We start from the raw sequence: 144,179 nt of genomic DNA, 5'->3' as shown, positions 1-144,179 counted from the left end.
TCATGTCTCATAGGCATTTCTTAAATCAAGATTTTCATGGCTGTCTTTTTTTAAAACTTTAATAGCATTTTATTTTTTGTAAATACATACAAAGATAGTTTTCAACATTCGTCTTTGCAAAATCTTGTGTTCCAAATTTTTCTTTCCCCCCCTGCTCCCTCCCCAAGACAATAAGCAATCCAATAATAGGTTAAACATGTGCAATTCTTCTAAATATATTTCCATATTTATCATGCTGCACCAAAAAAAAAAAAAAAAAAAAAAAAAAGAAAAGAAAAAAAAGGCAGATCAAAAGGGAAAAAAGGAAAAAGAAAAAAAAAACAAGCAAACAAACAACAATTAAAAAGTGAACCATGCTTTGATCCTCGGGCAGTATCCATTAGTTCTTTGTTTGGATGGGGATGGCTTTTTCCATCACAAGTCTATTGTAATTGCTTTGAATCACCTCATTGTTAAAAGAGCCGAGTCCATCATAGTTGATCCTCACATAATCTTGTTGTTACTATGTACATTGTTCTCTTAGTTCTGCTCACTTCACTCAACATCAATTAATATAAGTCTTTACAGGCTTTTCTGAAATTAGCCTGCTCATTATTTCTTATAGAACAATAATATTCCATTACATTCATATAGAATAGCTTATTTAGCCATTCCCCAGCTGAGGGGCATCCACTCAATTTCCACCTCAAAAATGGCTGCTACAAACATTTTTGCACATATGGATCTTTTTCCCTTTTTATGATCTCTTTGGGATATAGACCCAGTAGAGATACTGCTGGTTCAAAGGGTATGCATAGTTTGATAGCCTTTTGAGCATAATTCCAAATTGTTCTCCAGAACAGTTGGATTATTTCACAACTCCACCACTAACAATGCATACTAATGTTCTAGTTTTCTCACACCCTCTCCAACATTAATTATTAACTTTTTCTGTCATCTTACATAGCTGTCTTTTACAAATTGTTTTAAATTAGAAATGACCTTTATCTCATATCTAAAATTATGCAATTGAAGTTAAATGACTTGCCCAGGATCACATAGTTAGAAGTGTTAAGTGTCTGAGATCATATTTGAACTCGGGTCCTCCTGACTTCGGGTTAGTGTTCCATCCACTCAGCCACCTAGCTGCCCCAATTCCAATAAACTTGTGACAGAAAGTGCCATCAGCATCCAGAGAGAAAACAATGGAGACCGAATATGTATAAAAGCACAGTCTTTTCACCTTTTTTTGTGTTGTTTGTTTTGGTTTCTTGTGTATTTTTTCTTTTATTTTTTGATCTGATTTTTCTTGTGGACTATAACAAATATGGAAATATGTTTTTAAAAAATTACATGCTTAATCTGTTTTGGATTGCTTGCCATCTATAGGACGAAGTAGAGGAAGGAGAGAAAAAAGTTTTTTCAAAGGTGTATGTTGAAAACTATCTTTGCATATATTTGAAAAAATAAAAAGCTATTTAAAAAGACCAAAAAAGGGGGGGGGGGATATAAAACTACCTTGGCAGTTGCTTTGTACACATTAGGTATGTAATATAGACTTTCTGAATGAATCAAAAAAATTATTTTCAAAAGAGCAATTTAATGTGATTTTTTGAAACTTTTAAATTATTTTATTATCGTTTAGTGGGAAAGAAGAAAGAAACTGGTTTTTAGACTGTCAAACTTAAAACCAATGAAATGTCTTTGAGATACCAACAAAACATAATGCTTCTATATTGCATTTCATGTTCAAACTTGAGACCACAGAGAGTTTTTGATGTTACACCCTATAAAGCGAGAGGTGACAATGGGAAATTTGTCTGTTAGTCTAGACATAAATCAACTGCCTTTGAAATTCTGGGTGACACGCCTGAATCTGAAATACATAATATTGTACCAGCATCATGAATTTTCCTATATTCTAACAAATGGTTCCCAACAGGAGTGTCTATGTCATGAACACAGAGCCCTGCTGTGTATACTTCTCCTAGAAACTTCCTTTCATAAATACTGGTTTAGTTCCCTTTAGGTATGAAAATTCTATTGTTTCCTGGAATGTGATTCTAAGAATAAACAAGTTTGACAGGTATAGGTGTAAAAGGTTTCTGAAGTTCACTCCTTTCATTTGTAATCAACTGAACCACTGAGGTCACTTTGAAATATATCTTTTAAATTAAGTACTGTATACAGGTAATATGCCTCTCATAACAAGCATATTTCTCATTTCTGTACATTTTGAAACAAATATACTTATAGTTTTCCAAGTATTTAATAATTAATTATATTTGGTCCTTGGGGAAAATATTTTATGAAAACCACTCCAGCTTTTGTAAAGACTGCCTTTCTGGCATTTTTTGGTGACATAGGGGAGGGAGATGATTACATGGAAGGTTTGGTATGCACCCAGAGTTCTGATACTTTGATGTGCAACCACATAAACATCCTTTAAGTCTCCCTTTTTAGGTTTCTAATCAGAAGTCAGGCTATGCTTCTAGCTTCCACCCCCTTCCTGTGAATTTTGATCTGACTTCATGTCATTAGCAAAAGCATGAGGAGGCATAAGTAATAGAAAGTAAAGGCAAGACATTTGTAGCAAACTTCTGGAGCTGCCATTGAGTTACTTCTTATCTTCTTTAGTAATAATGTAACATACTTAAAGACCTCTGTGCTCTATATTTTTGCCTTATCATGGCATCAACGAAGACTGACAGAGGGAATTTAGGAATGAAATAATTCATGAAAACAATGTTCTTTTCTGGCACCTTCTCTCAATGGAATATATGTACATTCCTTATCACCATAGTCAAGCAGGTTGGTCTGTGGAGCCCAAAGGTAGCTGTAGAGAGATGACCCTGGATTCCTGAAGGCTATGTTGGAGAAGTATAATATCTAGCAGGTCTCATCAAAATGGAAATGCTTTCAAGTCCAGAGGAAGATTACAGATTGTGAGTCTTCTGTCCAAGTCCAAGCCTAGCTAAATGTAGAGAGGCTCACCAGCAGGTATGCTCCAGGATGATGCATTTGGGGGCCATAGAAACTCTCAAAGACTCTCTGCTAAATTATAGAATACTTGAACTTGTCGCCAACAGAATCACAGCCTCTTTAGGTCTTAAAGAATAATAATATGGCATGCTAGGTCTAGTTGAATCCCCCGCCCCCCCCCCCCCCCCCCCCCCCCCCCCAGTGATGCTGGGCAAGTCACTTAACCCCAATTGCCTCAGCAATAAATAAATAAATAAATGAAGCAAACACACAAAATCTATTATGATTATAATAATATCTTGGCACACAAAAATAATAAATGATATTTATATAGTGCTTAAAGGTTTGCCAAATGCTTTATATACATTATTTCATTTGATTCTCTCAAAGCCAAATCTGTTGAAGTGAACAGAGTAGTTGACTTAGAATAAGGAACATCTAAATTCAAATCCTGCCTCAGGCACTTACTAGCTTTGGAGTCTTAGGTAAATCTTTTAAATTCTCCCAGACTCAGTTTCCTCATCTGCAAATGAGGATAAAAATAACATCTTTCTCACAGGGCTTTTAGAATCAAATGAGATGACATTATATAAAGTATTTTGCAAATCTTCAAGTGCTACATAAATGCTAGCCATTATTATAGATATGAATTATTTATTTTTGCTTTGCTTGATGTCATGTTTACAACTCTTAATTTTTTTTTGAATTCATTTGATGCATAGTCATATTTGTTCTAGTTTATAATTTTTATATATTTGTCTCTGCTTTTTAGATGTATTTCTTGTGTACAATGGATTGTGGGGTTTTGTTTTCTTATTAATTTTATACATCTCATTAGTCCATTAACATTTAATGCTATGAGAGTTTAGTTTATGTCTTCCATTTATTTCTTTTTATTTAAAAAGATTTCATTCACTTGGTTTTAATATGCACACAGACATAGACAAATACAGGCAGACAGACACAGACACAGACACAGACACACAGACACACAGACACACACACCCCTCTTCCTCTGTTAAGGCAAAAGTTTGTCCCTATCATTAGTTTTGTTTAAACAACTTTGATGAAGCCCAGGGGAAAAGATTTTATGTTCTCCCTATCTTCTCCTCCAATAGTTAGGCAGAACTCCTGTCACAAAGGAGACAGATGGATGGGCACAGAGTATTCTAGCAAAGTTTCTCTGGCAGGAAAGTGTCCCAATATGGGCTCCAGGCAAAAATTCTTGGGTTAATTTATTCATCCCTAAAAGGAGCATAAATGCTAGTGGGGTAGAGGCTGAATAATCATTTTAAGGATTAGCATTCTCCAGTCTTAATTCCTAAGAATTTTATTTATCCTAATTTTTTTTTATTCCATGAATTCTTCTATTAATTACAAGTAGTATACAATTCCTCTTATGAAGAATTTTTGAGATAAAGTTTTAAAGATAAATATTTTAAAGATAAAGCTGAGAAAAGTCCCATTACTTCTGAATATACAGTATTTCATCTCATTCGCATGCCATATTATATACTATATACTTGGAGTAAGAAACATCTGAATTCAAATTCTGTCTCTACAATTAATTCTGTAATTAATTAAGTTTCTACAATTAACAGGCACCTACTTTGTTTTGTTTTTGCCTCCCCAAAAGATATTGCTATAGATAGTATGGCATACATTTCATGCTGTTGTTGAATTTTTAGGGTATATGCTCAGTAATAAGATCACTGGAGAAAAGTTTACTTTTCTCACCTAATTCCAATTTTTTCCCCAGTCTATTTTAGCCAATTCATAGTTCCACTAATAGTGTATTAATGTGTCTGTCCTCCCATAACCTCTTTGATAGTGACTGTTTTGATTGTAATTTTTATCAATTTGCTGAGTATTATATAAAAACTTACAGCTATTTTAATTTGCATTTTTTATTAGTAGAAATTTGGAGAATGTTTTAATTTGGTCACAGATAGTTGGCAACCCTTCTTTTGAAAACTATTTCTATCTTTTTATTGCTTAGTTATTGGAAATGCCTCTTGGTGTAACAAATTTGTGTCACTTCACTGTATCTTTTGGATATCTTTCCTGCTTGATGGTTTCTTTTCTTATTCCAGCTGCATTTGTTTTAATCATGTAAAACCCCTCACATTTTAAGTAAATCAGCTTTGGATATTGTAACTTTTATGATTTTTCCACCTCATCCATTACTATTTCTCAATTGGCTCTTACACTGATGAGCTGCCTAAGTTGTTTAGAGATAAAACAAAAAAAAAAAAATCATGTGAGATCTGAATTGCAGAGCAACAACTCTGAAAAGGAAAGTTACCTGGGTAGTTTCCCTTGGGTCTCTATGTTCATGTTCCCTGGGGTTGGGTGTGTCCTTAGAGTTCTTTATAATGTCTTTTGCTTCAAGCTGCTGAAGGATTTATAGCACAGGATATAGCAAAGGGCTTGGGCAGTAATGAGGCTGAATCACAAGGTGAATTATGGCTATATATTTGATTTGGCCTCTTATCTTTACTTAAAGTTATCAAAAGTAACATTTCTTATTATAATCACAAATTTGGGAATTCTGATGGTAAAACAAAACAAAACAAAAGAAAACAAAAACCAATCTCCAAGAGGATGATGAAAAACATTGAAATAGAGAAATTGAGTCCTTCCCTTTTCTCTAGAGATTATACCAGAAGTCATGGAGGCCTGGCCACAATATGTTTCCAAACTTATTCAGTCTAGCTGCTCTAAAAATTATTATCTCTAAATAGTAATCTCAAAAGAAATGATGAGAGTTTTCATATTGTTTAAAATAAGGTAAAGGCTTGTTGCTGTAGTAGATAAAGAGAGCTGACCTTAGAATCCGGAATACCTAAATTCTAGTGCGACTTATAGTGCCACTATGAGACCACGAACAATTCATTTAACCAATCAGTATTCAGGCAATTGCTAAGACTAGAAATTGCAGAAAAGATGTTGATCTGCTTTATTAGTTTCCTTATGCTAGCACTACTTTGTTGGATGAGATCACAACCCTACTCTATAACTCTTCAAATAAGGCTACTTGATTAGTTTTTATTGTTTTTCCCCCCCACTCAATATTCTAATTATTAGTCTAAATATGCTAAAATTCATTATCTGTTACAAGTAATTATACTTTACTTCGTATGTTTTGTTGAATCTGAGATCTCCCTCCATAGATACAACATGGAAACCCTCCATATCTCCTCTGCTAGACTAGATCCTTAGGAGCATGTAATCCCTTGAATTTAGCACAGGAACTGAATATATGTGCTTAAGAACTTCATATCTCATTCTGTGTAATTCTTATCCAGGTCTTTCTGAAAAATTTCCAAAGAGGATCACCCACCATGATGAAGGTCTTCCTCTGATCCCTATAAGATTTCATATAGATGTAGCATGTAGCATGCGGCTGTCCTTTTGTAATCTTTCTCTGTAGATGTATGACTGGACCAGTCATTTAGCCAACAAAAATTAAGAGCCAACCATGTACAGACATTGAAGTAAGTATTGAGATACAAAAGAAAGGCAAAAACATAGTTCCTATTTTCAGGGAATTCACAGTCTAATGGGAAAATAGTTATGTACAAAATAAGATATATACAGGATAATCTCAGAAGGAAGGCACTATAATTAAGGAGAACTGAAGGAGAAATAAGATTCAAAAATCTATGTAAGACATAGCAAAGCAGATGGTCCCATCCATTTTTGTAAAAACAAAACAAAACAAAACAAAACAAAATAAAACACAAACTATTTTTTTTGCTCTGAATAAGACACACCTAGAGCTGCTGTTTTAGATCGAATGGACTTCAACTATAATTTTAAAAGTATTTGGACCTTCCCTTCTTGCCTGAATGTGTTTCCTTTTTCTTGGCATGTTTCCTTTTTCCAACAATCTCCCCCAAATTTTGCCTGATTCCCCCTTTCTGTATCCCTCCATCTTTTGTGAAAAGTAGTATTTATGTTAATTAAATTGCTTTGGAAAGATGAGAATTGGCTATATACTCTTTTAGGATGCTAAACTCCTTTATGGATTTAGCCTGCCAGTCAATGGCATACTCCTGCCTCATAGAATATTTATTTTCTCCTAGCTAATTGTGAGGAACTTGTCTTTTCCATTATTAATGCTTAAAACACTTTCCTTGCTAACTATTTGCTTTCCCAAATCTACTGCATATCTACCACTCCTGATATCTACTGTACCTCTTCATTTTGTCTGTAAATAAATGTACCTTTTGACAAGGAAAAAGACCCTTGTGAATGTCATGTGACTGAACCCCAATATTTGGTGTTGCTCTCCCCAATCTTATCATTTGGTGTCTACAATAATTTTATCAACAAGTAGCACGGTGTTTGGCACAGAGCAAAAACAAAAAATGCCTTTATTTCATTTCTACTCTCTGTGTTTGAGTCATTTAGAATATTAGTGTTTTTTAAAAAAAAAGTATTTTTCTAGCAGGAAGCAGCTTACAATCAGTAGAAATTCTGCACAATTTTTCACATTCTAACCAAGTCTACTCTCTTCCTCCTAAACAATTCTGGACCAAGTTCATTTTTCCCCTTCAGTACCTGTCTGAGATATATGTACTGATGAATTAAGTAACTGGGTTCTTCATTCAACTCACTGCTTGTCATATCCTGAGCAATAGTCACTTTATCCATTCTATTTTTACAATAAAGCAGTCATTGAAAACAAAACACATAAGAGGTCATGACTCACATTAACTCCCCCCCCCCCCCCAAAAAAAAAAAAACTACTTTACAAACAGATTTATTAAGTTTGAAATGTAATCCAATTTCTAAAGTTCTATATATACTAGAAGTTTTTGAGGACTATATCTATTGCTTAAATCTAGTAAACCTCTATAATATATGTACATATTTGTATAATTTATACAATTCTTTTTTAGTTCTGGGCTGAATTGCATGTGAATGTAAATACCAAAATTTTTTTTAAGGCATACACAGAAATTTGTGAGTACTAAACTTTGGAAACATAAAACTCAAACAAATTTCCAAAGCCAAAGGGGGCTGGCAGCCTGTTTGTTGTAGTTTTTAGTACTCTTGTCTGTGAAAATGGAGGCAAGTTGTTGGTGTTTTTATCCTGCCTCTCTACTTCCTGTTTATGGATTCAGAAGGGAGTTGTCCTGGTCTGGAAGCAGCTTTCATGTTCTTTTCCTTCCACTCCTTAATGAGCCGGATATAACACAACAGAATGTCTATTTAAGTCCTTAGGCATTTGAATGCATATGTATGAACAACCATCACCAAAACGCAATGATCATAAATATTTGCTTGTGTTTTTTTAATGAGCTTCCAGTTTTTAAAAATAAATACTAAGTAGAAACACTGACTGGATTTATGCATTCATGATTAAAATGATTAAATGACTATTGTTTAATTTGACTTGGGACTGGTGAAAAGACATAACAGCAATCAACAAAAATCTAAAGGGGGTAAAAATGCTGAATGATTAAAAGACTATTGTTTAATTTGACTTGGGACTGGTGAAAAGACATAACAGCAATCAACAAAAATCTAAAGGGGGTAAAAATGCTGAATAGGAAGAAGGTGTATTCATTCTGGAGTAAAACAGTCAAATAAGAATCAAAAGGATAACATGGTTGGAAGAAATAATAGTTAAATATCAGGGAAAAACTTCTAGAAATGTCTTTTTTTTTTTTTTTTTGGTATTACAGACCCCACCCCTTCTCAGAATCATGACTCTAAATGCATAAAATAAAAGACAGACTACAAGGGAAAACAATTATATTGAAATTCAGCTATAACTTTTTTTTTTAAGTTTGGGAACTTCAGGTTAAGAATCCCTGTCTTAGGGAAAATAGTCCCAGAGAGATTTTAGCATTGTAAGTCACAATAACCTGAGTTCAAATTTGACCTCAGACACTTAACACTTCCTAGCTGTGTGACCCTGGGCAAGTCACTTAATCCCAATTGCCTCAGCAAAATAAAATAAATAAATAAATGAAATAAAATGAAATAACTTTTTTTTAAAAAGTAAAGAGTTTTATTAGACCTTTGAACAGCAATACAAAGGATGAAACTCTGTTAGCAATGATTTTTACTGAAATTAGTACATTCCAATAGCCAAAAATGACAATTTTTTCAGGGCCTCCCTCCAACTTATCATCAGAATTCTATCTATTTAATATTCTAGTGGGATTTTCATATCAGGTGTTTCAAAACTTTTATGCTAAGACTTTGGGGACACTTTGTGTTTTGCAACATTTAAAGTTAAATGAATGGTGTGGAGATGGAGAGAACATTGATCTCATGGAAGTCAGAAGTAGCAGATCAATTATATTCTGGTCTTTTCTATGGTATCTACTGTTATCTTCAGTAATAGAAGGGAAAATTATTAGGTGGTATCCCTAGGAAAAGAAAATCCATGAAATATTTTGTTCATTCAACAGATTAATACCAAGTCTTTTCCTAAAGTCTTAAGGGAAATATGAAGATATTTATTAAAATGCTTATTCTGTGCTTAGCCCTGGGAATATATATTAAAGGAAATAAAGCAAAGCTTCTGTTTTCAGGGAGCTTAAAATCTACTAAGGAAGAAAAGATATGTACAAAAAAACCCATTAAGATATGAAATGGAACTAAATGAATATTGAAAAAGGTACAAATCAGATATCAGGGGCATCATGAAGAGAAAGAGCCCTTTAGGATTTACAAAGCATTTTTTCAAAATATATTACCTCATTTGATTCTCTCTCTTTTTTTTTTTTTTTAGGAAGGTAGGTGCTACTATTATGCCCATTTCAAAGATGAGGTAAATGTGGCAGACAGGGATTAAATGACTTGCCCAGAGTCACATGGCTAGTAAGTGTCTGAGCAGGGATTTCTTAGAGAACATGGCATTTGAACCAGATTTTCAGTGGTGGATATTATTTCAAGATCCCTGATTAAGTTGGGTGACAGTGGAAGATTTCCTTGGCATAGGAGAAAATTGTAAGCAAAGGCAGGCAAATATCAAATATGTTTGTAGAACAGAAGGTGGTACAATGTGGCTGGAGTATAGAAATTATAAATGAGAGGCATGATAAAGAAGCATAATTTATAGTTGTCTTTATAATACCTTATTATGGATTCAAGTCCTCATTCAGCACTTGCTATCCATATAAAAGTAGGCAAGTTGCAGAACATCTCTAGGTTTCAATTTTTGTAAAAGGAGGAGTTAGATTTAAATGATGTATAAGGTCTCTTTCAGTTCTAAAACTCTAATCATATAATCTTATGATTATTTTTAGAGTAGATTCATTTGAAGATGAATATCAGGGAGAAATTCTAAAATAAACTTTAGATAGTCTTATGGGCAAGGAAATACAAAGAGATTTCTGGAACTCTGTAGAAACCAAGTGGGTAATTAAACATAATTAGATAATTTTATTTCTGCTTGTGGTAAGCTTGTTTTCATTGAGAGACTAAGATATAAATTTATTAATTAAAAATAGCTGAACATTTAGCAGAATCCTATGTCAAGAGGGAAGAAACTCACTATAAATATATTAAAACTAGCTCATAATCTCCTTTAACTACTGATTCTCAAGGGCAATGAACAAAATTTGAATAGTTATCAAAAATGCTACTAAACTGGAGAAAATGCCTTGAAGCAAGGATAGGATTACAGAGAACTAAGGATGTAGGGACTGTGTTCCTATCTGTAACAAGAAAGACCTCCAAGAGCAACTCTCCACTCTTCAGTTTATCAGGAAGAATAAAATGTTCTTTTTAAAAATGGGAAAAATGTGTCAAGGAATAAAAATGAGAAGAAAATATATATGAAGAAACAGGGGAAAGGAAGTTAGAGGATAAAACAATATAGCACAGAATTAAGAGAAAAAAAGGAAACTGAATTTTAAAATCTCACATATTTCCCAATTTCCCATCCACTACACTCATTTTGGACTTCTTTGATCTCTCCAACATGCTTTGGGAACTTTCTCCTCCCTACTTTTCAGCTTTCTTTTGATTATCCCCCATTAAATTGTAAACTCTTTGAGGGCAGGAATTGTCTTTTTTTTTTTTTTTTTCATATTTGCATTTCCAGAATTTACTTCTATGCCTAGCACATAGTAGGTATTTAATAAATGCTTATTGAATATTGATTACTAAATATTAGGGATAGAGTTCCTTTCACAAAGAGGGCAGAGATTGATTATCTCAAGAGGAAGTAGCTTCTTCTGTTTCAAGTAATGTTGAGGTAGCTCTATAGGTATCACTAAGTGAGAGGTCAACCAGTAAAGCCAGGAAGAAAAGATGAGTAATGGTGGTTGATGATTCCTCTGCTAAAGGATACTGAGGTGGCTATTTGTTGATCTGATATAAACCCCAGAACTGGTGTGTTCTTGTAGTATGAGGGATATGAATAAGAGCCTTCCATCAGAATTTGTCATAGCTGATGATTGCTACCCACTTGTAATGATTCACATTGGAATAATATCCTTAGAAGGAATATGAAAAGTAACCTTAAGGATTATGAAGATTTAGGCAGAAAATTGTAGATTTTAATGACAAAGATGTGTTTGTTTTTGTTTTCTTATTAACTGTAGATTAAAAATAGAGATTTCAGAAGAGGTAGATGGGTTTGGAGAAATGAACAAGGGATGAAATAGATGGTGTCTAAAAATGAAATTTGGATTTCTGGATCACAGCTTGAAGTACAATATATCTTCTGTCTTGGGGATACCCCAAGAACTTTGAGCTGGGGCAAATGGGATAAAGAAAATAGTTGAGTAAGAAGAGTAAACAATTTAAGTCTTATTTTTTAAATCAAATAACTATTTAATTTTTGTCTGTATATCCCCAACATGTTTGGCAAAAGTAAACACTTAATGAATGTTTGTTCAAATTTTGCTTCTGTTTCTCTTTCATGGATACTGATCTTAGGCTTAATAAGATAAAGGAAAAAATGATTAAATTGAAAAAGGAGTAGAAACTGAAGAAAATGAAATGATGATGAAAGCCCTGAACTGACTTCAACAAGTTCAACTCACAAATTACACTCTAAAATATTGAAAGAATCGGCATATATCAGCTGGTGTCAATAATTTTTGAAAGATGGAGAAAATGGAAGGAGTGCCACAAAACCAAATGAGGACAAATTTTGTCCAAATTAGAATGGTAGCCATTCTAATTATAGGCCAATGGATTCCATGACACATTTTAATTTTTTTTAAATTTTCAAAACATATGCAAGGATAATTTTTCAATATTGACCCTTGAAAAATCTTGTGTTCCCATTTTCCCCTTCCTCCAACTCTTTCCTGTAGATGGCATGTAATTCAATATATGTTAAATATAATTCAAATATATGTTGAATCCCATGTAGGCATTCATATTTATGCAATTATCTTGTTGCACAAGAAAAATCAGGTCAAAAAAGTAAAAAAAAAAAGAGAGAGAAAAAATAAAATTTAAACACCCTACAACAAAAAAGAGTGAAAACTCTATGTTGTGATCCACCCTCAGTTCCCTCAGTCCTTTCTCTGGGTGTAAATGGCTTTCTTCATCACAAGATCATTGGAACTGGCCTGGATCATCTCATTGTTAAAAAGAGCCATGTCCATCAGAATTGATTATTGTATAATCTTCTTGTTGCCATGTAAAATGATCTCTTAGTTTTACTCATTTCACTTAGCATTAGTTCATGTAAGTCTCTCCAGGTCTCTCTGAAATCATCCTGCTGATGGTTTCTTATAGAACAATAACATTTCATAACATTCATATACTATAACTTATAAAGCCATTCTCCAACTGATGGGCATCCACTCAGTTTCCAGTTTCTTGCCACTACAATATTTTTGCACATGTGGGTCCCTTTCCCTCTTTTAAGATCTCTTTGGGATACAAGCTTAGTAGAAACACTGCTGGTCAAAGCGTATGCACAGTTTGATAGCCCTTTGGTCGTAGTTCCAAATTGCTCTCCAGAATGGTTGGATCCATTCACAATTCCAATAACAATGTATTAGTGTCCCAGTTTTCCCACATCCCCTCCAACATTCATCATTATCTTTGTCCATCATCTTAGCCAATCTGAGAAATTTGTAGTGGTATCTCAGAGTTGTTTTAATTTGCATTTCTCTGATCAATAATGATTTAGAGCACCTTTTCATATGATTAGAAATGATTTCAATTTCTTCATCTGAAAATTGTTCATATCCTTTGACCATTTATCAGTTGGAGAATGGCTTGAATTCTTATAAATTTGAGTCAATTCTCTATATATTTTAGAACTAAAGTCTTTATTAGAACCTTTGAATGTAAAAATGTTTTCCCATTTTATTGCTTCCCTTCTAATCTTGTCTGCATAGTTTTGTTTGTACAAAACCTTTTAAACTTAATGCAATCAAAATTATCTACTTTGTGTTCAATAATGTACTCAGTTCTTCTTTGGTCACAAATTTCTTCTTTCTCCATTGATCTGAGAGGTAAACTATCCTATGTTCTTCTAATTTGCTTATAATATCATTCTTATCTTAATAACAATATCTAGATCATGAACCCATTTTGACTTTATTTTGGTATATGGTATTAGTTGTGGGTCAATGCCTAATTTCTGCCATACAGGTTTCCAATTTTCCCAGCAGTTTTTGTCAAATAGTGAATTCTTATCCACAAAGCCAGGGTCTTTGGGTTTGTCAAACACTAGATTACTATAATCATTGATTATTTTGTCCTGTGCACCTAACCTATTCCACTGATTGACTACTCTATTTCTTAGCCTGTACCAAATGATTTTGATGATCACTGCTGTATAATAAATATAGTTTTAGGTCTGGCACAGCTAGGCTACTCTCATTTGCATTTTTTTTATTAATTCCCTTGAAATTCTTGACCTTTTGTTCTTCCAGATGAACTTTGTTATTTTTTTTTTAGATTCTGTAAAATAATTTATTGAGAATTTGATTGGTATGTCACTAAATAAATAGATTAATTTAAATAGAACTGCATGACACATTTTTAAAAGGATAGTTTGTAGGCATTTTGAAATGAAGTAGGGACCACTAAAAGCCAGTATGACTTGATCAATAATAGTAAAATTATTAATTATTATTAATTACATATTAATCTCATTTCTATTTATGAAAATTAAGTAGATTTATAGATCAAGGGAATTCCATAAACATTGTATAACTAGATTTCAATAAAGCCTTTGACAAAGTATCTCTTCCTATCATCATGAACAAGACAAACATCTTTTTTTTTATTTTTTTAATAATAATAATTTAGTTAATAAATAAGCTATAAAAATAATATTTTTAATAACCTTCTATCAAAAGTTCTTAATCTTTTTTGGGTCATGGGCCCTTTTGTCAATCTAGTAGGATTTATGATTTCCTCTTTAGGATAATGTTTTAAAATAAATAGGATTATAAAGGAAACCAATTATAATGAAATATAATTATCACAAAATATATTTTCTAAAGTTCATAGACCCCAGGTAAAGAGCCTGGTTTTGATGATAGGACAGTTAGGTGAAATTATCATAGTTTGAATAACTCAACTGAAAGATATGATATGTAAAGAGCTTGACAGACAGATGTCTGTCTCATGTTTCTCGAGCAGAGTCAGAGAAGCCATCCCAAACATTCATAGGGACTATTTGTGTCCCACCTGTGGCAGAACATTTCCAGCTTGTAATGGTCTGATCAGCCACATTGGACACATTGTAACTTCACTCTAACATAGTGACAACATTTTTGTCCTCTTGAGAATGAAGAACAACCATCAACTAACCATTCAAGAGACAAAGTTTCTGGGAAATTAATCATTTTATTAATAATGCTAACATTTTATTAATAAAAAGGTCAGTGACACTCAAATAACAAAGACCAGTCATGTCAGTGGGCTCACAGTTTGTATGCCCTGAAAGGTGTTCAATTAATAAGAGAGAATGAATATTACAATGAGAAATGCACATATTCCAATTAGAGATGTATCTATGTAATGTTATGTATATCATAATGTAATTTAAGTTTATCATTTACTTCCAAAGCACCCCCAGCCTCAGGGAAATCTAGACAAAGAATCTATATCCCCTACCCAATCCTGAGCAGAAGCCTGAGAAAGAAGGACCAGAAGTTTCATTAGCTATCCCACCTAATCTAAAATGAAACTTCTGGCCCTTCTTCAGATTGAGGAGAATGTTAATCTTGTCTGCTGTCATCATTCCGGTCCTTCAGAGGTTGAGCTTTGAATCAGGATCTTAGAAAGAGGGAAAATTCTGGATCTCTCAGAATCATTGGTTTTTAATAATCACTTTTCTCAAAGAGTAATCGCTAATAATTCAATGTTAACTTGGAGATATGCCTTATGTAGAATGCCTCAGAAATCAGTATACTTGGCTCTATATTGCTCATATTTTTATAGATGATTTTGGGAAAGACATATATGGCATAGTTATAAATTTTTCAGTCACAAAACTGAAAAGAACAGCTAACATATTGGACAATATCCAAAAACATCTTGACAGCTAGAATGATTGTTGGAATATAGTAATATATATTTGCATTAAATATATATTGAATTGGGGTAAATATAAAATTCTATACATGGGCTCAAAAGTTCAATAAACAGAGTTGAGGAGAAAATGCTTTCAAAATATGGAGTTTGACATACATTTTAATATGTTTAACATATACTGGATTGTTTGCCATCTAGGGGAGAGGATGGAAGAGAAGAAGGAGAAAATCTAAAACACAAGGCTATACAAGGGTCAATGTTGTCAAATTATCCATGCCTATGTTTTGAAAATAAAAAGCTTTAAAAACAAAAACAAAATATGGAGGCTGAATACCAGCTAAGTAGACTAGTTTGGGCTAGAATATAGAGTACAGGAAGACTAGTGATACAACCTAAACTAGAAAAATTAACAAAACCAGATTTTGAAAGGATTTTAATACTGGCCTGAGTAATTTGTATCTTATGCTAGAGGTAATAAAAAGCCATCAAAGTCAGTGAATCAGGATCATGCCAGTGCTTTAAGATGGTAAACCTTGTACAATAATCCAGGTGAGTGGTAATGAGGACCTGAAATAAAATATTGATTACTTACGCAGAAAAAAGGGAGTGAATATGAGAAATGTGGAGGTAGAATCAGTAAGAATTGGGAACTAGATAGACATGGGGAGGGAAAGAAAAGGAAGAAATGACTCTGGTCTTACCAACGCAGGTGACTGGAAGGGTGGTGGTGCTCTTATCAGAAGTAACCAAGTCTGGAGGTGGAGAAAGAAAGGGTTTAGGGACAAAAATAATAGACTCCATTTTGAGCATGTTATGGTTGAGGTGCTGCTGGAGTATATAGTTAGAAAGATCCAGAGTGTGGGTAACAATACAGGACAGGACATCAAGAGAAGTAGTAGACCTGGATAGCTAGATCTAGGAGTCTGTTTGTAACTCAGACATAGGAGCAAACAAGAGGGAGAAGGCAGAGTAAGGAATAGAAAGCCCAGGACAGAACCTGGAGGTGATACCTACACTCAAAAAACAAAAAGAGAAATGATGATTCAGTGAAGATTGAGAAGGAACAGAGAGGTATGAGGAAGTTACATCATGGAAGCCAAGTCTAGACAGATTATCCACAAATAAGAAGTGTGTGACTGTATCAAAAGCAGCAGAAAAGTCAGGGCACAAGACGACAAAGAAAAAAATAACATTTAGCAGTTAAAAGGTTATTAATAACTGTGTTCCCTTCCCACTCTGATATTCTAGGAAAACAAATTTCACCACAGAAATAATATTCTAATAGGTAAATTATGTGCTTAACTGAGGGCTATACTATTTCCTAGAATTAACATGATATTGTTAACTTAATCAATAATAATAATGTGCCAGCCCCAGTGCTAAGTACTTTGCAATTATTTTCTTCTTTGATTTTCATAACAATCCTGAAAGGTAGGTACTATTAGTAACATATTTAATGATGAAGAAACTAAAGTAATTTATATGCCTGGATATTATATAGAATGAAATTTTCTTTTCATTAGTATATCTATGTATTTCGTCCAAAAAAACAGGCAGCCGCCTCTCCATGCTTTTGCGGTCTACTTTATCGAATTGCTATGGCCCAAAATGTTTAACACCAAGCAATCAAGCAATCAACTGACGGATGAGGAATAATTCCAAAACGAACTAAGATGTTCCTTTATATGCAGTCTATCACTGCAGCTTTATCAGCTTACTAATACTTGCTGAAGCAATATCTTTTTTAATGATATCTAAGGCTCTTATTAGACTTTCTTTGTCTGCTATATAATGCTATTGATTCCTACTGAGTTTTTTCAGTTCACTAAAATTCTCAGATTTTTTTTTTTCAAATGAACTATTTATGTCTTCCCCTTATTGTGCTTGTGAAGCTGATTCTTTGAATCCAAATGTAAAACTCCACATTTATTCCTCTTAAATTTCATCTTGTTAAGTTCAACCTAATGCTCTAGGTGGTTAGGGTCTTTATAAAGTATATTCCTTTGTGTTAGCAGTCAGAGTCAGAGATCATCTCACATTTGTCAATAATGCCATCTATAAGTTAGATCTTTTGACTGTATATTTTTTACTTTTTATAGATTTTAAAACTGGGAGAGGTGGGAGTATGGTAAGTTTTATGCCTGTAAATGGAGAACAGTTGAAATTGATGCTAACCTTTATGCCCTGTTTTTTGTATAAAGATCCTATTAATCCCTGATTCTTCCAATTCACTTAACTCTGGCACACAGCAAAAAGAGAAACTTCAGTTTTCCTGTTTTATCATTATATGAAATAATAAAAGTATTTTACTAGTATGAAAAAAAATGCCATTTATACCTTTTGTCAAGTCCCGGGACCCTGAACCATGCTATCATAACATTAGATACTTAAAAATAATTTTCATAACATGATGAAGGCTTTATTACTGGAATAGGAATGTAGTGGAAGAAAACAAGCTAGTACATTTACAAATTTTCTTTATGTTTCAAAAGCAACTGATCAAATATATTTTTGTTTCATATTACATAATGGGGTAAATGTACAAAATTCATTTTTTTTTGCAAACTCCCATCTTTTAAAAAATTCTAATGCATTTAAATGCTTACAATGTGTAAAGTATCATACTAATTGGAAAAGAAAAGTAAGAGAGTTCCTTCTTTCAAGTAGTCTCACTCAAATAGAGGCAACAAAATAAAAAAAGATTTTATCAGCAAATCAGTAGGAAAGGCCCAGTAAGTGGTCCTTAACATATGACACCAAAGCAGATGGTAATATGTCTTTAGTGTCAGATTCATTGATAAAACCATAACTTTTTATGAGGTTAAGCCTTTTAACAGTAACTTGAATATAGGGAATTTTCCTTTTTGGATCATCAGTAACTGTGGCTCCTGAGGAATCAGGATCTGCCTTATCAAGGGGCAACTGCCAGATTCCACCTTTACCAGAATTACTATCCTGGGAAGCTATCCTAAGAAACTACCCTGGAAGCTAGTTGTGGAGTTAACAATGGAAGCTACATTTTCATTAGGGTCATGAAGCTTGAAGTTCTTTGGGAAAACTTGATGACTTTTTGAGAAACAGATCCAAGGACATTTATCTCTCTACAGATTTCTCTACCTTATTTTTCTCATTGCAAACTCTGCTATCATAAGTATAGATATTCGAGGTCAAGTTGTTTTTGTTTTTCTGTCTAAGGTCCGTTTCTTATATTATGATGCTTTCCCTCCCAATTAGTGAGGCAACATGTCTATACTACTCACATAAATGTTATTGGTGCCAAAAGTATAAATGGCAGAGAACCACATGAAGTTTGCTTAAATTCAAAATTGCCTATTACACAATAAAATAATAAATAAAAATCTTTATTCTGAAGAAGTGTTATACTAGAACTTTTGTTGAGTGTGAAACTGATTTAGATTTTGTTTAAAATGTAGTTGACCTGGCCAGTTTTGTAAAATCAACTATTTAAGTCAGTGAAAATGTCAAACTAATTGTTTGAATTAAATATTTCCCCCAATTAATTCAGTCAAAACAATTGATTCAAGAACTTCATGTTGTTACTTTTTTTTCTTCCTTAATGAGGGAAAAATTAGCTGAGGTACTAAAAAGTAAATTTATAGTAGATCAACAATTCACAATTTTGCTTTATGAATTTTATCAACATGATCCTCTAGAACAAATAAGAAGATGAAGTTAAGGAAGAAATCAGTTTAATAAACTGTATAATAAAACATAAATTGGTGTTAGTGAGGAACACACTTTTAAATTTTAAATTAAATTAATATTTTATTTTTCTTCAGTTACATGTAAAAACAATTTTAAACAATCATTTTTAAAACTTTGAGTTCCAAATTTTTTCCCTTTCTCCCTCCCCATTCCACTTTATTGGAAAGACAAGCAATTTGAGATGTTATATATGTGTAGCCTTGCAAAATAAGTCAATAATAGCCATGTTGTAAAAGAAAACAGATTTTTAAAAAACTCAAGAAAAATAAAGTTTGAAAAGTATGCTTCAATCTGTATTCAGACAACATCAGTTTTTTGCCTAGGAATGAATAACATTTTTTTATCATAAATCCTTCAGAATTATCTTGTATTATTATATTACTGAAAATAGCTAAGTTGGACACAGCTAATCATTTTTCAATATTGCTGTTACTTAGCACAAAGTACATTTCACTTTGTATCAGATCATGTATGTCTTTCTGGGTTTTTCTGAAGCATTCTGCCATTCATTTTTCATAGTACAATAGTATTCTATCATAATCACATACCACAATCTGTTCAGTCATTCCTCAATTGTTCAGTCAATCCTCAGGCATCACCCCAATTTCTACTTCTTTGTCCTGAAAAAGAGCTGTTATAGTTTTGTACATATAGGTCTTTTTCCTTTTTGTTTGTTTGTTTGTTTTTTATTTCTTTTGAGATATAGATCTAGTAGTGGTATTGTTAAGTCAAAGGGTATATATGATTTTATAGTCCTTTGGGAATATTTCCAAATTTCTCTACAGAATGGTAGCATCAGTTCACAACACCAAAAACAATAGCATTAATGTCTCATTTTTCTCACATTCCCTCCATCATTTGATTTTCCTTTTCTGTCCTATTAGACAATATAATAGGTTTGAGATAGTACCTCAGAATTATTTTAATTTTCATTTTTCTACTCTATAGTGAGAGCATTTTTCCCTATGATTATAGATAGTTTTGATTACTTCATCTGAAAACTGTTCATATCTTTTGATCATTTATCATGTGGAGAATGGCTCTTATTTTTAAAAATTTGATTTAGGTCAAATTGTTTGAGAAATGAGGTCTTTTTTGGAGAAACTTGCTTTAAAATTTTTTTTCACATTTATTATTACTGACTTATTTCTCTCCATCCTATTTCTCCTATTCATTCTATTCTTTCTCTCCTTTTACTGTGTTGTTCTTGAAAAGTGTTTTGTTTCTGACTTCCTCTTACCCTAATCTGTCCTCCCTTTTATCACATCTTCTCTTTCCCCGTTCTCTTCTCTCCTTCACTTATTTTTCTATAGGATGTTAGATTTCTATACCCAATTGAGTGTATATGTAATTTCTTCTTTGAATCAATTCTGGTGAGAATAAGGTTCACTCACTTTCCCTTACTTTCTCCTTTTCCCCCCTCCATTGTAAAAGCTTTTTCTTGTCTTTTTTATGTAAGATAATTTACCCCATTCTATCTCTCATTCCCTTTCTCCCAATTCATTACTTTCTCACTTAATTTTTTTAAAGATGTCATCCTTTCATATTCAATTAATACCTATGCCCTCTGTCTATATATACTTCTAACTGTCCTAGTAATGAAAAAGGTTTTAGGAGTTACAAGCATCATCTTCTTATGTAGGAATATAAACAGTTTAACTTTATTAAGTCCTTTATGATTTTATTTTCCTTTTTGCTTTTCTATGCTTTGCTTGAGTGTTGTAATTGAAAGTCAAATTTTCTATTCAGCTCTGAGCCTTTCACCAGGAATATCTGAAAGTCCTCTATTTCACTGAATATCCATTTTTTTCCACTGAAGAATCATACTCAGTTTTGCTGGGCAGGTAATTTTTGGCTGTAGCAAAATTGGCATGAAGTTATCCCTAAACATTAACATCTAGATGATCTCATCCCTTAGAAATAATCGCTCTTCCAATTTGGAACTATGTAGCCCAAAAGACTATCAAACTGTGCATACACTTTGAAGCAGCAATGTTTCTACTGGGCTTATATCCCAAAGAAATCATAAAGGAGGGAAAGTGATCCACATGTGCCAAAATGTTTGTGGCAGCCCTGTTTACAGTGGCTAGAAACTGGAAAATGAGTGGATGCCCATCAGTTGGGAAATGGCTAAATAGGCTATAACATAGTATAGATGTTATATAAAATTATTATTCTATAAGAAACAATCAACAGGATGATTTCAGAGAGGCCTGGAGAGACTTACATGAACTGATGCTATGTCAAGTGGGCAGGAGCAGATCATTGTACACAGCAACAGCAAAATTATATGATGATTAATTCTGACGGATGTGGCTCTTTTCAACAATGAGATGATTCAGACCAGTTCCAATGGTCTTATGATAAAGAGAGCCATCTGCACCTAGAGAGAGAACTGAGTGGGGAGCACAACATATTTTCACTTTTTTTGTTGTTATTTGCTTGTATTTCTTTCTGTTTTTTTTCTTTTTCGATTTGATTTTTCTTATGCAGTAAGATAATTGCAAAAAGCAAGGCCAAACAAATTTGTTTCTATTGCTTATATTTCTATTGCTTTATCTTTCAAGGAACTTTTTATAATTTTGATGTATATGTAGTAGAAACCTTATTAGAGGAGAATCTTTAAGGTAGTGTTTTGATCTATTAAATGCTTTTTACAAACATACAAACAAACACACATACATATCTGACAATCACCACAATGACATCTTACAATCTTTATAGCAATTTGAAGATTATAGTCTGTTCTTTCAATAATATGCCCACTCATGGGTCATTGGACAAAGATCTTGTACTTAGATGACCAACCAATAACTAAATTAATGTTTTTAGATCATCTAAAAATTGCAAATCTTAGCACTGTCCTTTTCCCCACTATTCTCTCATTGTACAAGTAGAAGAGGATAACACAGGTCTCAAGGGCATTTTACATTTTCCTTTGTTTTGTGAGTTGCCAAGGGCGAAAAATTAATCATTGGATGGTCAGTTTCCTGGTGATAAGACTTTCTGCTTGGTTAGGACTGGTTCTTGGAAAGCAGAATGTATGTTGCTGGGTCTGAATTCAAAGATTCAATTTTAAATATCAAACATGGTGCAATCTTCTAGAGCATGTACTTTTATGAACTAGTCTTTGAGTCCCAAGGTCTTTCTCAATACTAAAATGAGGTATAAATATAGGATTTGATGGAAGATACTCATAGAAAGGATAAGACCAAACTAGAAATATTTTTGTTATAGGAAATTTCCCAATAAAGAAACTGTCTATACTAAAAAAATCTATCTATATTAAGGCAGATTTTGGTATATTTTCTGTATCTGAGAATACTGAGAGATTAAGTGATTAATTTCCCCATGTCACACAACTAGGATGTATCAGAGGAGCTATCGGAAAACAACCTCTACTATACTACATTGTTTAATTGTTTTTCAGTCATGTCTAACTCTTTGTAATTCCATTTGAGATTTTATTGGCAAAGATACTGGAGTTTGCCATTTGCTTCTCCAGTTTATTATACAGATGAAAAAACTGAAGAAAACAGGGTCAAGAGACTTATCCAGGTTCACACAGTTAGTAAGTGTGGGAGGCCAAATTTGAATTCAGAAAGATGAGTTTTCCTAAACTCTAGGTTTGATACTCTATCTACCACACCACTTAGCTGTCTCACACTTTTATAAAGAATAGCTTCAAAAGTACTGTGAAATCTTCACTCTACATTTCAGATGTTATTAGTATGCCAATAAAATAGATATTCCCCATGATTTTTTTATTTGAAAAAATCCATCCCATTGATCATCTTCTGAATATTTTTTTTTCATATTTCATGACATACATGTTTTCTTTAGGTTGTCCTATTCCTCTGAGTATCCCTTTTCTTGTCTCTTTTTCTTCTTATTTGTCCCCCAAAATATATGGAATATTCAGGGAGGAGTAGCACGTCTGGTGTGAAAGCTTTCTGAGCCCTTTTCAGGACTGCTTAACTACCTTTGGTGTCTACCTCTCACCCACCTCTCACTTGTGGCTTCAAGAAGATATTGCATGCACAGCAACCACACCTGTGTGGTTTTACCACAACTGACAATAACAATTTATGACAATAATGACAATAAATGACAATTTACCACAACCACAAATGACAGTAAACATTCTGTATTGTGCAGTCATTTTTTTTAAAATGCTATTTGTTCATTTCCAAATATACATAAGTAGTCATCACTTGCTCTGGTTAGCAAAGTATTGATGATTAGTTCTAGCAGAACTGTTTTAATGAATAGGTAAAGAATTATAATTAGCACATTTATTTACATAATTAGACTATTATCTTAAATCTAGCTGAGTGTTCCTTAATAATACTGTTAGCTGTATTATGCTGCTTAGGAAACACATTTTTCTAAGCTAATATAAAGATAAGTTTTAGCCCCTTCTGGGGCTAAATTATCTCAAATTCCAAGTTGATCAGGTTTTATTATATTAGTTCTTAATTTATATTTTTCAGAGGATTGTCTTATATTGTTCCTAATACTAGTGAAAGAAAATTGAATAAAAAATGTACCAAAAACTTCTGTAAAGTTGATTCCACTCACCAATGGCACACTTATAGAAAACAGAAAATCCAGTAGACCTGAAAGATGAACAGCTCTTGTGGAGAGAGAATAGATGTGGTTGCTGTGCATGCAACATCTTCTTGGAGCCACAAGTGAGAGGTGGGTGAGAGGTAGACACCAAAGGTAGATGAGCAGTGCCAACATTATCAGTGTCTATGCTTCTACCATGAAGATCCCTGGAGAGGTCAAAGAAAAGACCTGTATTCCATTTACCCAAATGCAATAAAACTTCATGGTGCAACATTGCAGCAAACCTTGTAGTTTAATAGACTATGTGACTGGAAGGAGAAGAGATAGAGAAGAATAATGAAGGCAATGTGTGGTACAGGGTACTGGACTCATCACAAGCTTATCTTCTCAAAACTGAATATTCACATTCAACAAAACCAGCAGCCCCAAGGCAAAAAGACTACAAGAAGAATTAATGTCAACAGAGGGAATGGTTCCCTAAAAGGAAACAGTTTGTTGATAACCTGGAGAGTCAGTTGAGTTAATATACAGCTGGCAACAATGAGCTTTCAAAGATTTGGTATACAGCACTTTTGGTGTACAACACTCAAAATATAATGATATGGATATAGCTTAAATAGATAATAGAATAATAGATACACAGAAAAATAGATAGACAATGCATGTGAAGCTATGGATCAGTTATACAACAAAAGGTTTTAAAAGAACTGTGACACTGTGATTATAAAACCTGTATAAAAAAGGTACCTAATGCTATGAGAGTACATAACAAGGCCAAGGGAAGGAGTGTAGGCAGAGAAGAGGGAATAGAACAGACCCTTGGGAGATAACTACATGCAAGGAAAGGGAAGAGGAAGATGAATCAGCAAAAAAAGAAACTATAAAGGAGCAGTCAGACAGATAAGAGAAGCAGAAGATGCACTAAATTATGTAAGTGGAAAACAAAATAACTGGGTCCAAAAAATTTTAGTTGAAGTAGATTCCCAAGATAGCATTTCTGTAAAATCAAGTCCTGGGTACATACCATATTTCCTCCTAGACACCTCAATGTGTCTCTATAAGAGGTCAGTCAAAACCCTATAACTCAAACACCAATACATTAATTCTGTCTTGAACTGTATCTTATGTTTTAATATATTGTTTACTTCTCATGAGATGTAAGCCCCTGAAGGACAATTAGTGTTTCATTTTTAAATCTCTGTCTGCAGCAGACACTTGTGGCACATAATATGTTCTTAAATACTTATTTGGGAAGAGATATAGAAAAGTTGAAAGAGTACTGCTTTTGAAGTCAGAGAATCTGGATCCAAATCCAGCTTGTGACACTTGCTATCTTTTAATTTTGGGGAGTCTTCCTGAGCCTCAGTTTCTTTATCTGTAAAATAAGAGATTTAGACCAGATCCCCTGCTTTTTAAATTTGATCTCATGTGGGGTCTCATTATGTGTGTGGGGACACAAAAATATGATTTATTATCAATAAATGATTTATATATCCAGGGTCACCTAAAATTTCTTAGATGAAAAAGATTTGCAAATGGATATATTTTGAGAAGGCCTGGACTAGATGACTTCTGAGCTCTTTTCTAGGTATAAATCTATGGTCCTACAAATGAAATAATGAGTGAATAAATGAATTCCTAGAATTGAGGACAAAATACATTACGTCTCTGGACATCTATTTCCTCATATATAAAATGAAAAAGTTTTTCTAGATGGCATCTAAGGTTGAATACTTCCCAGAATTGAACCTATTGTCAGTGGAAATGAGATGAATTAACTGTGGGATCCCAGAATTCTATGTAATGCAGGGAATCTGCTCTTAGTCTGAAAATATAGACACAATCTCTGTTTTATTAATAATTATAATAGTAAATGATATTTGCATAACACTCATAAGATTTACAAAGAGTTTTGCCTTTATAACCTCATTTGTATCCTGTAAGAACCCATAGGTATCACTATCCTTATTTTACAGCTTGGAGAAACCACAGTTCAGAGGGGTCAAGTGATTTGTCTGTGGCTATCCAGTGTCAGAAATAAGGATTCAGAAGATATTATCTCCTAACTAAGTCTACTTCTTGTTCTTTGCTCTGGGAGTCTCTGGTTGGAGAGGGCTATTGTGGAATCCCCACTGTCTGTGAGCAAACAAACAGGGTTATATGCTATATAAGAAAGTATATAAATACTTTCTATGCATCAAACATTATGCTCATCATTGGGAAATACAAAAAGTCATACAGTTCTTTCCTCAAGGAACTTACATATGAATAGAGGAAACAACTTATATAGAGCAATGGTGATGAGGAAATGGAGTTGTAGTCTAGAGAGAAATATGATTATAAATTGATTCAAAAGGCAGTCAACTTATACAACCAATAGTACAGATTTTAAGAAATCAGTAAGACTTAATTAAACTTACTATGCACCAGATATTTTGCTAAGCAACAGGGATAAAAAGAAAGGCTAAAACAGTTCCTATTCTCAACTAGCTCCCATTCTTATGGAGACAATAGGCAAATAGCTAGGTACATACAAGATATATACAGAATTGAAGGAAGGTCTTCTCAGAGGGAAAAATACTAGCATCCAGGAGGATTGGAAAAGGCCATTTGCAGAAAGTGAGATTTGAAACAGGAAGAGAAAGTTCATTCAAATGTTACAAACTAAAAGAATAAAATAGTAAACAAAAATTTCTAATTAATGTTATTTCACTTTGTAACAAATACAATGTAGTAGTTTACAGGTGAATACATGGAATTTTTACATATTAGGGACTCTTTCAATAAATAAATTATACCTATTCTATCAGCATCCCACCAGATTAAGCTCATTTTCCATCTTTGATGTCTTTAGTGTTTAATTACTTGCAACATCATCATAGAATTATGAAATGGATCATTCCAAAAGTAGCTATTTACATCTATGCAAAATAGCAGATTCAGAAAAAAAATATAACCTAGGACTTACCCAAGCCCCCAGAAAAAAGAGAAATCACATGAAGTTCAGTTTTGGGTTCATTGATACAGTAGGTTTGTGATCTCTATCTTTTTTTTAAAACTTTTCCCGCCTACTCTGAAACTTCCTAAATTTGTCATGTTATTTATATTGCTGTAAAATTGAAATAGCATTTGGTTTATGTATGAACTAAAACCTTGAATTATATACACTAGACTGAAAGCAACATATTTGGGACTGACTGACAGAGGAATAGCAGGACTCGTATCCTGATTACAATTTATATTTATACAGTATGACAGATGGGAAATAAATTAACCATATTTCATTTCTCTGTAATCTGACAGACCTTGAGCTTCTGATTACCAGGTCAATAATTACCAGAGGCTACTATTCACTTCCAACTCAAAGAATAATAACTATATCAAACCAATTTTAACACTGCCAATACAGAAAGCATGACAACAAACTCTTCTATGTGTTGCTTATAAAAATTTCAAAAGACATAGTTTCTGGGTAATTAATCATTTTATTAATTAGGTTAGCATATGATTAATAAAAAGGGTCAGTAGTACTCTTAAATGCCAAAATCCCCTCATAAAATCTACTCTATATATTCTTGCAAGAATGGATGTTCCTAAGGGTGGCAATCAACGTGGATTAGTTACCAATTAATAAGAAGAATGAATATTATAAGAGGTAGACTTATTCTAATGAGAGGCTAGGGATGTGATTTTGATCACTCTTGCTCTAATACAACTTTTCTCCCTCTAAAATATTTATTCTACTTTTGTTTTACTTTACACTGTCTTCTTCCTTTGAATCCCTTTGCTATCATTATTCCATGAATTTATTCCTTTTCAAACTCCAGTTCTAGATTACTCCCATAATCCACCTGATTTTCTCTGCTTCTGTTCAGTGCTATCAATACTGACAAAGGAAGTCAGAAAATAGTGCTGATTGGGTCTGCTACAAGTGTATGCTGTGTGATCTCAACTAAGCTCTAACAAGGCAATACTTTTATTTGATTGATCCTTTTATCAGATTCTACAGAGCATTGGTTCCACATCTCCTCTCATCAATTCATATATTCTACCTCTCTTGCTCTTTCTCAACAGAGGATTTGATTTTAGACTTTTCTAAAACAAACAAAATCAAAAAATCAAAATCATCTATTGGAGCTCCCATTTTCCCCCACTTCCATATTGCAGTTCATCTCACTTTTATCTCCCATTCTCTCTTTCTTTCCTCCTTTGCTTCAACTTAAAAGGAAGAGGTGACTTGGTAAGATAAGTCATCAAGTCAACCCCTCTACTTATACCTTTAATATTCCAAAATTGTAACATAGATCTCATTGTCACTCCCATAGTCAAGAAGCTTTAATGACTCTTTATAGCCTCTAAGATAAAATATAACCCTTCTCCCTGTTTGGCATTTAAAAATCTTCATAATCTGGATACAGAATACCTTCCTAGGATGATTATATTTACTCTTCCTTACAAATGTCCTTGCCAAATGGAATGGAATTACATTAAATATATCTGTCAGGGTTGTGATTTATTTATACAACTTCTTATGCTACCTGGAAATCAAGTATCATTAGTCAAAGCAGTGTTAGATCATCTCTAGGAAAATCTAAACTAAACTGAAAAAATACCAGTTTTGAAGATATGAGAAAGAAGGCACACTGTAGGGGGGAAAAAGACTATAATGGTCTTTCAATCAATGGACATAATTCTAATCTGAAGGTCATTAATCAACCTGAAATCTCTCCAATAGTAACTAAGCCTTTTGGAATGCTACAGAAGTTAATTGTGGATGTCATGTTTCTGACCATTCTCCCTTACAAACCTTCTAAAATCTTCTGTTTAGGGAGGTCTTTCAGGAAATGTGCCCTACTAGACATACTTAGGCCTTCACTGATCTTTCATGATAGAAGATCAAAAAGTATATGGTACTGAGGTACCTATCTCAGAGGGAACTATAGTATGGCATATTTTGCCTTTTTGTCTTGTAATCCCAAAAGTTATAAATGTCAAGAGTATAACTCTTGGGTAAATTTGTATTTTTCAATAGATAATCTTTAAGTTCTGGTACTTGACATCTCATTATTGTTAGGTCTGATCACTAAAACCTATAACACCCAGATAGAGGCCAAAACCTAAAAAGATGGACCTGATTCATCTCTGCTTGATTTTTCAGATTTACTAAATATTAGGACATATAGCAGACTTGAAAAAGCCTAGGTTTAGAATGTTCAAGAAGGGACAATCCTCCAATCAATTCTGGAACCTGAAAACTATGTCACACTGATGTGGCAACAGTCCCGATCATTCATCAGTGATAGTAAAAATGACACTCTTGCCAAAAATGGAACTGTAGCCATCAGTCCATTATGCAATTTGTCATTCAGTCAACAAACATTTATTAAATACTTACCTTATTCTAGGCTTGGTGCTAAGTGATCTCAGGGAGCTAAGAAGAATACAAATGCAAATAAACATGCATGCAAGATATATACAGTTTTAATGGAAGGTTATCTCAGAAGGAAGGCTGAAGGGAAGAAGACAAGACTACTGTAGAGATGGGATTTGAATCTTGAAAATCACAATCTGGGAAAGTAAGAAGACAGAAGTGAGGAAGGACAGCATTATAAGATGGGATATATAACCAACATATAAGTGATGTGTCAAGAAATAGAGTGTTTTGTATAGGGAACGGAAAGTACATTGGTCTGACTGAATTATAAAGTGCATAGAAGTAAAAACATTGGAATTATAGGAAGGAGCCAAGATGTTAAGGTTTCTAAATGCCAAATAGAATTTTGTGCTTCATTTTAGAGGTAATGGGGAGTCACAGGAATTTACTGAGTAGGAGGTCAGATTGGTACTTTAGAAAAATCATAATAGTAGCTGAGTAGAGCCTGGAATGGAATTGGGAGAGATTTGAGGCAAGGAGACCAACCAGAGACCGTTAACAAAGGATCTAAACATGAGGTGATAAGGTCTTATACCAGGATGGCATCTATGTGAATGAAGAGAAGACAATGTGAAAAGTGGTGTGGAGAGAGAATTGACAAGATTTGGTGATTAAATGGATACATGCAGTGAGAAAGAAGTGAAGAGGATGACTCTAAGATTGTAACTGGAACCTGCATGATTGCAAGAATGATGATTGATGCCTAGAGAAATAGTGAAGAAAGGTCACAATAATATGTCCTCTTTGGGACAAGTGAGTTTGAGATGTCTACATGGGTTCTAGTTTGAAGTATTCAACCGGCAGAGGATGATTCTGAAGAGACTAGAGCTGGATAGAGATCTGTGAATTGTCTGCAAAGAAATGATAAATGAATCCACAGGAGCTGTTGAGATGACACAAAGAGAGACAGGGCAGGGAATAGACGACACACAGAGACTGAAACATAGAGAGAGAGAGTCCAGGAGAGACTCAAAATTATGAGGTAGAATATGAAAGATGATCTAACAAAAGAAACAAAGAAAGAACAAACTAGTAGGAGGAGAACCAAGAGTGAGCAATGTCATGAAAACCCACAGAAGAGAGAGTATCTAGGACAAAAGCATAGTCAATAGAGGTAAATGCTGTTGAGAAGTCAAGAAGCATGAGGAGGATTGAGAAAATGTCATTGGATTTGGCAATTAAGAGATCACTGGCAACTTTGGAAAAACAAGTTTCAGTTGAGTAATGTTGTCAGAAGCCAAATTGCAAGAGGTTGAGAAATGAGTGAGAGGAGAGGAAGTGGAGGCAATGTTGTAAATGACCTTTTCTAGGAGTTTGACTGTGAAAGAGGAGAGAGAAATAGGGCAAGAGCTTGAGGGTTTCATAGAGTAAAATGAGAAAGTTGTTTTTTTTTCTTTTTTAAGGATGAGAGAGGTAGAAGTTAAAAACAAACAAACAAAAATCCCAAACAAACACAAAAACAACATAGTCTTTCTGCTATCCTTCCCTTCCCTTCCCAGTCTCATTTCAAGCTTCAGATCCTTATGGGATCATTGATATAATTTTTTTATTCACCCTGTTTCCTCCCCCTGCATTCCTCTTCTGTACATCTCTTTAAACAAATCTGATTTAGTTCAAATCCCTATATATCTACATCATTCTTTTTGGACCATATCCCATATCCCTACTTTTCAGTTATATTTTATTCTTCATAATGTTATTTTTTGTCCATTTCTACCTTCAAACCTTTCTTACATTTTATCCTTTTTCTCATCCTTCATAGTCTAATTTAAAAACAAAATCTTAAGTTCATAAGATCCTATCTTTCCTTTCTTTTTTTGAAATCTGTTCTCACAAAATCTAGGATTTCTAATTCTAGTCAGCCTGAAACAAGACAGCTCTGTACATGCTCCCTGGTTGAAATCCATGTTACATTTTTTTAAAAAAACTTTGACTAGGATAAACCCTTCTAGATCTCTGTTTCAGGAATGAGTCCTAGCCCTACCAAGTATCAGTGATAACTCTGAGGTCAAATTTGCCTGCTTTGGTTAGTATCTCCAGTCCATCTTGCTTGTTATCCATACTTTCTAAATTTATGTAAAGATATCTAGGCTCTTTCTTGAATATTATCTCCAGTAAACTTTGTGATTCCAATGACATACTCATTGCCATTTTCTTCTTGCCCCTTCTTTTCAGTTTAAAACTCCTTAATTACATTTACAAGACTCCAGGAAAATATATTCTCACCATTCCCTTGTTAAGTACATTCCATTTTTGTCCAAGAGCCCAGTATTTCTATATTTTTAAGTCTGTGGTTTGGAAATACATACATTTCTCAGACATAATCCTTTGAAATAGTTAGCTGTTCACATTCCTAACCATACTTTCTCTTCTGAAGCCCTTGCAGCAGTGATGAAAATATTACTGTGACCATAAGATCTTCAGTTTCAGTCTTAAAACTTTGTAATCTTTAACAACATTTCCTAGAGTCCTTCCAGCAGTATCGTCTGTGTTCATTTGAATCACCAGAAAGGAATAGTAGTCATCCGGTTTGACAAGTTTATGTACATTTTGTCACATCCTGGATAAACACCTACCAAAAGAGAGTAGACCTCTATTGTTACCAGTCTGACAAATAGCTGCCTCGGGATCCTGACAGAATTGTATTAGATTCAGTGTACATCTTTTCTTCCCCTAACTTTGTTGGATGATGTCTTATCAATTGTCTATCAAATATTTCAAACTGAATGTCCTAAAGACATCTTGAACTCAACATATATAAAACTGAACTCATTATATTTTCCCCTAAACTCTCCCTTCTCCCAAATTTCACTGTTTCTGTAGAAGAAAACACCATCCTTCTGATATCACTGTTTATAATATTAGAACCTGGATTTTTCTTTGTCCCTCATTTCATATACTCAATTAGTTGCCAAATCTTGCTGTTTCTACCTTCACAATATTTCTTATATCTGACTCCTTCTCTGTCTTTGCACAGTGACCACCTTCATTCATGTCTCATTACCTCTCACCTATTTTACTGGAATAGCCTCCTAAATGATTTTTCTGCTATAAATTTCTCACCATTCCAGTCCATCCTATATACTGTAGCCAAAGTAATAATCCTCAAATATAGATATGACCATATAACTCTCCCACACAGAAAACACCATTGACTCCCTATTATTACTGAAATAAAATATAAACACTTCCATTTAGTTTTTAAAACTCTACACAACCTACTCCAACTTATTTTCCAGTCTTCCTGAACATTATTTCTCTTTCTTTCTGCAACCCAGCCAAACTGGCCTATTCTCTGTTCCTCATCGATAACACTCCATCTTCAATCTCTGTACTTTTTCCAAGCTGACTTTCTCACATTCCCAGAATGTACTTTTCCCCTCCTATTTATACAGCTCCTCTCTTCCTTTATGATGAAGTTCAGACACCAACTTCTTCATTGATTCCTTTAATTGTTAGTACCTTTCTTCTAAAACTATCTTCAATTTAACTACTGCATTGTATATTTATTATTATTATGCTATATATATATATATATTTTTTTTTTTACATGTGCTAGTCATCTCTCCTTTTAGCATGCAAACTCATTGTAAAAAGATATTATTTTATTCTCTGGACTTGTGTTTCTAATACCTACCACTATGCCTGGCACAAAGTAAGCACTTAATAAATACTTGTTGATTATTGATTGACTGATAAGCCCTTGGAACCCTATCATCATTGGAAGACAAGCAGCTGCTTCCTCTTAGATTATCCAACTAACTCCCCTTTGGCAAAAGTCTTATATCTGGTTGGTTTTGTGTGTGTGTGTGTGTGTGTGTGTGTGTGTGTGTGTGTGTGTGTGTGTTTTGGGGAGGTGCTGTTTGTTTTATTTTACTCTCAGGTGTTTAGAAGGTCTTTTTCTTTCTTCTCTTCATAAAAGTCATCCATCATTCAGCCTCCTGATACAGATCAGGGACTCACTTTTCTCCACTTCAGATACTTTTTATTTTTTTCGCACTGAAGCCATTCTTTTACTTTATTTTAGGACTTCATTCTCACTGATAACTGGGAAAGTAGGTGTTTTTATTTGTTTGTTTTTGTTGGGATGAGGGTAGGAGGCCCTGGAGCAGCAAAGGATCAGGAGGAGAGAGAGCACACTGCATTACTGTAAAGTTAACATAGGTTTTTTGGGGAGTAATGCTGATTTCTTTCAGAATTCTTTGCATAAAGTCAAATTTATCCATTATGAATTTATGTGAAGCAAGAACTATTGGTACCTCCTCTATTCCTAAGTCCTTATTCCTTCTCTCTTTTTCTCTCCCTTCTGATAATTTTTTAAAACCCTTCAGTCTGAGTCCTTTTTCTTCATCCTTCTTTCTTCTCTTGCTCGATTTCTTCATTTTGTCTTCTTCATCTTAATCTCTTCCAGTGTTCCTGCCTTCTCAGGTCCTTTTCTTTCTTCAGTTCCAACCTTTCTTCAACTCGTCTTTCTTCTTTTTCTCAACTCCTTACAAAATTTCTGTCATCAAAATCAAACTTTAGAATTACTGATAATTCCAATCCTCTTCAAGTTATGTTCACATCTCCTTTATCTTTAGTGAAGTCCTTCTCCAGTTTTTTTTGTCGTATACTAACTGCTTCTAAAGAAATCTGCATTTTTTCTCCACCAAAAAAAAAGGGGGGGGGGAGGATTATTTGCAAGCTAATGCCATAAAATACTGGGGGTATTTAAAAATGGTAACTAGGGGGAATAGGACACAGAATGCTGTACCCAGTCAGGAAAATCTGAGTCCAAATTTGGCCTCCCTATCTTTGTGACCCCTGATAAGTCACTTAATTTTTGTCTCTCTCAATTTCCTCATCTATAAAATAGATAATAATAGCACCTATCTCCCAGAGTTGTTGTGAGGATCAAATGAGATAATATTTATAAAACACTTAGCAGATGCTATATATATGCTTGCTATTAACAAATATAAGAGGACTTGTAAGTTCAAATTAACCTTGTTTTTTAGTCATCACCTTAGGGGAACATACATTTATTCAGATGATACTGACATAACTCAAAAATATTTTGGAATACTCTTTCGTAACTGCCATCAAAACCAAGAGGCAACTCATTTTCATCTGCTTACAGTTATAGTTGCTAAGCTGAATGTGTGGGACCAGTGCTAGACCACCTTTCCCAAATTAACTAATCAGAGACATCTTCAGGTACAAAGCGATATCATTTATTTAATCCCTGCAGGGAGAGGCCCAGACACAGATGGGAGCCATCCCAACTCCTACCATGTGCTCCTGAAACCTGACCAGCAGGAAATAGAAGCCAGTTAAATAGGAAAAGACCCAAGTCTTTTCATTGGATAGACTAAAAGGACGTAACCATTCTTGACCAATGGTCACCAATGTTGTCTGCTTCCTGTAACTTTCCTAATGTCCTGCATCCCAGGATTCAAGATCTGACCCTCCAGAGATCATGTGATCCCTGGACCCAGAGTACAAAGTACAAAGCCCAATCTCCCAACTCTGGGAACAGGGATCATGTGACTCAATATTGAGAAATACTTAATCCAATCTGCTCCATTCAGGAATAACTTTACTTCTGGATTAGAAACTCAACAGTCATAGTAGCTATAGATCACTGGCAACTTGGATCTGAAATACCATGTATACTTTCTCTAATCTCTTAGTTCAGTCTGAAACAAAAAGGAGTAATCTTCAGGGTAGAAGAAATCTAGATAGTGAGCTACACCCAACCTCACTGATTTAACTATTCCCTATTCTTCTCTTTGAGAGATACAAAAAGTAATAAACCCTGCTTTCAAAGAACTAATAGTGTAATAGAAGAAATCAAAATAATAAAAACAAAGTGCTTCAATGATAAGAAAAGGCATTTATACCAGGTTAAGATGTTTTTGTTTTTGTTTTTTTAAGCTGAAACTTAAAAGTAGGGTTTTTACTGGTAGAAATTTGGCTGAGTAAATAGCATAAGCAAAGGAATGGAGGCTGGAAAATAGAATCTGAATTCAGAGAACAGTTTGTAGGATAGACAAAGTGGAAGATAAGCATAGAAAAATAGTTTGGATGATATTGGTGAGTTTTGAATTCAATATCTGTTTTATTTTATTGTAGCTCCATGAGAAGCTCCATGAGGAGCTACTAAAGTTTTTTGAATTACAAGGGAATTACTTAATTGAATGTTTTTATTAAGAAATTCAATCTGGCATTGATAATCTGGCATATTGGATAGAGAATGAACCTCAGAGTTAGGAAGACATATGCTGGCTGTGAGTCTCTGATCAAGTAACTTATGCTTTCAATGCCTCCAGGAACTCTCTAAAAGTATATTTCATAGAGCAGAAGCCAATTTGCATTTTTGTTCCTCTCTGTGCTTGACTCCAAACATTTTCTCCATTATTATTCAGCAATCTTCTCATTTTATAAGATACCTATCCCCCTGCAATCCCTTCCCCTGAATGATCAGTTCCATTGCGAACCTTCATTGTAAGAAAAGTACCTAGGGCAATCAGGTTCACTTCATTTCTCTTGGGGCTATGATCCTGATTTTCTGGACTTTTTTTTCCCCACTATACCCTAGAAGCCTTTTCACCTTCATTCTAGCAGACTCTCACTGTGCAAACTTCCTCTTCTACTAGGCCTCCTCCCTTTGATTGGTCAGTTCCTCCCTGAACCACTCCTTTTCAGGAAAGTATTTAGGCTAGTCAGATTCACTTCTTCACTCCTCTCTAGGTCTCCTAATAAATCTCTAGTCTTCTATCTTCCACTATTCTCCCACCTTTTCATCTACTTTTTATATATTGCCTTCCCCATTAGAATACAACTTCCATGGAGGCCTATTGTTATCACTGATTGCTACCCCAACAAAATCTGACCAGTTTGAGTAAATCTCTTGGCTATTTTCCTACATTATAAGTCCCCTTTGTGCCAATGGCTTTGTGATTCAGAGTTAAATACATGAACACAAAGCCAATTGGAAAAAATCTCAGGTATTCTTGGGTATAGATCCTAAAGGATCAGGTTCTTAAGAAGAGCATCCTAGCTATGAAATCACACAGACTTTCTCCTAACCCCCATTCATTCTCACAATAACCTTTCCCACTATGCTGGAAAAAAAAGGATCTAAAAAAAATTAAGACTCAGATTCTTACCTGACAGTGTAAGACCTAGCCTAACTATTATTTCCAGGCAAGGGCAATGAGTAATGAGCAGCAAAGATCCAAACACAGGGTGTGCAAGGTTGCTTCTAGTCTATCACATGCCTGAACCCCTTGTTTCCTCAGGGTATGTCAGCTGCTGCAGCTGAGGACACTGACAGTTGCTGATTGCTGGGTATGGTTTCAGCCAACACAGCGGGGGCGGTTTAACTCCTGCCCTGTGCCTGTGCTATCAGTCTCCAGGGAATTGCCACTGTGGAGCTGCCTTTGTTGTCAGCTGCACAAACCCTTAGCTGCCAATGCTAAATTAGTGTATTGGCAGTGGAAAAAGGAAGGATGGGATGGATGCAAGAAATATTGTGGATGTAGAATCTACAAAGATTTAATGATTGATTGGAAGTGGGGGATGAAGGAGAGGGCATAACCAAAGAGACTTCAAAGTTCTGAACCTGAATAATCTGAATGATGATTCCACTAATAGAAATAAGGACGTCCTCAAGAAAAGCAGGTTTAGTGAGGAAGGTGGTGGGTTCAGTTTGGAACATGTCGAACTTGAGGTGCAAGCTGGGTAGCCATACAAATGATGAATAATAAATGTTTGTTGATCTAGGTAGTGATTTTTGCCAGACAATTAGAAATTTATAAAAGAAACGTGGGAGAAAGGGTGAAACTGGATACATCCAGAGTGAGAACCATCTTTGTAGAAGTGCTAGGGGAATTCATGGGTATGGATCAACTTTCAAAAGGGGATAAGTCTTAAACCTGGGATAGAGGCTTGAAAATTACTTCACTGAGAAAGGAAGAGAAAGTAAAGAAATTAGAGAGACAGAAAGAAGTCAGAGAGGAAACACAGAAGTCAAATAAGAGAATGTTCTGTTACAGACATCAGCTGAGGAGTTTTGAAAAAGAAGAAGTGGTCAACTATGACAAATTCTACAGAGATGTGAAGGAAGAAGGAGATTGAAAAAAAAGATCCCAAAATTTGTTGATTAGGGAATCATTGGTGATTTCAGTGAAGCAATATCAGTAAAGTGATTGAGATGGAAATCAGATTGGAAGGAGTGGAAGAGTATGAGTGACAAAACAAAAAGCAGTGAAGGTACACTGCTCTTTTTAGTTAGTTTGGCAATAAGGGAACAGAAAGATAGTGACTTGAGGGATACCTGAGTGAAGGAAAATTTTATTTAGGGGAGATGTGAGTACATTTGTAGACAAAAGGGGAATTGAGGGATACCTGAGTGAAGGAAAATTTTATTTAGGGGAGATGTGAGTACATTTGTAGACAAAAGGGGAAAAGTCAATAAAGAAGGAGAAACTGAAAAGATAAGTGGTTAAATGGCTTGACTTTCCTGCCAGCACAGTGTCTAAAATGGGATTCCAATGTTGATCTTTTTGACTCCAAGTCAAACTCTCTATCCACTGTGCCATAATACCTCTCAAACGCTTCTCTACTTAAAATTCAGACCACTGAATTTAAGGACTATAAAGCTCTATGAGATGAGGATATTAGAGGGAACATCAACATAGTTATTGAGCCCAATTACAGAGTAGAGGATAGTAAAGATGGTAGTATGTGACAGGTGCTTTAAAAAAAAATTTGGGAGAAGATCCTAGAGATAAGTAATGACTATGAAAAGAATGGGGGGATGAAATAAAACAGATGGCATGAACTTCAAAAGAGGTTACTGAATAAAGGAAAAAGAGCAAAGATCTAGGATAACTATGAAGAGGAAGGATTATGTCAATCCTACCCTATCTTCTAGGCCCCAGGTTGGAAAGAGTGGTAGAAACCTAAAAGGGATAGGAATGACCAGGTGAAAAACACTTACTAACTTCTTATTGTGTGCTAAGCAGTGTGCTAATTTCTGGGGATATAAATATAAGTAAACAAGTTAGACCCTGTCCTCCAGAAATTTATGTTCCAATATGGAAAGGCAACACATAGTTGGAATGTAGAAGAGAGGTACAAGATCAGTGACAGTGACAGTGTGGTAGGTCTCAGCTAGGGCAAGATAAATTGAAAAGTCACCAATCAGAGATGAGGATCCCACAGGTAGGGCCTTCAGTTTTAGTAAAACACAAGTTTGAGAAGAATACAGGCAAGAAGGCATGGAGATGGAAGTAGATAGCAGGCCATCAAAGGAAATGTTTTTGTTAATGTCTGGAAGCACAATGAGCACTCAGAACAGAAATTCAAAAACCTACAGAAGTTGCCACAGTAGAATGAGAGTTCCAATTGATATGAGAGAGGTGAAGAAGAATACAGTAGGCATGGAAAGTGCTTGGTTAAACTAGATATGGATTAGAGCAGCATTTCTTAAAATTTTTTCTACTCACAACTCCTTTTTGCCCAAGAAGGTTTTATGTGACTCCAGATATATAAAATATGTATACAAACCAAACATTTACTGATAATTGATCATAATTTTGCAAACCCTCACATCCAGTTTCTCAGAATCACAGTTCAAGAAGCTGGGGATTAGAGTTCAAACAAAGGTGTGAGGCTTCCATTGGATAGGTGGCAGACAGCCCCAGTGGAATGTTGCATACTCTTAGACTAGCACTACTGTAGTAGTTGATTTTGCTGAATTGTTTTTTCTAATAAGGAAAATGGAAAAGCTGTTGGGGCAAATCTGTAAATAAATATGAAAAGCCAAAGGCAATAAAACTTTTTAAAAAGGGTACAAGGTGGGGAGATCAAAGAATGGTATTTGTCCAGATCTAGGTCAATGACAGAAATTAAGGAAATAGAAAGTTGGGAAATGCTAATGATGAGAGGACAAATGCTGAATAGATAGAACCTGGTTAAAGAGGAGCTAATCAAACCCAGAACCTCAAGGTTCCAATCAGAATGTTGGTGTGATAGTGAATACCTGTATATCTTAATGCAGTTATGTATATTGGCATTCAGAATGAAGAGACAGACTTGATGCCCAATTCACAACTACCCTACTACTGTTGTCTTTGAGATGGGAGTGGAATGGCAGTGGGAAGAGACAGTGGGGATCAGGCTGACTTCCTCCCTTTGCAAAGGTATACTCCCCAAATCATTACCTTGCAATGAATGCATTATAAAATGGCTTGGGTCAGACGGCTAAGAAAGGAGTATGTCAAATGTTGTTGGCTCTATGTGGAGACAAGGACCCCTTTTTGTTTACTCCCTAAGACAACTGAAATTGCTAGAGAAGTAAAATTCTTAAATGTTCTTGAAGACTTGATGCATATCTCTTTTAAATTATTCATTGTGGGATACTGAGGTTATTCTTAAAATCCTAATAAAAGATTTAAATTTTTAAAAGGTTTAAATATCTTTATGCAATATGTTTAACAAATAAAATTTTGATGTTTTTAAAGCTAATTTTTAAATGTTCTAGGAGATTTAATTTTGTTAGAATTCATTCAGTTCAATTCACAGAATCATAAGATCACAGATATAGAGGTGGAATTAACCTCAGAAAATAAATCTCATTTTGTACAATACTCTCATTTTGCAAATGAGGAAACTGAGGCCCAGGGAGCTTAAGTGACTTGCTCAAAGTCATCCAGGTTGCAAATAGAAGAATAAGAATATGAACTCAATTTGTCTAATTTCAAATCCAGTGTTTCAAAACAAATGCTTTGGTTGTATCAATTCAATTCAACAATCATTTATTAAGCATCTACTGTGTGTGGCACAATGGATAGAGGGATAGGTCTGTAGTCAGGAGGAGCTGAGTTCAAAATGTAATCTCAGACACTTATTGTGTGACCTTGGACAAGTCATTTAACTCTGCCTCAATTTCCTCATCTGTAAAATGAACTGGAGAAGAAATGACAAACCACTCCAGTACCTCTTCCAAGAAAACCCTCAGTGGGGTCATGAAGAGTTGAACACAACTGAACAACAAAAAATTTGTAGAGAGCATACCATTCTAGTTATTCCTTAACTTCTGTCTTGCAGTCTATTGCATATAAAACTACTCCATGACCCAATTATTAGACACATGATCCTCCGTCACATATCATGAATATATTTAAAATAGTATTGATGTAATTGTGTAATCCAAAGATCATTTAAGGAGACCTGAGGTAAAAGTGGAGAACAAACTGGATTTTGTTGAAAGAACATTAAATCTCACAAGCTTCCATGTGGAAAAAGAAATTAAAGAGGGTTTACCGACAACTTGTAATTGGTGGTGAGTCAGGGAATATTTAAGCAGAATTATGAGGACTTAGAAATATAGAGATTTGGCTAAATATAAGGAAACACTCCCAAACAATTAGAGCTGCCAAAAATGTATTATAGGAAATAAACCGTATAAATGGGGAAATGATTGCTAAAATAAACCAAAAAAAAAAAAAAGGAGAAAATATTCATTTGGGAGAAAATGTTTAAGAACACAGATCAAAATAAAGCTGAAACTTTTAAATAGCTTATTGTTTTAAAAATTAACTGGTATCTTAAAATTTGAAAATAGCAAATATTTAGTAGTTGAAATGGTATAATAGAAAGTAAACAGTCCAATGAGTAGTAAACAGAGAAATGTAACAAATTTCTCAGGTACAAAATGAACTTTAATATGACTATAAAATGGGCATCTTGTCATGTGATATTCCCTAAGGATAGGAAGTAATCACCTAATGATTTCACAGAATGAAACATAATATGAGAGCTAGTGTACCTCACGGAATTCCATGGGCATTAAAAGATTTCCATGTAATGTGATACAGAACTTTGGAAATGAAATTTTTCCCTGTAGATTTTTATTTAGCCTTTCACAATTCAGTAAAAACAGTAATTACTTATTTCTAAAATGGGATAGGTAATTGGGGGGGGAGGGGGGAGGGTAGCAGCAGCCCTGCAATCTATAATGACATGTTAAAAAAAATTAGAGAAGCTTTTCACACCTAAAAATGACTAATGTTTAAGAAGCAAGAAAAAGATTATGAACTTTGAATAAGGATTATTTTTTTCCTTAAGGAGCACAGTGGATCACTGACTGAAAATGACTTTTCTTGATAATTGTCTCACAAACAGGTAAATAAGTAAAGTCAGCATCACTGTCTTAATTTGCCTGAACTAAATCAATATTGCATATGGATTATATAGGGCGCAGTGGTTTCAGGATCTTGGGATGTTAATTCGTTTCTAAGTAGAAACCAGAGCTTATCAAAATGAAACCAAATATCACCATTTTAAAGGAATTTAAACAAAATGATCTTGAATTTTATTCTGAAAAATTTTTTGAACAGAAATGCTTTTTACTTTGTATTTGGGATTGGAGGAAGGGTATCTATAGCGGTGCAGACTTGTGATTCCCCTCATGTAAGGGGAATGATTCCTGGGTAAAGATCTGCTGCTCACTACAATTAATCCCTTTAAGAGTATTGCCTGGGGGTACTGACAGGTCATGACCTACACATGGTCACATGGTAGTATGTGTCAAGAGCAGGATTTGCTCATCTAAGCACTTAGCCAGGCTGTATCTCAGTCACTGATAAATGAAATAGCATAGGAAATATAAAAAGACAATAAGAAAAGTCAGAGGTGGGGACTTACAATATCGCGTTGTCCTGTAATTAGTATTAATTATAACTGCCTTTAGCATTTGTTACACAACACACTTTGGAATACCCTCAGTGCAAGATTTTTTGTTTCATTCATTTTTGTCACTAACAAGCTGTGTGGCTTTGAACAAAACCATTTTCTGTGCTTCATACTCATACAAATATAAAAATAACCCCAGATTTTAAAATTACAGATGCAGAGCTTTGTGGGTACTTTGAAATCACTAACCAAATAATAGGAATGTGACAGGAAATTCATTCTCTGGCGTTCTCCCTATCATTCACCATTTGAAAGTGTCTTATGGCTATGATTATGATATCCTAGAAGATCAGAGTCAGAAGTGAAGCTCCTCTCTTTTTCTGCTGGCATTTGGATGAGTGCGTTGAGGAAAGGTTGTTTCTCCTAATCAAACAAACATTTCTCAAGTACAATGACCCAGAAGGTGAAGTGCTGGACCTGGAGTTTTCCTGGGTTTCAAATCTGACCTCAGACAATTAGCTAATGGATCCTGTTTGCCTCAGTTCCCTCATCTGTAAAATGAGCTAGAGATTTATAAATCACTCCAGTATCTTGACCAAAAAAACCCTACATGGGATCACAAAAAATTGTTCAGGACTAAAATGACCCAACTACAACAAAAATGCCTAAGTCATAATCTTAAGAGCTGGGAATACAAAGACAAAATAAAAACAGTCTTCAAGGAGCTTATTATTACAGGAGATCACTGGAAGGGGAAGACATTAGCAGAGGCTTCCCGAGCGAAAGAGCACCTAAACTGAACCCTGAATAAAACTATACATGGTAAAAGGCTTAGAACAGAGAGTTCATTTCAGGGATGTAAAAGCATGGAGGCAGAAACTGTAATACCAAGCTCTAGGAAAGGAAAATAGATAGCTTTAGCTGAAATGTAGAGTGGGTAATGTGCAGTTAGCCTAGAATTACAGTCTGTAGCTAGGTCTTGAAGGATTTTAAATGCTGTACAAGAGGCAGTGTGACATAATGGAGAGCCAGCTGGATGGGGAATTTTCTCATCAGAGAATTCTGTATTTCAATAAAATCATAAATCTCTTCCCTATGTCTTTAAAAGGGAAGCTGAGGAGTTTGTATTTTTGTCCCAGAGAGACATTGAATGAATGGACTTGAGTAAGAGAATGGCATGACTAGACTTTGCTGCTATTGATAGCCTTTTTATAAATCCAACAACAGAAAATACAATGTTTTTTCTACGTTCATTAATGTAAAATTCCTAAGAGAATTTAACATTACTTTTTAAAAATTAGGCTTTGTGAGCAGTTCATGAAGGAGGTGGGAGAGATAGATTCGGGAAAGCCAAAACAAATAGAGCCCTTTCTATTTCTCCTTTATGATCACCAATTGGAGTTTACAGAGCATCAAGTTTCCTATTTCTGGGGTTCAGAATGAACTTCATACTATAACTATAAAATTTATCAATCTAATTTATCTTTTATTGTCATCTAATCTATGATTTATCAATCTAATCTAGTCTGTTATTTATCTATTATTATGTGTCTGTCTCTCTAAGATGGATTCTTCTTTAAAGGTATTGCTAGGGAGATACTCAGGAATAGATTTAATCTCCTTTTCTAGTTTCACATAAATTATTACAGTATAAAAGCATAATGACTCAGTGGTTTATGCAACAAGCTGGAAACTCAGGCCCTGTGGGTTTCTGGTCTTGCTTCTGTCATGTACTTTCTAACATTGTATAAGTCATTTCAAATCTCTGTTCTTTAGTTTCTTCATCTATGAGGGAAATTCTATCAAACTGCTTCCTAGATGCATAAAAACACAATAAAAGTAATTCATAGATTTAGAGTTATGCTATGAGAGTCACATAATGCTAAATTTTATGAGATCATAATGATGTTTTGAAAATTAAAATTATCTAAGTTTAAAACATTACCAGTTAATGTGAAGAAAAGGGTACTATAAACTCAACATAGGTAGATGAATCTGATATCTCTTGGACAAATAGGTTCAACCTCTTTCTCACCTAAAATTTAGCGAGAGCTTTAGAAAAGTAGTCGAATGGCTGATTTGTCTTTGTTTTTTTCTTCTTATTCCAAATAGTGGGGCTAATGAGCAATGAAATAATCAAAAATATAACCAGAGGATAGAAGGAGGATATAAATCCTTGAAAGACCAGTAACTAATATCTTCAAATTCTCTGTCCACTGAGTCCTTCAAATATGTTTTTCATATTTACATAGGCCTCTCCTATCTTGTGAAAAAGAAAAAATAAAATTTTGACTTGATTCCCCTCCCTCCAATCTCCTTGCTATTTTCTTTTTACTTTAGTTGATAATTTTCTCAGTGTATGCCTGTTTTTCTGATTGAACTCTTCATAGTCACCAGTATCTTCTTAATTTCCAGACCTAATTGCCTTGTATTGTTCTCATATTTTTTTTTATTATATCTTTTTATTTACAAAACATATGCATGGGTAATTTTTTCAAGATTGACCCTTGAAAAACTTTCTGTTCCAAATTTTTCCTTCCTTCCCCCCATCCCCTAGATGGCAGGTAGTTCAATACTTGTTAGATATGCCAAATTACATGTTAAATCCAATATATGTATACATATTTATACAGTTATCTTGCTGCACAAGAAAAATTGGATCTAGAAAGAAAAAAAAAACCTGAAGAAAAACAAGAATGCAAGCAAACAATAAGAGTTTTTTCTATGTTGTGGTGCTCACTCAGTTCCCATAGTCCTCCCTCTGGGTGTAGATGGCTCTCTTCATTACTGGACAAGTGGAACTGGTTTGAATCATCTCATTGTTGAAGAGAGCAACATCCATCAGAATTGATCATTGTATTGTCTTGTTGTTGCCATGTACAATGATCTCCTGGTTCTGCTCATTTCACTTAGCATCAGTTCATATAGGTCTCTCCAGGCCTCTCTGAAATCATCCTGCTGGTCATTTCTTATAGAACAATACTATTCCATAATCTTCATATACCATAATTTATTCAGCCATTCTCCAATTGATGGGCATTCATTCAGTTTTCAATTTCTAGCCACTACAAAAAGGGCTGCCACAAACATTTTTGCATATGTGGGTCCCTTTCCCTCCTTTAAGATCTTTTTGTGATATAAGTCCAGTAGTAACACTGCTGTCAAAGGGTTTGCACAGTTTGATGACTTTTTGAGCATAGTTCCAAATTGCTCTCCAGAATGGTTGGATTTGTTGACAGTTCCACCAACAATGTATCAGTGTCCCAGTTTTCCCACATACCCTCCAACATTTGTCATCTTTTTTTGTCATTTTAGCCAATCTGTCAGGTGTGTAATGGTACCTAAGAGTTGTGTTAATTTGCATTTCTCTGATCAGTAGTGATTTGGAGCACCTTTTCATATCTCATGAGGTTTTTAAAAATAAGATTAAATATAACTGAAAACAGAACAATCATATATACAGAAAAAACATTTAAAGGACTCTGGAATCTTGACAGGCAAAGGCAGAGGTGTCAAATTGGCTGCCTGAAGGACTACAAGTGTAGTTGAACTAGGTTAAGATATAAATGGGAAATGTTTAACAAAATATATAAAATACACCATAGATAATATTAATTTCAGATCTCTTAAGTCATGGTTAAACGGTCGTTTTTCAAAAGATCTGGAAATTTTAGTGAACTGAAAGCTTAATACGAATCAATAGTATGCTGTAGTAACCAAAAAACCCAAATACAATCTTGAGCTGTATTAAGAGATCCATAGGTTTCAGAAATAGGGTGGCGATCATCCCACTATACTTTGCCCTTCTCAGACATTATGGAAAGAATTGTGTTTAATTATGGATGTGGAGAGTATATGGAAGACAATCAAGATAGTAAAGGGCCTGGTGAATCTGTGACCTATGAGGACTAGTTAAAGGAGAGAGGCTTCTTTAACTTGGAGAAAACTTGGAGGTGGGGAGTGAGGAATAGAATACCTGTTTTCAAATATTTTAAGGCCTGTTACATCGAGGAGATAGCAGATTTATTCTTTTTGGCTTTACAGGATGAACCAGGAACCAAGTGGAACTTGTAAAGAGATTAATTCAGGCTTGGTATCAGGAAAAAAAATTCCTATAATTACAGTTATGTATGAGGATTGTCTTAGCACGGGTCTCTCTTCAAGCAGATACATGTTTAAATGTCTTTCATGCATACGTTGCCTAGATGAGCATTGAGGTCCCTTCTAAACCACACATACACACACTGAAAATTATATCTACTGCATAATATAAACATGTCATGTGAGTAACAACTTTTTGAACTGGACCCATAATTTCATGTGTTTAGGGAGCTCCTGATAATGCAGACTGGAACCTCTGTGTATCTCAAGAGAAGTTTGGCAGCCAAGTGTTTGGAGATTTACAGCACCGAGGGCGGTAGGGTTTAGCCCAGCACTTTCTGAGTCCAAGACCAGCTTTCTATCCATTACAACCCAGTGCTTGTTTTCTTCGGGAGTTTATATCTTCGGGAGATTTTAGTGAGATGGTTGAGTTAAAAAATTATGATATCTAAGGAATTAGTAGTTTCAACCTCCCAAGCTCTCATTTTCTTATCTCTAAAATGGGAATAAGACGGTCTCACAGAGTTCTGGTGAAGAAAACCTTTTTGCGCATTTTAAAATTTTATAAATGGATTAACAGTTGATTTCAAAGATCCTTTCAAGTACCTAAAATTTTTTATATCCTATGATTCAATGCACTTCTGTGGTTATTGTCCATACCGAAGGTCGACACATTCCCCAACTAAACCTAGGGAATAGGGTCATCTTTGTGATGAATGATTGAAGGGAGCTACCTTCATCTCCTGAACCGGTCAAGATCCGTGCACCGGGAAACACAAGATCCAATGGCTGCTTAATATCTTACTACTGTTTGGGGAATGCAAATTTTGACAGAGCCACAAGAACCACAATTCCCAGCAAGCCCTACTTCTTCCAAGCTTCCTCACAGATACTACCGTCCCTAGACTTCGGCTCCCCTCCCGCCGCGAATGTTGCATGCAGGGAATTGTAGTTCCAGCTTAGAGATGAGGGAGTGGGGGAAGAGGAAGCTTAAACAGTTCGGAATTGTACTCTTCCTCAGTATCGGAAACAAGATTCTCTCGTCCCAGTTAAGGTCCTCCTGAGCCTCATAAAGGCAGAGCCCTAATAGATCAGAAAAACTCTTATGCCATCAGAGGGAGGCCTATTTTACTTGGGTGAATATATCCTACGGATTGCCAATTCACCACCAAGATAATGAGGAGGTGGGAACCTCGGCTCCGGAAGGAAAGCGATGATCGCTCCACCAGTCAACCGACGCCTCTTCCAGCCACTTGGAGTCTGAAAGATTGGGAGCGGGGCGTGACTTACATCGACGATTGGAAGAGAAAAGAAGGGCTGGCAAGATTGACAGGGAGTTCCGTTTGGGGCGGGGCTGCGGTCGCGGGGCCGCGCGTCGCGTCGGGGCGGCGGCGGGGACGCGCGCCTGGGGAAAGAGGTCGGCTGTGCGGGGCGGAGGGGGCTGGGCAATCTAGGGGAGCCGCGTCCCGGGGGCGGCGGCGGCGGCGGCGGCGGCGTCTCCGGCGGAGGCGGAGGAGGGCGGAGAAGGAGGATGAAACCAGCTAGGGGCTGGGGCTGGTTCTAAGACGCTGCGCTGCTTCCCTTGTACAGCTCCTGGAAGTTGTGCGGGTGTGAGCTGGGAACCGGTGCCGCCCCTGCCGCTGCCGCTGCCGGCCGGACTTGGCGGGAGAGCGGGTGGGCGGGAGGGGCTGCTGGGGCAGGCGGTGGTCGGGCAGAGAGGGGGGGAAGGGAAGGGAGAGCGACCTGGGGAAGACGGAGCGCGCTCTGCGCCGGGCGGGCGGGCGGCGGCGGGGGGGCCAGCGGCCGCAGCCGCCGGGGGGACGCGAGGCGATGGAACAAGTGGAAATCCTGAGGAAATTCATCCAGAGGGTCCAGGCCATGAAGAGTCCGGACCACAATGGGGAAGACAACTTCGCCCGGGACTTCATGGTGAGTTCTGCTCCGCACTGTCCCCACCCTGCCCGGGGTCGCTTTGTGTGGCTACCCGGCCTGGGAAGGGGGTGTCAAAGCCAGGGGCAGAGGGGCAGACGCCGACCTACCGGCGTGGGGGGGGGGGGGCTGGGTCTCGGGGGTGGGGCAGCCGCCGCCCCGAGTCTTGTCCCTCTCCCAGCCCCCTCTCATGGAACGGGAGTGGCTGTGGGGCGGTGTTTCTTACCCCCTTTTCTTCACCCCCTCATTTTTGTAGACCACCTATTGTTTCCCCCACCACCCCCGCCTCAGACACTCTGAGGCTCAAGACGGGGGACTGGGTAAGTGGAGGGTGAATGGCTTTGGCACCTTCTCTCCTGCCTTGAATCCCCCTTCCTCTGCCAGCATAGCTTTTTCCTTTAGTGTCTGGAAAGGGTCAAAGGAGTGGGTGCTTTTGGTTGCCGCTTTCCCCCCAATCCTGGCGTTACTGAGGTGGAGGAAGATTAGGGGTGAAAAGAAACAAATGGGTGAAATTGGTTTGTAGGACGCATCAAACTCGTAGGTGTCTTTCAAGCTCTTGGTGATTATTGAGGGGAAGGACTTGACCATGCCTGGATTCTCGGGTTTCCCCCCCACGTTTGGAGAAGATATATCCTTGAGAGTTAATACGTTCAGTATACAATAATTTCCATAGTTTATCCACCGAGTCCACATTTGAGAATGTGTAACTAGGGTGTTTGTGTGTGTGTATATGTGTGTGTGTGTGTAGTGTGTAGTGTGTGCTGTGCAAGGGAAGTAAAGTGAAGGAAGCCTTTTCCTAGGGGATTTTGTGGTAGGCAATTTAGGGGATGTGAATATGTGGGGAGGGGAAGTAATGCTGAAGGAAGCCTTTTCCTAGGGGATTTTTTGTTGAAGGCAATGGAGGGGATGTGAATATCACTTCCCATCCGGGGTGGGGGTGGGGAACTTGGGAACAATAGTTCTGATGGGGCGGAGGCGATGGTACTCTGGGCTGGAGGCCTGAACTGGGAGATAACCTTCCTCACTCTTCCTCCCCTTTATTTCCCCTCCCTTTCCCTCGAACCTCTCCCTCCCCCCTCCCTTTTCTGTACCGATTAAAGAAGATAGGAGGGGGGGCATGAAGTTATTTGCAGGTAGATTAGTTCAGTGAGGTTATAGCTAGAGAAGAAGAGTTAATAAAGACAACATGCTTCTATTTACTATTCCCCCCCCCCCCCTTTTTTTTCCCCTGGACAATGACCCCTCTAGAATTATTTCCCGTCCTGGGAGGAGGCGGTGGGAGGTGGCCGGTGGCTGCTGTTGCTCCTACGGATATTGCGCAAGACTCTGGGGCGTTGGAAACCCTGGAGGTCTGGGGAATGGAAGAGGAAGCGGGACTTTGGGAAGTGCTTATTCCTTCCAGTGGTGGTTTGAGGAGAGGGGGTTAAGAGTGAGATCTGCTTGGGAAGGATTTTGCTCCTGAGCAAAATAGTCCCATAACTATATTTAGAAAATGATAAAGATGTAATCCTGGCATCCACAGAAAAGGCCGGGGAGGAAATAATCCAAAAGAAGAATTTCTTTTGAGGTTCAGGTTATCCTTCGACTGAAGCGAAGTAGCAACATTCTTGTGGTTGAATGGTTGTAGCTTTAGAGTAGAACTTCCTACTCACATGTAGGTACAATGGATCCTAGATCTTAGAATGAATTGTGACAACTTTATAGAGCTTTGTGATTTTTCAGGTTTTCTTTTGTGTGTGTGTGTGTGAAACCAGTAATATAAGATAAGGAACAAAGATATTGATGATCAAAGTTTGAAGTCTTTGTCGAAAATGTATATTTGGGCTTTAAAGTGATAGTTTTGCCCAAGAGGGAAAGAAATGTATGACAAAAGGTTTAATCCTTTCAAATAGAAATGGCTATTTCTCTTTGATCTGTTTATTTAATTCCTTATTTTCCCGTGTTTTTATTGGAGAAATAAGAGCCATATTTAGGAAGAAATGAAATAAGTTATTCTCAATATTCTCAAAATATCTATTTTGTTTCTTTTGATAAGAATTTTCAATGTGTTGAATATTTGAATTTGGGTCATTCTTCACAGTAACTGGAATTTAAAGAAATTTCTTTTTTTTCCTTCACCAGGATGGATGAAAGATTTACTTTAAAATATATACTTCCAGAAATAATTTTTTTCTCCCAGTGCTAACTAATGAAGTAGAGGAATTGTAATCTTTACTCATCATTTGTTTTCTTGTCATTCCAGCTCTCCTTGGATACTTTTATCTATTTCACTTAGATTCTTCACACTTCTTTTAATGAAAAAGGATTATATAAGTGATTTGGTACCTGTGGTTTTATGATCGTTACCTTAACGTTAGCGTCTCAGTACTAGTATCAGTTTTTTTTTTTGGGGGGGGGAATGTGATATACCTTTTGGGGCTTTTCTTTCAGTTGTTTTAGAGGACTGAATTGTGTTGGGGGCCATTTTTCTCTTATTGCCTTGGGGAAGAAAAAATTCTACACATTTTAGACACAAGCTTTCCAGGGATAATTTATTAATTAAACTATTTCGTTACTAAGTACATTTGCTTAGGGAGAGAAATCCAAAAAAAAAAAAAAAAAAGTCAATCTCAGTTTGCTTCCATAATTGTATTGCTTGGTGACTCTAGTTTCAAAGTTTGATGATTAAGACCTATTTCATCACACCAACTCTGAAGCCAAAAGGGAAGAATTTAGATCATACTTTGTTATTTTTTGACAAGGTATTTACTCTTGATCAGACATTGTGATGTAGTTTCTTCCTGAGATTGCCATATGTATGGATATATGTAAATAAAACCTCTAAAACTTATCTGTAGCCTTGGAAAGTCATTTATAAGCTTGTAGGACTTGAGTTTATCTTAAAAATTAGCTAGTGTAACCCATTCATTATACAGATTCGTTTAAATTATCGTAACTAAAGTTTAAAGATTATGTGCAAGCCAAGATTATTCTTGTAATAGAATCATAAATTTAGGACTCAAAGGTTATCAGGTGTTCATTTTTGTAGTTGAAAAAACTGACTTAAGAGAACCAAAGTATCTTGCCTATGATCACAGAAATAGTGGCAGTACAGGAATTTAAACTCAATTCTTCTGACTACAAATCTAGCATTCTTTCCAGGGCATCATTGTGATCTTGAACTTATTTTAGATTACATTGTATATAGATCCAAACCCTTGTTTTCTGACTTGATCAAATGTTCTTTGCAAAATTGTAGAGATAAGGATCTATATATTCTCTACTTATTAGATAATAAGATACTCATTTTGTACCACTGAGCCTTCTAGGTGGAAAAGATTTTGTAATATGTGAGGCTGGAGTTTGTGAAAGAAGAGGGGTGTGTGTGTGTGTGTGTGTGTGTGTGTGTGTGTGTTGGAACAATTTCTGGAAAAGTGTTGTGTCAGTGAGTCTTTTTTTGGAGGAGGTAGACGTGAAGAGAGTTACATTCAGCCTTATATACTTGGGGGGGGAAAGTAAAGAAGTGAGATTTTAGAACTAATTTTTATTATAGAAAGCATTATTAATTTAGATTTAAAAACTCTATTTTGAAAGGGGTGCCATGGCAATGACTTTGGTTTTACCATCATTTTTTAAAAAGAAACTGAAGGTGAGTAGGTAATGTGCACAGCTTTTTAGTGGCAGAACTAGAGCTAGAAGTTTTTAATAGATGAATCTTGAAAAATGTCTAACATTTATTGATGCCTACACTAAGGTGACAGTAGACAAGCTTCAATTTACTTACCTGTAAAATAAAATATTTGTACTGTCACCTCACAAAGTTGTTGTAAGAAAAAAGCCTTTTGTAAATCTTAAAATAGAGAGAAACGTCAGAAAAGTACCTCTCAGGAATTAACTATAGGAACTGTTAGTTATATTGAGATTGCAGATGATTATCAAGTCTAAGGGAAAAAAAATTTCCAAACAAATTTTTATTTATGGTTTAGACAAATTTAATAAAGCCAATGTCACTATATTGTAATATTGTTTGTAGCAAGTCCTTGTTATATTAATAGAAATAATTTCTTGTTTTAATTTCTTTGGGTAGTATATAGCAATTAAAGTAATACATTTGAACAAATGAGAGTAGTCTTGTAGATAGGTTCAGATAATCTTTAAGATTTAGTGTGCTTTGATGTTATCATTACCAGTGATGGTATTTCATGGCAGTGATAAGGAAAAAGTATAGAAATAGTGTACAGGGTAATTTTGTTGAATTATAACAGGGAACAACATTTTAAAATTTAGATTTTTTCCCATTATTTTGGCCTGTAAACTTTTACATAAATGAATAAGGGTAGGAGGAGTGTTTGAATGAAATGTTTTAGCCTGACCTAATATGCATCCAAGAAAGGAGGTAAAAGGTTTTTCTTTTTGCTTGGAGTCTTCCATAAATCTTTTAGAGTGCTTATTAGGCAAGTCCTTTGACACTTAATCTTTGGTGACTTTGGACTAGTCACTTAATCTTTGGTGCACCAGGCAATTCCTTAAGACTATTTGATACTGCTATGTTGTTGGCTGAAGATTTAAAAGAGATAAAAGAATTAGCCCTTTGCTTATATTTATGGGGAGAAGGAGATGCCAAGATACAGCATGTATACCCAAATACTCTAATTTGGATAGGGAACCATAGGAAAGAACAAAGAGATCAAGGAATATTTAAATTAAATGAGAAAACACTTTTTAATTGAGTAGGTAATGGCATCATAACTGAGCCTTGAAGGGAATATAAGGATTCTCTGAATGGCAGAATTTTTTTCTTCCTAACATTTTGTGTTAAGGGCATAAAAGAAAGAAACTTAGGTTTACTACTTTCCTCATTTGTTAAAAGTTAAAATAAAAATTTAAATGAATTGACTCATCCCATTAAGCAAGGTATGAAGAATGTATGAATTGCTAGCAATCAACATTAACTTTCTGTGAAGTGTTTGATAAGAAATTTGTGAAGGAAGTGTTGGATATCTTCCTAAAGAAAAATTGACATGAAAGTTGTAGAAGAGCTAATCTATTGAATCTGAATTTAGTCAATTCAAAACCAAATGGCCTTCCCATTACATATAATTACATATTTATAATGAGTTTTAATATATGATCTCTTGATTCTGTCTTTTAAAAGTGTTATATTGAGAGGTGATTCAGGCCAATTCCAATAGATTTGTGATGGAGAGCCATCTTCCTCCATAGAAAGGATTTTAGGGACTTAAAGTGGATCACAACATAGCATTTTCACCTTTGTGGTTAGTTTACTTGTTTGTTTTTTTTTTTTTTTCCCCCTCATTTTCCCCTCCTTTTGATCTAATTTTTTTGTGTAGCATGTTACATGTGGAAATATATTTAGAAGAATTGCACATCTTATATTGGCTTGCTGTCTAGGGGAGGGGAAAGGAAGGAGGGAGGGAAAGAAATCTGGAACCCAAGATTTTGCAAGAATGAATGTTGAAAATTGTCTTTGTATTTAAAAAAAAAAAGCTATTATAAAAATAAAAGTTAGAATGTTGATAGTTGGAGATTAATGTGCTTGAGCCTGGCTTCTCCAACATTTTTAAAAGAAGCTAGAGATTACTTTTTAATGAGAAGAAGCAGAATTAAAAATTAAGAATTAAAAAAAAATATTCAAGGGAGTATTTGGTTCAATACTTAGAAATGCATGACCAGACATTTGGGTTTGATAGGAAATTTGCTACTATAGTATTGTATTTCAGAGGATGTTTAGAGGCAGCTAGGTGCATAGTAAATAGGGGTAGGAAAATCAAATTGCAAGAGTTCAATTTTGGCCTTAGACACTTAGTAACTGGGCAAGACCTTTGATCTCTGCCTTAGTTTCCTTATCTGTAATATGGTAATAACAGCACCTAATAATATAGCACAACCAGGATTGTGAGGATGTACTTACATAGTAATGATAATTATTATTATTGACAAAGTATTATTATTTTGTGGTCTTATTTAGTTTAATTAAATTTATAGCTTATGATAGGAAACTTATAATAATTTTCTTCTGAGAAAGCTATAATGGTTTTTAGAATCATTGACACTTACTAGAATTCCTCTTCCTTCAACCCCAGTCCCCACATTTCTTTAACAAAGATGTACAGGTAGTGAGCAAAGCAAATTGACATAGACTTAGGTCTGAAAGCATCTGCCTCATTATGCATCTGTGGTCTTAGCATCCTTCAACTGAAAGGAAGTATGTTTCATCATTACTCAGACTTCTTTGATCACTACAGTTGATCTGAGTTTGGATGTTTTTTAATTTAGTATATAGTGTGTATACTCTTTAGTTATACCTAGTTGCATTATGCATCTTTTCATGTAAGTTTTACTGAGTTTCTGAGTTAAAATTTTAATAACACATTTTTTTTACTCAGTTTTACTGAGTTAAATTGATGTTTAAAGCTTTTAAAATTTCACATTAAAGAATTGTCCTTTATCCTATATCATGGTTTTGTATTTTCTAACTATAGAAGAGAAAGATTTCTTTCTATTCTAGTTTTGCTTTTATGATTTTTTTTAAAGTTCACATATTCCCTTGGAAATTATTTTGGAATATGGTATGAAATGTTAATAAAAACTTAATTGCTGCTTACCTGCTTGCCAGTTTGTTTTAGTTCTTGTTAATTTGGGAGCACTTCTTGGATTTATTAGATTAGACTTTTGAATTTATTGAACAGTGACCTACTTTGTTCATTTGCCATGATTCTTGTTTATCTACTTTGTTTCAGGGAGGTATTTTTGTTTTTAACCAGAATAAAATATTTTACTACTTTGTTAAGAACCTTTCATTTCTACTTTTTATTATTATTTATTTTTTACTTTTCTAAAGGAATTTTTAGGTTTTTTTGTCTGTTAAATTGATTTTATTTGTGCAAAGCTTTTTAATTAAAAATCAAAAATTGTCTTTCTACAAAGTAAATCCCCTTGGAAGTTTGGCAATATCACTAATTGTGTAGATTTGGTAATATATTTGTGTGGGTTTTTTGGAGAGGTTGATAGTGACCCACAGAAGATCTCCTTATTCTCCTTTACTTTTTGATCAGAAAGCAAATGGTTTGTATGTTTGATGGATCTTTAAAAAAAATTATAACTCAGATATATCATTTCCATATTCTTTCTATGTTCAGTTGTATTCCTTTGATTTTCAAGAGGAGTATTTCTTCTTGTTTGGGATTATTAATTTGTTTTGTAGTTTTTGGAATTTTGTCAATTCATTAATCTTTATTTTCAAGTTTCCTTTATTGATTTCAATTTTTATTGTATCATCTGCAAAGCATATATACAATACTTTTGACTGTATTATTCCTGTTAGTTTTCTAAAGAAATTTTTAGGTGTTTTTTGTCTGTTAAATTGATTTTATTTGTGCTTTAAATTAAAAACATGATCACTTTTTGTAAAGGGTAAAGACTTCAGTTGACCTTCCATTTGAATTCTTTTAAGTCTTTTATTTGTATTTCTTGTAAACACCAAAGGGTTGGTGTTGCTTTTTGATCTGTTGTGCTGCCCTTCACTATTTTAAGAACATATTTGTTCCTATTAACATGCATAGATGATTATTAGATTTATTTTTTTAACCTGCTATGTCTTTTTACAAAGTTTCTTTTGGTTTTCCCATCCCTTTCTTTTTAGAAGAAAGAATAAAGTAGGAAGAAAAAGCAATGATAACTATTGTAAATATTAGTAGTTTATTTTGCTTAGCTGAGCTGTTTGGTCTCAGATGTCTCTTTCATTTTACATTTAGCTGGATTTTGATTTTTTTTTTTTTTTTTTTTGGTAATTAAAATTGGAGCATGGATGATTGTAGTTTATCTTGTAATTACCTCTACCCCAACTTTACCCTTGATTTTAATATTTTATTAAGCATTTTAGCAACTACTTCGTTCTGGGGAACGTGCTAGGTATTCGGGATACAGAGAAATAATTAAAGGAGTCCCTGACTTCAGGGAGCTTACATTTTACCAAGGAAACAACATACACCTACATAAGAACTACATACATGTTATAAAAAAAAATACAAGATAATTTTGCTTGGGAAAGCTCTCATCCAAGAGTTGGCATCTAAGCTTTGAATGAAATAAGAGATTCTAAAAGAAGGAGAGGAGGGCATGTATTACAGGAATGGGAGATAGGCCTTGGAAAGAGAGGCATGGAAGCAGGAGATGAAATGTTGTGTTTTTTGAGAATAGTAATCCCACCATTTTTGGCTTGTATGGAGGGGTTTGATGTATGTTTAAAAAAAAAACAAAACTGACCATAATGTATATGTCATCTTTGGCCTTGAGGGGACTTTTTTTCCTGCAAAAGGATCCGGGTTTAAGGACACTTCTCCCACAAGAAAGCCTTGCTTCTGGACTAATTTTTTTGACCTTGGATTTATTCCTGGCACATCATGATCTCTAAAGAAAGGGTCAAGCTTTTCCTTGAATTCTCTCTCTTGCCCCACATAGTAAAGTACAATTACAGGGTAAAATAATTAAAATATTAACTTTGGTTAATGTCTGAGATCATCTTAAAAAGGATTAATAATTTAATTTAGAAGAATTAATTATTGTCTATTTTAGCTCTGTGTTAAAACTGTTTCTACTATGTTTGGCTTTCTGAGAGTCTACAAGTAGCATAAACCAATTTTGTAAAGTCTGCTTTCCCTTACTGTAAGTTTAATGCTCAGATTTCTAAGATAAGTTATTCCTGGTTTTGTGTCTTTATTTTTTAGTATTATATTTGAATCTTTATTTCCTCTTTTTATTTGATCTTGTGTAATTCTGACATATTCCTTAATATTTATGGATTCCTACCAATTGTTAATTTCTCTTTAGCAAAGGAACTAGAGTCTTTGGGATTATCTTTCTTGTTTTTTAAATTTGGAATTTTGTTTTTCTTTTTTTGGCTAGGACCTACACATTTTCATTTTGCTATCTAATACCAATTTTAGGTGAAAGAAAGTTGAGGAGAGTAGATGTTGATTGATAGAATAATCAGTATCTAAAAGGATATGTATAGACTAGTAATGGGCTACCAACATCAAATAGGAATGGATTTAAAGCTGTACATTTACATTTTGAAATTCAACTGAATGCATTTATAATTTTTAGTATCTTCATGTCAATATTCATCTTATCAGATTCAGACTTAAGTGTCATGGTTTTTCTAAAAGCAAAATATTCTTAGAAAGTTTAATATCAAAAAATTAAGTTCCTTAATAACTATGTAATAATTTCATGCGTGAAATGAGAAATCTTTGTTAAAAATTTTTTTGTCCATTGATTCGCGATTCTTTTTCATTATTATGTTAATGTTGGTATTTTTCTATTATTTCTTAACATAACGTCTAAGATCTTTTTGTTTTTCTCATATTTTTCAGTTTCTGCATTATACTTTTTCATTACCTTACTGAACCACAGTATTTTAACTATAATTTTACTGTTGAATATTTAGGTTATTTCCAATTTTTTTAATATCGTATAATGCAGCCTTGAAAATCTTGGAGATAATTCTTTTTGTTTTTGATAATAATTCATGATGTATTCCTAGTAATGGGATTATCAGGTCAGAGGTCATGATTGTTTTTGCAATTTACTAAAATTCAGTAATTTGCAATTACTAAAATTTAGAGGCCAGAGCACTCTAAAAAGATCCCATAAGTTGTCAATTCTGCTAGCAGTGAATATGAGTATATTTGCATTGCTTCTGGTTGTTTTTGCAGTTAGATAGATGTGAAGTATTGGTACTTTAGAATGATTTTTTGATTTTCATCTCTTGTTAATTTTGAGCACTTTTTCAAATAAAGTTCATAGTGTGTTTTCCTTACATGAAAATTGTTAATTGACTTCATCTGTAACGGATTAGGAATTCCCATTTTTGTTAAATGTATTTAAGATGTCAGATTTTTTAAAATCTCATTTGCCACACCTTTTCCATAATCTTTTATTCTTTATTTTAAATACATTGCCTTTGTTGAGAATATTTCTATTTTGATTTATTCAAACATAACAATTTTGTCATAAATAATTCCTCCCATTGACTGAAAAATATGCACCTGTACATAATCAGTAAAAATACTTTGAATTTTTAAATTTTTTTACTTTATATTTATCTGTGTACATTCATACACACACACACACACACACACACACATCTTATCCTGCTGAGTATAGTATAGTTCAAAATTTTTTTCTTTGGAAGTTTAACAGATTTGTCCCTTTGGACTGGGCTGGGAAGCTGTTAAATAACTTAACAGTTTCACATGATAAACCCTTGCTTATTTGGAATTTTACTCCTAACATTATTATTTACATGAGTTAAATAGAAATATAGTAATTGATATAGAGTTTTTTTTTTAACTTGAGCACTTAAATATTCAGATTTTTTTTTTTAATTTCAAAATGATGCTGTTGGAGTTTCAGAATGGTATACACACAAATAAGTTTATTTCCTTAGTGTTTCTGCAGTGTAGTTGATGAAATATACATCTTACTAAAGGAAGAGAAAGATGGTAGCCTAGAAAAGTAGTGCAATTTGAAACTTAGAGGCATAATGCCTTAGACTAGGAAGGGGGGGGGGGGATAGCTTTATTGTATTTGTTCAGGTCAATTTGTGTTCAGTATTCAAATTGTGTTCAGTAATAGATATTTTCATTTGAGAGAAGACATTGATTAAATCAGAGTATCTAGGAGTGGGAAACCAAAATAGTAAAATTATATTATCTAAAGATCATTAAAGTAATTGGGAATGTTTAGCCTGGAAAAGATAAGACTTATTAAGGACATAATATTAATAAATATTTCAAGGTTTATCATGTGGAAGAAAGATCAGATTTATATTTCATGATCACAGAAGGCAGAACTTGGAACAATGAATGGGAGTTACAAATAGACATTTACACTTGTAAGGAAAAAACTTCTCACCAAAAGTCTTTAAAAGCTTGTATGATCACATGTCAGGTATGTATTAAAGTTCATGTATGAGCTGGATTAAAATGGCTTCTAAGTTTTTTTCCATTTGTGGAAATTGCTTGACTTCCTTCAGTATTCCCATCCTTTTCCCCCTCATAGTCCAAAATGCTAAAGTAAAAACACAGTTTCTTTGTGCAATCAAAACTCAGAAAAATTGAGTCACCATTGATAGTAAAATGAGGCCTCTGAAGAAAGCTTAGCAGCTTTAAGGAAGTTATTTATAGAAAGACTGAAATTATAAAGAATAGTATTAGTGGGATGTAAAGTAAAATTGAGTTTGCCAAGTGGAACTAAAAAGGAAAACCTAAATTACACCGCTTTCAACTCAGTAGGGGAGGGTCTTGGTAACAGACCTTTCTTATGGAAACCGTGCCAGTTGCTTAATTTTTATGAAATAATTTCCACGATTAAAAAAGATACCTGTTGTAAAAACAAAATTTGTTATATGCTTTGAGTTCCTTGTGTTAATTTCTATGAAATACTTGAATAAAAAAATTAGTATATTGTACAACATAAAATAAGGATCTAATGAATGAATTTCCAAATTGTGGGGCTTTAAAAGAAGTATGTTTTAAAAACATTATCTCTTGAATGTTACAGTAGAGCTTTTCTGGGAGTGATTGTACATATCTGTAATCCCTGCTACTGGGGACACAGAGATGGTGATAAAGGCCCTAGAATCCTAAGATACTAGAGGCTTAAAATTCATCATTGGGTGACTACAGTAAGTCTGTCTTCAGTATGAATATGAGGCTATAGAAGCAGTGTTCTAGGCTAATTTAGGAGTAGCAAACTGGTTCAAGTTCTAAAAGTATCAAGTTAAGAGTTTCTTTGCTTATCAGCTGTCTCAATCCTGTGCCCTCTTCTTCTGTGCCATTTAACTTGTTGATCTTATCATTATCCCTCTTTTCTGATTGATTCCCTTTCCAGACCTAACTTCTCTGTTGACCTTAAATCTCTGGTTCCTATTAGATTTCTCCAAGTAGATGTCTATTAAGCATCTTAAACTCCAAAACTGAACTTAGCATCTTTATGCCCCAAACTGTGCCCCCATTTCAAGCTCATCACTGTGGAAGGTCCCACCATCTTTATACTCTTCCACGCTTGTAACCTAGGTGTCATTCTCAGCTCTTCTCCCACCTCATCTAATATGTTGTCAAGGACTGTCAATTTTATCTTTCCTCATCTTGCTACCCCCCTCTCCACACACCCCCTCCAAGCTCCTCCCCTCTGATACTGCTGTTACATTTTAACATTAAATGCCTGGACAATTGCAAGAGCCTGTTTTTGTGTTGGCCTGCTACAAATCTTTCCTGTTGTCAGTCCATCCTCTTTCCAACTGTTCTAAAGCACAGGCCCAACCATGTCATATCTTCCCCTTAACTCCTACCACTTGATAGTCTCTACTGGCTGTCTGCCTTCTCCAGGATCAAGTATACAATACTGTTTGGGGCTCAAAGCATCCCCTTCTGCTTTTCAGTTCTGTTACATTCTACCACTATTCTTTGATTCATTGATAGTGACCTTGTTTGTCTTTACACAAAACATTCTATCTCCTGACTTTAGGCATTTTCAGTGCTATTTTCACTAATCCCCATAAAATTGGAAACTCTTAGATGAATGATTTTATTAAGCTGAATGATTCAAAAGGAGTGGAACACTGCTATAGTTAATAGTTAGCAAGACCACTGTGAGTTTTTGACACACTAACTAACAATCATTGGTAAGACATCTAATTATTTAGTATCTAGATATATAGGACTGAGCTAAATTTTCATTTGAGATGGGGAGGAGGGGAAATACATCAAGTCTATTAGAACAAGCATTCTGAAGCAGAGATACATAATTTGCTTATAGTGGAGAATAGTTCCACACAGTCTGACTTAAAGTTTTTTTTTTTTTTTTTTTTAATTACACAGACCTATTTGTATGTCTCAATCTTCTCAATGTGTAGTTTAGAGAATACCAGACAAGGAATTTTGGGGTCTGTTCCAAGTCATAGATCCCATCATTTATATATTTACTTGGATAAGTCACTTTACTTTTTGATTTTAATTTCCTTATTTTCAAAAAAGTAAAAGTTCATCTTTGCTCTACAACTTCTTCCTACATGAACTTGTGGGCAAGTCAGTTACTTGTAAAATAAAGGAGTCGAAATGAATGGCTTTTAAGGACTCTTCCAGTTCTAAATCTATGATTCTATAACTGTCTTAAGATGTCAAATCCTTTTCATCTACAAGTCTTTAATTCTATGAATTAAGGAATATTTTATCTTTTCTTTATAAAATCTATAACATTAAATGTTTAGTCATAATCACAAATTGGACAATTGTGGTAGTAAAGTGTGATATGTTTGGCAATTATTAAAAATCACATTCCTTATTAATGTCGAAGTTGAGGAAACTGGTAAGGGGTAAAGCATTTCTTTTGTCAGTTTGTTTTTTACCTATTTTGAACTTAGATAAAGATCAAAAATTTTTTTTTTCATGTACACAGCACAACTTAAAAAGAGAATTGACTATAAAATCAGTCATTTATTTTTTAAATAGATCTTAATTACTGAGCACTTTCAGATAAACATAGGAAATACAATCAGAGCAGTGTATTTTTTACATGTATCAGAACAAAGATCACAGCTTTTAATGACCAGAAGGAAACTAATGTATTCTTTTTTCCACCATAAATGACTCAGTAAATAGAGGGTTTAGAAAGACTTAAGAAAAATCATTGAGGTTTTAAAAAAATTATCATTTTGAAGTAGATAATTTTGTTACTGTTCAAGGATTTGAAGGGGTGATAATACACTGATAAGCAACTCACTGATTTTTTTTTTACTCGTTCAAGATTGATATTTTAAAAATATATATATGTATGTACATATTTTCAGTCAGCAAACATCTACTACCCTTTCTCTATCCTACGCTGCCAATCAGTGACTTCATTGTAGCAAGGAGTGTGTCCTATAAGTCAGACAACAGATTGCAGAATTTTGATTGGAATGGTAGATTTGAATGGATCTGAAAGAAGGAAAGATTACTGAATGATGACTGTAGAAATAGAATCTGGAAGTGACACTGGGGAACCAGAGATGTTGCAAACTGTTCCACTTCAACCAGTGATCTTGAGGGACAAGAGTGAAAATTTTTGTTACAAGACATGGAGGATGATATTTAGATAGACACATTGATGTATTATAGCAGTATATCCCAACAATTAAAGTACAATAATTCATAGTTATGTTTTATTTTGTTATACTTCGACCATTTCTCCATTGGGAGTGTGTGTATTAACTATTATAGATAAGAGCTAGTTTTCTTTACATATTGTGTCAGAACTTTTTATGTGATAGATTATTTTAGCTGCACATGTTTTTCTCCCTTTTGCTTTTATTTTTAGAGATTAATGCTTTATTACGCAAAGTCCTTTTATCTTTGTTTAGTTAAACTCATCAGCTTTGGTCTGCAATAATTTCCTCTGATACAAAAGGTTCCTCCTTGTTGGAGACAAATAGTTTTCTTTCTCCCCAATTTTTAAATGATGTATATTTTTAGAGTGTGTTTACTATAGTTGTATGAGATACGGATTCAATTATTTTTTCTTTTATTTCTCAGCAGTTTTCACTAAATTTATATTTCCCGATGTTCCTTAGACTTGGACTTTTTGCCTCATTTGTATCAGGACTCTGTTTTCTTCTATTATTCATTCTTTATCCCTCTTTCCTCTTTCTCCTCCATACCTCTCCCTCCCCTTTTTTCTCTCTCTCCCTTTCTTTCTCTCTCCCCCTTTTATCTCTTTTCTCTCTCTCTTTCTTTCCAGTTCCAGAAAGGTTTTATGATTACTTTGTTAAAATACAAATGAAGTTAGTGCAAATCCTGTTTTACCCTTTTTTTCTTTGTAATTTTTGATATTCTTTCCCTCTATTTTTCTCTGAGAACTTTGTGCCTATGTTTTTTGTTTTATTTTGGTTATTTATTACATTAAATCTGTAAATCAGTTTGGTTGATATTATTTTTTCCTTACCTGACATTTAGGAGGGTTAGTTCTCTATTTGTCTAAAGTTGTTCCTTGTTTTTTTGTCCAGAAACAATTTTGAAATAGTGTTCATGTAGATTCATAGAGGTTTTTAATTGCTTAATTTGTAAGCATTTAATGTCTTTCATGTGCTTATGTATTTGTGGGCTTAAGAATTTGTATTCCATAACTCTGGATTTCCATACTTAGTCTTGCTTTTTTTTTTTTTTTTTTTAAATTTAATAGCCTTTTATTTACAGGTTATATGCATAGGTAACTTTACAGCATTAACAATTGCCAAACTTCTTGTTCCAATTTTTCACCTCTTCACCCCCACCCCTCCCCAGATGGCAGGATGACCAGTAGATGTTAAATATATTAAAATATAAATTAGATACACAATAAGTATACATGACCAAACCATTATTTTGCTGTGCAAAAGGAATCAGACTCTGAAATATTGTACAATTAGCTTGTGAAGGAAATCAAAAATGCATGTGGGCATAAATATAGAGATTGGAAATTCAATATAATGGTTTTTAGTCATCACCCAGAGTTCTTTCTCTGGGCGTAGCTGGTTCAGTAAATTCCTGCTCCATTGGAAATGATTTGGTTGATCTCGTTGCTGAGGATGGCCAGGTCCATCAGAACTGGTCATCATATAGTATTGTTGTTGAAGTATATAATGATCTCCTGGTCCTGCTCATTTCACTCAAGTCTCTCCAGGCCTTTCTGAAATTATCCTGTTGGTCATTTCTTACAGAACAGTAATATTCCATAATATTCATATACCACAATTTATTCAGCCATTCTCTAACTAACTGATGGGCATCCATTCAGTTTCCAGTTTCTAGCCACTACAAAAAGGGCTGCCACAAACATTCGTGCACATACAGGTCCCTTTCCCTTCTTTATAATCTCTTTGGGATATAAGCCCAGTAGTAACACTGCTAGATCAAAGGGTATGCACAGTTTGATAACTTTTTGAGCATAGTTCCAAACTACTTTCCAGAATGGTTGGATTCGTTCACAACTCCACCAACAATGCATCAATGTCCCAGTTTTCCCGCATCCCCTCCAACAATCATCATTATTTTTTCCTGTCATATTAGCCAATCTGACAGGTGTGTAGTGGTATCTTAGAGTTGCATTTCTCTGACTAATAATGACTTGGAGCATCTTTTCATGTGACTAGAAATAGTTTCAATTTCTTCATCTGAGAATTGTCTGTTCATATCCTTTGACCATTTTTCAATTGGAGAATGGCTTGATTTTTTATGAATTAGAGTTAATTCTCTATATATTTTGGAAATGAGGCCTTTATCAGAACCTTTGACTGTAAAAATATTTTCCCAGTTTATTGCTTCCCTTCTAATCTTGTCTGCATTAGTTTTGTTTGTACAAAAACTTTTCAGTTTGGTAAATTTTCTATTTTTTGATCAGTAATGATCTCTAGTTCTTCTTTGGTCATAAAGTCCTTCCCCTTCCACAGGTCTGAGAGGTAAACTATCCTGTGTTCTTCTAATTTATTAATAATTTCATTCTTTATGCCTAGGTCATGAACCTATTTTGACCTTATGTTGGTGTACGGTGTTAAGTGTGGATCAATGCCTAGTTTCTGCCATATTAATTTCCAATTTTCCCAGCAATTTTTATCAAACAGTAAGTTCTTATCCCAAAAGCTGGGGTCTTTGGGTTTGTCAAAGACTAGGTTGCTATATTTGTTGTTAAGTCTTGCTTTTAAAAAATTGTTTATTTGTGGCCTCTGTCCACTAAAGGTGCATTTGGAATCACTGACTTGCCTCTGATAGAAATCAGAGGCTTGAAAAGGCTAAATCTAACTCTGTGGTGGTTGGATTTTCAAACTGTTCATTTGGCTGCAGTGAAACCAACTTCTGTGGATAGATATGATACATTTGTCCCATTTTAACGAAAAGGTGTAGAGAAAAGAGTTTCCTTCTAAGTCTCTCTCCTTGTGCCCTTTAGTTTCTCTTATTTTAATATATTCTCAGTTATGGATATTTGATTGGAAATATAGACATTTGAGTAACCATTGTGCAGCAATAACTTAAGAGGCTGTTGTAAATGCCCGCACTTAGATTTAAAAATAAATATTTCAATCAGCAAGTTCCTGCTACATGCTACATACTATATGCTAGGTACTGAGGATATATAAAGACAAGAAAATGAAGACTTCTTTATTTTCATTGAAGTCTTATTCTTTTAGGAGACACATATACATATGTAAATATATGAAAATTAAACTTTTTACAGTCATATTAGCAGCTATAGGGAATTAGTTAAGGCTTCACATAACTTGAACTGAACTTTGAAGGAAACTAAGGATTCTCAGAGGTGCATATGAGGAGTGGTACAGAGAATACAGCCAGTGTGTAGATGTTGGAAGTGGTAGATGGATTGTGTGTAAGGAATAATAAAAAGGTCAGTTTAGCTGGATCACATTGTTCATAAAAGGGAGTAATGATCTTATAAAGTATAAATCTTATAAAGATGGGAAATTTAGGTTGGAAGCAGGTTGTAAAGGGTTTAAAATGTCAAATAGTAGATTATTTGCATGTGGGGTGTGGGTGAGAGTGTGTGTGTGTGTGTGTGTGTGTGTGTGTGTGTGTGTGTGTGAATCCTCAAGGTAAGAAGGGCCCAGTGGAATTGGTGTAGAAAGAATAGTATGGTCATTTCTATGTTTTAGGAAAATCACTTTAGCTGTTGTATGGAGGATAGAATGAATGGAAGGGACACAAGCAAAAAAAAAAACGCAATTAGGAAGCTGTTTGCAGTGTCTGAAATAGTAAATTGGAAATGGAGAAGTTGTGATGGATTTGATAGACTTCCATTTAAGAAAGAGAGAGAAGTTTTCTTTTTTTAAAATGTTATTTTTACATATATTCTGTATTTACAAAGAACTTGACTTTAAAATATTGTTAAATTATTTTTCTCAATTGGGCTTTTTCATTTTTTCATTTGTCCTGTTGGGAACTGATCTTATATTTGAGACAGACTTCCTGTAATTTGAGATGATTAAACCATATATAAATAGTAAAATAATCCCAGATAAAACTATATAGTTCTGAAATATTAATTAAAGCAGAGATAAGTGACTTTATCTAATCTACCTTTTCATTTTGTAAATGAGGAAATTGAGACTTAAAAGTTAAATGACCTGCCCAGCATAGCATATCAAATTGACAAGTGAAATAGTGGTAGAATTGGAACTAGAATTCAGGTTTCAGGATCAGGTTTTTTCTTCCTGAAGATAGCACCTTATCTCCTGCCTACAAATGATTACTCGAAATTAGTATATTGTATAGACAGCTTTAAAAATTTTTCTTATGTTTGTTACTCTTTTTTTTCTATGAGGCAACAGGTTTAAAAATATATCCAAAGAATTCAAGTGTTTAGCTTGAAGAGCATTAGATATTTGTGTGGTTAAATCACATGAAAATGTAACTAAGTAGATCCTTGAGCTTTTTCTGTAGTCCTTGCCTCTTTAACTCATTAAATTTTGATGGCGGCTTCTGGTTCCTTGTCATTGGGACATCATTTCATGTGGCATGACCTTTTAATCATAAACTATGACCATACAACTGTACTTTTCTTGTTTAATACTTAGCTATATATTCCTAATGTAAGTTGATGGAACTGATGGATAATATTCATTAGTAGATAAGAAGGAAGTCCTGGTGGAAAAGAGCTATTAGGTTTGGTGGCAGCAATATGTGTGTGTATGTGCCTGTATATGCACACATACACATAATATATATTTATGAGACAGAACTTGAATCCAGATCTTCCTGACTTCAAGGCTAACACCTTTTTCAGTAGACCAAGCTTTCCTTTGTTTTGGCTAATAAGCACTTAACAAAATGAATTATCAATAAAGTCATCTTTGGGATAATGGATAGTCTGATTCTAATACCTGATAATGTGGCCTCAGGCCAAAGCATTTAACCTCTCAGTGTGATTTAAGATTATAAATTGCTAAAAAAGAGGAGGTCCTGCATTAGTAGAGGTAGTTCTTTACCAGATGTTGCCCTGTCTCAATCAGATTACAGATTCAACTCCTGTCCCCAAGTCAAATTGAATTGAAGTACATTCTCAGTGAACCAGATTTTTAGAGTTGATAGTTAAGTTATAAATTATAATTACCTGGTTATTTTAACACTTCTCTTCCCCACCCCCACCCCACCTCCCTTTTTTTTTTTTTCTGTTATGCATTTGGGCTTAAGTGACTTCCCCAGGATTACACAGCTTGTCTTGAGTGTGTGGATTTGGTCCTCCTGACTTAGGGCTGGTATTCTGTGACCTGAGACATCTAGTTGCCTGCTCTACTCCTCTCCTGTTCCACAGATTTTAACCAGCACAAGGTTAAAAGTTAGTGATAGTTGGTATATTAATGAATAGCAAAATCATAGATCTGTTGCTAAAGGTATTTCCTCCTGAATAGTTTAAATTCTTTAATTTAAAAAAAATTGTTGGGTTTTCAATGATTAGTGGTCAAGAAGAAAGTAGTAATTTCTCTTGTTATTGTATATTTACTGATTCTTTTGTATTTAATAACTAATATTTATATATTTTATATTTATATGTTTGCAAAGCACGTTATATATTATCTCATCTGATGTTCATAACAGCCTCATAAAGGCAGATGCCATTATTTATATTCTACAGATAAGGAAATTGGCACTCAGAGGTTAAGTGATTTGTCCAGGTTCACACAGCCAAGGGAGTATCTGAGTAGAATACAACTCTTGTCTTTCTCATTCTGAGTCCAGTGCTATGTCTGTTTAAGTATTCATTATCTTTCCTCAAAACCCTGCCTCTGGTCAATGTTAGTTTCTTTTGCTCAGTAGGTTTTTATTTTTCCAAATACATGTAAAGATAGTTTTCAGCATTCATTTTTGTAAAACTTTGTGTTCCAAATCAGTGTTAATTTTGAAGTCAGCATTAGATATTAAGCTACTTATGTTTTGAATTTACTCAGATTTCCAGTCCACACACATATGTATACCTTCACTTTAAATTGCTGGGGCCCAGGAATCCCTAGCTCTTCTATATAATGCTCCTGTAATCGATTCCCTATCTTATTTCCTGCAGAAGTTTTTCTCCTTTTGATTTCCCCACACATTTCTCCTTCCCTCCTCAGCTGAGAGGCTCATTTATTTTATGGAGGAAATTGAGGCAATTCAACATGTTCTCCCTTAGCTCCCTGCTCTTAATCTCTAAACCCCTTGATATTATGCTCCACTTTTTTTTTTAATTTTTATTTTTATTTAATAGCCTTTTATTTACAGGTTATATGCATGGGTAACTTTACAGCATTAACAATTGCCAAACCTCTTGTTCCAATTTTTCACCTCTTACCCCCACCCTCTCCCCCAGATGGCAGGATGACCAGTAGATGTTAAATATATTAAAATATAAATTAGATACATAATAAGTATACATGACCAAACCGTTATTTTGCTGTACAAAAAGAATCAGACTCTGAAATATTGTACAATTAGCTTGTGAAGGAAATCAAAAATGCATGTGGGCATAAATATAGGGATTGGGAATTCAATGTAATGGTTTTTAGTCATCTCCCAGAGTTCTTTCTCTGAGGCTAGCTAGTTCAGTTCATTACTGCTCCATTGGAAATGATTTGGTTGATCTCGTTGCTGAGGATGGCCAGGTCCATCAGAACTGGTCATCATATAATATTGTTGTTGAAGTATATAATGATCTCCTGGTCCTGGTCATTTCACTCAGCATCAGTTAGTTAAGATCTCTCAGGCCTTTCTGAAATCATCCTGTTGGTCATTTCTTTTTTTTTTTTTTTTTTTTTAATTTAATAGCCTTTTATTTACAGGATATATGCATGGGTAACTTTACAGCATTAACAATTGCCAAACCTCTTGTTCCAATTTTTCACCTCTTACCCCCACCCCTCCCTAGGTGGCAGGATGACCAGTAGATGTTAAATATATTAAAATATAAATTAGATACACAATAAGTATACATGACCAAAGCGTTATTTTGCTGTACAAAAAGAATCAGACACTGAAATATTGTACAATTAGCTTGTGAAGGAAATCAAAAATGCAGGTGTGCATAAATATAGGGATTGGGAATTCAATGTAATGGTTTTAGTCATCTCCCAGAGTTCTTTTTCTGGGCATAGCTAGTTCAGTTCATTACTGCTCCATTAGAAATGATTTGGTTGATCTGTTTGCTGAGGATGGCCAGGTCCATCAGAACTGGTCATCATATAGTATTGTTGTTGAAGTATATAATGATCTCCTGGTCCTGCTCATTTCACTCAGCATCAGTTAGTGTAAGTCTCTCAGGCCTTTCTGAAATTATCCTGTTGGTCATTTCTTACAGAACAGTAATATTTCATAATATTCATATACCACAATTTATTCAGCCATTTCTCAACTGATGGACATCCATTCAGTTTCAGTTTCTAGCCACTACAAAGGGCTGCCACAAACATTCATGCACATACAGGTCCCTTTCCTTCTTTATAATCTCTTTGGGATATAAGACCAGTAGTAACACTGCTGGATCAAAGGGTATGCACAGTTTGATAACTTTTTGATATGTTCCTCCCCTTCCTTTACCCTAATTTATGACAGTGGAATGAACACCTTCTTAATCTAGCTTTACTGCATTTGACACTGCTGACCACTTTTTCAGCTATCATCATAACAACTCTGATCACTTCTTTACTATCTCCTTTCTTGGTTGGTTATCCAAATCCCACACTCTATAGAAGTATCTCCTAAATGTTTCTGTCTTTACCTGCCTTTTCTAAGTGACTTTATTAGCTCCTATGCATTTAATTGCATTTCTCTAGCAGTGACTCTCGAATATCTATGTCCATTCCTCTCCCCATCTCTCAGTCTCTCAAGGTTCATGCTTATATCATCATTTCTTATTTGGCATTTCAGATTGTGTCCTGGAGATAGCTCAAATCCAGCAGGCCTAAAACATAACTCAATATTCTTCCACAAAAAACCACCCACCCACCCCACTTCCAAATTTTTGTATGTCTATAAATTATGGTCTTGAATAATTATGGTCTTCCATAATTGTAACCTTCCATTTGTAACCTTAATGTTATCTTCAACTTCTCACTTTACCTTATCCCCACATAGCCATCAGATTGAAATCTTGCTAGGGTATTACCCTACTCAGAGTGTACACTGACTCCCTATTTCCTCTAGGATGAAATATGAACTCTTCTGTTTGCCTTTTAAAGCCCTTTACAATTTAGCTCCAGCTGGACCGTCTAGGTTTATGCATATTACATGCCTTCATAATACTCTATAGTCTAGCCAAACTGGCCTACTCATCTTCCCTCACACATGGCATTCCACGTCCTTGCCTTTTTGTAGAGTCTCTTGGTCCCTAAAAGGCACTCCTCTTTTTCTAGTCACCAATTTCTTTCAGAGCTCAGATCAAGCACCACCTCCTATGGGACAGACCTTTGCTGATCTCTCCTCCACTTGGTAGTAATCCAGCCTCTTTCCCCATTATCTCTTACTTAACCTGTATGTTTACTTTGTATTTTGTATTTTCCTGTGTGTCTATATTACCCAAAATTGATACTCCAAATAGAATGTAAGGGACAAGAACTAATTCAGTTTTGTATCTCTGTCCACAGATGTAGTACATGGTAGGCATTTCACAAATTCTTATTCATTGAGTGTGTGTGTGTGTATTTCACATAATTATGGGATCATAGATTTAGAGAAGTAAAGAACCACAGAGATTGACTACCCCAGTCTTAACCTTTACAAATGAGAAAATTGAGGCCCATAGAGATTAATAAATGAGACCAGCTCAAGGCCACATAGATGTTGAAACTGGCCAAATCTTCAACACATTGCTCTGGAGAATTAACTCATATTTAGTGAGTACTAGTCTTCTGCCTTTTTACATTCACGCAAATAGTTCTTGTGCCCAGAATGCATTCTTTCCTCTTCTCTTTCTTTTAGATTGTACTTCTTTCTCCAGGGTTCAAGTTGGGATTCTTCTATTCAACCTTATTATCCTTTCATTAAATATTGGTGTGTGTGTGTGTGTGTGTGTGTGCGCGCGTGTGCGCGCTGAAGCAATTGGGGTTAAGTGACTTGTCCAGGGTCACACAGCTAGGAAGTGTTAAGTGTCTGAGATCAGATTTGAACTCAGATCCTCCTAACTTCAGGACTGGTGCTCTATCCACTGTACCACCTAGCTGCTCCCTTATTAAATATTCTTAAAGCAGAGGTTCTTAATTTTATGTAACAGAACCTCTTGAAGGTCTGGTAAAACCTATGGATTCCTTCTGAGACTAATGTTTTTTATATGTATAAAGCAAAATACAAAGGATTTCAAAGGAAATTATTTATATTGAAATTAACTTATCAAAAAATTTTAAAAATAACTTCACAGATCCTAATATAAGTGCCAGTCTTCTAGAGAATTTTGTCTAATCTCCCCTTTGCTTTAAGTACATTTTAATTTTGTATTATACTTAATTGTGTACACATATCTTTGTTTCCTCAAAACATCCATCCCAGTAAAATATAAATTTCTGGAGGTCAGTTGGCATTTCATTATTGTCATTGTGTTCTTTATTGTTTATGTGATATCTTGTACATAACTGGTGGAAAAGTCATTTTTATTTTATTTTATTTTATAATAACTTTTTATTGCCAGAACCCATGCCAGGGTAATTTTATACAACATTATCCCTTGCATTCACTTCTGTTCCAATTTCTCCCCTCCCCCAGATGGCAAGCAGTCTTGTATATGTTAAAGAGGTTACAGTGTATCTTAGATACAATATATGTGTGTAGAACCTAACAGTTCTCTTGTTGCTCTGGGAGAATTGGATTCAGAAGGTATAAATAACCTGGGAGGAAAAACAAAATGCAAGCAGTTTGCATTCATTTCCTAGTGTTCTTTCTTTGGGTGTAGCTGCTTCTGTCCATCCTTGATCAATAGAAACTGAGTTAGATCTTCTCTTTGTTGAAGAAATCCACTTCCATCAGAATACATCCTCATACAGTATCATTGTCGAGGTATATAATGATCTCCTGGTTCTGCTCATTTCACTCGGCATCAGTTCATGTAAGTCTCGCCAATCCTCTCTGTATTCATCCTGCTGGTCATTTCTTACAGAACAATAATATTCCATAGCATTCATATACCACAATTTACTCAACCTTCTCTAATTGATGGCCATCCATTCATTTTCCAGCTTCTAGCCACTACAAACAGGGCTGCCACAAACATTTTGGCACATACAGGTCCCTTTCCCTTCTTTAGTATCTCTTTGGGGTATAAGCCCAGTAGAAACACTGCTGGATCAAAGGGTATGCACAGTTTGATAACTTTTTGAGCATAGTTCCAAATTGCTCTCCAGAATGGCTGGATGTGTTCACAATTCCACCAACAATATATCAGTGTCCCTGTTTTCCCACATCCCCTCCAACATTCCGCATTATTTTTCCCTGTCATTCTAGCCAATCTGACAGGTGTGTAGTGATATCTCAGAGTTGTCTTAATTTGCATTTCTCTGGTTAATAATGATTTGGAGCATATTTTCATATGGCTAGAAATAGTTTTAATTTCTTCGTCTGAGAATTGTCTATTCATATCCTTTGACCATTTTTCAATTGGAGGATGGCTTGATTTCTTATAAATTAGAGTCAATTCTCTATATATTTTGGAAATGAGGCCTTTATCAGAACCTTTGACTGTAAAAATGTTTTCCCAGTTTATTGTTTCCCTTCTAATCTTGCCTGTATTAGTTTTGTTTGTACAAAAACTTTTGTTTTGATTCTATCAAATTGAAAAGTTTTTGTACAATCAAAAGTTTCTATTTTGTAGTCAATAGTGATCTCTAGTTCTTCTTTGGTCATAAATTCCTTCCTTTTCTACAGGTCTGAGGTAAACTATCCTATGCTCTTTCAATTTATTTATAATCTCATTCTTTATGCCTAGATCATTAACCCATTTTGACCTTATCTTGGTGGGAAAAGTCCTTTTTAGCATATGCTTTTTAAATGAACTAGCCAGGTCAGCAATTGTTTATTATTTTAGCAAAATTTATTATTTTATAAGGTTGGTATACAGACTAGCCCTGGCATACAACAGGTCTGCAAAAGTGATCTTTGGGCAACAATATCAAGATAATAATGTATCTTCAGAAGCAGAGATAGAAGTTTTGATTATCTTCTATACAGTTGAAGAGACTGAGGCCAAATCTCTAATGTACATCGTCTTTAATATCCATGAATGTTACATCTTTTAATATAAAGGATAATTGTTTTTAAGCTTTCAAATTAGCCGATTAAATGTGTTATACATTGTTAGTAGAAAATATCACACATTTTTATTTTGGCATGACAGTCTCATATTGTGTATCTCATGACAATCTATTTTGATCTGTTTTCTTCCATTTTTTATTGTCTTGCTCATGGAAATTATGTAGAATAGTTGCAAGTATTAATTTCTCCAGCAGTGCTAAATTGGATTTTTCTTAAGTTATGAATCTGCGGTAGCTTTTCTTTTTAGGATAAGGGAATTTCAGGAGGGCTAAGACTTTAGTGCTTTGTGATTGTAAATGTTTTTCCACAGATATGTCTTCTTTAGTTCTAGTACTTAAATAACTTCATAGACTGACTTTATAAAGCACAGCCTTAAGCTTGATGCATAATACGTTTATATATTCTAAATGTTGTGTCTTTTGAGTGATATGAGGAAGATAAAATTCCACTTTTGTATCAGGTTTTATATATATATATATAGTTGTGTAGTAATCCAACTGAACTTGAAGTAACAGGTCATGAATTTAAAATGCCAGCTCTGTTGCTAACCTATGTAAAGAGGCTTAACTTTTTTTTTGGGGGGGGGGGGGCTTAGTTTATTCATTTCTGAAATGTGAAGGAAGATTGGACCAATTGATCTCTCAGATCACCTAGAGTTTTCTACTTATCCTAATATTATTGCAGTTGTTTGATTTTAAAAAAAGAACACATATTCTTTCAGCAAGAAACTAATTGTTATTAAAAGAATTTAGAAGTTTCCTAAAGGCAAGCTAGTCTATTCTCATTCAGTTTTGGGCCCAACTGATAATCCATTTGCAATCTTATGTTTGTCCCATTTCATGAAGTACATGTTGAAGGCAATCTTTGACTGATCCTCCAAACTAAATCTCATCTAAACCATTCTTTATTTGCTTGATTCTCCCCCTTCCCCCTCCCCCCCATATGGTTAAGCCAAATGCTATCAGTTGATAACAAATTGCATTTAGGAGAGTAATAAAGTTGATAGTATCAGCACTCTATCAACTACAAATAGGAACAGTTAGGATCTGAAAGGCTTCAATACTTAAAGAAACTTCTCTTAAACCCATATTTACATGTTTTTTTCTAAAAGTTAAGATTCTATAACATTTTCATGCACTAAGTTTTAGTAATTCTGAATATTAAATACGACATTAACTTAGATTGTGTTTTAAAACATCTCTATCCTCACCCCAAATATTTGGGTAAATTAAGCATATTTTATATTTTTAGTAGATCATACTTAAATTCTCTTTGTCTAGAATCAATCTCAGATTTTGAGATTCTATCAAAGAGATTATTTACATGTATGTTAGACAATATTGCTGTTTTTCAGTTACTAAAATCTGCCTCTTCAAAAATCAGAACAGTAAAGTATATTGACAAGGGAACATGCTATTAGTAAGATTTATTCATTTTGTATTTAAGGTTAGTTCCTTTTTAAAAGAAATTAAAATTCCCTTTTTTTTTAAGGAATTTAAAAATTTTACATCGTTTAAATATACAAATAGAAGAAGAGAATAAAAAAGTGAGACAAAGCTTGAGTTAAAATCTATATAGTCTTGGAGGAAGATGTACCTATTTAGAGTTATAATCACAATTGTTTTTATTTTGCTTTTTAAACATATTGCATAACAGTTCTGCCATAAATCTATGAAGTTTAATAAGTCTAAGGATTATTAACTTGATTTTAAGGATTTGATTTTAGGAAAACAAAGTTCTGAAAGTGATTTGCCCGTAGTTTCACAATTAAGTACATTTTAGAGGCAGGATGTGAATCTAGGTCTCTAGAGCTTTTTTTATGCGCTCTCTCTCAGTATGATTTTATATTTGCTTCATACTAAAACTTTCAGGACTTAAGCAATAAAGGATAATTGTAAATGACCCTTGTTGTAGGGTAACAGTACTAAAGGTGATTCTGTAGTTACCATATTATTTTAGCCAATCTTCTTTGAACATTAAGAATGCATTAAGTCCAGAGATGGTACTGATTTAATAGTTCATATCAATTCATCAGTAATTTATTAATTGGATATGATCTGCAGGGTACTATGGTTTTTGGCTGTCCAAGATCAAAGAGAAGAAATTAATCATTCTCTTCAAGGAACTTACATTATATTGGAATAAGAAAAATAGGAAAGTAAGATGGTAGTAAAAGTATATTGAAGTGAGCTTTTAGAGGCCTATGAATATACGGAGAAGGAACTCATATTCAATCAAATAAACAGGCGATAAGAATCTTTTAACTGACTTGAGTTGTATTAAAAAAGATTGTACACAATACTGTGAAGTGTAAATTGTATGGGAGAAATTGGCTTTGGGAATATCAATTAGGAGCCATCTAATAATGGATATAAGAGTAGTAAAGATGTGACCTTGTGAAAATAAAATAAGGGAACAAGTTTTCCATCTGAGTTGAGAAATTCTCAGTGTAAAATTAGTTTTACAATAGAATACCAGGACTTAATCACTGATTAAGTGTAGTTTGAAGTGGTAAAGAATAAGCATGAATTAGATTTTTAGCCTGTGAGATTTAAAAAGTGATGATGTTATTGATAGAATTTAGGATTAGAAAAGGAAGGAGTTATAGGGAAAAGGGAATTTAGGAAGTGATATGGAGTTTAGCATTCTGTTTAATAAATATATAATAAATCAGTTTGAGATTTAGTAATACAGTTGTGAGGAGATGAGAAGTACTTGGTGATTATCTGCCTATTGGTGGTAGATAAAGCCATGGGAGTGTATAAGATTGTTAAGAGTAAAGAATGTATAATATAAAGAAAAGATAAGCAGAACAAAGTGAGGCCCCAAGTTTTAAGTGGTAAGTAGAAGATTAGACTTGTAAGGGAGATGAAGTGGCCACATGATTATAAGGAGAATCTGGTGAAGAAAATGATGTTATAAAGGAAAATGATGTTACAGATGTCAATCACAGAAGGGCCAAGGAAAATGAGAACTGAAAAAAACATTTGATAAAAAAGAGTCATGTTTCCTTTTAAGGATGAATAGGGTGAAAGGAGAGAGTAGGATAACCAGAGGGAAAATAAGATGGAAAGAAATGCACAGTAATCATAACTGAAAAAAGTTTTCACCAGTTTCTCTGATAACTCATTTCTCAAACATAAGGAGAATTGAATCAAATTTATAAAAATAGGAGCTATTTTTCAATGGTCAGAATTTTTCAATTTTTCAATGGTCAGAAGATATGAACAGATTTGAACAAAGTAATCAAATCTATAGCAATATTTTTAAAAAGTTCTAAATTACTATTGATTTTAAAAATGCAAATTAAAACAATTGAGGTACCACCCCAAACCTATCAGATTGACTAATATACTGAAAAAGAAAAAGGCAGATATTGAAGGGGATATAGAAAATTGAGACATTAAGGCAGTTACAGTTGTATCCCAGAGATAAAAATTTAAAAAGGAAAAGAACCTATATATACAAAAATATTTATAGCAACTCTTTTAGGAGTGACAAAGAATTGGAAACTGAAGGGATGTTTATTATTTGGAAATGGCTGAACAAGTTGTACTATATGTTTATAGTAGAGTACTATTTACTGTAAAAAATGATGAGCAGAAGGTTTTTTGGGTTTTTTTTGGTTAAGGCATTTGGGGTTAAGTGACTTGCCCAAGGTCACACAGCAAGTGTTAAGTGTCTGAGGTCAGATTTGAACTTAGGTCCTCCTGATTTAAAGGTCGAAACTCTAATCACTGTGCCACCTAGCTGCCCCCACCATGAGCAGTTGTTTTTTTTTTTTGTTTGTTTGTTTGTTTGTTTTTTTTTTTCAGAAAAATCTAGAAAGAGTTACATGAACTGATACAAAATGAAATGATCAGAACCAAGTAAACATTGTAGATAATAAAGGCAGTGTTGTACACAATAATCTGTTTTGAAAATGTCTTAGCTGTTTTAATCAATACATTGAACCAAGACAGTTCTCAAGGACTTATGATGAAAAATGTTGTCAATCTCTAGAGAAAGAACTGGTAGAATCTGAATACAGGTGGAAGCATACTTTTAACCTTCTCTCCCTCCTCTCTACCCCCCCAGCACAACCATTTCTTTTTGTACTTTTTTTTTGGTCTGTTTTCTTTCACAGTGGGATTAATTTGGAAATATGGTTTTCATGACTGTATAATGTATCAAATTGCTTGCCCTCTCAGTGGGGGAGAGGAGAATTTGAAACTCATAAAAAGAAGAATGTTAAATGTATTTAAATGTAATTGGGGAAAATAAAATATCAAATTTTATATATATATATATATATATATATAAACAAAAGAGCCATGAAATGGATTCAATTGGGAAAGTCACTTAACTTCTGTGCCTGATTATTGTCATCTGTGCAATGTGGGGTTTGTACTACATGACTTGTGTAAGTATTTTCCAGCTATGGTTCTATAATCTTGTCAAAAATAGATTGCAAGGAATTGGAGAGTTTGAGTGGCAAGGCAAGTAAAAACCTTTTCAGTCAGGAGAAACTTGACTTGACTTCTACTTCTACTTCTGCTTTTTGGTCATTGGCTAGTTATTTAACATCTTTTCGAAGAAGATAATGCTACCTGGATTTGTTACTCTTAGGTTGTTAGTATTAAAAGCAATTGGAATACCAGAAGATAGCAGTATTAATGAAGATGCAGTATTGACTCAAGAAAATACAGAAAATGGAAAAATATCAATGTAATATCAATGTGTTCATTCAGGTACCAAAGAAGACAGAATGATAATGATAATGTTTATTGAATACCTTATCCTCCAGGAAATATATCTCAGTGTAGTTGAGTTATTTTGCCAAGTAGACTTTCCTGAGGCTGTCATTATTCACAACATATAACCCACATAGACAACTGGGAACACAGCTCTCAGACTTACACTCTTGCTGATTTAGAAGAAATATCACAGCTTTGAATGCACCTTTTAATTAAAAAACAATTGAAAAATTAAAAAGCTTTGTATTTTCAAAACATATGGATGGATAATTTTTCTTTTCTTTTTTTTTTTTTTTTTATTTAATAGCCTTTTATTTACAGGTTATATGCATGGGTAACTTTACAGCATTAACTATTGCCAAACCTCTTGTTCCAATTTTTCACCTCTTACCCCCCACCCCCTCCCCTAGATGGGGATGACCGGTAGATGTTAAATACATTAAAATATAAATTAGATACACAATAAGTATACATGACCAAAACGTTATTTTGCTGTATAAAAAGAATCAGACTCTGAAATATTGTACAATTAGCTTGTGAAGGAAATCAAAAATGCAGGTGGGCATAAATATAGGGATTGGGAATTCAATGTAATGGTTTTTAGTCATCTCCCAAGAGTTCTTTCTCTGGGCGTAGCTGGTTCAGTTCATTACTGCTCCATTGGAAATGATTTGGTTGATCTCGTTGCTGAGGATGGCCAGGTCCATCAGAACTGGTCATCATATAATATTGTTGTTGAAGTATATAATGATCTCCTGGTCCTGCTCATTTCACTCAGCATCAGTTCGTGTAAGTCTCTCCCAGGCCTTTCTGAAATCATCCTGTTGGTCATTTCTTACAGAACAGTAATATTCCATAATATTCATATACCACAATTTATTCAGCCATTCTCCAACTGATGGACATCGGATGGATAATTTTTCAACATTGACCCTTGCAAAATCCTGTGTTCTAAATTTTCCCTTCCCCAACCTCTCTCCCAGGTGCAAGTAATTCAATATATGTTATATATGTTAAAATATGTTAAATCCAATATATGTAAACATTTATACAATTATCTTGCTGCACAAAAATCTCCCCCCCCAAAAAAAGTAGGGGCAGCTAGGTGGTGCAGTGGATAGAGTACCAGCCCAGAAGTCAGAAGAACCTGAGTTCAAATTTGGCCTCAGACACTTAACCTTTATTAGCTATGTGACCCCGGGCAAGTCACTTAATCCCAATTGCCCCAGCAAAAACAAAACAAACAAAAACCAAAAAGTAACTCTCTGCATCATAAGATCATTGGGAACTGGCCTCAATATGTTCGAAAGAATCATGTCCATTAGAATTGTTCCTCCCATAATCTTCTTGCTGCCATGTATAATGATCTCCTGTACATAAGAATCCATCCATGTAAATCTCTCCAGGCCTCATTGAAATCATTCTTCTGATCGTTTCTTGTAGAACAATAATATTCCATCATTCATATACCATAATTTATTCAGCCATTTTCTAATTGATAGGCATCCACTCAGTTTCCAGTTTCTTGCCACTACAAAAAGGGCTGCCACAAACATTTTTGCACATGTGGGTCCCTTTCCCTCCTTTAAGATCTCTTTGGTATATAAGCCCAGTAGAAACATTGCTGGCTCAAAGGGTATGCACAGTTTGATAACTTATTGAGTATAGTTCCAAATTGTTCTCCTGAATGGCTGGATTCATTTACAATTCCACCAACAATGTATCAGTGTCCCAATTTTACCACATCCCCTCCAACATTCCTCATTATCTTTTCCTGTTATCTTAGCCAATCTGACAGGTGTGTAGTTTTCAAAGCTTAAAAAAAAAATCTTCATGACATCTTTTGTATCTACCTCTTTTTTCCACAATTTTATTTAATTAATTGTTAATTTTTCTTATACTACAGTTAAATTATATGTAAATTAATTATATAACTAGTTATACTATCGCTAAATTAATTTAATTAATTTAATTTTGCTATACTCTTCTATGCAATAACTCTCCTTGCCTTTAATCTTTCAATAATCCAACCCTTTTTACACACTGTTGCCAAACTGATTTGCTTTATTTAAAGATCTATTTTCTTACTCACTAGGGTCGGATACAAATTTTTATTTAGCTTTTGCTGCTCTTTACAGTTTTGTCCTCATCTTTCCTTATTGTCTCATTGCACATTATCCTTCCAGTGAGCACTCAAATAAACCAAAATAGTGCTCTGTGCCCATACACAAAGCATCAATTTTCATATGCATAACTTTGTATTGACTGTTTTTCCTACTCTTCCTAGTATGTGCTCCTTCATAGGATCCCTTCCTTTCTTCTAAAACTTAGCTCAAGCACCAGCTTTAACATGAAACCTTTCCTATCCTCTCCCCCCAAGATATTAGTTCCCTCCCTTTCAAAATTGCCTTATATATATTTAGCACATATTTATACATGTACATTCCTTCCCCCTCCCATAAAATATGATCACCTAAAGGAAAAAGAGACTTGTTTTATTTTTGCCTTTGTTATTCTCAGTGCCCATTATAATGTCATTGTGTATATGTTTTTAAAAGAAAAATTCAATACATTTTTAGGCACTGTGCGAGGTGCTAGTAATATAAAGATTAGCTAGATTATATTCTAGCAGAGCATATGAATTTAGTATTTTGAGGTTCATAATGCACCATTGTGTACATTAACCTCATTTGCAAGGGACTTCAGAATTAAAAAAATTCAGTGTTGGAAGGGGCTAAGAGAAAATAAAATCTTGTTGACTGATGAATTAAAGGTGTTTTTTTAAAACAGTTGAAGATAGGTAGAACAAGTATTAGCTTTCCCATTATACACATGAAACAGTTGAGTTTCTGAGAACTTTTGTTTTTCCCATGAAGTATATCTGTATTAGGCAAGATTGTGGGAGGGGAAGAAGCATGATAGAATATTTTGGGCATTTTCCCTAGTTTCAGTAACACATGGGATTGCTAGGTTTCTCTTTTCTTTTTTGGAGAATAAAAAATATTCTTATTTAAAATTCCAGATGATGTTGACTCTAAGAAATTTCAGAAATAATACATATTTTGGTAAGAAGACTAAGAAGGTATAGAAAGTATAATTTAATGTATGGAAACCCTGCTAATATTTTTGAATTAAATCATGAATTAGTGTCTTAGTGGTTTTCATTTTTCTTTTTGGACATAATTTTCTATTAATGTATTCATTAGGGTGTTTAGAGAACTGTGGTACTATAGGAAATCACAAATGTAGGAAATTTCATATTGGTCTTATTCAGTTCATGATTCTAGTTAGATTTTTCAATTACTATTATTAATTTCAAAAATAAGATGCTGTTCTTTGTAGGGGGAATTAGGGAGAAGGGCAAGTGCAGAAAAATCTCAACAGCTTAGCAGATGGCATTCATCTCACATCTTATATTATGCATCTGTTGACTTTTTTCTCCATTCATATGGTGTATTAAAGGAAAGCAAATCAGTAAAGAAATGTTTCTTTCCTTGTAACAGTTTTTGAGTAGCTAAACTCTAATTTTAACTGTTTAGTTAACCATCCTACAATTTTGGGAAATGAAGAGCAAAAGAACTAATCTGCTTCCTACAGAAGCAGCAACACTTTTCCAAACCCTTTGTCCAATGTAGACCCTTTCTCAGGCAAATGGCAGGTTGCAAAGCAGTGAAGGTCATATATGTTCAGTACAATGAAAGATATGTAAAGTAAATTATATTAAGTTGCTGTGGTAGACAAATAACCAATTAACTTGCCCTTTTTTTTTTTTTTTTTCTTTTTGCTGCGGTACTTGGGTTAAGTGACTTGCTCAAGGTCACATAGCCAGGATATGTTAAGTAACTGAGGTCAGATTTGAACTCAGGTTCTCCTAACTTCAGGGCTGGTGCTCTATCCACTGCACCATCTAACTGCCCCAATTAACTCGCTTTTTTGGTGAAATTATTGGATAGTCTCTTTTATATACTAAAGAGAAAAGAATATTTAAATTATATCTTGACTTGGCATCAACTAAATAATTGTGATGTACTTTCAATATGTCTTTAAATATTTTTTTAAAAACAGGAATTGAATGGAATTTAATTTCAGTGCTATAGTTATAGAATTTTAACCACTTAGAATACTAACTTTTCAGAGCTTTTGAAAGCAGGAAGTTTTATTAGTGACAGAAGTATTCTAGCTCAAAGAATATCCCTATTGCCATATGTGGTAAGAGTTTGTCACTAACCCACAAGCTGCTTCTGTAGTAACAGTGAATAAGCAGAATTGGTCTTTGTTAGGCCTTCATAAGAGATATGAAAATGGCACTAATCCTAAGTAATTGTTATTACTAAAGAATTTAAGAAATAAATTCTGTTCTTCAAATATGGGTGAGGTTTTGTTCTGTTTTCAATTGGAAGCAATTTGGAGTAACTTTTAATAAAAGACAAATAGTAGCTCGTGAACATTTGAGTTGGTTGTAGGGTTTTCACATTAATGTTGGAAATAGGACATTGGACTAGATACAGAGGATGTAGATTTTTGGCTATAATTTTAAGCTCTCTCTTTGACCAAGTCCTAATTTCCCTGTAATTCCCCAAGTTTTGTTGTCTATATATAAAATAAATAATGTGTGCACAATAGTCTTACAAAAATGTTGAGGAAAATACATTTTAAATCTGAAATATACTGATCTTGAAAAGTGCTTCAATTCTTGCTGATTATAAAAAATGACACATCCTATTTCATTTGTATGCCATTCCCCAACTTCCTGTACACTGTCATACTTTGGAAAAATGGAATCAAAAGTCATTCAACATTTCTTAAATGTGTGGCGTATACTAATACTGTGTGGAGTAGGAAATATTTTGTACTTTGGATCCATAATCTCATGGATGGGAGAATTTTTTTTTTCCCCAATGGTACCTTATGTTATCTCATCTTGTTTTAGTGCCTTTCCATAAAAATCTTTCATGTATTCCAATACAGGAGAGAGCTTCTATAGGATAGTGTTCTGAGTTCATTTTAAAGCTCTTTGATGTGCAGAGCACTGTACTAGGTACTGGCTACAGAAATAAGGTACAAAGACAAGGATGGTAATAATTCTTGCACCTTTCAGTGGGTTACATTATTACAGAGATGGTAACCTGTTCTTACACAAGGAGACAGAAAGTAATTTCAAGAGGGGAAGAGAGATTGCTTCCACCTTAAGGGGTCACAAAAGGCTTTTTAAGGGAAGTAATAAAGCTGTCCTTTAAATGTAGTAGGATTCTAAGAGGTGGAGATCTAGTTAAGTGTATTCCAAATAGAGGGCAAAAGGCATGGAAGTGTAAAATGAGCCATACTTTAGAGTCTACTTTGACAAATATTGATTGTGTAAGTATAGGTATATAATATCAAAAAATGGGAGGTGAATCATGGAAAACTTGAAATGGTAGGTTGAAAAGGTATAACCACTAGAAAAAAAAATTTTTTTAGAAGGGTAGTAACAGATAGTCATCTATTTGAAGAACATATATCAGCATAGTAGTTGTGATTAAATACGGAAGAGATAGGAAATATGAAGACCCAGTTAGATGAGGTGATAGATAATGAGAGAAGGGGACAGATTCAAGATATTGTGAAAGTATCAAACAGCAAGACTGATGGCAAATGGAAGGTGAAGCCCTGTGGAAAAGTCAAGGAATACTTTTCATGTTTTTATGAATATCAATGTGTACCTTTCTGTCCATTTGTAATCCTTCACTCTAATTATACAACCAGCCAATTGCCTTTTCTGCTTATACATCTCTGTTATGTCTTGTTCAGGAAGACTTCAGATCTGATGATATATTTTTTTTGCCTCATTTTAGAGTAAAATCCTATTCCCTTATTCAGTTATAAAATTAGATTTGCTTTGAGGGTGGGAAAGGGTGAAAAGAATACTTTGAATCTATAAACATTTTGGGGAAATGTTGGAGATCCAGATTTTTTTTTTAGCACCCAACTCTGTAGGGCTAAAGTTAATAATTTTTAAAATGCATTAAATACTTTATATATGAAGATATTTGACAAAATGCTTTTTTTTTCTTCCTAGCGATTAAGACGATTATCTACCAAATATAGAACAGAAAAAATTTACCCAACAGCTACTGGAGAAAAAGAAGAGAATGTTAAAAAGAACAGATACAAAGACATATTACCGTGTAAGTTTGAATTGTCTTTCACCAAAATAAATAAGAAGTGCTAATTATTTTTGTGGCCTCACCAGTTCCTTTTTCTGTTGCTTTAGATGACTAGATTAGATATTTATGGTTTTGTCTTAAAAGTTCACTCTTATGACAATTACATCCAAATTGAAGTATTGCTTGAATTTGTAAATTTGCTTTTAAAGCTTATTTTTTAGAATTTTTTTTAGAAGTTTATATACGTTTATTAATTTCTTAATTTTAATTTCTAAATTCTCTTCCTTTTCATATCATCCCCTCCCACATTGATAAGGTAAATAATATATCAATTATATGTGTGATGAAGTTATGCAAAACATTTTTCAAAATTAGCCATGTTGCCAAAAAAAATAAAAAAACAAAACAAAAATAAATCATCAGGAGACCTGAAGAAAATGAAAAAAACATTATGCTCTAATTTGCAATCAGAGTTCATCAGTTCTCTCTTTGGAGGTAGATAGCATTTTTCATCATAGATCCTTTAAAATTGTCTTGGATCATCTTGAATAGAGTAGCTAAATCTTTCACAGCTGATTATCATTACAATACTGCTGTTACTATATATACAATGTTCCTCAGTTCTGCTTACTTTACTTTGTATCAGTTCATATAAGTCTTCCAGGTTTTTTTTTTTTTTGAAACTATTCTGCTCAACGTTTTTTATAGCACAATAGTATCCTTTATAGTCATATACCATAACATGATCAGTCATTGATGAGTGATGCCCATTGATGGGCATTTTTAAAATTTCCTATTCTTTGCCATCACAAAAGAGCTGATATGAATATTTTTGACCATATAGATAGGTCCTTTCCCCATTTCTTTGGGCTGGTAATAATTTTAAAAAACCCTAAAGTTCTAATGGGAAAACCTTTTTTGTGAAACTTTAGAGGCTCTTCAGTTAGGGAAGCAAGATGTATGTTAAATTTTTCAAAAGTAAACTTTGGATATACAGAGCATATAGGTATATCATATCTCTATTACTGCTACTCTTCATATTACCAATTGTATCTTTGTCCTTATTTTACATTGGAGTAGTTAAGAGGTTGAGAGTAGAAACATTTCTAAATAAAATTCACAGTGGATCTTTGAACCTGTCTTCCAAAACCAAAAGGAAAAGATTTCCAAATTATTTTCTATTATCTCTTTGTAGGCTTGAATAATGGAGTGAAGACTATGTACTGTAGCCATAATCTGGTATAATCTATATGGTATTTCAGTTCTTGATTTATTAGCTGGACTCCAGCATAGACTAATTCTCAAAAATTAGGAAATAAATTATCTAACTTACAGTTTGTTGTGGATAATAAAGGATTGATTTCTTGGCCAGGAAAGTGGTTACAAGCCCTACATCAAATATATGCTAGCTGTGTGACCATTGGCATCTTACTTAATTAATTGATCAGTATCCCAGGCAAGTCACTAAGAAGATAAATTGCAGGGCAGTTGCTGATCTGCTTAGAGGCAGATTGCTTATATGGGAGTTTCTTATGCCAAGGCCAGTAGTTCTTGTAAAAGAAACTTCTCTTTTTCAGTTCTTTACTCTTCCAGTACCATATTTTGGGATCAGGGAGTTTGAAGTATTTGAATAATTTATCTTTTTCTTTTTTTCTTTTAAACTACTAGTATACATATATCTTAGACCAAAAGCAAAGTTTACAAGGTGGGGGGAAATAGATGAAATACATATAGTGCTACCTTGGGATTAACCCCATCTGTATGTATATCTAGTTTTTCTAGACAATTTTGTTTAATTTTCCTTATAAGGTAATACCTTCCATTGGGATAGAATGCTTATCTTGTGTTTTTAAGCATTCTGGAAAGATCTCAAATTGTTTTTAAAAGCATAATTGTTCATAATACAATTTTGTCCTTCATGCCAAGGATCTGTTATCCAATATTGAGTTGTCTAGTTTTTATGTAATTTAATAACTTTTTTTTTTTTTTAAACTAACAATGTTTTAGACAGGATTAGGAATTGATGATTGGAACACCAATGAACTTTTGTAGGTTAGGGATTCTTAAACCTTTTTGAGTTTCAGATCCCTTTAGCAGTCTGATGAAATCTATATGGGCATTTTCCCAGAATAATGTTGTGTGTTAAGTAAAATGCATAGAATTATAAAGGGAAGCAGTTATATTGAAATAGTTAAAAGAATACCAGAATTTTTTTAAATTAAAGTTTGAGGAGCCCACATTAAGAATTGTTACTCAGGTAGTTGTTAGAAGATGGGTTTTTAGTACAGATGGTCTACAGAGAAATTGATTTTACTTTTTCTTAAAATTATGCCTCTATCTGAATTTTCCTATTTCTGTTCATGGCAGCACTTTAATTGGATTATTTGTAGTAGCCTCATTTCTTTTTCTTTTTCCTTTCTAGTTCATACATCCAATCATTGTTAAGATGTCATCTATATCTGTCACTCAAAATCTTTTATTGGCTTCTTCTTGCCTAATGATTTCCAAATTCCTTTGCCTGGAACCCAAAAGTTTCCAAAATCTGGTGCCATTCTACTTTTATAACTAACTTTTACACTACTCTCCTTAAATAAAGTAAAATAATGAGTTTCTTTCATTTATATCCCCTAGTTTTATTGTATCCATTTATTCACCTAATTCAAAAAATATCCTTCTTCATCACCACAGTTGAAATTCTTGGGAAATTAAGGGGAAATAAAGTGCTGACCTTCTTTGAGAGATTCAAGTTTGAATCCTGTTATACTTGTTGACTAGTTCTCTGGTCTTTGGCCACTCATGTAACTATCTCTGAAATGGGGATTGCTTTTAAGATTTTAGAATCAAATGAAATAAAATTTGGAAAGTACTGTATAAAGTTAGTATTGTTTATATTATAATTAATTGTCTTCTGTACTTTTCAATCTGAAGTCTTAAAAGTTTGTGTATCATTTGTATCTCTTGTGTTTGTTATATATATTTTATATTCACAGTTGTTTTGTATATTCATCTTTGGTATGGAGTTCCTTTAGAGCTGGAACTGTCTTATGTATCTGCATCTCCTCAGCACCCAGCAACATTTTGCTCTTAAAATATTTGATTTGATATCATCAGCGTGGATACTCTTGTAATGATGAGAATAGACGTCTTACTCATACCTGTTTCATTCTATTCCACTCTTGTTCATGGCCTCTTGTAAAACCTCCATAAAGGTATTGTCCATTTTGCTGGGTACATGTCTCTAGATCCCTTAACACTAAAGAAATAGTGGTGTAGCACACAAACTGTTGGTAATAAGCTTCTCTTTTCCCACATACCCTATGCCTTTATATTGGGTGACCCTCAACTGGAATTATTCAGATATTGTCAGTCATAATATCACCAAAAAAAAATTGATATTTTTTTAAAAGAAGATTTGTAAAAAAGGAAGCATGCTTATAGTTTTCCAAAGTTTTCAGTAAACTGTTATTGAACAAAGTTAACTTGATTGATTTTTGGACTCAGTTCTTCATCAGATAATGAATGTTGATGGATTGATTGAATTGATTTTAAACTTTCACCTCTCCTTAGAACTTTATATCAATTTGTACGCTAAACATTCTTCATCTATTTTGTCTTTACTAATTTGTATGTCTCATTTAGGAATCTTTTGGATAAAATTTGTTGCAGTTAGCAAGAAAATAGTATATCATTATAGTACAGTGAAAAGAATTATTGGATTTGCAGTCAAGGATCTTCATTCAAATTCTATTTGCCACTTATCTGTATAAATTTGGACAAGTCTTTTTGATTTTTATGATTTAGAAGTCCTTTCTATTTTTAAGGAATTTTTCATTGATTTGAATTTTGTTTCTAAATTTGTCTGACACGGTTCACACTGTTTACTATGAATTTTGTTTTTTGTTTTTTGTTATTTTGCAAGGCATTTGCGGTTAAGTGATTTGTTAAGTGATTTATCACACAGCTAAGAAATGCCAAGTGTCTGAGCTAAAATTTGAACTTGGGTCCTCCTTACTCCATGTCTGATGCTCTATCCATTACAACACTTTGCTGTCCCTCAAGTTTGATGTTTAGAAAAAAAAAAAGTTTGTGATTTGGAAGAGCATAATTTTTACAGGTTCGCCTTTTAAAAAGATGCCTCCTATGCATGTATCATAAATATGTAAGCTTCCTTAAAAGATTAAACAATAGAGAGAATTTTGAATGAAATCACCAAAAAAAAAAAAATCAGTTAACATTGATTAAACTCCTACTGTATTTCTACTGTACTGAGTTTCAATAGTGCTATAATCTCAACCCACATCTTCTTGATTTCAGTTTCAGTGCTTTGTCCACTATGCTGTATCGGCCTCAGTTTGTTTTCTTGATTATGATATCTTCCATATGTTTAATACAACTACAGAGGCAAATATTTATTCTTATGTTCAGAGTAAAAAAGAAGTAGGTGTTGAACTAGATCTAAAATAAATTATGGTGTAAGGAATTAAAGAAATGTGTAATGTTTTTTGTATTTTCTGTTGTCTTTTTTGTTAGGATTTTCTGTTTGCCAGATAGTGATGTTATCCATAGTGTTGTTTTTCATGGTTTGATAATGTTTAGGCATTATACTCTACCTTTTTAGTAATCTGAATGGAATTAGATATTTATGGAGATAGTTTATTATTTTATAAAATATACTGCAGTTAATTCCTCTGACAGTATATGACTCGTAAGCCAAAACTTTATGAATCTAGCTTATATACTATAGCTCCAAACTTCCTTTCCCACAGAGATAACTTATGCAAAGCAGTTAATAGTTAAAAAACCATATTTAATTTCCATCATTTTTTTGTTGCTAAATTTGGGAATGCCAATACTTAATCTTGCAGTATTCTGAATGTTAGTGATCCCACCCTATCAGGACTTCCTTTTCCTTAGATAGGATACAGCCCTTTGTTCAGACTTTTGTTCCCTTTTTCCTTTAACAAGTGGAAATTTGAGAGGAAATTCGTTTAGATTTACATATTCTGTGAATAGGAGAACATTTTTTTTTCAGTTGTCTGCATCTTTTTACAGGGTTTGGGGGAGATATCAGAATGGGGATGGAGTAGAGGTGGGGTGAAACCTAATAACAGATTACTGGTCACAAATCTGAATATCTGACATCAGAGAGAGGCTTTTTATATTGGTTGATGAAGGGCTATTTTAGGTCTATAAAGTTTAATTTGTAAAAGAGAGATAATTTCTTCCCATATTATTTGATATATTTAATGACAGGTACCTTTGTGATTAATAGATATCTGTGATAGAACAGATAAAAACAATAATGCTTCAGTAATATTTATGTCATCACATTCTTCCCCTCTCTGCTAATCTTTCAACTCAAATTCTTATTTGTAGATTGGTTCTCCCAGAAAGTAATTGTTCCTAAATTCAAAAAGTACTTTATAAGGTCTTTTCAAAGAATATTTTAAAAGTGTCCATACTTCTTTGATCCTTATGGGTTTGCTTATTTTAACAGTTAGCTAGTAGACACAAGTTTGAAGTAAAGATGTATATAGTTGGTTACCTTTTTTGTCACTTCACATTTTTAAAATCTTGACCAGGACTGTCTGATATTATATTTGATGTAAAGCATTTTCCGACAGGTCCCAGAAAATAATAAATAGAATTAACTTTTTGCCTTACCAACAATATATTACTGCCATCTAGTGGTGAAGATAATTATGGCAAGTTTTCTAGGAAGTTTGAAAAACAGTATTTTAGGAGAACTAGCTTTTCCATTTAGGCAAGTAAGTGTTGCGGTGGAGAAAGTTATGTATATTTATTATGTGCCTAAGATGTAGTCAGCACTCTGGAATATAAAAAAAGTACAAGGAGTAACTAAATGAGTGGATAGAGCATTGTGCCTGAAGTCAGAAGACTCTTCTTCATGAATTCAAATCTGACCAATCTGGACATTTACTAGATGTGTGATTCTAGGCAAGTCTCTTAACCTTATTTGTTCCTCATCTGTCAAATGAGCTGAAAAAGAGAACTGCAATCTGTTTTAGTATCTCTGTCAAGAAAAACTCAAATATGGTCATTAAGAATTGAACATGACCTAACAACTTCTTTTTTTCATATGTAGTTTTTTGGAATACATTATTACTTGTGGACATACTTGTTTTTCCTGAGGTCCAATCTGATGTTATGAACTGTCCTCTATAATTAAAACAACAACAACAGCAACAAACTGTGATCAGTGTTATTTGGGGAAGTTTTTTTGTTAATTAAAAAAAATGCACTCCCTCGTTTCATCCTCTTCTCTTACAATTGAGAATATGATTCTCATTCATTTTTGGTTTTTGCCTAGTTTCTGCCAGAATACTTTCCAGTTTTTCCAGCAGTTTTTGTTGAATAGTGAGTTGTTTCCCCAATAATTTACTTAGATCTTTGGTTTTTTTCATACATTAGTTAACTGTGTTTTTTTTTTTATAATGCATAATGTATATATAATCTGTTCCATTAATCACAGTCACTTTGTTTCTTATCCTTAGATTGTTTTGATGATTGCTTTTTTTGTAATATGAAATCTCTAGTGAAAAAATTTGATTCCCTCGAGATTTAATCTTTTGTTTTTCTAGATGGGATTTTTTTCTTTTTAGGCCCATAAAATAATTTTTGGTAGTTTGATGGGTGTGTCACTGAATAAAAGCAAATTTATTTAGGTGGTATTGCCATTTTTATTATATGTTGGCTCTATACGAGCAATTAATATTTCTCCAATTGTGTAGATTTGTCTTTGTTTTTATAAAGAGTTTTATAATTGTTTACATAGTTCCTTTGTATTTTGGCAGGTAAATTCCCAAGTATTTTATATTTTGCAGTTATTTTCATTGGAATTTTTCTTTTTATTTCTTCCTCTGGATTTAGATATTACTTCCTGTAATAGATACAAATACTTTGTTAATCACAGATAAGTAGGTTTGTGTTTACATCCTGTAGCTTTGCTAAAAGTTAATTATTTTGATTAGTTTTTTAAGCTGCTTCTCTACAGTTCTCATTGTATATTGTCATATGTAATCTACAAAGAATGGTAGTTTTGTTTCCTCATGGTCTTTTTTTTTTTACATTTCTTTCTTTCTTTCTTTCTTTCTTTCTTTCTTTCTTTCTTTCTTTCTTTCTTTCTTTCTTTCTTTCTGTCTGTCTGTCTGTCTGTCTTTTTTTTTTTTTTTTTGGCTGTAGCCAGTATTTTGAAAGATATTGTTCAACATTTTAAGAAGGCCTCTTTCTAGTATTCTTAATAAGAATGGGTGCTTTTATGTTTGTTTTTTTTAAACTTCTGTTGATATCAGTTTAATTTGGTTGGGTTTTGATAATGATGTTAATTTTTTCCTAATATTAAACCAGCTCTATATTCCTGATATAGACTTGTCTAGATCATAATGTGTAATCTTTGTGATCTATTGCTGGTTCTGGGGTTTTATTCTTCGGGAGGTAATTGATGGTTTGTTCAATTTCTTTTTCTAAAATAGGATTAAGCAAGTTTTTGAGTTCCACATTCTATTATTTCCTTCTTCCCTGATAAGCAATGGATCTTAGAGGTTATATATTTTCACTCAAAAATGTTTCATTTAGGTTGGCAATTTTACAGTATGTAATTGAGCAAAATACCTCCTAATAATTGCTTTAATTTCATCTTCACTGCTAGTACATTTTAATTTTTATTACTGGCCATTTGGTTTTCTTTCTTTTTGAATAAAACAGATCAATAGTTTTTTTTTTTTTAACCTCTTCTCCTCTTCTCCAAAAAAAAGAGCAGTTAATTATACTAGGTGATTTTTTTTTTTTTTTAACTTTTGAGCTTTATTAATCTCTCCTTTGATTTTCAGTATTTCTGTTTGGATTTTTATTGGGATTTTTCATTTGTTCTTTTTTTATTTTTTCATTTGTATGCCCAATTCAGTAGTTTCTTTCTCTTTCCTGGTGTAAAGTGCTTATCTTAATTTGAGAATTAGGTTTTGAGGTTTGATTTTTCCTCAAAGACTTTTTTGAGTTCTTGGTTTTCTTTATTTGCAGAGTTTAAATTTTCAAATAGCTTTGCACATAGGTTGGACTTGGAGTCAAGAAAATGCAGGTTTGAAACTTCCCTCAAAGACTTAACATTAACTTAACAGTTACTAAGCCCTAAACAAATATTTTAACCTTTCTAAGCTTCAGTTTCCTTCTGTAAAATGAGAAGGTTGAATTTTAACCTCTAAGGATCACTTTCAGCTTTGAGTCTGATCAAATGTCTTTATGTAAAAAATTGAGTTCTGCTGGGATGATAGTACCTTCTTTTAAATTTTGATCATATTATATTCCAATCTCCTGTTTTTCTTTTAGAAGTCCACTTGTTTCCACAAGGTGTCTTGGTAAATAATTTGGCCTGACATTTCAGGATATCTTGTCCATATTTTATGATTTTTTTTCCCATAAAGTTTCTGATATTTGGTCATCTTTCTTCTATATGTTAATTCTATATTTTCTCAATTTAGGGTGATTCAGGGTTTTTTTCTTCTTCTAGTTGACTTAGGTTGACTTTTTTGCTATCAATATCTCCATTTTCATTTTTCTTTTAGTTCTGATTTTTGTCATCTATTTAGCTTGACTTCATCTGTGATGAAAAAATCCCCTCCCCCCATATTCTTTTGATTTATAATTTTCTTGCAAAATTGTTAAAATCGATTTATCAGCTAGCATTTCTTAGGTGCTTCTTTGTGCCATGAACTGTATTTTTGCAAATGTATTATTTGGAGATGTCTCAGGTTATCTGATGATACTTAAGCTGTTTCAGTTGCCTCATATAGAGTTTTTAAAAATTTGATTTTTTTTTTTAGTACTTTTCTCCCTCCTTCACTCCCCTTATTAGTGTCTCAGTTAGTAGTTTATTGTGGTAGATGTGAAGACCTTCATCACCAGATATTCTTTAAGTGCCTACTCTGTGCTAGTTGCTTTATTAAGTGCTGAGGACACAATGGCAACAAGTAAAACAATCCATGCTGTCAAAGAGGAAGACGGCATTTTTACATTTTTAATGCATATACACAGATACACATACACATATACAATATATGTATATTATATAAATAAACATATACACACTCAGAATAAATTTAGTATAGCTGTAGTTAAGGAGGGAGAGCACTCAGAGTTGGAGATAGGGATACATGTAGAACATGTTATTTAAACTTTGAAAAAGTGAAGAATCTTTTGAGGTGAAAAGGAAGTGTGTTTTACTTCTGGGAGAGGGTCAGGGAAAAGGCTCAAGGAGTCAGGTGAAGAATTTTTGTGTGAGGAAGAGCAGTTTGGATTGTAAAGAGTAGATCTGATATTTCATGAAGTTGAAAAGATATATTGATTACAGGCTTATAGAGAGCTTTAATAGCTAAACCTGAAGTGTTTATTATTGTCTTAGAATCAGCGCCACAGGATTTTCAGGAAGGAAATGATATATAAGGACAATTATTTTGACATCTATGTGAAGAGGTGGACCAAAGTAGTAAGAAACTTGATAAAGGAAGACCAGTTTGGAGGTTGTCGCATTAATTTATCTTGGGGTTTGCAAACTGGGGAGGTAGGGGAAGGTAGGATTGGGAGAGTTGGTATTTATTCTATGGCCCATGAGCTAAGAATTTTTAAGTAAAATTTTAATGTATATTAAAATGTAAAAACCATTCTTAGCTATAAAAAATCACTGGACCATACTTTATCACATAATTATGGTATTAGGTGTAGGAATGAATGTCATCAAGAGATTGTAAAGGAGTCAACAGCTTCTGTATCTCCTTCAAAAAAAAAAAAAAAAGAATACAAATGCCAAGAGGATATAGGTTAGAAATCCTCAAAAGGATGAAAAAGTAAATCAGTCATACAAATAATCAACAGAAGAAAATCATTCATACAATGAAACATTATGGAATTCAGGATAAAAATATTTTGTGAAACTGAAAAATAGCAGCAGAAACAAAACAAAAATTGATTTCATATCATAAAAGTGGATAGGAGGCAGCCCAATGGCATAGTAGATGGAATGCCAGCCCCGAAGTCAAGAGGACCTGAGCTCTAGTTTGGCCACAGACACTTAATACTTACTAGCAGTGTGCCTGGGTCACTTAACCCAATTGCCTTGCAAATAAAAAATGTTTTAAAAAATAGGATACACTGATAATAAGTGTACTGAAGGGATTAGACAAATGAGAATAGTGAAAATATCATAAAAAGAAAACAAGAAACTGAAATCAGAATTTCTATATCTCATTTATGGAATTTACGCAGCATCCTCCCAGTCACCTAACTTTGGGATCATCTTTGACTCCTCCCTTCCATGTCCAATCAATTGTCACATTTTATCAATTTTACTTTGTATGGTATCTTTATACCACTTCTCTAGTTCAGGCCACCATCATCTCTAACATGGATTATTATAATACTGTTATAATTAGTTTCTTTATAGACTCTTCAGTTCAGTTCTTAATACAGTCTCTTAATAGCTGACAAAATAATCTTTACAAGGAGTTATCATGTTATTTCAGTATTAAAAACTGTTAGTAGTTTTCTGATTGTCTAGAGAATGATTGATACTCTTTCTTTGGAGTACAGCCAGCACAGTGTTTTCCCTTCTGTATGTGCCTTGCTTTGAGATTGGAACACAGCTAGAATAGTGCATCCTTTTTTTATATAATTGATTTAGTTTCTCCACTTTTCTTAGATAATGATGTGTACTTGTAAAACTTCTGTGTACTTTTATCAGTGTTTTGACTCTTTGATTCCTTATTTCTAAACCATGTTTCCAGCTTCTTTCTTTGCCTTCCTCTTCTATACTTTGAAGTCAATTTATTTGAGGTTTGTGTTTTAGTTTGGAGGGCTCTATTGGATTTATAAATTTTCTCTTTTACAAATGATTCAGGCATATTTAAAACATATATAACACCCAGGTGGAATTTTATAAGTACTAATCATGAAGACTGAAATATGCTGGGACCAAATTACAAGTGATATTTCAGTAGCCTTTTAAGGTTTCCTTGGTTTCAGTCACTATTCAGTCATCTTTTCTCCTGAATTGTTTGCAGGCTTTTTTTTTTTTTTTTTTTTTTTTTCTATCCAAATCATTTCACTTAAGGCAAACAAATATATCCATATATTTAATTATTATATGAATATAGCAAAAAAGATATATATCTATTATATTATTGCTGTTTCCTCCATTAGATTGAAAATTAAAAGGCAGGGACTGGCAGAGACTCATTTCTTTTTGTATCCACAATGCTTAACAATAGTGCCTGACACATAGTAGGTGCCTAATAATTATTTATTGATTAATTATCTCCCCAAGTCTAACACACTTTCCCACCAATACATATAGATTATATGGGAAATTGGGCTCAGGCTTGCAGAACCTCTATGGCTGGGCTGGAAGTCCTTTTCAAATCTTTGTGGAGAATTGCAGATCTAATGTAGTGTATAATGAAGAAAAGAACTAATTAGGGCCCCTTACAGCAGGTACACTGAAGTTGTAAGGAGTGAATTGTAAAGTAACTGAATAATTTCATTGCTAAACTCAAAACATTTTGTAGTTTCCATATTTAGTGGATTAAGTGTGGTTATCGTTCTTGAAGGGGGAAATAATGGAAAGATATTAAAATATTCATTTGATAAAGTGATTTAAATAGAAATGGTAAAGCAAATATAGGAAAACAATATCATCTTCCTAAGAGTGGAGGAGATGAAGTGATTGAATAAAAGATATCTCTTTGCAGATCTTTTCATTCTATTTGTCCATACCTTTTTATGTATTTTTCATTTTCCTTTTCCAGAAATGATAAGATAAGAATTTTTAGTGAATATTTCACAATGAAATTATACTTTCTTAATTGTAGGTTTAGCTCACAGAAAATTTTTGCCATATGTGATTTTTCCATTTCCTCTCCCCCCCCCCCCACTTAATTATATTTTAGAATTCTAATTTTCCCCCCTCCCTCACTTCTTCTATCCCTAAGATAGCAAGCAATCTGATATAGGTTATCCATACACATTTAACTGAAAAAATTTTTTTTAAAATTTTATTTATTTTATTGAAGCTTTTTATTTACAAAACCATATGCATGGGGAATTTTCAACATTGACCCTTGCAAAACTTTCTGTTCCAAATTTTTCCCTCCTTACCCCACTCCCTCCTGTAGATGGCATAGTCCAATAAATGTTAAATATGTTAAAATATATGTCAAATCTAATATATGTATAAATATTTATACAGTTATTTATGCATATACATTTTAAACATTTCCATATTAGGATGACATATTATTCATTGCTAACTTCTAACCAGATTATTAAGTTACTATTGTGGAGCTGCAATTTGTGTAGCCAAGGAGGGTCATCTTTATTTTTTGTTTACCATATCCTATTCACCACTATGGAGAAATTGAAGTAATAGTTAGAAATTATATTTTTTTCATCGCGAACTATCTATTAGGCTTAGAGCACCAAAGTAGATGTTACTGTGTAGTTAGGTTAAGCTGAAATAAAGCAAGCATATCCTGACAGTCAAATTTAATTTCCATAATAGTAGTGTTTCTACTAGTGTGGTTTATCTATTGTTCATTGACCCCATTTGGAGTGATGCTGGAATGGTTTGCCACTTCCTTCTCCACTTCATTTTATAGCTTTACAGTCACCTAGTTGCTTCTTAGTTTATAGAAATTTTTTATATTTCATTAGACTTTTGATTACATTAATTAAAATAGGGGGAAAAATTAATTGGCTTGTTATGAAAACAGGTTACTTAGTTTTTCTTTACCAATAAGCATTTTGGTTGAGATGAATTCAGGATTCAGGATTCCCATTTTTATGCCTCCATTATTCTGGGAACAGCTACATTATTGTTTGACTGTTTTTATGTAATTATTTCATTTATTTTGTTGAAATTGTGTTTGCATTTTAAAATACTGTCACATAAAATGGGGTGTCATTTACTGGAATCTTTTCTTTTATAGTTGATCACAGCCGAGTTAAACTGACTCTAAAGACTCCTTCCCAAGATTCAGACTACATCAATGCGAATTTTATTAAGGTATATTTTAACACATAATAATGTCTAGTATTTACATTGTACTTTGAGGTTTGCAAAGCAGTTTTACATATATTTTTGTTCGATTTTTTGTAACCCAGTGAGATAATGAAACCAATTAAATTATCTTCGAAATATTGACTACTTAGTATATAATCAGGTATACCTACTTGAAAATCAATTTATTTTGGTTTATGGTGACAATCTGAACTTCAGGCATAGCAAAAGATTTATCTTGGTCCTATTTTGAATAGCAAGTGTTGGCACAGTAGATGAAAGAGCTAGGCTTAGTCATAAAAACACCAAAGGTGAGTTTAAATCTCACTTCTGATACATACTCTCTAAGATGTGACCCAGAACCAAATCTCTTAACCTCTGGAGGAAGTGATACAGTTGATACAGTGATATAATTGCTAATCCTAATGAATTTCAGTCTGGGCAAAAAGCTTTTCATTTATTTTTAAATGGGATTTCTATTTCTTAATAACTTTAAGGACCCTTATTTTGTTTAACTAATTTTGCTATAGTCTGCTATTTTGAATTATGTTAACAATAATAACATTTTTCATGGGTTTTTTTAAAAGGTGAATCTTAGGAGTTAACTTGGAAATCTTAATTTAAAATTATAATTAAAAAAATTTTAATGATGGGTTGGATTCTGTTTTGACTTAGAAACTTTGTTTTCATTACATGTTCTTGTTACCAATACATATAAAAAGTCCATTTAGGATTGAACCCAGCATAAAAGTATTTGTTTGTCGGTTGTTCCATTTTTGCTTGTGTTCATTCATCGTATTTTTGTTGTTGTTGTTGTTATTGCCTTTAGCCTTATAAGAGATAAAATAAGTGAGTCGTATGTAGACATGGAGAAGCTTTTTAGAGGCCATCTAGTGGACCATTCATATTATACAAGTTGCTTTACCATTGAACCTCAGGTCTCTCATAAAATAAAGGTGATACCTACATGGACTTTAAGGTTTTGTTAGCCTCATTATATATCCCTGTTTAAGAACATGTTTTAGAAGTTGATATGCTATCATTATGAGAAAACATTTTGGAAATATAATAGAAGTGGGAATCATGTTTGAGATGCTTAGAAATGATGTCATTAATATTCCTTTGCATGTGAAATTTGCTTTTTACTTTTTTTAGGGAGTCTATGGGCCAAAAGCATATGTTGCAACACAAGGACCATTAGCAAATACAGTTATAGATTTTTGGAGGATGATATGGGAATACAATGTTGTAGTAAGTAATTTGTTTCCAAATCTCTTTTATAAGGAGCAATAGTGAGATTTATGTGAAACTAAAAGATAAAAGATAACCTTTTGTGATTATCATGTTACCCCAAATATATTTTTATTTAATATGATTGAATTTTTTCATTGTTTCAATGAAGTTTATATTGCATCAAAATTTGATTTTAAATTATAGGTTTATTAAGACATTTCAAACTTGTTATTTTCCTAATACCTGTTGAGATTTCCAGTCATTACGTTTTTTTTATTTTTTCATGTTCTTCACAGGAAAGGATTTAATAATGTAAGAAATAAAATTATATCATTTTAGAAAATTCTGTGCAAGTTGCTTAAAATGCTTAATATTTCTAATCTAAAAGCACTAAAGTATAGTTTAAACAATAAGAAATGTTTCTAAAATAAGCATATAAATTCCATTAAAATTAGATAACTGCAGTTTATTGCTTTTTTGATCTATAAACTAAATTTATGTTTATATTATATTTATTATTATATTCTTCATACATATCTGTGTATTTATTTGTTTCTAGTATACGTTTAGATTATAAATAGCAGTTTCAAACTTCATAAAACAATTTGTTCAAAATAATTCAGAGAAATGGAGTTATTAAGATGTGATTTTGATGATTTATTAACTTTTATAAGTAAACTAAGTGAATACAGAGAAAAATTGTCCCAAATTTACGTCTTTTTAAAAGTATCTGTTAATTTGTGCTTTAAATTGATATGTGTGTATATATATATATATTCTTTTTTTTTTAAAGATCATTGTAATGGCATGTCGAGAATTTGAAATGGGAAGGGTATGTAAACAAATTATTACTTCCTACATTTTTATTTACTTCCTACATATTTATCACAGTATTAAAGGTGGATATATTTAAATCTCAGTGTATCATGATTCAGCTATTATGCAGAATTGGCCCTTTGAATATACTAGTCATATTATATAATTCCTAAGATCATTTTATTCCTAAAAGTGGCAGGATGACTCTAGCATATTATTTTACCAACACTGTAATCTGACACCTTGGACCTCAGGCCCACATTATAGTGGGCTATTTTCAAAAGAAAGTAGGAATGTGTCATTTTTAACATAATAGAGGAAAAAGTGTTGATAGGCAAATTATAGAGTAAAGCTTCACTTTTTGGAAAGATTAAGTGGAAAGGCATTACACATACAACAGGAAGACTACTTTGCACCAAAGGCAACCATGGCCAGACAAAAGTTTCTTAAATTGTGAGTTATGACCCCATATGGGGTTGCCTAACTGAAAGCAGGGGCTTCAAAATTAAGATTTTATTATCAGTTACTGTTTTTGTATACCTTTTTTTATATACCTGTATCCCAAGGTCTTGTAAAAATTTCTCAGGTGAAAAGGGCAGACCTGCTAATCTAATAAACCATCTGTCCTCCTCAAAAAAAAAAAAAGGTTAACAAGTCCTGGCCTAGGTTGTTAAATTAATACTAAAAGGTCCCAAGGATGGATTTGCTTGGGCCTGATTTCTAGACTATGGCTAAGGAATGAAGAAAAATGAAAGATTTTTATTTGGTTTTAAAAAATTTTTTTCCCAGTAACCCTTTGGTAGAGATGTTAATTTGTACTGTGTATACTGAAAATCGGGCTACAAGAGGGTTATAAAAAGAATTGTGTGAATAAAAAGAAATTTGACAATAGAAGTGAAGGTACTAAATTACAAATCACTCTGTTAAGAGGCTTACTGGGAGGGACTGGTATGTTTGGCTTTATCAAGGAATCTCATGTCAGGAAAATTAGAGGGAAAGGTTTTGGCAGTGGATAAATCACCTAGCAGTTGCACCTGTGCAGCGTAGTCATGTCCTGTATATATATAATTCTTTCTGTCCTCTGACACAGCCATCGCTTCAAGCTTAGACCTTTGACTGGTCTCTCTGCTTCAAGCATCTATTCCAGGCCTTCTTCCCCCTTGCTATCAAATTGATCTTTCTATAACATATGCTCCTGCTCCTAATCAGGCCACTTGACCTGACTCATACTTTGTAGTTGACTCCAGTGACTCCATATTATCTTTAGAATCAATTATAAAACCCTGTATTTGACTTTTAAAGCTCTATCCAACCTGGCTCTTTCCAGGTTTTCCAGTTTTCTCACAACTCACTTTCTCCAGCTCTTTTGTGGTCCACTAATATTGGTCTTCTTGATGTTCCTTGGACACAGAACATTCTATTTCCTGGCTATACATTTTTACTGATTCATTTCCTCTGAATTCTCTGACTTCCTGTAGAGCATAGCTAAAATGCCACCTTTTTTAAGAAGCCATGTCTGATCTCCCTAAATGCTAGTGTCTTGCATCTGAATCTCCTGTTTGTTATCTCACCAATTAAACTGTAATTTTTTTGATAGCAGGGATCGATTTTTTTTTGTTTGTTTTTTTGTTTTGTTTTTTGCCATTCTTTCTATCTCTGTGCTTAGCACCACGCCTGGCATATAGTTGACACTTAATTCTTGTTTATGTGACTTTTCCTTCAGATTTTCTACTGCCATTTGCCCATTTGAGCAATTTTATTAGCATTGAATCCAAAGGAAAGGGCATAAGAAAACAGACTGTTCTGTTTTTGCTCAGGTTCATAGTGGTTCTTTTTAAAATGTATGGTCACTGAAGAGTTTAAAAATGTGACCAGAAATGTACCATTTCTCCTTTTATTGCTTTTTAAAATGAAACTCCCACTTTCAGTGATATGACACTAGGAATTCTGTGCCCTCTGAGATGATTCTAGTCTGGCTCATATTTCTAAGAGCACATATATCAATTTTTATTTAATTTTTTATAACTTACATATATGTTATATATATATAAATAAAACTTAGTTTTTTTTATAACTTTATATATATAACTTGCTTTAATTTTTATAACTGAATTAATTTACAAATCCTTCTATTTAAAATGAATTTTTTAAAAATATTAAGTGCTCATTGGGTTTTAAGCCATGATGGTAAGACCTGGGAATAAAAATACATAAAATGGGTTCTCCATGCTCTTAATTAAGCATACATTCTATTGGCTAAGCAAGGCCCTAATACTATTGATTTTCTTCATATTGCATTGTTGAATCATTGATCTTGTGACTCACCAGAGCTACAAAACTTTTTCAAAAGAACTCTTGCGTAGCTGTACCTTCCCCATTTTGTATTTTGTGAAATTTTTGACTCCCAAGTATAAATCTTTACATTTGTCTCTAGTTAAGTTCGTCTTAATTTGCAACAACATTCTAAATGTGTCAATCTTTTTAGATCCTGACTGTGTTTTCAGCATGTTATCTATTTCTATCAACTTTGTATCCATAGATTTGATAAACATTATGGTCTGCTTCTTCTAAGGTATAAACATGTGTTTAACTTACAGTTGTTCAAGAGAATGCAATCAAGGATAGGTCCACAAGACTGAATTAGAGACTTTCATGTTACTATTAACCCATTAGTTTTGATTAATGCTGTACTCTAGCTCATTTCTTTATGTCTTATCCATTAAGATAGCATGATTTTAGTTGATCTAAATTTCAGTACAGCATTTGACAGTGTCTGTAGCATACCTTCCTCTGCTAGTCTACTAAACCTCTTGTCTTCAAAAAAACAAAGCAAAAAACAAATGTGGCTTGCCTGATAGGAAGTAATTCTTGGATGCCATGCTAAGTTTTTGCGATTGCCATTTCATTATTTAGATACTTATTAATCATCTCTTTTTTAATGTCCTAGAATTTTTCAGGATTCAATTAAACTGGGCTTGAACCAAATTCTCCTGTTATTCATTACTCCTTGATATGTTTTTTTTAAAATCAGAATAGTGGAGAGAACTATAAATAACTAGACAAAGGGAATAAGCATATTTTTAGCTCCTGTTAAGTGGCAGGCACTATGCTAACTCAGTAGTAGATGTTGATTTAGCCTAAGGAAGTAACATTATAATGAACAATCTTTAATTCTGCGTTGGTGAGGATTTCCCTTCCTTTCTTCCTCCCTCTCTCCTTTCCTTCCTTCCTGCCTACTTTCTTGATCTTCCTTCTTTCTTCTCTTCCTCCCCTCCCATCCCATTCTCTTCCTTTCTTCCTTTTTTTGTTGGGTTGTTTGGCTTATTTTTTGGAGGAAATAAAGGTTGAAGGACTTGGCTAGGATCACACAGCTAGTGAGTGTCTCAGGCCACGTTTGAACTTGAATCTTCCTGACACTAGGCCTTGTACTCTCTTTCAAATGTATTACCTATCTGTCCCTAGGGACTAAAAAGTTTATGAAATGTGTTTTGAATATCAGATGGATTCTGTAAAATTAGAAGTAGAAAATATTTAGGATTGAGGGCAGGAGGGGAAAGAGTTTTCTTCTACACACCTCTATCCCTTCGTAGTCCCTTTATTCCTTTTTGGTTTTCCAGATTTCTTTAGAAAAGAAAATCATTGTCTCACAAGACTGAGGAATATATTTTGGGAGATTAGAGAATATGGCATTTTTTTTTTTTTTGAGGAGTATTATGAATAGAGTATTAGAATTAGGATAATTTGTTGTATAGCTTACTTTTTTCTGCCTATGTCAAGGGGAACACAATTTGCATCAGTTTGTCCTTTGTTCTCCAAGAGGACCATGACATCAGGGAAGGGACACCATGACATGCAAGTAAATTGGATTTGAGTGAGGGAGGCTAAGTGAGGTCACCTGCCTCACTTTCCCCTGCAGAGCCATCTGGATCCAGGGGCCAGATGCAGATCAGGATTAGGAGATGGGCCTGGACAAGTCTAAGTCTGTTCTTATCTATATAAATAAGGACAATACTTAAGCTATCTATTTTAGAGAACTATTGGAAGGAAACGTCTTCACAAGCCTTACATAAAAATGATTTTATCTTGGAAGTCTTGATTAAAGATAAAATAGGAAAAGCATGAGTGCTGTCACCTGATCTGCTTTGAGTTAATGAATTGAAACTCTTAACTAATAACTCTGTCCTAGCAGATATATAATAGAATAGGACCAGCTGTGTCCAGCTCTTGGGATCATGTAGATAATAGCATTAGTCATATTGAAATATTTGAATGAGGACTAAAAGCTGAGTAAAAAGTTGGAAATTGGTGGTGTTTTTATTTTTATGAGTAGTAAGCGGGCTGTTAAGAGAACTTAGATGTTTAAGAAAAGCTATACTTATAAGTAACTTAATTTGAATAATTTTCTTTGGCCAACAGAAAAAATGTGAACGTTACTGGCCTTTGTATGGAGAAGATTCTCTTACATTTGCACCATTTCAAATTTCTTGTGTAAGTATCTACATTACAATAACTCTTCTTACTCTTTAAGGCTGGGTTTTGTGATTTCACTAGTGTATAGGGAATTTTTGGTGAGAAGATGTCTTCCACTAATGAACTTTAGCATATATTCTACAATTTATAATCTTGAAGAATTGTCCAGGAACATCGAGGAGTTTAAGTGATTTTGCCCAGAATCTTACAACCAGTATGTTAAAGCAGTCGAACTTGAATCTCTATATTCCTGACCCTCAAGCCTGCTCTGAAGAATGGAACAGCAGTCTTTAGTTATAAAACCAGTGTTGTAAATTATTCAGCACATGTACTCCTCATGGTATTACGAGTCTTTTTAACTTGCCTCAGCTTCTGTCATATTGCTTTAATAGGTGCTTGGTGTGAAATACAGTTTTAAATACTAATATAAACAGCTTTTTTTTTTTTTTTTTTACATATAGGATCCTAGAGTTTAAAACTTTATGGGGATTTTTAGGGGTCATTTAGTCCAACCTCCTAATTTTACAGATGAGGATATAAGTGATTCTCTCTCTCTTTCTCTTCCCCTTCATCCCCCCCAGGTTTCACAGGTAATAAGTTGCATTTTAGTGGTAAATAAACTCCTCCTGTAATGATAAAAACATATTTTTATGTAGTGTTTTTAAAATCAAAAAACATTTGGAATTCCTTTTCTGATGAACACTTTCATGATACTGAATTGATGTATGAACCTTATTAACTGAAAACAAGGCATCATAGCATTATTTAGTCTACCACATGGAAAGAATTAAGTGTATCAGTATATAGAAATGAAAGGGAAATGGATGCTGATTATACAAAGTCCTAGAAAATTGTGCATTGTGGATATTTAATTGAAGGAAGGTTTATCTTATTAACTGAAATTTAGAGATTTCTTTTCTCATCCGTTTGTACTGCCCTAGAGATGTTATGGGATCCTTATAAATTTTGGGGTGATTGTAGAACAAATGGCATACTTGGCAAAAAATGTTGGGGCTAGATTTTTCTTACTTTGCTTGATGTTGATGGTAATTGCTCTTTTAGACCCTGAAAACCTTGTCCATAGATAGATTTCTAATAAAATTACACAATTATTCTAAGTAGTCTCTATTAGTTTGATCTAAATTTCAAATTGTCAAGTAGTGTCCTCTCCTTTCCTTTCCCCATCTTCCTTTTCTTTTACGTCTGCTATAGTTCAGTGGTTATGGTACCTCACAGTTGTTTCTTTTCATTTAGGAAGCTGAACAAGCTAGGACAGACTACTATATTAGAACATTGTTACTTGAATTTCAAAACGTAAGTACTTTAAGCTTAGAGTTCTACCTTCAGGATGTGATTCAGAGGGGTAGTGTGTGTGTGTGTGTGTATCTGTATGTATCTTACAAATATTTTTAGATGATTTACGAACTTTATATAGTTATGTAAAAAGTGAAAAAATCAGGGACTAAAAATTTGACTTTCTTTAATTCAGTACTCGGACTTTAACTATTTCTGGTTGAATCTGTATATATTGTTTTCAGAAATGCAGCATCATTTACTTTAAAGGTCAACAGTTATTTCTTAGTATATGCCAAGTATACTTAATATAGCAACACTCAGTATATGCCACGCAGTGTACTCTTTGTTGGGAATTATAAGCAAGTAAAGTTCTTGAGCTTAGCTTTTCTTGATGGAAGACAGTATATAAAAGGAAATTTCACACATAAAAAAGGTACCCATGTGAGGACATGGTTTAAAAAAAGAATTCCTGAGAAGAATGAATGATTGAGTGAATTGAATGGAGCTGGGCTAGGGTTTTTCATTAAATGGAGGTTCAGGGAAAAACTATTTAGTCAGAACAAAGGGCTCCAGGGTCAAAGTGGTCTGATTGGGTCATGGTAGAGAAAGGAGTTAAGAGTAGAGACCTGAGAGCAATGTTCATCATTTTCTACATAAAATAAAAACATCTTTCCCCCCCCTCCCCCTCCATTTTGAGAAATGGTTGACATATTTTTTTTTTCTTCATCTAAAAATATTAGGGCCAGCTATTCTTTATTTACAAAATGCACTGACTTTCAAGTCTATAATATTTTCTTGACCACTCAAGTAGCAGAATTTATTTTTAAATTAGTATGTGAAATTTTTAGTAATTGAAAAGTTTTTGATTAATTTGTTTCCAGTAATTGTAGGTACTTCAAATTATCTCTTGTATATAGTAGTTGAGATTGGTGATTGTCATTACTTTTAGCATTGATACTACAGCTGAAAGATACTGATCTTTTAAATGGGGAGGGGGGAAGCACTTGAAACGCAGTTATTTAATTGGAGTTTTGTGCCAAATTCAGCAATTCACCCAAGTGTCATTACTATCATATTACCATTCTTTAAAAAAAAAAAATTTTTAGGGTGATGTTTTGCTGCTGCTTTGTGTAGAAATTATTTTATACGTTAATGTTTGAGGGCTTATTTGTAGATTTCATTGTGAAGTTTTAGATTCAAATTCCTTAAATATATCTAATTTTAATTTGAGTCAACATATGTTAATTGAAATATGTGATATGCTAGTCAACTGAATTTAAATTTCCTGATTAATAATAATTATTTCATTTAATCAGAGAACTTTTAGTAACTGAATACAAACATTTGAAAAACTGGCATTAAAGTTTAAATTAGTTTTTGTTTTTTTTTTTAACATTAGTTTAGAAGCTGAGGTGGAAGGAAGGTTGAATGCTAATCGTTAAGATTCAGCATTAAGTTATAATTTAGAATTGTAACCTCTTTCTCACTTTTCCTGGAGATTTTATATTCTGGATCTTACCTCATCTTAAATTGGTTTCTAATTTAACTTATTTATAAGTACATATAAGATCAGTAGTAATAAAACCATATATGTATATTATAATAGTGACAGTAATAGCTAGCATTTGCAGAGTAGCTATACATGCCAGGCACTGTGCTTAACCACCTTAAAAGTGCCTTATTTGATCCTAACAACTCTGGAAGGTACATGAAATTGTATTTTCATTTTAATGAGGGAATGAGGGAACTGAGGAAGTCAGAGGTTAAGTGCCTTGCCCAGAATAGCCTAGCTATTCAAGTATCTGAGACTGGATTTGAAATTAGATCTTCTTGATTATTAAAATGTAACAGATTTATAATATACTGTATATTTTCTTCAAATAATTACCTCCTGTCTTTCTCCCCATTGATCCTAGTATTCTCATATCATCATTAAACTGTTCTCCCATAATAGCTCCTTATTTGAAAGCTGAGGGACCAGGAAATCTCTCCTAAGTCAGAAAAAAAAAAGAGAGAAAAAAATGCATCAGTATTATTGTTATTCCCACTTAATCTTATCTGTAAATTTAAAGTATTTTCATGTACTTTTTATTTCTAATTTTTCAATATGACTATGCTTTTTTTTGTTTTAATTGGGGGTCAGGATAAAATCATATGTAAAGCTTTATAAAGTTTATAAAGCACATCTATAGCTATATCTGTGTGTGTGTGTGTGTGTGTGTGTGTGTGTGTGTGTGTGTGTAAAATCTGATTTAATCTGATCAAACAAGTGAAATAGGTACTAATATCTTTATTTTACAGATGATTATATTAAGGCTACAGGAGATTTATTTACTATCCAAGGCCCTTAAATTAATAAAGATGCAGGCTTCTTCCTGAAACCTTCTTGATTCCAAATCTAATATTCTCTTCACTTTATTTATTAGCTTTCTTATTCCTAATACCTTCCCCATCTGAAACAACTATTATTACCAAATCAAAGATTAGAAATGGATTTCTGTAAGGCTCCATGTTGCTGTCCCTAGTGTGAGACCCACCCACACCCTTTTTAGACAAGAGAATCTCGGAAATGTGGATTCTTACTCTGATTCTGCTACTAACTGATTCTGCTACTAACTGGCTCTCAACTCAGTCTTTTCACCTAGCCTCTCTGGGCTTCTGTTATCTAAATGTAAAATAAAAATTTTGAATTTAACTCCAAAAGGCTCTCACATTCTGGGCAACTATTATTTATTGCAGTGTAAACGATTCTTAAGCCATTCTTTTTCCCCTTTCCTAAAGTAGAGCTTGGGAGTACAATATAAAGAAGGGAATATTTTATACTTTATTTCAGATTGTTTTTTACACAAAAAGTTTTTATGAAAATCTAAACTTTTGTAGATTAAAACCATTTCTTCCTTTTAATCCTTATAGCATCTACCACAGTTGTAGGAACATATTAATTTATCAATAAATAGTGCCTTTTAAAAACAATAGCTAGTAAGCAGTGCAAATGTCTTAGAAATATGGAAAGTCCCTAACATCTGAAAATGTTATATAGTATAAAATTTCAAAGAGGATTTTCATAGTTGTTGAATTTCTTAATTTCTTCAAGGAATCTCGTAGACTGTATCAGTTTCATTATGTGAACTGGCCAGATCATGATGTTCCTTCATCATTTGATTCTATTCTGGACATGATCAGTCTTATGAGGGAATACCAAGAACATGAAGATGTGCCTATTTGTATACACTGCAGGTACAAAATAGTTTTCAAATATATTGTTGTAATTTTTTTTTGTGCTTGAAGTTTAAAGTTGTAGTTATTTCTGATATTTGAATATGGTAAACCTTAATTTTTTGCTGGTATTGAGTGGCAATATTTTAGGCATGATAATTATTTGTATTAACTCGCATGTTTTTGTGATGTTTTTTCACAGAAATGTTCAGTGAATTAAAGGAAATTTTTTTTTCTGCAAAACGTTAACATGAAAACAGCTTGAAACATGGCATCAATTGTATTAATAAATGTTTAGTATAAATGTTAAAAAGTTGGGGGGGAGGGCACTAATAGTTGTAGATTAAACTTGTAAGACTAAACTTCCTGTTATCCTTGAGAAAACAGAAATCTCTTTTGAGTTGAATTAATAGAGGCACCAATAGCCAGCCACACTTAAGAAAACTATTTTGTCATCAGTGTGTTAAGATAACTAGAGAGGAAGCAGGAAACAAATGAAGAGGTTATTACAATAAATTAGGCAAGTAGGGAAAATTTTAAAAACTTGAACAAAACCAGCAATTGGGTGAATGAAAAGAAGGGTCAAATGCTGGAAATGTGAATAAAGACAAGATTTGGCAAGGATATTGTGTATATAGTTTGGGGAAAATGAAGGATTAGATTAGAATTATAATAATAACTTGGGAGATTAGAAGGATGGTGGTGACTCTTAAGAGAAGGAATTGAGTTTGGAAGTAAATATAATGAGTTTAATTTTGAACATGTGTTTAAAATAGCTCTTGGGACCTTCATTTTGCAAATGTCTTAAGGGAAAGTTAGTGATTATGGGACTTAATTCAGGTCAGAGATTTTTTTTGGATTGAATATATAGTACTGAATATATAAATTCTTTATAGTCAAAACCCCTGTGAATTGATGAAGTTACTAAAAGGGGGAAAAAGAGGAAAGTTAAATTCCAGGCTGAACTTTAGGGAACACCCACAGCCAGGATTGTGATTTGGATGAAGAGTCAACAAAGACTATCAGATAGAAGGAGGTGAATCAGAAGAGAATAGCAACATGGAAACCCATAAAAGAGAGAGTATTCAGGAGAAGAGTATGTAGTAAGCAATATATGGTGTTAGAGAGAAAGGTGAGGACTGAGAAAAGATCATTGCATTTGACAGTTGAGATCCTGATAAGTTTGGATAGAGCCTTTTCAGTTGATCAAGGTTGAAAGCCAGATTAATTGAGTGATTGAGAGAGGAGAGGAAGTAGAGGCAGAGAGTATATCCAGTTTTTTCAAAGAATTTAACTAAAAGGGAGGATAATTGCTTTAGAAGATGGTAGTCTTTAATGAAGATTTTCGAGATGCGTAGACTGTTTTTAGGCAGTTGGGGAATAATCATTTGATAAGAAAGAGTATAGAGGAGGCAATAGTTGAGTTAAGTCTGTTGCAGAACAGGTGGTATGATATTCATTTATCAGCCTTGCCAAGGAGAAGAGCTGTGTCTTGTCAGACCGGAGGAAAAGAAGAGAGGATGAGAGATGCTGTTGAAGGGATTTGAGATAAAGAGAATAGGAGAAAAAGGAACTCACTTTTAATAGCCTCAGTTTAAAAAATAAATCAAGAGTCAAGGTCCTCTCTTGTGAAATAGGGGCCTTTGGAGTGGAGAAGGTTTGAAATACCTGTGGGGAAGGAGAGGTGAAACCAATATCAGGTAGGAATAGTAGAATTACCTTGTTGCAATAGGGACACATTTGAGGTTAAATCACATGAATTTTCGGTGTGTTTTACTCATGACATTTCTTCTAGCTTTGCTTTGCTTAGTAGCAAAGTAGGAGTAGAAGCAGTAAGATGGTGGGAATAGTCCACTAAAGTCAAAGTCAGAACAGGGTTATTGACTAAAGTACTGAGGATTAGCAGATTTAAGGATAATTGGTGAAGTTTGGTGAAGCTTGCAATGTTGTTATGGTCAGGTAGAGAAGTTATCAATTTTTTAATTATAGGATAGTGGCATCCTTGTACCCATTAATCACGTCTATTAAATGAAAATCCCCTTATGTAATTGGTATGGAATAAAGAAGTAGGGCATGGGATTTTTGGAATTTGAGGAATTGGGAGGTTAGAAAGTTTGGGGGAACATCTCCTTGGTTATTATCTTAGTAGAAGAACACAAGTTGGGGAGATGGAGAAGATGGTGTGCTGAACTCCTTTAGAAAAAAGAAAAAAATTACTTATTTGAAAGTTATTATTCTATAGCTGTTATAATTTTGGATGAAAAATTTTGATTGAGTGGATTTCAAAGGAGTAAAAGGTTACTGTTACATATTGCAACATTGCCCCTTTCCCATTGTTTCCCATCCATTTTTGCTTGTTATTAAACAAATATGTAGGCAAAAAAAATTTGTACTACCTGAAGCACACCTTCCTGATGTTGATAGATAAATTTGTTTATATAGTATTGCTTCATCATCCCTTCTCCCTGGTTTCTGTCCTTTTCTAGCTACTGTTCAGCTATTCCTAATTTCCCAAGAACTATTTTAGGACCATCTTCTATATCCTTATGTTGTTTCTGGATAGTTTAATTTACTGATGGATCAGATTTTTCTTTTTCCTGATTCTCTTGTCAGAATCATCTTTCATATTTTTGTCTATAATCTCTTCTGAATTCATCTTCTCCTTTCTCTTTTCATTAGATAAGGCCCTCATTATTATCTCCATGCACTCTTTAATATTTTAACTGTTTATTGCAGCTTTCTTTTGTGCTACTGCTGTTAGGTTAATCTTTCTTTAATCCAAATATGAAGTTATTTCTTTGTTGAAAAATACTTCATTGGCTCTCTTTTACCTATTTAAAAATCAGTTTCTGTCCATCTTGGAGTCTGTGATGATGAAATTGTTGAGGTTTATTTTTGTTTCTATAGTTGAGAAGTTATATATATTTTCCTCCCTAAAGGAAAAATTTAATTAGAATAAAAAACAAAACCAAGTGAATTTAATAGTAAAATCTTGGAATGAGTATGATCATGTGAAACTATTGATCTAAAAAATGGGAATTATTTTCATTAAGGTTACTTAAAGAGTCAGTATATTTTAATTTTAATTACTCAAATATAGTTCAAAAGTAATACCCAGGTAATTAGTTACAGGGTAAAAGCAGAACCATATAGGAATATACAAATCATGACTACAAAAATGTGAATAGAAGAAAACATGAAAATTTTTTTCTAATTCAGCAGTGGATATACTTATAATGCCCAACCTTGGCCATCTGGAAAAAAGATAGGAAAGTAACTTTTCTCTTTTTTTCAGAGGTGAGGAATTATGGGTATGCCAGTATTGCATATACTGTCAAAATTCATTTGGTGTTGCTCAACTGCTTTACTTTTTAATTTCTTTATTAAAAGGAATGGGATCACTTGGTAGCAGGAGTGAGAAGAAGCATTTATTTGGACATTAGGAATAGCATAAAAAAATGTAAATTAAAATAAGAGGATGAGATAGAAGGCTTTTGAAATCTAGCTGTATGGTCTTTGATCGTGTGACATTGATTGTGACATAGTGTTACAGTATACTTAAATTTTTCATCTCTACAAAACTTCTGTATGGGTAGGCATCGCAGAAAGATAAAGGAAGGGGCAAACTTTCGCAACAGATTTCTATCGAAGACTAGATCTTCATAGCTACACAGTTGACTTAAACATTTAAAGGAATGTATTAAGATAATATTACTTTAAATGGCCCTTTTAACAAAAATTTCTCCTTATATTAACTGTCAGATTATTTGAAATAATAGCATCCGTAACCATGTATCTTATTATAGAACAAAACAGAAAATAAGCTTCTTTTAAAGTGTTCATTGACATACAGAGTGGTCTTAAATCTAATGAAAAGAATTGTTTGTATAGAGAAGTCCTAAAATTACTTTTGTTTCAGGATGACCTAAGATCACATCAAGCCTTTCAGTTTTTTTTTTTGCAACAAGGTCTACTATCTCAAGAAAACAATTCTTATAGGAAAAATCAAATAGATGAAGAATTACATAATATGTCTAATAATTATGTCTAGTAACAGTGAGATATAGACAGCCTTTTGAATTACACAAATCTTGGACAAGACACTGAAGATTAATGATGAACTGAGGCTAGTGATGACTAGGAGAAAGTATATTGGATTGCATTTGGGGAATTGTGTGGTGCTATAGGGATCTCAAATTGCTCACTCACAACCACCAGTCTTCTCCTATTGATGCTATAATGAATCATAAATCATTTCACTTTTCAGTGAATCAGAATTTTTGGTGATCACAGGGCAAGGCAGTGGAAAGAAATGATTAGAAGATGTTAGTGTTGAAAATTGGAAGATTGAAATGTGTTCTTGGAAAAGTAATTTAAATTTTGTGAGATCCAAAGATAAATGTGGGCCTCCCATAGCAGATGTTAGTATACTGAGAATATTAAAATATATATGTGAATGCTTTTAGCCTATCGACTAGACCCTTAATTATTTAAAAATACATATATATGTGTGTGTGTGTATAATATATATTATATATATATATGAGAGAGAGAGAGAGAGAATCATAATAGTTACCTTCATTATTAGAGGGCACAGCTACTTCACTGAGACTATTGGGCTTAAACTGAATTCAGTACAGTATTTGTATGGTTAATAAAATGGCATTACTAGGATAAAATGTTTAATGTGAATACTGTATTTGATTTAAATGTACTTTAAATAATTTAGCAATTTTAATTTTCTGAGTGAAAATAGCTGTTACATTGCTATGTTAACTTTTAAATAAGTTATCAAATAGTATTTTAAAAAATTTTGTATCCATAGTGCAGGTTGTGGACGAACAGGAGCCATTTGTGCCATAGATTATACATGGAATTTGCTAAAAGCTGGGGTAAGGATTAAAAATTTTAATCAAATATTATGGCTTGCTTTTTTTGGGCAGGATGCTTTTCTTATTCACAATTTGGAGTGAGAAAATAACTTATATTTCTGTGGTTCAGTATTGGTATACAATATACACAAATAACTACTATCTGGATATATAAGCAGTTATGAATGATATACATACTGATAATAATCATTTAGAGTGTAGGGTTTGGAGAATAATCAAGATGCCACTTATTTGACTCGAGTAAGTGGATACACTTAAAATATCTCTTGACTAAAAAAGTTTTTTTCTTATTAAGCTAATATAAGTTTTAAATTTTTAATTACATGCTTATGTAAGACAGCTTTGTTGCAGGCCAAACTTTTTTTAATTAAAAAAAAAATATGAAGGGTAATCCCTTGTATAGCTTTTTTTTTTAATGTCATGATATGGTGATTTAAAAGGGGGGGCAGGATATAGAATTCAGCATTGAGGCTTACCATTTTGTTTTAAATATAAGCACAAGTTGAGAATGCCTTGAGCCAAAGGCAAAAGAAAGAAGGGGAAGAGAGGGAGACCCTATTCCTTCTGTGAACTGTTTAGCCTGTTTTTATTCCCTAATTTAATAGGAAAACAACAAAGGGAGATAGGAAAAGGAAATAAGAATAAGCCTCTTCCCTTTATTATTATCAAACTAGAAACAGTCCTGTCTTGTAGAATCTAGTTTCTTTCTACGCTCTTTTCCTCAATCTGTTTTCCTCTATTCTCATTCAGATTTAGCTAATTTAGAAAGCTGCCTGTATATTCAGACAAATCAAAATAAAACAAACGTGTTTATTCAAAAAATTGTTGCAAGTTAGTCTTATAGTTACTGTATTATACTAGGAAATAAAAAGAAACATTTGATGTAGCTACATGTGATGTAGCTCTTTTGTTAAATTTAATAGCTTTTTATTTTCAAAATACATGCCAAGATAGTACTCCACATCCACCCCTGCAAAACCCCATGTTCCATATCTCTCTTCCTCCCTTAGACATTCAATACATGTGCAATTCTTCCAAACATAACTCCACATTCACCATGTTGCACAAGAAAAATTAAAAGGGAAAAAAAGGAAAAGGGGGGGGGAGGAAGCAAGCAAACAGCAAAAAAGGTGAAAATATTATGTTTAGCCTCTTTGTAGGTGCAGATGACTCTCTTTATCACAATTGGAACTGGCCTAAATCACCTCACTCTCACTGTTGAAAAGAGCCATAGCCATCGAAATTGATGCATAATTTTCTTGATTGCTAATCTTGTTGTTGCTGTGTACAATGTTCTCTTGGTTCTGCTCACTTCACTTAGCATCAGTTTATGTAATTTTCTTCAGGCCTTTTTGAAATCATGCTGCTTATCATTTCTTATCAAATAATAATATTCCATGACATTCATACACCATAAAAATCCAGACATTCTCCAACTTATGGGCGTCCACTCAGTTTCCCATTCCTTGCCACTAAAAAAAAGGAAGGACTGCTACATACATTTTTGCCCATGTGAGTTCTTTCCCCTCTTTTTTGATTTCTTTGAGATACAGACCCAGTAATGGCACTGGTGGGTCAAAGGGTATTCACAGTTTGATACCCTTTGAGCATAGTTCCAAATCTCCAGAATTATTGGATCAGTTCACAACTCCACCAACATTTATCATTATCTTTTCCTGTCATCTTAGCTAATCTGAGAGGTGTCTAGTGATACCTCAGAATTGTCTTAATTTGCATTTTTTAAATCAATAGTGATTTAGAACATTTTTTGGGGGGGAACATGGTAATCCTTTTTAAAAGATTGTATTTAAATAAAAGTACAAAGTGTGTTAACTCATTTTTTATCTCTGTTTGTTACAGTTGGGTTTATATTCATAATCAAACCAAAAATCTAGTTATGTCTAATACATGAAAATTGATTTCAATAAATTCCTTGTGGAAAAAATATTTTCCAAAAAGAAAATTTAAATCAAATAAAAATTCTCCTTTTGTTTTAAAAGTTTTAACAATATGTTGACATAACTGTGATATAATTTTTTCAAATGTCTTAAGTAATGTTTTTCTCATAGTTAATTTTTGCTAAAAATACTTAATTGCTATTAAGTATTTGCTAAGGATCTGCTATTTTATATACGTCCCTTCTTTTCCATGTCAAGGAAATGAGAAGCTAGAAAGTAAAAGACACTATCCATGGTGTTCCTAGGTTAGAATTTTACCTACAAGAAGGACAGGAAATAGCAAGAGGAGAATTTTGGAGACTTCTTGGTATGATTAGGAAAAAGAAGGAAATTCCTATGGCTGCTTGCTAAGGGGAATGAATGATTACTAATGGGTGAAAGACATGGATAAATGAGGCATAAGACACAAACTGTATTTCGTTTTATTACAGTTATTTCTTAGAATTCATGCAATAAATTATTTGTTCTAGAAAATACCTGAGGAGTTTAATGTATTCAACTTAATACAGGAGATGAGAACACAAAGGCATTCTGCAGTACAAACAAAGGTATATTTTTGTTCCTTTGCAACTCTGTTATTATATTAGTAAGAATTCCATGGTTATTTTAAAATAATGTATTTTGTTTATTATTCTTTTATTGGTCTACAATAGGAACAATATGAACTTGTTCATCGAGCTATAGCCCAGTTGTTTGAAAAGCAACTTCAAAAATATGAAAAATACACAGACTGGAAAATTTCTGATGTAGTGGTAAGTTATTGGGTCTTAACTTTCCAGTAAACTTATTTCTTACTAATACAAACCAGGTATTTCAGCTTTCAATTATCCATTTAAGTATGAACTTTTAAGAATTCTCTTATTCACAGCACTATTTCTTAAATATGGTGGTAGCAGCTTAATGCTTGTTGGCTGTGGCTTTTCTGTGATCAGTATTCAGGGAATGAAAGTTATCAAAACCAAATGGAAGTTGGAAATGAAGGGTTTTGCCCTTAAAATCATGTAATACATGATAGTACCAAATATAATTTTTAGATTGCCAGTGGCATTCCTTTCTCTTGATTCTGATACTGAATTTTTAATCTTATTTCTCCTATTCTTTGTGTGTTGCTTTGCATTAATTTCCCTTCTACTTCCTGATCGGAAATTGTCTTTGTTTAGTCATTTTGAATCGTCAACATTAAGTTTAATTATTAAGTTAATGAAAAAGAAATAAGATGTATTTTTGACATCTATATTAACATAGCAGAAAGTTTGGGTTCAAGTCAAAATTTTTTTTTAAAGATATCTGGGACTTAAGTTAATACTAAAAATTATTTCTATTCATAAAAGACCTTACAGAAGTAACCATTTACTCTGTTCTTTTCCTTTTCCATTAGAATCCCATTGTGAAGTCTGTGTGTGTATCTGATTGTGTCTCTGTGCGTGTCACCCATTCTCCTCGTTTGAATTTCCCATGTCTCATTGCTTCTGCTAAGTAACAGGATTACATGTTTAAAGTAGGAAATGCCTGTGAGCCAGCACTAAACAATTATTGTGATCTGATGATCCAGCTAGTAGTTTTGAAAAAGAAAATGGAGTTTTAAATTAAGTTCCTCCTTTTTTTTTTTTTTTTTTTTTTTTGGTGATATACCAATTTGTTTATTAACTGTTATGAATGAGGAAATAAAACTTAGAGAAGAGGTAATTTCTCTAAGGTCACTGAGCTAATTATAATAGAATTAGGGTTTAAAAAAAAAAAAACTCTCTCAGTTGCCAAATTGGGATCTCATACCACCACAATCATTGTATTTGAGAATAGAATTGGAATACTTACGGGTAATTGTAAAGCTTAGGAAAGTAAAATTCTAGAATTTAGGAATTTGTTGAATCTTGTCAAATATGTCCTAATGTAACAAACCCTGAAAATGAAGTTTTAGAATAAATTCCTATTGGTAGACTATCTGTCACTTTCTCTCTTCAGGTAGTATAGAAAATAGAAATTCTGGTCTTTTGGATTTCAGATAAACAAAGATTTTTCAATGTATTGGTCATTTTTGTAATTTTTCTTCTCCCCCTTTTTTGTAAAAATAAAATATTTTAAACATGCTTTTCTTAGTTTCAAATTTCTCTTCAATGCTTCCCTTCTCAGTGGATGAGGGAAGTATAAGATACTAGTTATACATGTGAAATCATGCAAAACATTTAAAAATACTATTTATTATATGGCTGTCCCTAATGGTATTAACATAAATCACTAAAAAAAAAATTGTCTTTTTAAAATTAAAGCTTTTTGTTTTCAAAACATATTCATGGATAAGTTTTCAACATTAACTCTTGCAAATCCTTGTGTTATAATCCCCCCTCCCCCTTTCCCCACTTTCTCCCTCAGATGGCAAGTAATCCAATATATGTTAAACATGGTAAAAAAAAAAAATGTTAAATCCAATATATGCATACATATTTATACAATTATTTTGCTGCACAAGAAAAATCAAAAAGGAAAAAATGAGGAAGAAAATAAAATGCAAGCAAACTGCAACAAATAGAATGGAAATGCTATGTTGTGATCCCCACAGTTCCTATAGCCCTCTCTCTGGGTGTAGATCTCTTCATCACAAGATCATTGGAACTGGCCTGAATCATCTCATTGTCGAAAAGAGCCACATCCATCAGAATTGATTATCGTATAATCTTATTGCTAGAAATTTATTTAAAAAACAAAACAGGAAGAGGCATAGATACCAGACCTATGATTTCATGGGTATAGGGGATTCTGCAGAGAAGAATTATTTTTTTTATGAATGCACATCAGCACCTTCTCTGAAAACAATTTTTATTTCAAGATGAAGAGATGTGAATTGTCTTAATAGCTCCAAGGCCAACTCTATCCCCTAGGCCAAAGGTTCTTAAACTGTGAGTCATAAAGTGGAGGTCATGAAATTATTTGATTTATATCATCTAATTATTGAGGTTATCCTTGATGAAAAGGAGTAGACTTTCCCTTAGAGAAGGTAACATTTTCACAGTCAGATATTGGAGGCAAGATCCTGCCAGATGTAATGAAATGAAATATAAATTCTTAAATTGGGGTTTTAAATTAAGTAAAAAGGCAGAGGAGGCATTTTCAGAAAGCAATTTATTTTAAAAAGATCAATTTGTTAACAGTTTTGGGTCACATTGTGAGACATGAGGCATATTATAGTCCTCTTGGACTTAGCCCTTGTCAAACAATATGTATAATAATGTATTTAGCTGTGGATGCCACATTCTTGAAATGTACTATGATAAGTTGGGCATTGTCCAAAGAAAGGAAGCAAGGATGGTAAAGCTGAGTTTATTCCATGTTAATATTTGAAGAAGAAACAAGTGATAACTATCTTTAAGCATTTTGCAGATTTGCCCCATGGATAAACATAAAAAAAGGAAAAATGTAAATTTTTGTTCATAACTGTTGAATATCAAAAACAGCAAATCCATAACATTTTAACCTAATAGTCAATTTCAGAGTCCTTAGTGGGCTTCTTTGATAAATTGGAGATAGCATTGGCGGGGAAAAGATGGGAAAAGGGAATAATTATATTAGTTATGTATTACTGTAGATCATACTGGATGTTACAAAAGTTTGAATGTCTTCAGGAACTAATTTTCAAGATATTTGGAAGGGAAGACAACACAGATATAAAAAAAAAAAATCTTCAGATGCTGTTACCCCGAAAGGGCAACACAAAAGAAACCAAGATCAAAAAACAAAAAAGACAATTTATATGACAAATTTTATATGTATATATATGTGGAGAGCAAGGATAGTTCTTCACAAGCAGTATTCCATGGTAGACCAAGTTTTTTATTTTATTTGCCTGAGATAGAAAACACTCAATCCCATTTTGGTGATAGTTGAATTGATGAAATAAAATGGAATATTACTTGACTCTCCAGGTATCTGTTTCTCTCCCTTATATGCTGAAAATTATCCAAGACTTAAAAGATAAAACAGAAGGACCAGCAAATTATAGAGTAGTTGCCTTCCCTTAAATTGTAGCAAACCAAAAACCTTAGAAAATAAATATTTTCTGGACAAAGACAATTGAATTAGGAAGACAAAAGGCCATACCTAATCCTACATATGTTAAAACTTTTGAAGAATGTTGGAAAACAAAGTTAAAACATGAGTTCTCTCGAGTGTCCCTTCCTTTTAACATCCTACAGTATAAACAGGCTTACCAACTTGGGATTTAGGGTCTTTCTTGGAACTTTGCTTCCCTCCCTCTCACACAAATCTACTAAGTCTATCCAGTGGACAGATAGGAAGTGGTGCACATTAGCTACTAGCCACAAATGACAGGGAAGGAAATGGATGGAGCAGAAAATGCTATGGTCTACACTCAGAGCCAAAAGCTAGAAAGAGAAAGAGCATTGAGCTTGAGGGAAAGGGAAATGGAAAACCAGCCCAAGTTGTCTTCTCTCCATAGAGAAAAGGAACCTGGCAAGCTCACTGCTGGGAATGTGATTGGTTTTTGTGTTACCATAAGCATCCAGGTCCTCTTTTTGAGTTATAAGTTGCCACACGTTTTCTATTAACTAATATATAAATTCATATATGTTTATTCCTATTGACTTTAATCTATTAAAAGAAGAAAGACACAGTAGTGTTGGCAATTTATTCTTCCCACAAATGGTGATGGGCACATCACACTCCCTTTCTGCCACCCCTACCATTTGGAATAAATTCACTGTTATTTCTATTAAATTGTTTTAAGCAAAAGTAATGTTTAAAAGCAAAAGCAAAAATGTTTTCAAAAAAGGTGAAATATTTTATATGGTAGTTGTACATGGAAATAACCATTAATTTTGTTCTTTGAATTGCTCCTCCCCATACTGAGAAGTCAGGTTAGCCCCATTTGAAAAAAATTGCCTAACAGAAATATGTCTGTTAATAAATAGTAGTGAGTTTTGGAGAAAGTGTACAAGAGAACCTTTTCTTTTTCAGGGTTTGTTTTTGATGATCTTGATTCACTGATTTGACAGTACTAGTGTTAAAAGGGTTTTTCAAGAACAGACCTTTGCCTTGTTAAATCATTTAAGATTTTCTTGAACTTAAATATACGTTTTGGTGCTGTAACTAAGAGTACTGGAGTTTTCAGGTATTTACCATTCTAAATGTAATTGGACCTCAGGGTTTTACTAAAACCACTTTTTTTTTTTTTTTTTTTAAATCTGGGATGACTGACTTGTTTGTATTGCCAGGGGCACCCAATAAGATTGAAAATAAATTAGAAAATAATTTTGTTTTCTTTTTTTTTCCTTTGCCAGGATGAAATTAGCACAGAAAAGATTGTCAGCTCTATGAACCTTGAAAAATCAGATTCTCCACCTCCAAAACCTCCACGTACCCGCAGGTACATATCACTGTATTTTCCTTTTTGATCTGGAGGAATTCTTTCTCATGATAGCATATAGAGTTAATAAAGTCGTTGCATATTTTAACCACAAAATAGGAATACTTTCTTAGGGTTCTTTTTGTTAGTCTATAGTCTCTGATAGACTTCTTAATTTTAAACACAGACCATTGAGAAAATGTTTTATAAAAATAATAGAAAATAAAAATAAAATTTAAGTACAAGAAAGTTTTTCATCAGGAAAGGCTTCACAGACACTTGAGATAAATTGTAAAAGAGGAGCAGAATTCTATAAGGAAGAAGGAGGAATTTGAGGGACTAAGAGGATGGCATTGTCCCCTAGAGTAAAAGAAAATGTAGGAAGGGGAAAGTATTTAGGGGGAATTTAGACCACAGAAGCAAGGGGAGGCCCAGAGTATGGCAAGGACCATAGGAGGGCAGCTGAGGTGATGCCAGGGTCAAGTGAAGATATTAGAATGACAAGAGAGTGGGGAAAGGGAGAGAAGAAGGGCAAGAGGAAAGAAAGGAGAGGGTAGAAAGGGACAGAATATGAGAGCGAGCTAGTACTAGTGGTTAGAATATGTATTGGAAAGAGCACTGAGTAATCTTGAAGTCAGATGATTTAAGCTTTAAATTTCAGTTATGATACTTAGTAGCTTTCTGGCTTAACAGGTTTCTTTTCTGGAAAAAGGAATAAACAATACATATAATACCATTTTAATCAGATTAGTTATTAGAATCAGATGAGATATAATGGCCATGAAAAAGTACATTATGAATTCAAAGTGCTATTATGCAAATATGTTACTATTGTTAAGCAAATTATATCATTACAAATTTCACTCACTCATACTGAAAGAATTTAATGTCATCCACTTTTTTCTCAGTTGCCTTGTTGAAGGGGATGCTAAAGAAGAAATATTACAGCCTCCAGAACCTCACCCTGTACCACCCATCTTGACACCTTCTCCTCCTTCAGCCTATCCAACAGTTACCACAGTATGGCAAGACAATGACAGATATCATCCAAAGCCCGTGTTGCATATAGTTTCATCAGAACAGCAGTCAACAGACCTCAATAAAAATTATAATAAATCAACAGAACTTCCAGGAAAGAATGAATCAATAGTTGAACATATGGAGAAGAAACTGGAACGAAATTTGAGTTTTGAAATTAAAAAGGTTCCCTTACAGGAGGGACCAAAAAGTTTTGATGGAAATTCTCTCTCGAATAGAGGACATGCAATCAAGATTAAATCTGTTTCACCTTGTACAACTGAAAAACTCTCAAAGTCACAGGAGCCAAGTTCAGGGGATTCAATTGAAGATGTTTCTCAAAACTCTTGTGTGGACTGTGATATATCACCATCTAGCAAAGTCTCAGTAACTACACAAGAAAGAATGCAGAGAAGTTTTGATACACCTCCAAGACCAGATTGTTTGCCTCTTAAAGAGAAAGGACATGCTATATGGCCATTACATGGTCCTGAAAATGCATTGCCTATTCCTGATGAGTCTGAGAGCAAACCCTCAGATAACCAATGTCAGGCTACTAAAACTATTTCTCTAACACCAAGCCCCACGTTACAAGTAGAAGCCAACAGTCTTGTGGATAGTAATGCACCTTTAGTTAGAGCACCCCTCAGTTTTACTAACCCTCTTCATTCTGATGATTCTGACAGTGATGAAGGGAACTGTGATGGAGCCATACCTAAGAATGTGACTAATATTTCGACAGCAAGTGCTACAGTTTCTGCTGCCACTAGCACTGAAAACATTTCTACTAGAAAAGTATTACCAATGTCCATTGCTAGACATGATGTACCTGTTACAATATGTTCAGGGCCTGAAAAAGGTAGGTTTTATTCAGCTTCGCCCAATAGATCTCAAAATATGATTGGCCTGTGAGTTTTTAAAATGTTTTTTTCTTCTAAATTTCATAACCTAAATGATAAGGTATTTTTAGCCTATAGGTTTTAAAATAATTGAAAATGAATTTTGTTGTCATAACTTAAGTCACAAATAATTGTAGATAACAAAGTTATCAAATTTTATGTATCATAGCCTGCAATGTAGGGAGGGACATTGTAATTCAAAATGTTGTTGAAATTCATTGGAATAATTTGAGCCACTATCACTATTATTTCTAACGAATATCCATTAAATAACCTTTTTATTTAATAAGATGAATAACTTTCTTCTTTGACTGTAAACAACTTCATCAAATCAACTTAAAATTAAAACCAATTTTGAATTAAAAACTAAACAAAATTTTATCAAGTCAACTTAGAATTAAAGCATTTTCAGTGTCTCTGAAATTTGTAGTTAAACTGAAGGATGGACACATTTATCTGGACATAGGCACAGAGATTGCTAGTTGTTACAACCACATATAATCTGAAGGGTAATGATATAGACCACATTGGAACAAAACAATCATAGATTAGAACAGAGCTTTATAAATAAGACTGTTTCTCTGAAATGAAATTTTATTTAAGAAAATGGTAATCCAATAAAATACCAATTTGTAGCTTAAGAACTAAAGTTCTTTGTAAGCTAAATTAGGGGAGAAATGAAGCCTACATTTTTGGTGGACTAATACAGTTATATTTCCATGTGCATGTGCACACATACATAATACATGTATGTGTACGTGATATACATGTGCGTGTGCGCACACACATACACATATATATATATTAGATTATGCCTATGTTTAATACTTCTACAAGTTAATGATTTTTTTTTTTTTTTTTTGGTGACTTACCACCATGATTAAAATATTTGAAGAAAAGTATTAATTTTTAATTTTTAAAATGTCCCCTTTTGTTGTAGTAAATGGTAATAGAAGTAATTATTTACTTTCAGGCAACAAAAAAGAATGTAAACACAAGTAATGTATTGGTGTTTATCAGTAACTAAGCAGTGCTACACATATATGAAAAATATGAATGTCATAAAATGCATCTGTTTGCAAGTACTATATAAGGGATATTCCCCCCCTTTTTTAAGGTACACAATAATTGTGCGTATACATATATATTTGTATATGTATGTTTGTATACATGTTTGAAAAACTGGAAAAGAAAAGCATATATTGTTTAAATTTAAAATATTTAATGCGTACGTACATATATACATAATAATTTAAATGGTGCCTTTTTTTTCAAACATTTTATCTTCTCTATAATTGTGGATGGTATTCTATAGGTTGAGAGATTTGGGCACAGTGATGTTGGTCCAAGTTCTGTGAGAATTACTGTTGTGTCTTTTTAGGTAAAATTTTTTGTTTTGTTGGAATTCTTATGTTATGTAAATTTTTTATTGTCTGTAGAAAGCAGTTAATGATAGTTACCATGCTATTAACTTACTATTTCATATTTTAAATGTTCTCTTCTCATTTATTAGAATTTGAAAAAATAATTACCAAATTGACTACATAGTATGTTTATGTAAAAGCTAGATATGTCATATGTTTTATACTTGAGGAAATATTTTACTCATAATTTTGCCCCTGTTGGGGGGGAGGGGTTGGTTTGAGGAGGGAAATGCCTGAATTGTTGTTAGCCACAATATCATTTAAGGAATGGTTTGCCTTTGAAAAGTTCTTATTTTAAAGGGATGCATGAAATTACATGTTGTTTCTTAAGCCTTGTCCTTTTTTGACCAGTTTACTTTCTAATGTTATTGTTATAACATTGTTATTTTCATATTAACTAGACGAAAAGGGACTATTAAATAAGCTTGACATTACCAAAGCTTTTATCTGGAACATACTTTTGGGTTCAAAAAATCTTTTTATTGCCTTGGCCTTGCATAAGTCAAGTCACATTCAATGTTCATGGCTTCTGAAGGAAAATAGAGTTCTGAGTGTACATAGAACATTGGTTATGGATTGTTAGGGAGTCCTGAGTTCACTTGTTAGCTATTTGACCATGGGCATATCATCTACTTTGGCTCCCATAAGTTTGCTCATCTACAAGATGGGGTAATAATAGCAAACTCTCAGGGTTGTTGTGAGGGATAAGATCTTTTGCAGATCTTACATAGGTACAATCTTAAATATAAATATTTTTATCATTACTTTTTAGCCATCTTTTGACAGTGGCAGTTCTTAAAGGATCCTTTTTTGAGGAGACTTGTCTAATCAGTAGTATTAGAAATTCAGGTGTTTTGCTTTTTTTAAAAATTAAAATCATTGAATGATTTCAATGCTATTTGTCTTTGGAAAATATTTTTTACTAATTTTTATTTTTTATTTAATTTAGAATAGTGACTTTTAATCAGATTTTCCCAAAGTTATATTCTAGTGGACAATATAGTGAATATTATTTGAAAATATCTATGGGGATTGTACAAACTGTTAACTGACAAATCTTAATCCTAAGAGAATGTTGATAAAGAATTTTAACTTAAAAATTTTGGGGTTATTTTAACAGCAAAAGTTGTCAAAAGAGTAAGTTTCTAGGAAGCTAGTTTACAAACTATATATGCAATGTAACTGATGGCAAGTTGGTCTTTTTTGGCTAGAACACATTCTACTAAGATAAAGATCTTGGGTTGATGGTTATATAGCCAGAGGCTATCCCCTCTAATCTGGGTTATGTTCCAAATATTACAAAAGCAGTCAGGATCTTAGAATCAAAAGCAAGAAGAAACATCAAAAACCATTTATTCCAGTTCCCCTTAGGTACAGTGGAACTGAACGTGAGAGAAGTTAGTGACCCACTCAAGGAACATTAAGTGACAGGATTTGGACCTACATCTTTTGACTCCCATCTGGTCTTCCTCCAGAATATGTGTAGATGGCTCAAGTATAAACCAGAACTATCAAAAACACAATCCACAATACTTTCTATTAGGGCTGGGACCCTACTAAAATGTAATTAGTAAATATTAAAGAAAATAAACACATTTAAACATAATGTTAATTTATGTGTTTTTCGAAGTTAATTAGGGATCCTTAATGTATCATTCTACTTGAGTCTGATACCACTAGTGTACACTGTATAGGAAAATTGTGGCTGATCTAAGGCAAAATAACTGTGAAATAAGAAAAACTTAAGGGTCTTTCAGCTTCTCATTTTAATTCACCTTGTCCTTTCTTCTGCTTTTTATTTCCTTTTATCTCTTGAGGTTTTTGGCTTCTCTGGTCACATTCATAGAAAAAGTTATGGGTAATATTTACTCTTTTTGATAAATTTTGTTACCTCACAGATATTCTTAAATCAAAGTATGAATTATAAAGTTATAAGAGAAACATTTCTTAGTATTCCCTGAAAGCCCAGCAAATAGGTTACCTATTTTCCTACTAAGGAAAATCCTGAGGGCCAATCCTAATCAGTACAAAGTAGACTAGTTCAGGGTTCATTTCTTGAGCATTAGAGAAAATGTGTGGGAGAACTGTCTTGTTAAAAATACATTCTTACATGCAGTTCATATTTTCATTTTAGTGTTTGATTTCCTCAGAATGGATAGTAGAAAGATGTTAAGGAATAAAAATCGGTTATACTATTTTTGCTATTTTGCATTTTCTTTGAGAAATTATTAACTATGTTGCCATTCTTGAAATGAATATAAGAATGCTTTCATTCTGTTTAAATGACATTTAATTTAATTCTTAATCATGTGTATTTAATTTAGATGTTGATGTTAGCGAAGATTCGCCTCCCCCACTACCTGAAAGAACTCCTGAATCTTTTGTATTAGCAAGTGATCATAGTGAGTTTTTTTTATATTGTTTTGTACTGTTACATTTTTTAGTCTTTGATAAAATATTTCACTTCATATATAGCAATTTTCTCAGTGCATTATGTAAACTGATTAAGAACTAGAATCTAAAAGCATTTTGTACAACATAGTTAAGAATAAAACTTTTTAATTGATATTGCAAATATTAGACTAAAATTTTGACAAATTGGTCTTTTTCATTTATAAAACCATTCAAGTTTTTTCCTGTGTTATACTTGATTGATGACTTTATATCTAACTAAATTAAGCTTTTCACTTTGAGATCTGCAATAACTGTTTACAGATATGTAAGTTACTTTTTGGAGATAAATATTCTTAAAGATATTAGGAATTTCAGAACTGGCATGCTACACTTAATGACATTTCTATTGTGTTCTCATAACAAACTTATTTTATAAAGATAAAGAAACATTGAATTACAATGGAATTCCAGGATCCTTTAAACTAAGGCTTGTTATTGTTTCCCCTTAAACTAAGCAAAGTAGCACTACTACAATTCAACTGCATATTTGTATTGGCTTCCTTAATTACTGTATTTTTCATTTTAAATTACTGTGTTGTCAATAATTTAGAGAATTTACTTTTCTAATTTGTTTCTCACCAGTATTTCACTAACATTTGGTATTTTATTGAGTTTTTAAGTATGTTTCATTCTAAACAATTTTTGGGGGCCAGTATTACACAACACACACTACATACATGCATATACATATAGGCACAAGTATGTACACGTATATGTATAGATTGAAAATTGTTTAACTTAATAATGTGCAATTTAAAATTAGTCAGCATTTTTTAAAGTTTATACCTTGAATGTTCCTATTTTCATAAATATTACTGAAATATAAAGGAATTTCATGATTAAAGAATTTAGATTTTGATCACAGCAATCTATTTTTCTCAGATACACCTGTAAGATCAGTTGAGTGGAATGAACTTCATACCCAAGAGCAGTCTGAACAAAAGAAATCTGAAGTAAGAGTTTTATTTTTGGAATGCAAGAATCTTAGAAAATTTTGCTCTTTTGTTTTTATTTTTAGAGATGATTTTTGGTATTACTTAAATATAGGATTGTAATTTATAAATTAGCATCATTAGTATTGTTTTAAACAAGCTTAAAAAACCCAAAGATTTATATTTCTAAATTTTTCAGCTGAGTATAAGATTTGTTCTCTGTAGTGAAAATGAAACATGAATTACAGATAAGAAATCATGGCATTTTACCTTGCACACATACACTGTACCATTATCAGAAACTAGATTTAATGGCTACAAAATTTGTATAATAGTTAATAAGCATAATATTCCAGAGTCAATTGGGAACAAGTATGGGTGGTAGGGATTCAATTCAAACAGTGAACTGAATTTGGAACTTCTACTAGGCAGCCAAGAAAAGAGAATGAAGATGAAATTCCAGTTTTCAGGACTATCGGAGGGATGTAGAGGGGTATAGAGGGGAGAGAGAAGGAAAGAGAGAGGGAGAGAGGAAAAGAGAGCGAAAGAGAGAGAGAGAGAAGAAAAGAGGAGAAAGGGAGGACGAAAGAGAATGTGTGTGTGTAAAACATATCATGATTTTTATTTAAACTGCACTGGAAGCACTATTCTTAGTTATCACTTGGAAAATTCTGACATCTAGTAAAAGATTTAAGGTTTCGTAGATGCATGTTAATTTTTTTTGTTTAAAAAAAAATTAAGTTTTCCAAATAATTATTTAACAGGGCTTGATATCTACTGACAATAAAACATTTGGTAAGTGATTAATCTTTCTTTCCATTTTGTTTTGTACATAAATGAAAAAATGTTTTATCATTTCATCATTCAAAAAAGAATTCCATTTCTTAGAACTTTGAGTTACATTTTGCCATTTTATTTGGTGCAACTCTTGTTCATATTCTCCTATAAACCTATAAATCTGTCAGGAGATCTACTTGACATATTGGGGCCCATTTTCATTTCTGATCATACATCTCTTTGAAAATATCTTTTTGATTTTTTTTTTTTTTTTTTACACATAGTTCATCTTAAGGTAATGGCTGCCAGACTACATAATAACACTTGGCGAAAGCTTAGAAAATTCTTGGAATGTTTTCTTCTATTTTTCTTTGAAATATATATATATATATATATATATATATATTTGGTTCGCTGTTTTGATTGTAAACAGACCCATTCATTTATTTTAGTCAAGATTTATGACTGAAATTCAAACCAATACAGCAGGATCAAATTGGAAAATTTCTTAATCAAGTGACTGTCATAATTATCTAATATAATTTATACACTGTCCTGATTTAGTTATTTGTAAATATTTATAATACCACTGAACTGTAACTATAATTTCACTGTCATGCTAAAAATGATTATTATACATAATGTAATCAAGTGTTTCATTTAAGCTTTTTATTTTTCAAAACATATGCATGGACAGACAGTTCTTCAACATTAGCCCTTGCAAAATCTTGTGTTTCAATTCCCCTCCTTACCCCACGCCCTCCCCTAGATGGTAAGTAGTCTAATACATTTTAGAAATATATGTTAAATCCAATATATGCATACATTGTAATCAAGCGTTTCATTGCTTGATATATTGCAGCTTAATAACATACTTTATTTACTGTTTAATCTAAAATTATGCATTATAGTACAATAATCAGTTTGCTAAAATTGACTTTTTGGGTGATAAGTCCTCACACTTAACATATTTCTTTTTAGATATAAAAGCTAGCATGTCAATTTGTTACTAATTCACTTTTAAGATGATAAAAGGTAAAATTGTTAAAAAGAAAAAATTTAAAAAAAATTTAATTCCCAACTTTATATTCCCTGGATATTACGATTTAGCCTTTAAGCAGATTCTGCATATAAGTCAAAGAACAGTATAGACATCTTATATTACGGTATAATGAAGAACAAACTTGCCAAAAATCTTTTGCATTAAATATAATTCGAGTAGGGTTTACACCTATCATCCCACAGACACTTTGCAGTCAGGAATGTTTGTAACCAGAACCAGAATTGCCTCTGGAAGAAGAGTACCATCTTCCTGGATATTAATTCTGTAACATCCATTTATCAAACACCAATCTCAACACAAAATCTAGGAGGACAAAACACAAGGCATTAGACTTTAAATTAAATTAAACATTTAGCATTAGACTCAGTATATTTATAGGTTTTATTTTTTATTTGTTTTGGTGGCGTGAACTATTGTGTTAAATAAAAAAGTATTATAAAGAAAACATTTGGCATAGTGTATAGAAACCTGGTCTAAAACCAGGAAGCTCTGATTGTTTTAAGTACTTCTGAAACAGACTGCGACACATCTTAAGTCACTTAACCCTGTCTCAGACTTAGGTGCTGACTTTCATTGATAAGGGTTTTCTTACCTGACAGTTAACTCTACCCATTAAATCGAAGGTTTAGGACTTATTTCCCTTTAAGTACTTAGGATCACAAATTTAGTGTTGAAGACTTTAGAAATGTTCTCCACTTATATAAGTTGTAACTTTGTTCAAAGTCATGTATAATAAGGAACAAAACTGAAACGTAAACCCAGGTATTTAGCTTCAACTTCACCATTATATTCATGTTACCACACTTTCATAAAATAACTGAATAGATGATTACAAAGAAAATGCTCCTGAAATAACGTGGTTTAAGCATCCAGCTACAGAAACCAAAAACTCCTGTTAAATTTAGCTGTTTTATTTTCCATGTTGCTGTGGGGTATACCATAGTTGTATCCCTATCTCCACTTTAAGAAAAATTTCAAAAATGAAAACCATACCATATAATGTTGGAAAATTTAAGGCTAATACAACTGGCTCACATCAAGATATATAGCCACCTAAAGCTCACATGACCTTCAGAAACACGTAGTTAGTGTTGTTCAGAGTATACTTATCCTTACCTGGGTATTTCAGTAATAATTTCCTTTGTTATCTATATTAGAGCTCTAAATTCAGAATGTTACAAATGATTATAACTAATAATTTTTTATTCTGTTTTGTCTTTTAGATCATCCTGTAGCAAGTGATGAGATGGAGACTGATCCAGAATGTTTACTCCCTACTTTAGGTAACAAAGATCGTATTTCAGAAAGTCCAGCTGAAACCACAGATATTGGTAATAATTCCATTAAACAATTTGCTGTTTTTACCTTTTATTTTTGTCCTCCCCAAATTTGTAACTAAGCAGCACATGGTTATATTAGAAAGAAGAGAAGGCCAAACTCTCCTGTAGTTCTTGGATTTCCTTAAGATAAAATCAGTGGTGTATCAAACTTTGTACTGTTTTATGTGAGTAATAAGTGCTTGCTACATTGATCAAAGAATAAATTAAAGTATACTTAAATGAATATACCCCATAGCAGAATGAATGAAAAAAAAGAAAAATATTAATTATTGTTGAAATGGTTTTACTTTAGTTTGGAAGCAGTATCAAATGTGTTATTTGTTCATTTTTTTTTTTCTCAAGTTGTGTATTATGATTGAATAAAATATTTTTGTTAGGTCAGACATAGAGGATTTTTTTTTTTTAATGTAAAATTTCTTTATAGAAAATTGTGTTCCTAAAGATAAAGGCATAGTGAGATGATTGTAAATAATATACTTCAAAACTTTGAAAATTTATTCTCTCTATATTTTGACTGTAGGTTTTGGTAATCGTTGTGGAAAACCTAAAGGACCAAGAGATCCACCGTCAGAATGGACATGATGCAGGGAAACAAAGGACACATAGAATTATACTGGAAAATTCAAGTGCCACTGAAAACCAGATTGATATATTTCACTTCCCCCCCAAAATAGAGAAAAGATTGGGTTGTGGGTGGGAGCAGTTTTGAGCGGTTTCTAAGAGAGCAGTGTTGATTGTAACCTACAAAGGGTATGAATGTTTTTAAGTACATCCATTTTAAACTTAAACATTCACAACAGTGGATTCCAGTATTACATTCTAATTTTTTGGGGGGGAGGGAGGGAATGGGACCATCTACTCTGCCTTATTGTACACTTAGGAAAAAGTATTACATATGGTTTATTTTGTAACTTCAAGTATTATTGCCTTAATGTCTATTAACCCTGTTACACGCTGCTTGTAGACATATGTTAATACAGTAATACTTTTATGAGAAATTGAGTTTATGGACTACTCTTTTGCTAATGTTTTATCATGTATGCATTATTTTGTATATGTACAGGGCAAGTAGGTATATAATTTGATAAAGTTGGAATCATAAGATATTAACAGAAGATGTAAGGAATCTCTGCATGGTCTAAATCTTTGTCTACCTTATTTGTAAATTATTTGCCCTGATGTTTTAGAAAATAGTTTCAGATTTTTAAAATTGCTGGACACATGCTGTCAGCATTACAGGTTAGCAGAGATAAAAAGATTGTAATAATTTTGTAAATTGTATGCAAAAGGTTATTTTTATATTATATACTGTTTGTTGATCCTAATTTGTCCTGGTTTTCATCTAGTTATAGAGATTCAGTAAGTGCCTTGGAACAATATTGAATTCTCTTAGCTCATGTGTGTTACTTTATATTGAGTTCAACTGGGATTAGAAGACTATCAAAATTGTCTTATGTTTAGGATATTTCACCTGCCAGTAAAAAAAACAAAACAAAACAAATTCTACAAATTCTGTCTCTTTTGGTTATCATTTTAGCTTTCTTGGGAAACTTGAACTTATATGGGAATTTTATTTGTTTTTTTGGATTGAAGTCCTGTTTTAATTATTCTTCCTAATTAACCCTTCATGTTATAAGGACTAACTGAAATATCTTCAAAGTTAGGGCAAAAGCTACAATCAGATTTGGATATTGTCAAGAGATTTCTTTTCTTTTGATTTATAATAATAGGTTTTTTAGACGTTCCCTTATTATCAAACAATTTGGAGAGATACAGAATGTGGAGAAAAGCTTTGAAGAAGGAAAGTGTGATCACTGTGAAAGGAAAAGGCTAATGGCTTTTTTTAATTATTATTAAAGCTTTTTATTTACAAAACATGCATGGGAAATTTTTCAGAATTCACCCTTGCAAAACCTTTTGTTCCAAATTTTCCTTTTCTTCCTCTCACCCCCTTCCCTAGATGGCAGATAGTTCAATACATTAAATATAAATGAAATATATGTTAAATCCACTATATGTATACATATTTATATACTTATCTTGCTGCACAAGAAAAATCAGATTAAAAAGGAAGGAAAAAAAAAACTGCAAAAGAAAACAGCATTGCTATGTTGTGGTCCATACTCTGTTCCCACGGTTTTCTCCCTGGATGTAGATGTCTTTCTCCATCACTGAGCAAGTAGAATTGGTTTGAATCATCTCATTGTTGAAGAGAGCCACGTCACTGATGGCTTTTCTATGGTAGAAAAATTTTGAATCAATTCTCCTTCCATATTTATCCTCAATTTGATTTTTGCTGTTTACTCAGGAATTTTTATTGAATTGACAAAAATTTATTCAGTTCATCCTGTCACCGTGTTAGTTGTTAGATTTACAAAGATACACACACACACACACACACACACACACACACACATCTCTTCTTCCAAGCTTACATGTTATCAGAGGTAATAAGTATTTACAAAAGTAGATACAGAATAAATAAAATGTAGTTAGGAAGGGAGAGGGCAGTAGTAGTTGTTGGAATTCGGTGAAGTTGGTGCTTGAACTGAGCACTGAAGGAGGCAGAGGACAGGAGAATACCATTAAGGAGTCAACTAGTAGAAAGTCATGGAAATAATGAAGATGAACACAAGATGAACAGAGAATGCCAGTTTGGCTGAATAATAAGACTTCAGAAAGATCCCATATGAGGTTAGAATAATGTCTCCAATATTTCAAATTTTGAGCAGAAATGGTAAGCCAGCAAACAAGACAGTTTAAGACTTATATTCTAATGAGGAAATTCAACACTTAAGAGGGGAGATTGACGAGCATGTTTTTGTACAAAAATGCATTTCAAGAAGGAAGGAGACTTTTTTCCATTTCTGTAAAAAATTTTCTTCTCAACTTCTAGTTCAGCCTTAATTTTAGGTAATTGAAATGCTATTGGAAAGAATCTTGCATTTAGAATGAATCTTAAATGGGCTGTTAAATAAGCAATTGAATTATGAAGGCTCAGATTGATTAAATGATTTGCCCAAAGCCCACATAGTGATGCAGTGGCAGTGGGAGAAATAAACTGAGTGCATGAGTGATTTACTTTTTAAATGAATTTGGTAATATCATGAATTTTAGACTGGAGACACCATTAGTTAATAGTTTAAGTCAAAAATAATATTTACTAAGCATGTGTTTTTGCAAAAATGTACACACAGTTCTTCACATATTTTGCTTTTTTGCCCAAAGGTATCTATCCTGTATGCTTTTAATTATTTTTAATTTAATTATAGAATAGAATAATAATTGGATTCATGGATGAAATTATTAGCATATCTGGGAATTAAGAAAAAATGATTTAATCTGTTTTCTTTTAAAAATATTTAAGATCATTTGTCACAAACAGACATTTCAAAATAATATAAAAATCCATGTAGTTATTCATTTATTTTAGAATTCATTGCAGGGGTCTTTAATTCATGTTCCAGAGTTTCAGGACACTTGTCTTTTCATTTTTGACCCAAATGTTTCCTCCAAACCTTTATATAGATATATATTATATATATGCGTATATATATATAATACATATAAGTACATACCTCATAGATTAAAAATTAAATTTTATTATGTAGAATTTCTGTTGCATTTTATTATATTTTTAAAAATAGCTCCATCTTGATTTTCCAATTTTCTAATTTTATTACTTAGTTTTTTGTTACATAATCCTGAAAAGCTGAAATCTCATTTTTTTGGTAAATGCAAAAGTTTAGGCAAAATGCAAAAATAGCTGCAAAATCTCTAACAAAGACTTTTAGTATAATCTCAGGAATCTTTTTTTTTTTGCATTATACTGAATAATGCCTCGAGCTGTTTTATAGTAGTTGTAACTTATTGCACACAGAAAATTAAAAATTTTTAAGACGTCATTTAAAAACAGCATTTGGATTGTTCTATATGATTAACCTAAGAAAAAAGACTTCCGAATATTCAGAAAGTTGATAACAATATTGATGGTAACAATAATCATGATAATAACAATAATGATGGTAACAACTAACATTTTTACAGAGCTTACATTATATGCCAGCCACTATGATTCTAAATACTTTCATTTCATTGGTACACCTGGGATATAAGTGCTTTTCTTACTCCCATTTTACATTTTATCTTGAGCCATAGGGGTTAAATAACTTGCCCAAGGCCAAGCATGTAGAAAGTGTTTGAGATCATATTTGAACTTGGGTCTTAGGCTGTATCCATTGTGCCAATTGGATTTATTGAATTATCCTTATTTTATGACTCCTCTCCACAAACTGCATTCAAGCCAAACAGGGTTATCTATTCATTCTATGCTTATTTTTCATAGCCCTGCTAACTGTTCTTTGTATTTCAAACCTGCTAGCTCTTACTCTTCAGTTCCTCCTCAAGCATAAAAGTGTAGCTTAAATATCATTTTTACTATGAAGGGGATCACTTCCTTAAGGGTTTCAACATGTAACATACTTTATTTGCCCCTTCTGAGTATAAGCGTTCCTGAGATTATAGTATCATAGGTAGAGATATGAAAGGAATCATCTAGTCAGAATTCATCTTAGTCCAGCCCTCATTTTATAGATGAGGAAATTAAGGTCTAAGAAAGGCAAATGATATGCCCAATGTTATATAGCACAACAGAGAAAAGATTTGAACTTTGGTCTCTTAATCCTAGAGTCAGTGTTATTTCTACTGTGCTGCCTTCTAGGCAAGGATCACGTTCTATTATTTGTTCTGATATATTAAGGTATGGATATATCTGATAATTTATTGCTGTGAGATATAATTCTTCTCTTTTTAAGCATACTTCCATTTCTTTTTTCTACCTATGCAATTTGGTTAAAGCATTTGACTATTCTGGATAGCTACAATCTGTATTTCTGATTTTATGACATGTGTCTGACTTCAAAGATGATGTTAAAATACATTTTACATCTTATTCAATTGAATTCAGATTTCTCTTTAGTTCAGCTTCTGGCAATACACATGTAACAGGAGCTGCCTTAAGAGCATTTTTGTTCTTAAATGAGAGGAGGAAGTTCTCTACAAAAATAAAAAAGTGTGGTGTAAATACAAAGGTGAATTCCAGGAAATGTTATCAGAAATTGAATAACTGAGATAATTTTCTCCTGGCTTGATCACTGGAGCCTTCAGTAAATTGAAGTCTCCTCATTAACTTGAAGGTTGAAACCTGAGTGGAGCCTTGAAGAAATGAAGCTTAAACATATAAACTCTTCCCTTGAGTGTATCCCTTTAAGTAAAGGCAGAGAGAAATAAGATGAAGAATTACAGAAGTAGCCTAGTTTGGCTAGGATATAGAATATGTGAAGATGTGAGAAGATGATATACTAACCTAAAGAGTTTGCCTTCTGTTTGTTGAACATTAATGGGGAATCATTAAAGGTTTATGAACAAAGCATGAAAAGCATGTTTATTAAAAAAAAAAGTTCCTGGGCAGCAGTGTAATGATGGATTGAAGAAAGTAGAAGCAAGGAAAGGATTAACTTGATTATTAGAGTACTCTAGGCAACAAGCTATGAGAATCTGAGCCATGTTGACTGGTTGATAGCGATGCGAGATATTTTACAAAGAAAATTAATAAGGCTTAAAACCTGTATATGGGAGGTGAGGAAGAAAAATTAGAACACAACTTACATTTGTGAACCTACTTAACTGTTTCCCAGAGGGAAATGGACATGAATTCAGATATATGCAATTTTAAATTTGTTCTCAAGAAACAAGAGAGTAAATTGGAAGATTAGGGAAGAGAGCCAAGGACAAAACCAATGCTTAGGAGAGCTAGAGGGAAAAAGGAAACCAGGACTGTCATTTGGAAGCACATAAAAAAATTAGTGTAGTATATAACAAATGGTTTGAGATCTGCATCACTAGAAGAGCCAAGGAACCAACCATGTTGATTAAGTCAAAGGTTAAGTTAAAGTAAGGGGTTTGGAGTACTAATCTCCAGTGCTAATATATTTAAACATTTGTTCTTCTAAACGTATTTCCTGACACTGGAAACAAAAAAATGAAACATTGGAAAATATAACCTATGTATGTAAGTAAATGTAAGGTAAATGAATTGGGGAAGATTTCAAGGCAAGTCGCTATAGTGAACTTTTTAAGGAAAGATGAAGGTTCTAAGAAATAGTGATGAGAACGGGAAATAAATTGAAGGCTTATGTGAAAAGAGATACAGAATATGAGATTTAGGAAGAACCCAGTAGCAACTGGATTGGAAAGGCTATGAAGAGGAATAAGTAATAAACCTGTCAAGGTTGGAATTAAAAATTGAAAGATGGCTTTTAAGTCAGGGTTTTGGTAGAGTCTGCTAACTTTAATATGACTTCATTACCTAATGTCTAGTTTGTGAATGTGCCTCTTCCCAACATTTATATTTTTAAATATTAAATTTTTTTTGACTAAGAAATTTTAGGTTCAGTTCTTCCATTGTAGTCTTGGTGTAGTGCCCTTGGTGGGGCCCTCTCTTAATCCGGTGATTGAGAGAACTTTCTGGTATGTATGTGCCTATGCCAATTGATTATTTTTCTGATTCCTTTGTTGTTTTAGTTCCCAGTATTTTAACAACCCATCTCTAAACCAAAAAAAGTTTCCTCCGAACACAATTCAAAAATGAATTTTCTGGATAAATGGCTATTTTGAACCAAAGGGAATACTCTTCATTGGACCTGAAATTATATAACTGACTAGATTGAAGGTAATAATGACATTCAATAACAAGAAATATCAAACAAAAGACTTGAAAAATAAAAATTGAAAATTATGACCCAAAAAAACCTATGTCCCCTTTTCAAGCATCTCTCAGTAGTTATTAGGAACATTTCATTTTTGTGATCACATCTCCTTACGGTCAGCTCTTTACATTGCTCACAAGATACAAGCAAAGGTAACAGATTAGGCACTATTTTACCAGTCATTGTTTTAGAACCTTTATTAAGAAAGGAAAACTAAGGTGAGAATAATAAAACAAACTACCCACTATCCCTTCAATCATCTGATCTGATACTTATATCATTGAATGGCTGGCAAGAGGTCATATCTTGAAATGTAGACCTATAGATTGTCCTGTCTCCAATTTTTCTGAAGTCCTTAGTTGTAAATAATACCATATAATAAATATATTTGGATATTTGAATTTTTTGTGTATGTATTTGCTGTCTTTCCCCCACTATGAGTTATAATTTGCTACCACCATTGTCTCTTCACCCTCAAAAAAAAAACTTCATTTTGAAAATTTTTTTTTTTTGATCTTTTCTACATTTTGTTTTTAAGAAAAACCTGTGAATATAGAGAATCATGTGCAGGTGAAGGATTTATATTTTTATTATCTTTTCATTTATTTTCATATATTTATTACTATGTTATATCAATTATATTTGTAACGTTATCATATATTGCATCAGAAGTAATATAGAATTTTTTTTTTTTCAGCAAAAGAGTGGTAAGATTAGATCTGTTCCTTAGGAAAGATGTTTTGGTAGCTGTTTAAAGATAAGTTGGGAAAGGATTAAAATTAAATTTTAAATTAATTTTTAAAATTATTTTAAATTTAATTTAATTTAAAAATAAAAAAAAAATTAAATTAAGAAACTATTACAAATATCCATGAGAGAAGTAATGAAAGTGGAAACTACAATGATAGCTTTGTAGGTAGATAGAAGGCTATGCATATGAGAGATAATTGAGGAAATTTATTAGACTTGACAAGTGACTACGAGAGGTTTTTTTTAAAAAGGTCACGATTGTCAAATTTTCTACTTAACTTTGGTCTTCATATAAGGAATGCTTGTTAGTCCTCATTTTTAAAGGTTCTTAATACCTTCCCCACCCCCCCACCCCTGGGATTATGTTCATTTTTGCTGGTTAGCTCATTCTAAGTTGTAAACCCATATCCTTTACCTTCTGGAATATTTTGTTCCAGGCTTTCTACTCTTTGCCATAATGACTTGCTAAATTTCGTGTAATACTAATTGTGGCTCCTTATTACTTTCTAGTTGCTTGTAGCATTTTTTTCCTGGACCTATGAGTTCTAAATTTTGGTTAAATTCCTGGAAGTTTTCATTTTAGAACTTTCAATGAGGGGTGAATTGTTTCTCCCAATTTCTACTTTTCCTTATAGTTATATCATCTGGAGAGTTTTATGATGCCTTTTTTTTTGGTCATAATTTTCAAGTAGCTGATCACTTAAATGATTACTCTTTCATTTCTTTTCTAGGCCAGTTTTTCCTATGAAATACTTTGCATTTTCTTCTACTTCTCAGGCTTTTGACTGATTATTTCTTGATGTCTCAATGAGTTATCTTCAATTTGGTCAGTTCTAAGTTTCAGGGATTTTTTTTTTAAATATACTTTTTTCCATATACTCATTATACTTTTCATATCTTTCGTTGCTAACTTTTGCTTCTTAGCTAATTCCTCCCCTCCCCCACTACTCTCATTTTTAAAGTAATTGCTTTTAGCTCTAACTTTTTAAGAAATTCTTTATGTAAAGTCTTTAACTATTCTAGGGATTCTTTTTACTTGTAGGAAACTTGCATTTTTCTTTGAGATTTCCATGTAGATTTTTTTTCCTTGGAAGAGGTGGGAGGTTGTTCTGTTAAGTCTTGAGCTTCTTTGTTGCCATAATAGCTCTTTATGCCAGGGATGGGTGGTAGGAGTGGTGCTATATAGGTGATTCTACTTTTTTTTTTGCTTATTCTTCCAGGCTTCTTTCTTGGCTTTGTAATTTTAGGTTAGTGCTAAATGCTACAAATTTCTAGGAAGCATTTTTGGCCTGAGCTTCTGTCCTCATGTTCTGTTGCTGCTTAGTGCTTCTAAAGGGATAAGATCTGGGAGTAGGTCTATTTACTGCCTTCTGATCTGATTTCTTCAAGTTTTTGGCTTGGCTTTGGTTGTTAGAATTGTCAGTTTGTGCTTGATTCAGTAGACTGCTGCTAGACTCATCCCTCTCTAACATTCTCCAAGTTCAAAGCAAGTACCAGCTTCTCTTTAGTGTGAGATTACAGATACTTCTGTAATCAGCATTATGGAGCTACTGTAAGGTTCCAGTGCTTATTCATTACACCAGTACAATGGCTCTCTGGCCTGGATCTGTGACCTAGAACTGGGTAGGGACAACAGAACTGCCAGTTGGCTTCATGTGCCGATGGCAACCTCTCCCCTTCTCCTTAACATGAGTGCCAGATTAGACCCTATCTCTAAGGTATCTGTCCCAACTTCTCTGTCCCCTTAAAAAATAAATTAAAAAAAACATTACTTATATTCACTTTGCTGATTAAAACTCAGTTTTCAGAGATGTTTGAGATTCATAGGAAGACATTTCACAGGATGTTTCCATCATGCAACTATTAATGTGGATTAAGAAGGGCCATAGAATACACAGAATTAGAATTGGGACTTAGACTTGAGGTTCATAGAGATAATGAACTGTTAGAAGTTGATAAGATCACCAAGGGTATAGAGACAGAAGAGGAAAGGGCCCACTAGGGGGCTTTGAGTGATGCTCAGGTTTAGAGGACAGGAGATAGATCAGGTCTGACAAATCAATTCAGAGATAAAAGCAAGATAAGCCAAAAGGAGATAGCATCCAACAAAAGAAGATGCTACACAGTGTTAAGATAACTAGAAAAGTTATCTGATTGTGCTGCTGAGACTACTAGTAATCTTTGATAAGAGCAATTTGGATCAGGCCAAAAGTCAGAACAATAACTTGAAAAAACACCAGCCCTGAAATCAGGAAGACCTGAGTTCAAATTTGATTTTAGACACTTAACATGTCCTAGCTGTGTGATCCTAGGCAAGTCACTTAACCCCAATTACCTTGGCAAAAAAAAAAAAAAAAAAAAAAAACAAGAAAAAGAAGATAAAAGTGTGCTTACTAGAGCAGGAAATGAGTCTGAGTAAAGAATTTTAGAGTAAGACTGCTGTTTGTAGAAAACAGGGAAAGAGCCAGAGAAAGAATGCTCTGGAGATGGGAAGAGAAAAGGTCAAAAGTACAAGTGGAAGCCAGAAAAAAATGTACCTCTTTTTGTTTAAAGGAAAATATGAGATAAATGAATACATAGAAGGCAAACTTAACAAGTGTCACTTTTCTCAAAATAAGGTATCCTGGTCAGTTTGGTTTATGTGCTAGGCATTGTGTTTTAGAAACTGGGCTATAAAAGATACATTTGAAAATGACTCCCACCTCATAAGGCAAATCAGAACAACTCTGAGGTGCCACCTTATGAGGTGCCCATCATTTGGGGAATGGTTAGTCAAATTATGGTATTTGAATGTGATTGGATTGTGGTATATGATTATGATAGAGAACTATTATGTTGTAATAAATGATGAAAGGGATGATTTCAGAAAACCAGAAAATTTTTTTAAATGAGCTGATAGTGAAGTGAACAGAATCAGGAGAATGATTTATATAACAAGAGTAATGTTATGAAACATAATAAATATGATTCTAAAGGACTCGTGTGATCCATTTTCATACAGAGAACTGATAATTTACAGAATGAAGCATTTTTTTCTTTGTCTTTAAAAAACATGCCTAGTTTATTTTGCAAGATTATATGTATTTGTAATGGTTTTTCTTATTATTGCCTTCTTAGTGAGTGGCAGGGGAAGGGAAAGAATTTGGAAGTTGGGGGAAAAAACCCAAAAAGATAAAACTAGGGAACCCAACTTGAGTTCAAATTAAAGGAGTGCTACACATAGGTAAGTTGGTGCTGAAGTTTTTCTTCTATTTATGTTCTACAAATTATTTTGGGAGAAAGGTAAAGAAAAGGTTATAATGCTATATATAATCAATTTTATATTTTAACTCTTTTACAAAATTCTCTCCTGCCTTCCTGCCATCCAGGTATAAAGCAACAGTATTGCTGGAGTCTCTAAAGGATTTTACAAAATGAAGCATTCAGAGTTGGGGATCTCCCTTACATGACACTGTCACTTGGTTCCTAAAATTTTGTCCTATGGCCACTTTCAACTATAACAGGTTCATAGGAACAGATATGTGGAACTGACCACACAATGGAATGGAGTCTCTTTTCATTGCTGGCAGTATAATTTTGCTTGTCATTCTAAAAATAATATTTAACTATTCTTTAATCTCACGTCAACTCAAGTGGGCTGCAAACAGCTATTTAATGAATATTAAATAATGTTTTAAGAAATGTTTCCCCTTAACTAGTACATTTTCTAGTTAAAAAAAAAAAAAGTTTTCTTACTGAGACCTGGGAAAGACCTTAGCTCATAAAGGACATGGCCTCTCGCTATATCTGGGACCTTTTCCATTTGCCCTGATTATGTGGACCCAGATGGCTCCATAGAGAGTAAGATGATTTTGCACAGCCCTGCCTCACTTAAATTCACTTGCCATTGAATTTTCTCTTTCCTCATGTCATAGATCTCTTTAAAAATGAAGTGACAAACATTTTTCTTATCTTTCTTGAATGAGGTTCTGCATTTCAAAGTGTACAGTACAAGGAGAAGATGGAAGTCTTATGTAACATTTATGCTCCCAAGAGAAGAAGTCCAAAGGAGATACTGTTAGGGTAGGCTCCTAGTAACATCTCTGGTGTTTGAGAGAACTGATAGCTCCTAACTTTGGGGCTTAGGGCTCCAATCCCACTCTCTGTGCCCTAAGTCATGGTTTGTGAAGTTTGGGCAGCTATTAGACTTAAGCTATTAGTTCTAGGCCTTGGCAACAGTTAATGATTCTACAAAGATAAAAAATGTAGGCAAAGCATCATTAAGATAGAAAACAGCACAAGGAAGGAGCCATCAAGCAGTCTTGGAAAAAATTTAAGAGGAGAATGCCAGAGAAAAAAGAATTTGCTCAGGAATTCTGAAATATCTGCTGTAAGGGGGTTCTAACCAGTAAAGTCCAGTGGGTTTTTTTGGTTGTTTTTTAAAATAGAATTCTTATGTAGTCAAGCAGGACCAGATGTCGGGGTGTGAATCTGGGATCCTGGTTGAAGAGAGCATTTGTGCTGGGGAAAGCACCTTTGGTAATCATTGAGCTAGTTGCTATTCAAACTCTCCATCAAAAGAACAGGGTACTTAGAACTGTTCCCTGGCAGTGTAAAACTCAGAGGACTTGACCTTTCCTATGGTGTGAGGAAGCTGTTTGAGATCCTTAAAACTGTAAATGTTTATTCAGCTTAACAAAGACATGTCAGCATGTCTTTCTCCAGCACTTTGTAATTTATAAAGCCTTTCACATTGTCATTTCTTTAGGTCTTCATAGCAATCGTGAGGAAAATAGTAACAACAATTATTCTCATTCTGTGTCTTGCCTAGTGTCACACAGCTCTTGATACAATCAAGAATCAAATCCAGGTCTTTTGACATAAAATCTAATGATTTTTTTCCCATACTACCTTATTGTCTTAAGGCAAAATCAGTACCTTACCACATAATTGAGTTACCTTTATTTTAGCTTGAAAAAGTGATTTGAGTTACCTTTGTTATGCCTTTTACTATTTTAAAAATTAATCCTTTTTCTAAAGAAAACATTTATAATGTTAATTTTTTTTCACAAATAAAATCAATGTAGACAGAATAAATGAAATAAGTGGGTTAAATATTGGTATTAAATATCTGATAAAAATTCTAAATTTATAGAAGTAACACATCTCTAAGATTGAGAGCAATCCCACAATAGATCTAAGAATCTGACTTCAAAAGGAGACAAATTCTGAAAAATTATATGAAAAATATTTTAAAACACTAGAAATCAGAATAACAACAAATGAAAACAGGTATTATTTATGACTTAACCACTTAAGCTCAGTAAGTATTACTGAATCAAAAGGCACCTTGTATTCTTCTGACCCTTCAGCAAAGAGGTTTGCAACTATCTCAGTGGAAATAATCACCATTCGTTAACATTTTTAGAGGTCTAGTCCTTTAACTTCAACATGACCTGATTAGTTCTGATAATGCCACCTAAATTAGCAAGGATAGAGGTTTTTTTTTTTTAATTTCTCTCTCTTTTTTTTTAAAAGCAACTGAATCAATTCAATAAATCCTAGCAAACAATGTTGCTTTTAGTTTTGAAAGAAATAGGAGTTCAAATTGAAGAAGGAATAAAGCACTGAACCAAATGGGAGGGTGATTGAGATTAAGACTATGATTTGGGAAGTATACTATAATAGTCAAGCTGCTTCTATCTGAATTATTGTACTATGAGAAAGTTGGAGAACCAGAGAAACTCCCTCCTTTCCCTTATGCTTCTGTCTCCATCTATAGATAACATTTATTTCTAACTTGTTCTATTATTTATAGTGTGTAACTATTGATTTGTCTCTGAACATGTTTTTCCTTGACATGAAACTTCAGATTTGTGATGACTATGTGAATATTAATTGCATGCAAAATAAAAGATGCTAGTGACTAGTTTTTAACAAGGCAGAAGGCTGAACCTTGATCTAGAATTGATGGACTTCTAGTTTGGGTAAGACATGTTAGGCTTTTGATTATCAATCTTTCTAAGTTTCTAAAATAGATGACCCACATAAAATACAAAGAAAGCTAGACTAAATGAATCATTTTAATTTAAACCTGATTCATAGGAAGAAAAAAAAAAACAGGCTTAGTTTCCTACATAAAGAAGGTGGAGAAGACGACATAGATCAAATGAAGATCATTTCTCTAAGGTCACCTAGTGGAAGAGAAGTATGATATGAAACACTGGTCACTTCTGGAGAAGGCCACTCTATGGCAGGGAAAACTTACTCACATACAGCCAAACCTTTCTTCACAGAAACCCCTTCTGATTTTAGTTGAACAGAATATTATTGCATTGTGATAAATAATATAAAGAATTTGAAGAAACGTGGAAAAAAGAAATTAAATTTTAAAAATTAAGAGCTAGAAG

General features: G+C 33.4%; 1 protein-coding gene across 2 annotated transcripts; it reads left to right on the top strand.

The window, feature by feature from the left end:
• The first annotated feature begins 47,728 nt into the window (after window positions 1–47,728).
• On the top strand, window positions 47,729–131,594 carry PTPN12 (protein tyrosine phosphatase non-receptor type 12). Of its 2 annotated transcripts, none has more exons than XM_031938686.1 (18): window positions 47,729–47,893; window positions 83,980–84,088; window positions 97,060–97,136; window positions 98,286–98,381; window positions 99,157–99,195; window positions 103,596–103,667; window positions 104,904–104,963; window positions 108,040–108,182; window positions 112,987–113,053; window positions 115,482–115,559; window positions 115,665–115,763; window positions 120,303–120,388; window positions 121,276–122,243; window positions 126,032–126,109; window positions 127,044–127,114; window positions 127,858–127,888; window positions 130,157–130,216; window positions 130,794–131,594. In XM_031938686.1, the coding sequence occupies exons 1-18, from the start codon at window positions 47,795–47,797 to the stop codon at window positions 130,853–130,855; spliced, it is 2,295 nt and encodes a 764-aa protein (XP_031794546.1). In that variant the 5' UTR covers window positions 47,729–47,794; the 3' UTR covers window positions 130,856–131,594. The 2 variants fall into 2 exon arrangements, with proteins under 2 accessions (XP_031794546.1, XP_031794547.1); XM_031938687.1 differs by having other exon boundaries at window positions 130,157–130,264.
• The last annotated feature ends 12,585 nt before the right edge of the window (window positions 131,595–144,179 follow it).

This window comes from Sarcophilus harrisii, chromosome 5 (assembly GCF_902635505.1).
Source record: "Sarcophilus harrisii chromosome 5, mSarHar1.11, whole genome shotgun sequence".
Taxonomy (NCBI): Eukaryota; Metazoa; Chordata; class Mammalia; order Dasyuromorphia; family Dasyuridae; genus Sarcophilus; species Sarcophilus harrisii.
The sequence above is the reverse complement of the archived record's forward strand: the minus strand, read 5'-3'. Positions and strand labels throughout refer to the sequence as shown.

Bases quoted from the DNA above. Each gene is read 5' to 3' on its own strand.
- PTPN12 (XM_031938687.1), top strand. From the start codon at position 47,795: ATGGAACAAGTGGAAATCCTGAGGAAATTCATCCAGAGGGTCCAGGCC. The intron at 103,668-104,903 runs GTAAGTATCTAC...CTTTTCATTTAG, and splicing joins CACCATTTCAAATTTCTTGT to GAAGCTGAACAAGCTAGGAC. The intron at 115,764-120,302 runs GTAAGTTATTGG...TTCCTTTGCCAG, and splicing joins GGAAAATTTCTGATGTAGTG to GATGAAATTAGCACAGAAAA.